A 124,140-nucleotide genomic window follows, 5' to 3' on the forward strand; every position below is an offset into this window, starting at 1 on the left:
AAGAGAAAAGATGCAAATAAAATCAGAAATGAAAGGGGGGAAGTTATAACTGACCCCACAGAAATAAAAAGGATCCTAAGAGGATATTCTGAGAAACTGTAATGCAACAAACTAGGCAACCTAGATGAAATGGACAAATTCTTAGAAATACACAAACAACCTACACTGATGCTACAAGAAATACAAAAACTTAACAAACCAATCACATTTAAAGAGATTTAATCCGTCATCAGAAATCTTCCAAAAAAGAAAAGTCCAGGACCAGATGGCTTCACAGGTGAATTCTAGCAAGCATTTCGAGAAGAATTAACACCAATCCTATTTAAACTCTTATAAAAAATTGAAGAGAAGGGAAAATTACTCAGTACATTTGATGCCAACATCACCCTAACATCAAAGCCAGATAAAGATGCTACAAGAAAAGAAAACTACAGATGAATCTCTCTAATAAACATAGATGCAAAAATTCTCAGGAAGCAGATGTGGCTCAAGCTGTTGGGCATCCACCTACCATATGCGAAGTCCCAGATTCTATTTCCGGTGCCTCCTAAAGAAGATGATCAAGACAGTGAGTTGACATAATAGGCTGGCATGGCGAGCTGATGCAAAAAGATGATGCAATGAATAGACACAATGAGGAAACACAATGAGAGACACAGCAAGGAGTAGAGGTAGCTCAAGTGATTAGGCACCTTCCTCCCACATGGGAGGTCCCTTGCCTCCCCCAAAAAAGATGACAAGCACACAATGAACAGACACCGAGAGCAGACAGTAGCACAAACAATGGGGGGTGTGGGAGGCAGAAATAAATAAGTAAATAAATAAATAAATAAATAAATAAAATCTTTTTAAAAATTCTCAACAAAACACTTGCAAATAGAATCCAACAGCATATCAAAAGAATGATACACCATGACCAAGTGGGATTTATTCCTGGTTGCAAGGGTGGTTCAATATACATATAATAACAGGAGTTAAAAATGCTGTCTGACCTAAAGTAAGGGGGAAATGGAAAAGACAAATGAGTTCATATGGCTATGAGTTTCTAAAAAGAGTCTGGAGGTTGTCAGAAGAATTGCCCTTATGCACACTTGAGCAGAGTCTCAGAGACAGATAAAGTAGATACAACCCCAGATATTGGTCCTTTTGAGGGCTAAAGAGAACCACAGGTTCTATGGTCGTGGCAGATGGGGTTCACTGCCATGCCAGTTGGCCCTTCTCCGGAGTTGGTGTTTCTGCATGATGGAGCTGGACTCAGATGGGATCTCTTTTCACAAGCCTTTCATGCTACTTTACTGGATTTGTAGTTGGTGCTGGGGTTTAAGATATATCTAGGCGATTTGAATCTCTGGACTGACAATATGATAGCCAGGCCCTGAGCCTCAACAGACTTCAGCTCCTACACTCTGATTTATTGGACTTACTCCACTCAGCTAACATGGAGTTGAAGAATGTCAACCACCACACCATGGAGCCTAGAGTGCCTACAACTGAAAGCAAGAGGATTGCATCCAATATCCATGTGGAATCTAAACCCCCTCTTGACATAGATGTGGAATGGACTCAACCAAGCCAAGGTCCACAGGAAGGAGGAATACAGTAAGGATCAGAGTGGACTTAATGATATCCTATTCATGAACTATTGTGGTTAATAATCGAGAAAATGTGGCATTGATGTGGAAAACATGGCCATGGTGGCTGCTGGGTGCGGGGAATGGGAGGAAGAGAAGAGATGTGGAGGCATTCTTGGGACTTGGAGTTGTCCTGGGTGGTGCCCCAGGGACAATTGCCAGATGTTGTATGTCCTCCCATGGCCCACTGGATGGAACGTGGGAAAGTGTGGGCTATGGTGTGGAACACGGGACATGGGGTGCAGCAATGCCCGGAGATGTACTCACCAGACGCAATGGATGTGACATGATGATGGGGGAGAGTGTTACTGTGGGGGGAGTGGTGGGGTGGGGGTGGTGGGGGCGAATGGGGACCTCATTTTTTTTTACTGTAATATCTTTTTAAAAAATGAATAAATTGAGTAGAATTTGGGAAAAAAAATCAATTAATGTAATACACTACATTAACAAATTGAAGGGGAAAAAAACACATGATCATTTAAATGGATGCAAAAAAGGCATTCAACAAAATCCAGCATTCTTGAAAAAAACTCTTCGAAAGATAGGAATAGAAGGAAAATTCTTCAATACTATAAAGGACATATATGAAAAACCCATAGCCAACAATGTACTCAATGGGGAAAGGTTAAAAGTTTTCCCTCTGCGATTGGGAAAAAGACAAGGTGCCCACTGTCACCACTGTTATTCAGCATTGAGCTAGAAGTTCTAGCTAGAGCAATTAGACAAGAAAAAAACAAAACTAAAAGGCATTCAAATAGGAAAAGAGGAAGTACAACTCTCACTATTCACAGATGACACGATCTTATATTTAGAAAATTCTGACATGTCTACAACAAAGCTACTTGAATAAATGATTTCAGCAAATTGGTAAGATACAAGATCAACTTGCAAAAACCAGTAATCTTTCTTATTTTTAAAAACAAATCAATTTTATTGGTACATATTGATAAAGCATACAATTCATCAAAAAGTGTACAATTAATGGTATTTGGTCATAACCACATTGTGCAATCATCACTTCAGTCATTATTAGAGCATTTTCATTATTTCAATAATAATAATAAACAAAAAAACAAATAAACAGGAAAATTTTTCACTTATTTAAATTCTTCCATTTATTTAATGTGCAAATATAAATCAATTATAAAGATGAAATAAGATTAATGGTTATGTAGGGCTGTGGAAGGATAGAGGGATTGAGAGATGACTGCTAAAGAGTCAGGAGGTTTTTTTGGAGTAATGAAATTGTTCTAAAATTTTTTTGGTGATGAATGTACAACATTGTGATTATACTGAAACCCATTGATTATATACTTTGGATCGATTTTATGGTATGTGAATATTTCTGCTTTAAAATAAATAAATAAGCAATAATAGCCAGAAATAGCACCTACGTACAGCAGGGGAAGTATGGAGTGACTGAAAGGTGATGAATTTCTGTTTGTTTTTTATTTTTATTGAAATAATGAAAATGCTCTAATAACAACTGAAGTGATGAATGCACAATGCGATTATGCCAAATACCATTGATTATACACTTTGGATTCACTGTATGCTTTACTAATATGTATTAATAAAATTGATTTATTTAACATTTAAAAAATTATTTTTCCTCCCTCTTCAAGGCCTCAAAGTCCCAGATCAGACTGATTTTACACTCTTTCCTCTCCTGTCTCTACTCTTACACTTCCCCAATCTATCAGGAAAGGATGGGGCTAATGTTTTCCCTTTGTCTTCTTTCCTTTTATTTTCTGGGACTTTATTTTCCTGATGGCATTTTTATGTATCTGGTATAATTAAGAATAAAATTATCTGGGACATTTTTACATACCAGTCATTGTATTTGGGCTGTTATGTGGTACTCATTTTATCTCTAGTCAACTAAGTTGAACAGCTTGGCTATAATGCAAGAATAAATTTCAGTCTAGAGGTTGGTATGGATTTGTAGAAAATACTGTTTACTAACAAATTTCTGGTGTTTTTACAGGTATCTCACTATTGTTCCCTACTCCCACTGGAAGATAAATTAGAGTGGTGGTAGACATCGAAGGAGCATTCATTTACCCAGAATGGACTTCTCTAATACTCTGCTCAGATTTCCTGAAGAAACACCCATGCACATAGATGACATGGAAAAGAAAAGGGAAGGATTTCTGGGGAAAATGGAAGCTCTGTCATTTCTGCTCAACCTTTTATTAAAGGACAGCAGTTGCCCCAGTTTGTAGTGAGTGGGGTTACAGTTTATGAAAAGCCTGGGCAACTATGCTCAGTACACACTTCTCTCTGCATTTCTTCCATCACATAGCTGGTACCAAGCCATACAGTGAGATAGGTAAGTTGTGTCTAATCAGTTTTCTTGCTTGGGGGCAAGGAGACAAGCCCATGCATGCCTTTAGCTCTGATATACTCCAACCTGATTTTTATCAGAGAGGCTTGCCTTAAGACATCATGCAATCACACAAGTAATAATAACCAAACATATATCAAAGCAGAACTTTTGATTCCCCACTCCAAACCTGTTCCTCTCTCAAATTCCCATCTCAGTTAATGACACCATGAGCCACCCAATTTCTCAAGTCTGAAATCTAGGAATCATTGTTATGGATTGAATTGTTGTGTCTCCTTAAAAAGATGCATTCAAGTCCTATCCCCTGGGCCTGTGATTGTGATCCTATTTGGAAATCAGATCTTTGAAGATATTAGTTAAGATGAGGCTAAACTGGATTACGGTGTGCTCTAATCCAATAAGACTGGTGTCCTTATAAGGAGGAAATTCGGACACAGACAAAGATGGCCATGTTGTAGAGGCAGAGACTGTGTTATGCCACATGCCAAAGAATGCCATGGATTGCCATTAAGTTACCACCATTACCCTGAAGACTTCAGAGGAAGCATGGCCCTGCCAACACCTTGATTTCAGACTTCTAACCTGTAATACTGTGAGAATAGATTTCTGTTGTTTTAAGCCATTCAGTCTGTGGTACTTTGTAATGCAGCCCTAGCAATCTAAGACTCCTAGAGTCATTTCTCCCCAATGGCCATGTGAAATCCAGCAGAAGTCCTGCTGGATTTGCCTCCAGAATATTCCTAAGTATATCAGTTCTCCATCTTCCCTGTTATGTTCCTATCCAAGCCCCATCATCCAAGCCTCCAGACAGATCTTCCTACTTCTTCCTCTGGCTTTTCTACCATCCATCCACCTTAGAGCAGCCAGAATGTTCTTTGAAAAAATGCAAATCAGATCATGCCATCTCCTGCCTAATACTCTTCTAAAGACTCTGGTTATGCTTTAAAAATACAAGCTCATTATTATGGCAAGTCCCTATGAGACTACCCCTTTTTATACCTTGCCATCATTTTGTATCATTCTGCTCCTCCCTCCCTCACTATGCTCCAGCTGCATGTTCTGTTCCTCAAACAGCCCAAGGTTGTTCCTGTTTCAGGATTTTTACACTTACTGAGGGCTCACCTGAAACACTTCTCCTAGATCTTATTTATTTCCCCCCTTGCCCTCCTCCCACCCTGCTGTTTTTGCTCTCTGTGTTGTCTTCTCATTTTCTCTCCTCTAGGATTCACCTGGATTCGATCCTGCAGAATCTGATGTGGAGAAAGGTTCCCTGTCAATTGCACCACCTCCTGGTTTCTGCTGCACTTCACATTGACTTTCCCCTTGTCTCTCTTTTGATGCATCATCATCTTGCTGCGTGACTCACCCGGGCACTGGCTCACCACACAGGCACTCACACGGGCACTGGCTCACTGTGTGGACACACTTTCTCTTCTTTTTCATCAGGAGGCCCCAAGGATCGAACCTGGGTCCTCCCATATGGTAGGTGTAAGCTCTATCACTTGAGCCACATCCGTTTCCCTCCTAGATCTTCTTATAGCTAGCTCCTTCTCAAATATTCAGGAAGCCTTCCCTGACCACCCAAACTGTATTAACTGCCCCCTCTAGTGACTCTCTAACACATCTCCCTGTTTTATTTTCTTTATAGTATTTAAAAATGATCAACACTAATTTACATGTTGACCTTTTATTACCTTTTTCCTACATTAGAATAACCTCCTCAGTGCCCGAAAAAGTATCTGGCTCAGAGAAGTGATCAATAAATAATTGTGTATTTCTATTTTTTGTTATTTCTTTTTTTTTTCATCTAGCTTTGAATTATTCAATAAATAATTGAATGAACAGGGGACCTTGTGTTTTATTTGGCTTTTGTTTTTTGTGTTTATGGCTGACTCAGAGAATCCATAGGGGGAGATCACTGGTAGAGCAGGATTGGTTCAAGCATTCTGTGTTAGCCATTGCCAGATCTGCCTTATCTCCTGTACTTCATGGCTAACCACAGGGTTCTTTCCCCAGTGAGTACCCACACTCCTCTCTCCCCAGCTGCCAGGCACACACCCTCTTCATTGTGAATATACCTCTGCTTCCCCATGTGCACATCCTGCTCTCTCCTCAGTATGCTCACGCTTTGCCCTCCCCTCAGTCCATCGTATTCTGCCTTCTCCAGTTCTCCTTTAAATCTCAGGAATCTCTCATTGAATCACTCCAACTTTATTTTGGCTGAGGGTTCAGGGCAGGGGTGAGCTGCACACATGGACTCTTCGTTGGGCACAGGTGGCAAGGCTGAGCTTTGTGGGCAGGGGCAGGTGCATTAGGATGTTCCTGCTGTGCAGCTTAGTGATGCCCAGGGGCCCTTCCATGTACACAGGACAGGAGTACACGGCCAGGCCGCCTGGGGGTGGCTGGTCCTTGGTGCTCTGGGCCTGTGTGCTGACGCTGACCAGAGGCAGAGGACTGGGCTGGCTGGAGGAACTGTCCTGCAAGACCCCAGCTATCGGGTCCCACTCAGCATGCAGGAGCTGGAGCCCAGTCAGCAGCAGCCCCATCTCTGGAACCGGAGGGTTGGGGCCATTCTCCACCTGGGGGCGCCAGAAATTGGTCAGGCAAGGCTAAGGAAGCTGGAGGTTGGGGTGGAGTTGCATCTGAGAACGGGGGTGGGGTCACAAAAGGGTAACCTCAGGAAGAGACAAGGTGGTCTACTGTGGAGTCAGGGACCTTGGGAGCGTGATTGGGATCGAAAGGCGGCGAGAAGATACCCAGAGGCGCAGAGGATTGCTGTTCAGCTCCAGACGTTTCTGCGGTGCCTGACAGAAGTCTGAGTCTCGGTTACCAGGAAGATTCCGGCTGGGCAGGTACTGGTCCGGAATGGCCGTGGCTAATGCAGCCTCCCAACGCAGTGCCAGCAACAGGCGGCGCGGGCGTCTAAAGGCTGACAGGTGGAAGACACGCTCTGATACTACCGTGCCGGCGCCCGAGACCAGGTAGCGGGTCAACAGCTGTCCACGGCGCGACAGTTGTCGCAGCCAGTGCCAGGGCGGCTGCGAGCCGGCAGGCGCATGGGGTCGCCAAGGTGGGGGTAATCGACCTGTCCAGAGAGCCTGGGCCACAGCAACACAGCGCCGGGAGGCGCACGGGGGTGCGCCTTTCAGCTGCTGCGACAGGCAGTCAAGGTCGCGTTGCAGTATGTCCACCAGCTCCCTCAGTTCCAGCGCCTCGGTCTCTAGGAAGCCCTGCAGAGGCCCCCGAGCCTTCGGTCCCAGCACCGCCCACTCGGCGCTGAACTCACGTTGGTGAGTGGTCCCGGCCAGCAGAGACTGCAGAGACTCCAGCCTCCGCGCAGCTTGCGCTAGGCGATGCCGTAGCCGCCTCTCGGCGCGCCAGGCGCCTCTGCGACCCTCAGGAAGCCAAGCGGGTGAACAACGCTGCAGCGCCCTCAGGAGGGCGCGACTCTGGTGTCGCAACAGCCAGGCCTGGGGGCCTGCACTCAGTCCGCAGATCCGGGGTTCAGGTGGTGTGGGCAGTAGGTGCATCTGGGCCTTGCACTCTGCCAGAGCATCCAGCTCCCCTAGATCTTGGGGGTTGGAAGTGAGGGGTGAAAGGCAGATGGACTCGCTTCATCTCCAGACCGGAGGGAGTAGGCCTTCCACTGACCCTCTACATCACCACCCCAGAAATGAGTGAATATTGCCCCCCATCTACCTTCATTAGTACTGCTGTCCGCATATCTATGGGGGTGGTGGTACACTGCCCTCCTCCTCACCCCAACACAGGTACTTGACTGGGGCTTACCTGGGCCAGGCATAAGAGTGGCCAGCAGATACTGGGGCGTGTGGGGGTGTGTCCAGCTCCAGCTGCTGGGGCTCAGGCAGGCTTGAGTGAGGCTTCTCAGGGCCTCTCTATCCTCGGTGTCCCGCAAGGGACCCCCATAGAAAACCGAAGCTGAAATTGAAGTTGTAGGCCTTCCAGCCCCTCCAGTTTCTACCATTCCCCAAACCAAAGTCATGCATCATGCTCTAATCTCTCAGTACCCCCACCCCACCCCTTTACCAGCTATCTTGGGTGCTGATGGCTGCATGGGCATGGGAAGGGTCTCACCGGCCAGCTCCTGCATGGCAACACTGGGATTGCTGAAGTTGGCCCACAGCTGGTCATGGGTCTGAAGAACCTGGGTCAGGGTCACCTCACTCCTGGGAGAAGGAAGTGGGATGTAGGGTTTCAAGTACCATCTCCATGTTGAGGATGCTCAAATCTTTATCTCCAGCCCAAATCTCTCTCCTGAGCTCCAAACTCATGGGGACTCACTGGTTGTTGCTACTTGGCACCTCAATTATAACTTTCATGAAATCATCATTTTCCCCACAAAACCGGTTCCACCTTTAACCCTGGCTTCGTAGGTTTCCAGGGATCTGATCTTTCGATCTTGCCAGTGGGTCTTGAGCTCAGAACACTCTATGCACATGATTTCATGTAGCCTCTGTTTTCATATTCAGTCACCCAGTTGTCCAAGGCAGAAATCCAGATTCCCCCATCTTCCTCACTGTGCTCCCCGACCCCATATTTATTCTCTCTCCCTCCTGTGACTACCCTCAGCCATACCACTGATACCACTATGTCTTTCCTGGAGACTGCCACAGCCTCCTAAAAACAGTTCTGCTCACCCCCAGCCCTGCACACTCTGGTCCATTCTCTACACTGCAAGTCAGCATGATCTTTTCAACAGACACATAGCATCATTTTTCTCCTACTTAAAACTTTCCAATGGCTTTCCACTGTTCTCAGGATAAAATCAGGTCCATTGCCATGGTCTAAAAGGCTCTTTATGACTAACCTTGCCTCTGCATACTCAGTCCCCAGCATGGCCACCTCAGTCACACTGGAGTCTTCTCCCTCCTGCTGAGCTTTCTTTCCTCTACTCAGAAAGGCCCCATTACCACCTGATCTGCCTTTCTTTCAAGACTCAATTCAAAGCAAAATGATTTCCCTTGCCCACACACTTTGGAGCTTGCCAGAGATGAAAATGTCTTACTCATCCCAGTACACGGAAGATATTCAGTGTTTTCTGGCTGACTGACTGACTAACCGGATGGGTGGGTCCCTTACCAGCGCCCCTTGTGTGCCTGCAGTCTCGGTCCATAGAGCTGCCGGTGTAGCAGGAGGCCATGTAGGAGAAGTAGAGGCAATGCCTGGGTGAGTGGTTGTACACAGAGTTCCTGCTGGGCTACCCCCAAACTGTCGATCAGGACTCGGCCCAACTCCAGGGACTTATCCCAGAAAACAGGCATGGAGTACTGAGTCAGCATAGCTGGGGAGGAAGAAGAGCGCTGAGTCAGCACAAGGCCCTTCCACTATGAGAGCCTGTAGGGAGAGGCTCCTCACCTGGCAAGGAAGCAATAGCCTCTGCAGACGCAATAAACCAAAGGCGGAAATCCCTGTGGACTGTGGCCAAATTCCTGCTTGCAGGTTGGGCTACATGCAGTTCTGACTCCATGTCTGAGATCACTAGGGGTCAGACATGGAACTGAGATCAGGCCTGGGGTAAGGAGTCAGACACAGGCCTGAGGATCAGGCTTGAGGCTGGCAATGGGGAGTCAGACACAAGGCCAAGGGGACAGGCTTGGGGCTAAGGGGTCAGCAATGAGGACTGAGAGTTCAAACCCAGGCCCAAGTGGTAGGGTAGGGTCCTGCCTTCCATCTCTAGGCAGCAGACCCACCCTTGGCTCCATCAAACAGGTCCAGCAAGGGCTGAAGCAGCGATTTTGGCCAGTGAGGCATCAGATGACAGTTATCCAGCACCATCCAATACCCGTTGTGCATAGCCTGGCATAGAGTGTTGACTACTCCTGGGACTGGGTCCCAAGCTTCAGAGCCCAGAGCTATCACCTGCAGATGTTTCTGCCCCTAGGGACCAACAGACAGATGGCAGAGTGACTCAAAAGGATGATGGGGTGACCCAAGGAAGCCAACCTAATGCCACAAGGGCCCTGAAAGACTGAGACATCCAGAAAGATCCATAAGTATGCTGAGAGGAGGTGCCCACATCCAATCCCAGCTCATAGGATTCCCAGGTCACTGTGTGGCCAAGAGGCTAGACTCAAACCTGCTCATGCTTGGCAGCCAGTTTCTGGATGACAGTGAGAGGGTGCAGAGTGGCTGTGGGGTGGCCAGGTGGTGGCAACAAGACCAGCATGGGTTGAGTAGCCTGACTGTGCTCCAGGAGCATGGTGGAGGCATCTAGGGTTTCATCCAGGGGCCGGCCCAGGAGGCTGGTGGTAAAGTCTGCCAGGGCACCTGCCAGACGTTCAGGTCGCAGCACGCGCCACAGGATCAACTTCTGGAGGAGGCTGAGGGGATCAGGACTGGGCCCAGGAGCAGGGCCCAGCACTGTGGATGACAGTGACAGATAAGCCTGCCAAACATTGGAGTGGCCTGCCAGGGATGCACGCAGGCCAGCAAATGGGGGCAGCAGCTCTAACATCCCACACTCCTGCCATGCCTTCAGCCCTATCCAGGCTGGTCGAGCCATGCCCAGGACTGGCTTGCTCTGGCCTGTGCTGGGAGAGGCTGCCAGTCCAGGCCAAAGTGCCAACCTCTCCAGCTCTGATGCTTTTCCTGTCACTCGCAGTAGAGCCAGAGCACCCAAGGCACCCACCAAGGGTACTTGGGTCAGGCCCAGGGCAGCTACTGTGCTGTCCAGCAACTGGCGGGTCAGCTGTGCTCTCAGCTGCAGTAGATGGCTGGCCAGGTCTTCCCCTGGCTGGATCTCACGTTGCTTCATGCTGTTCAGAGCCTTCTTGGTGGCTGCCAGCCACTTGTCTGGGCTCATACGGAAAAGTGGCAGCAGGTTCTGCAATGGGCTTAGGGCCTGAACCAAGGCCATTCCATACCGGACCACACGCCGATAGGGTGCCCATAATGCCACCTCCTGCAGTCTCATGTCTTCCAGCTCCTCGTACTGGGCACGCAGCTGACATAGCCCTGCCTGGGCCCTCACCATGGCCCGCAGGAACTTGGCTGGTTTCTGTTGTTCTAGATTCTGGACCAGCAGCATCGCCAGCAGCCGCTCCTGCATAATCAACTCATTGCGTGGTCCTGGCCCTTTCCCATACAGTCCCCAGGTGTCCATACTCATCCCCCACCCCTACAGCCCCTCCAATACTCATCCCAACCCAAAGACTGGGGCCCTCAGCAGCACCTCAGCAGACTCCATGGCTTCACAGGTATCCAGGGTCCTGATCTTTATGTCTTGCCAGCGGGTCTCGAGCTCAGGGCACTCTACACACATGATTTCATGCAGCATCTGTTCTTCTAGTACTTCCATGTTCAGGCCCAAGTCCAGCACATTCAGCCTCTTCAGCAGGTTACAATCTAGCACTAGGAGTCATATGAGTGACGCCTAAGCCCCTTCCCCTTGGCAGAGTCAGGGGTGTGGGCAGCATGGGGAATGTTTCCCCCTACTATGCTCTAGGCCAGGGGGGTGAGAAGCCCTCTTAAGGCTAGTCTTGGGGGCTTAGTTTGACCAGAGAGCTGTGCTGGCAACATGCCCAATGGGCCTCACCTTTATTCAAGGAGCTGAGGGGGAGAGTAGTGCTCAGATAGAGGCAGAAGCCAGGCTGCACCTGGGGTGGGCTCAGCTGCTCCCGCTGCAGCAGCCACTTCAGTTCTTGACACCCAAGACCCCGCTCCATGTTGGTCAGTAGCACGGGAAGGCCTGTGGGGGGGAGGCAAGGGCATGCTACCCAGCAAGCCAGCAGGCAAGCCCCCCATGCACAAGATTTGGTTCTGACCAGCTCCTCCCTGGCTGATAGGAGGGTTCTCTTAGGACTCTTCAACCTAGTTAGTGCTTGGGATGAAGGATGGGAGCTGATGTGAGATTGGGATCTGAGAGCCTGTGGGGGTCACAAAATGGAGGCAGGCCAGAAAGGGACATGGTGAGTGGGGACCAGTTCTCACCACTGGAAGCTGCCTCCTGGAGCCGAGGACCCAACTCTGGGTCAGCACCTGAGAGCACGGTGAGGTAGGGAACAGGAAGAGACTGAGTCCACAAGGCCACCTTGGACTTGTTCTCTCTCCTGTTCCCTTCTTTTGCTTGTTCTGTCTTCTCTTGCTCTTGCTCTATCTTCTTTTCTTTCTCTTCTGCCTCCTTAAGTTTCTTTTCCTCTGCCTTCTGCTCTCTTAGCTTGACCTCAGCCTCCTCACTCGTCCCATTTCCATCATCTTCCTCTTCCGAATCATCCTCATTACCTTTCTCCTCTTGATTTCTCATGAGGCCAATCCCTGGGGCAGAAAGATGCAGAGGAGCTGCTCTTAGGAGCAGAATTAGGCTCCTGGGAAGTACTGTTCACCCGAGGGCCCCATCTTATGGGAAGGCCCACAAGGAGGCTTCCTTAGGAAAGTTGCCTAAGCTCTCTTAATTTCCTTTATCTGTAAGATGGGGTTGATATTAGTGTCTACCTCTAGGGTTACTGTGTTGAGTAAATGAAATAATACATATAAAGCACTTAGACTGGCATGTGTAAGTATCCAGTAAATGTTAGCTATCATTGTTATTACTCTAAAATTCTGAGGGGTCCTAGTCATCCCTGAAATCAGCTCCATTTTTGCCCTTCCTTTAGATTTTGTTAGAAGAGTCAATGAATTTCCCTTCTTTACCTAAGATAATTCTGCCCCTAGCAACTAAAAGAGTTCTCCATAATACAGAACTCCATGCCTAGAAGTAGTGACTTGTAAGTGAAAGGCCATAAATTGTGGAATTAGCCAAGTTATGGGTGGTGTGGCAGATACGGATGTTGGTTAAAAACAGCCATTCCCAACTCCCTTCTCCCTGGCTGCCTCTACTTTAGAAGCTGGAAAAGATAAATGTGTTTTTTCTAGGTTCTTTGCAGGTAGGTGTTGTCAAGTCCACAATTTTGGTGTATTCATTTTCTATTGCCATAAACTTACTGGCTTAGAACAACACTTATTTATTATCTCACCGTTCTATAAGTCAGAAGTCCAGAACAGCATGCATGGAGTCTCTGCTCAGGTTATCACTGGGCTAAAATCAGGGTATTAGCTGGGACTGCAGTTCTCATCTGCAGATTAGGGTCCTTTTCCAGGCTTACTGATTTCTGGCAGAATTCATTCCATTCTCTCTCTTGCCCTGTAGCCCCCTCCATCTCTAAGCTGGCAATGATGCAGAGAATCTCTCTGACTGCTCTTTCTTCCCTCCTCTCTGTTTTTAAGGTCTCATATGATTCCACTGGGCTCACTAAATTAATCCAAGATAGAATGTCTATCTTTAGGTCAACTGATTAGTAACCTTAATTACGCTGCAAACTCTCTTTCACCATCTGATGTAACATAGTCTTGGCATAGGAGTAACACAAGAGGACAAAGATCAAGGGCAACAAAATTATGCCTACCACATTTGGCTATTCATATTTCTAGAATTTTTTTTGTCTTCCTGACAAACAGAAAGAAATGACCGTCAAGAATTCCAACAAGATGCTTGGGGGTGCAGCAGCCATCTTTCAACCATGATGTGTAAGTTAGTTCCCTGGGGAAGAAGGGAGGGTGCTGTAACAAATTATCACAAATTTCGTGGCTTAAAACAACAGAAATTTCTCTCTCACAGTTGTCAAGAACAGAAGACCAAGGTGTCAGCAGGGCCCCGCTCCCTCCAAAGGTTCTAGTGAAGAATCCTTCCTTGCCTCTTCTAGCTTCTAGTGGTTTCAGGCATTCCTTAGCATGTGGCTGTCTAACTTCAGTCTCTGTCTCTGTCGTCATGACTTTCTCTGTGAATTTGTGTCTTCTCTTCTGCCTCCTTTAAGACACACTGAATTTATGGTCCACTGGGATAACCCAGGACGATCTCATTTGTAGGTCATTAATCCAATTACATCTTCAAAGACCTTTTCTCCAAATGTTACAGTCACAGATTCCAGGGATTAGGACATGGACATATCTTTTGTTTTTTGTTTGTTTTTTTAAAGGGATTATTTATATATATATATATATTTTTTTATTTCTCTCCCCATTCCACCCCCCTTGTCTACTTTCTGTGTCCATTCGCTGTGTGTTCTTCTGTGACCGCTTCTATCCTTATCAGCGGCACTGGGAATCTATGTTTTCTTTTTTGTTGTTGTTGCATCATCTTGTTGTGTCAGCTCTCCATGTGGGCGGCGCCATTCCTGGGCAGGCTGCACTTTCTTTCACGCTGGGCAGCTCTCCTTACGGGGCACACTCCTTGCGCGTGGGGCTCCCCTACGCGGGGGACACCCCTCTGTGGCAGGGCACTCCTTGTGCGCATCAGCACTGCGCGTGGGCCAGCTCCACACGGGTCAAGGAGGCCGGGGGTTTGAACTGCGGACCTCCCATGTGGTAGGCGGACGCCCTATCCATTGGGCCAAGTCTGCTTCCCTGGACATATCTTTTGGGGAGCCATCGTTCCACCTACTACAATGTGATAAGCCAACATGCTATGGATTGTACAGCAGAAGAGAGAGAAGGAACCTGAGTGCTTGAAGGCAACATGGAAGCCCTGCAACAATCCGCCTGCTTATCTCAGTATTTCATAAAATGTGAGATAAGTAAATCCCTATTTGTTTAAGCCATGGTAACTTTTTAAAAAAAATTTATTCATCCCCATGCATGTTTTTATACTTTATTAAATATGTTTTTATACTAATTTAGCATGGTTTTGAGTGTGCTTAAAATTATAAAAATGCTAAATTGTACATAACTTCCATCAACATTTTTTTCCCCACCCACCACTATGTTTTTGAGATTTATTCATGTGGCTAAACACAATTCCATTTCATTCTTTTTTTTTTTTTTTTCTGCACAGTATTCTTTTGTTTGAACATATTGCAACTTATTTATTCATTTTCCCACTCAGGGACACTGATAGAGCCTCCAATAATTCTTCTAACAAATTATATTGTAATGATCATTATTATGCTTGTCTTCTTATGTAACACTACTCTTTCACTGATGAGTGGAATGTTGGATTGTAGTTTATGGGCCTCTTCCGCTTTAACAAACACTGCCATGCTGTTTTTCTGAGAGGTTGTAACATTTTAAGCTTCTTTCAAAACTGCATAAGAAGGATCTTTTCTTGAAGGTCTTTCTCAGTACTTGGTATTTTAAGATACTTTAATGTTTTCTTATCTGGTGGCTATGAAATGATAGATCGTATTGCTTTAACTTGTGTTTCCATAGTTACTAGTGAGTTTAAAATTTTTTCCGCATTTTTTAACAAATCAATTTTATTGATACATATTAATAAAGTATAAATCCACCTAAAGTGTACAATGGTATACATATAATCACATAACTGCATTCATCACTTCAATTATTTTTAGAGCCTTTTCATTATTCCAACAATAATAAGAATAAAACAAAACAAACTCATCACCTCTCAATCTCTCTATGCTTCCCCTGTTGTACACAGCTGCTATTCTCTTTCCATCTCTCTATTTGTATTTATATTTTATAAAAACAGTCTTATATATGCAAAATCACCCATGTTCATATTACATGAGGTTTCACTATGTTATACATCCCCAAATTATGTTTTTTAGCTTCCCTTCTATTATTATACATGACCTTAGACTTAGCCTTTCAATCACCATCACACCCATGTAATAGCTCTGCTAGTTACAAACACAATGATGTGCTTTCACCATATCTACTCATTTCCAAAGATTTACAACCTGTTTACCAAATCTGCACAGATTAACCCTCAGCTATCCATTCTCTAGCTCTATTCCATTTTCTGATGACATATTCTAATTAACTCCTTGAGTTTACACAATATATTTAGTTCATAATAGCACAATCATACAGTATTTGTCCTTTTATGTCAGGACTGCTTCATTTAACATAATGCCCTCCAGGTTCATCCATGTTATTATAGGCTTCATGACTACATTTATTTTTACCATGGCATAATATTACCATGGCATAATATTGTGTGTCAGTGGGTGAAAGGGAAAGTCTAAGGACATGTGTATTGTTAGGAGGAAAAAATGTAACATGAGACTGTATAACACAGTGAAACCTCAGGTGAAATATGAATATGGATACTATTTTCATGTATAAGACTTTTTTTTGAAACTGAAGAAAGGTACTTTAATATTACAAGATATAAATATCAGGCAAAAATACAACCAGGCAAACTATGGACAGTAATATAGTAATGTATTTTCAATTTCCCATTAAGAGTAAAAAAAGTAATATATCAAGGAAAAGAAACTATAGAGGAGGTACTACATATTGCATGACTCCATCTATACAAAATAGAAACACAAACTAGAGAGACAGAAACAGAATAACAGCTATGTATGGCAGGAGAAGCATAGTGACATTGAGAGGTGATGAGTTTTTGTTTGTTTGTATGTCTGTTTTTTGTTTATTATTATTATTATTGGAATAATGAAAATACCCTCATAATGATTGAAATGATAAATGCATAACTATGATTATACCAAATACCTTTGAATGTACACTTTGGAAGGATTGTATATTTTGTTAGTATGTATCAGTAAAATTGATAATTTTAAAAATAAAAAACTAAGCTGCCTATAGAACATTTTAAAAAATTACATTGTGTTTATACACCACAATTTGTTTATCCACTCATTAGTTGATAGACACCTGGGTTGTTTTCACCTTTTGGCAATCATGAATAATGCTGCTATGAATGTTAAATGTGCAGATGTCTGTTTGTGTCACTGCTCTCAGTTCTTCTGTGTATATACCTAGTAATGGTATTTCTGGGTCACATGGCAAGTCTATATTCAATTTCCTTAGGAACTGCCAGAGAGTCCTCCTCAATGGTTGTACCACTCTACATTCCCAACAGTGAATAAGCATTCCTGTATCTGCATATCTTCCCCAACACTTACAGTTTTCAAGTTTTTAATAGTGGCCATTCTAATAGGTATGAAATGATATCTCATTGTAGTTTTGATTTACATTTCCCTAATTGCTAGTGATGCTTAATGCTTTTTGATGTGTTTTTTCACCATTTGTATTTCTTCTTTGGACAATTGTCTTTCAAAGTCTTTTGGGGAAGCAGACTTGGCCCAGTGGTTAGGGTGTCCGTCTACCACATGGGAGGTCCGTGGTTCAAACCCTGGGCCTCCTTGACCTGTGTGGAGCTGGCCCATGTGCAGTGCTGATGCATGCAAGGAGTGCCGTGCCACACAGGGGTGTTCCCCGCATAGGGGAGCCCCACGCGCAAGGAGCACGCCCTGTAAGGAGAGCTGCCCAGTGCGAAAGAAAGTTCAGCCTGCCTAGGAATGGCACTGCACACACAGAGAGCTGACACAACAAGATGATGCAACAAAAAGAAACACAGATTTCCATGCCGCTGACAACAACAGAAGCGGACAAAGAAGAACACACAGCAAATAGACACAGAGAACAGACAACTGGGGCAGGGAGGAAGGCGAGAGAAATAAATAAATAAGTAAATCTTTAATAAATAAAAAAAATAAAGTCTTTTGCCCATTTTTAAATCAGGTTGTTTGTCATTTTTTCATTGAATTGTAGTATCTCTTGATGCATCATGGGCCCTTACTGGATATGTGATTGCCAAATATTTTCTTCCATTGAATTGGCTGCCTTTTCATCCTTTTGACAAAGTTCTTTGAAGTACAGAAGTATTTAATTTTGAGGAGGTTCCATTTATCTATTTTTCTCTTTTGTTGCTCATGCTTTGGGTGCAAGGTTAAGAACCTACCACCTACCACAATATTTAAAGAAGTTTTCCTACAATTTTCTTCTAGGAGTCACTTTCACATTTTGGTTCTCCATCCATTTTGTGTTAATTTTTGTATAAGGTATGAGATAGGGGTTCTCTTTCTTTCTTTTGGTTATGGCTATCCAGTTCTCCCAGCACCATTTGTTGAAGAGGATATTTTGTCCATTAACATGGACTTGGTAGATTTGTCAAAATCCAGTTGGCTATAGGGGTGAGGGTATATTTCTGGACTCTCAATTCTGTTCCACTAATGAATGTTATCTGTCTTTATGCCAATACCATGCTGTTTTGGCCACTGTAGCTTTGTAATATGTTTCAAGGTCAGGCAGTGAAATTCCTCTCATGTCACTCTTCTTTTTTAGAATGCTTTTGGCTATTCAGGTATACTTTCCCTTCCAAACGAATTAGATAATTGCCTTTGCTACTTTTGTAAAGTAGGCTGTTGGAATTTTTACTGGTATTGCATTGAATCTATAAATCAGTTTGGGTAGCATTAACATCTTCACAATATTTGGTCTTCCAATCTATGAACATGAAATTTATTTTCATTTGTTTAAGTCTTTATTGATTTCTTTTAGCATTGTTTTGTAATTTTCTGCATATAGGTTCAGGACTTCTTTGGTTAAATTAACTCCTAGGCATCTGAATCTTTTTGTTGCTATTGTAAATAGAATATTTTCCCTGATTTCCTCCTCAAATTGTTCAATACTAGTATAGAAAAACGTTACTGATTTTTGCTTGTTGATCTTGTATCCTGCCATTTTGCTGAACTCATTTATTAGTTCACGTAGTTTCATTGTAGACATTTCAGAATTATCTAAATATAGGATCATGTCATCTGCAAATAGTGAGAGTTTTACTTCTGCTTTTCCTATCTGGATGCCTTTAATTATTTTTCTTGTCTAATTGCTCCACCTAGAACTTCTAGTACAATGTTGAATTGCAATGGTGCCAGTGGACATGTTTGTCATGTTCCCAATCTTAGAAGGAAAGCTTTCAACCTTTTCCCATTAAGTATGATGTTGGTGTGAGTTTTTCATATATGCCTTTTATCATATTGGGGAATTTTCCTTCTATTCCTATATTTGGAAGTGTTTTCTTCTCAAGAAAGGATGTTGGAGTTTGCTGAATGCCTTTTCTGCATCAACTGAAATGATTGTGTGGTTTTTTTTCCTTCAATTTGTTAATGTAGTGTTATTACATTGATTGATTTTCTTACATTGAACTAGCCTTGCATGCCAGGAATAAATCCCACTTGGTCATGATACAAGTCTTTTGATATGTTATTGGATTCGATTTGAAAATATTTTGTTGAGAATTTTTGTTATCTATGTTCATTAGAGACATTGGTCTGTAATTTTTCTTTTTAGTGTCTTTATCTGGTTTTGATATTAGGGTGATGCTGGCTTCATAAAATGTGTTGCCTAATTTTCCCTCCTCTTCAATTTTTTGGAAGGGTTTGAACAGAAGAGTTTAATTCCTTCTGGGATGCTTGGTAGAATTCGTTTGTGAAGTCATCTCATCCTGGACTTGTCATTTTGGGGAGATTTTTCATGATGGATTCAATTTCTTTAAATGTGATTGGTTTATTAAGTTCTTTTATTTCTTGTAACATCAGTCTAGGTAGTTTGTGCATTTCTAGGAATGTGTCCATTTCAACTAGGTTGTCTAGTTTGCTGGCATAGAGTTTCTCATAATTTACTCTTTTTTTTTCTCTATCTGGTTGCGTCATTGTCTTTTTGGTTTGTCACTTCGCCATGTGATTAACTGTGTGGCGGCCTGTACCTATCTGTGCAGGTCTGGGACATTTTTTTTCTTTTTTTACCAGGAGGTCCTAGGGATTGAACCCAGGTCCTCCATATGGTAAACAGGAACTAGATTGCTTGAGCCACAACCGCTTCCCTGTAATATATTATACTTTTCTTCCCTCCCCCTCCCCCTCTCCCTCCCTGCTCTTTTTATTCCAACCTTTCACTTTCAGCCGTTTTATATCCCTGGGTCTAAGGTGAGTTTCTTGTAAGCATTATATGGATGGCTCATGTTTTTTTTCCATCCATTCTGTCAGCCTATATCTTTTGTTTGGGGACTTTAATCCATTCACATTCAATGATGTTACTGTAAATACACTATTTACTTCCACCATTTTATTTTTTTTATTTTCTTAATTTCATCTGTCTTTTTACCCTTTTGGTTATCCTTTCTGCTATTCGTTCTTCTATACTTTCCTCCAAGCCTCTTTTTCCTGTCTTTTTCTTTCAGGCTTTATGGTTTCCTTTAATATTTCCTGCAAAGTTGGATTTTCTGTCTGAGGTACCAGGGGCTGGGAATTGATCCTGGGACCTCATATGTGGGAAGCCAGCACTCAACCACTGAGCCACACTGGCTACCCTGAGTTGGTTTTTTCACTTGCTTTGTTTGCGGTTGTTTTTGTTTTTTCAGGAGGAACTGGGAACCAAATGTGGGACCTCCTGTGTGGGAGGCCGGTGCTCAACTGCTTGAGCCACATCTGCTCCAGGGGACTCTTTTTTATGAACTCTCTTAGGTTCTGTTTGTTTGTGAATATTTTATACTTGCCTTCATATTTGAAGGACAATTTTCCTGGATAAAGAATTCTTGGTTGGAAGCCAGCAGAAGCCCCGGATATTGCCCAAGGACTTTATCATTGGGCCCTCCTAGGGGACTGATAGTGGGGTAATCAATCAAAACAGCAAACAGCTGAGACTCCTCCTAGGCCATTAGCAAAGGAGTGGAATAAATTTTAACAGTTCAAAAAAAAAAAAGAATTCTTGGTTGGCAGTTTTTCTTTTTCAGTATCCTAATTGTATCATACCATCATTTTCTCACCTCCATGGTTTCTGAAGAGAAATTTGTGCTAAATCTAACTGGGCATCCCTTCTATGTGACGGTTTGCATCTCCTTTGCTGCTCTCAGAATTTTCTCTTTCTCTTTGATGTTTGAAATCCTGAGTAGTATGTGTCTTGAAGTAAGTCTCTTTGGATTTGTTCTGATTGGGGTATGCTGTGCTTCTTGGACATATAAGTTCATTTCTTTCATGAAAGTTGGAAAATTTTCAGCTATTAGTTCCTCAAGTAGTTTTTCTGCCCGCTTTCCCTTCTCTTCTCCTTCTGAACTCCCATGGCCTGTATGTAGTTGCCTTTCATATTGTTACTCAACTCCCATTTTCTTCCACTCTTTTCCCTCTCTCTTCTTTGCTGTCACCAGTCTCAGCTCTTCTGTCATTAGTATCACTTATTCTTCTGTCATTTTGAATCTGCTGTTATATGCCTCTAATATGTTTTTTAAAAATTTATTCTCCCTCCCTTCCACTGCTTGCCCTCGCTGACTGCTCTCTTTGTCCATTTGCTGCACGTTCTTCTTTGTCTGCTTGTCTTCTCTTCTTGTCTTCTCTTTAGGAGGCACCAGAAACTGATCCCAGAACCTTCTGATGTGGAAGAGAGGCACTCAATCACTTGAGCCACTTTAGCTCCCTTGTTTGTTGTGTCTCTCACTGTGTCTCCTCTGTGGTTTTTGTTGTTGTGTCATCTTGTTGTGCCAGCTCTCCATGCTGCATAGGACAGCTCTCTGCCACACAGGTCAGCTCACTTTCACCAGGAGACCCTGAAAACTAATCCGATGACCCTCCATTTGGTAGCTGGGAATCCAATCGCTTGAGCCACATCCGCTTCCCTCCAAAGTGTGTTGTTGTTTTTTTAGATTTATTTTTTATTTCTTTCCCTCCCCTTTCCCTCCCTCCTCCCAGTTGTCTGATCTCTGTGTCCATTCACTGTGTGTTCTTCTGTGTCTGCTTGTATTCTTGTCAGCGGCACTGGGAATGTGTGTCTCTTTTTGTTGTGCCATCTTGCTGCATCAGCTCTCTGTCTGTGCGGCCCCACTCCTGAACAGTCTGCAGTTTTTTGGTGCAGGGCAGCTCTCCTTACAGGGTGCACTCTTTGTGCATGGGGCTCCCCCACACTGGGGACACCCCTGTATGGCACGGCATGCCTTGCGTGCATCAGCACTGCACATGGGCCAGCTTCACCACAAGGATCAGGAGGCCCTGGGTTTGAACCTTGGACCTCCCATGTGGTAGGTAGATGCTCTCTATCCATGGAGCCAAATCTGCTTCCCTCTAATGTGTTTTTTATCTCACCTATCATGTCTTTCATTCCCATGAACTACTACTTTTCTATTCAGGTTTTCAAATTCTTCTTTGTGCTCGCTCAATGTCTTCTTGATGTTGTTTATTCTTTTCAGCGATAATGTCTTTCAACTCATTTATTTGATTTTGGACATCTGTGTGCATCTTTTAATTAGTTGTCTTCAACCCTGCATCTCTTCTGGGGCTTTCATATATTCATTAACTTGGGCCATTTCTTCCATTTTCCTAGTATGGTTCATAATTTTTTGCTGAAGTCTGGGCATCTGATTACAATGGTGAGTTTACTCAGATGCTCATTTTTTCTCTCTTTTGTATAGATTTTGTGGTGAGAGGCTGTGTGTTACTGCTATTCATTGATTCTTGGTTCAAACTGGGTCTTTAGGATTGTCCTTGTTAGCTGCCCAACTGGGAAATGGCCCCAGTAATGGGTTGCAGAACCCCTTCCTAGGGCTTGGGGAGGGAGGATATAAAGGCAGGAAAAACCTCTCTTACTTACTCTTAACTTCCTCACATGCACTTCCTTCATCTGCCAGTAAATAGTGCTCTTTGCAGCCCTCTATGTTCAATACCTGGTTGGAGTATGTTTGCTGCAACATGCAACATGAACTGGATCAATGTGATATAGATTCCTGCCTGGAGACTAAGAGCCTTGTCATTCAAACTTTCTCAGAGACAGTTCTCCAACTTTCACTGGCAGCCTCCTCTGTCTTCCAGGGTAGGAAATAATTCCACTCCCCTCCGAGTCCTCAACAGTCAGTCCCATTTAGCAGGGAGGGAGAATGTGAGGGTCAGATCTCTTTAGTCATGAGCTGGCTTCCAAGGCAAACAAAGGTGTGGCCCCACCTGACCTGGAAGGGCTCCTGGGACCCAGCAGACCAAATCTGTGGGTGAAAAGCTGAGTCAGCCTTAGGCCATCTCCCTTTCTCTCCCCTTTCATGGAGGGGTAGATCCCTGGTACTCCTTTGTCTGTAACCACCGGCCTGAGACTTGAGTATTTACAAGTGTCTTTAGCGTGGAGGAGAGTTGGCTGTAGCAGCTGCTGCTTTTAATTCAGTTTTGCCACTGCTATTCTTTTCCTTTGCTTCTCTCTCTTCTTGGTGGTGTCTAGCCTTTCCTTCATGTCCTACACCATAGAAGATATTTTCCAGGCCATTTCTGCCTGTCCTTTAACTACTTTTCTGGGAGAGAAGGGAATCTTGTATCTTTCTAATCTGCCATCTCGCTGGCTGTGACTTCATATTTCCTCTTAAGAGGTCTCTTATTTCTGCAGGGTCAGTGGCAATGCCCCCCCCCCCCATTTCTGATTTTATTTATTTGTGTCTTCTCTCTTTATTTCTTTATTAGTCTAGCTAAGGATTTGTTGATTTTGTTGATCTCAAAGAACCAACTTTTGGTCTTGTTGATTCTATTGATTTTCTGTCCTCAATTTCATTTATTTCTGCTCTGATCTTTACTATTTCTTTCATTTGGCTTGACTTGGCATTAGTTTGATGTCTTTTTTCTGGTTCCTCCAGGTGTTCCATTAGATCCTCAATTTTAGCTCCTTCTCCCTTTTAATGTAAGCATTGAGGGTTACAAATTTTCCTCTCAGCATTGCCTTTGTGTGTCCCATAGTTTTTGATATGTTGTGTTCTCATTTTCATTCATCTCAAGGTATTTGCTGAATTCTCTTGCAATTTCTTCTTTGACCACTAATTATTTGGGTGTGTTGTTTCATCTCTATACATTAATGACTTTTCCCTTTTTCTGCCCATTATTGATTTCAGTTTTATCCCATTATGATCAGAGAAAATGTTTTGTATCATTTCAATCTTTTTAAATTTACTGAGTCTTGTCTTTTGACCCAATACATGGTCAATCCTGGAGAAGGATCCATGAGTGCTTAAAAAGAATGTATATCCTGCTGTTTTGGGGTGTGTTGCACTATAAATGTCTGTTAGGTCTAGTTCATTTGCCATATTATTCAAGCTGTTTTTTTATTTATCCCCTGTCCAGATGTTCTATCCAATAGTGAGAGTGGTGTATTAAAGTCTCCAATTATTATTATAGAGACATATATTTCTCCCTTCAGTTTTGCCAGTGTACATCTCATGTATTTTGGGGCACTCAGGCTAGGTGCATAAATATTTAGTAAAGTTATTTCTTCTTGGTAAATTGCCCCTTTTATTTATATATAATGACCTTCTTCATCCCTCATAATAATTCTGCATTTGAAATCTATTTTGTCTGATATGAGTATCGCTACTCCAGCTCTTTTTTGGTTACTATTTGCATGAAATATTTTTATCCAACCTTTCACTTTTAACCTGGTTGTGTCCCTACTCTGAGATGGGTGTCTTGTAGTCAGCATATAGATGGGTTATATATTTTTATCCATTCTATCAGACTATATATACATATTTTAAGATTTTATTTATCGCCCCCCTTGCCACTTTTCTCCCGGTCTGTTCTCTGTGTCCATTTGCTGCGCATTCTTCTGTGCCTGTGTGTCTTCCTTTGTTGTGTCATCTTGAGTGCTAGCTCTCCACAGGCGTGGGCCGCAGGCTGTCTGTGGGCGCGGACCAGTCTGCCTTCACAAAGAGGCCCTGAGACACAAACCCAGGGCCTCCTATTTGGTAGAAAGGAGCCCAATCGGTTGAGCCACATCCACTTTCCAGTTTATATCTTTTGATTGGGCAGTTCAAGCCATTAATATTCAATGTTATTACTTTAAAAAATTTTTTTTGAAGATTTATTTTATTTATTTCTCCTCCCTCCCCCCGTAGTCTGCTCTCTGTGTCCATTCGCTGTGTGTTCTCCTGCATCTGCTTGCATTATCATGCGACCCTGGGAAGCTACATCTCTTTTTTCTTGCATCATCTTGCTGCATCAGCTCTCTTTGTGTATGGTGCCATTCCTGGGCAGGCTGCACTTTTTTTCACGTGTGGCAGCTCTCCTTGTGGGGCACACTTCTTACATATGGGGCACCCCTATATGGGGGCTCCCCTGCGTGGCATGGCACTCCTTGCATGCGGCAGCACTACACACGGACCAGCTCACCACGTGGGTCAGGAGGTCCTGGGTATCGAACCCTGGACTCTCCATATGGTAGGCGGATGCTCTACTTGTTGAGCCACGTCTGCTTCCCTGAAAAATTTTTTTTATTGCTTTAAAGGCATTACTTACTTCATTTTGTCCTTTGGCTTTCTTTGTCATATCTTGCTATTGTTTGTCTTTTTACCCTTTAACTTACACTTATTAATAATCTTCATTTCTATGCACTTCTCCAAGTCTCTCACCCTTATTTTTTCCTTTCAGGCTGCGGCATTCCCTTTAAAATCTCTTGTAATTCTGGTCTTTTGGTAAGACTCTATCAGTTTTTGTTTGTCTGTGAAAACTTTGAACTCACCCTCATTTTTTTAAAAGATGTATTTATCCTCCCTTTGCCCCTTGCTTGCTCTCTGCTCTCTGTGTCCATTCACTGTGCATTCTTCTGTGCCTGCTTATCTCCCTTTCTTGCATCATCTTGCTGCACCAGCTGTCTGTGGGCATGGGCCATCAGCTCTCCACAGGCGCAGGCTGTCTGCTCTCTGCAGGCACGGGCCATCAGCTCTCCGCGAGGCCAGGCTGCCTTCACAAGGAGGACCTGGGACACGAACCCAGGGCCTCCTATATGGTAGATGGGAGCCCAATCTGTTGAGCTACGTCGGCTTCCCTCACCCTCATTTTCAAAGGAAAGTTTTGTTGAATACATAATTCTCGGCTGGCTATTTCTATTTCACTACCTTAAATACATCATACCTCTTTCTTCTCATCTCCATGGTTTCTGATGAGAGGTTGACACTTAATCTTATTGAGGTTCCCTTGTATGTGATGTTTTGCTTTTCTTTTGCTATTTTCAGAATCCTCTATTTCTGACATTTGTTTCTCTGAATAGTAGGTGTCTCAGGGTAGGTTTATTTAGGTTTTTGCTGTTTGGAGTGTATTGTACTTCTTGTATATTTATACTTAGTCCTTCATAAGTGTTGGGAAGTTTTCAGTCATTATTATTCTCAAATAATCTTTCTGCCCCTTTCCATTCTCTTCTTCTGGGACACCGATAATGTGTATGCTTGTGCATTTCATGTTGTCTTTCAATTCCCTGAGGTCCTCTTCTATTTTCTCTATTTTCTCTTTCTGTTCTCCTGTCTTTCCCAGTTTGTATCTTCTGTCCTCAATATCACTAATTTTGTCTTTGTGCAATTCAAATCTGCTCTTATGTACCTCTAATGTATTTTTTTTAAAGATTTATTTTATTTATTTCTCCCTCACCTTCATTGTTTGCACTCACTGTTTGCCCTCTGTGTCTGTTGTGTGCTCTCCGTGTCTGCTCGTCTTTTTAGGAGGCACCAGAAACCAAACCCAGGACCTCCTATGTGAGAGGGAGGCACTCAATTGCTTGAGCTGCATTTGTTCCCTGCTTGTGTCTCTCGTTGTGTCTTCTCTTTGTGTCATCTTTTTGCTTGAGCTCATTGCACCAGCCTTTTCCATCAGCTCATTGGCTTACTTGTCTTCTTTAGGAGACACCAAGAACCAAACCTGGAACCTTCCATGTGGTAGGCAGGTTTCCAACTGCTTGAGCCACACCCATTTCCCTCTAATGTATTTTTAATCCCATCCACCATGTCTTTCATTCCCATAGTCATTGTTACTTTTATTTTCAGGCTTTCAAATTATTTTTTATGCTCACACAGTGTCTTCTTAATAGCCTTCATCGCTTTAATCATATTTTCTTTCAATTCTTTGAATTGGTTTAAGGAGATATGTGTGATTATCGTTGATTGTCTTAAATCCTATCTCTCATGAGGATATTTGGTTTGTTCCTTTGACTGGGCCATCTCTTCCTGTTTCTAGTATTGCTGAAAATTTTTGGTCACGTATAAGTATCTGAATATGTTGGTGAATTTACTTTGATGGCCAATTTCTCTCTCTTACCTCTTCTTTTTATTTTTCCCCACAGATCTTTGATATTTGGTTCAACTTATTCTAAGTCTTTAAAATTGCCTAGCTTAAATTATCAAAATTGGGATAGGGGCTCACTAATGAGGTGCAGATTTCTCCTAGGAGTTTGGGTTAAGAGACACCTAAAAGCAGTTTTCTTCCATGCAATTTCCACACTGGCCAGCAGAATGTGCTTATCGGTGCACCTTTCCTCAGAGGTGTTTCTTTCAATCTCCACTCTCCTGTGTTTTTGTCTGCCCAGAGCTGAAATTCAAAGCAGACTCTGAATTCACAGAAGTGAAGTCCCCCTACTCTCCCTCCCTTTTCCCTTGTAACAGGTGACAGGGAGGAAGACATCTCTTCCCCTTTCAGTTGGGAGCAGTGAGCCAGGGGTTTTAAGCTGGATTAATATCTTGGGCATGTTAGATGGGAGTCCTTTCCAGCCACTGCAGGGGTTTGGTAACTCAAATTTGTTGTTTTGGGTTCTTCATCTCTCTATCTCTTATCCTCCCAGGAGTTGCATAGCACTGTCCTGATCTGACTCCCAAAGCAAGTCCCTCGGACAGCTTTTGGCCCTCTCTCTATTGTTTTTGTGAGAGAGTTGAGCCCTGTCTGCTACTCCAGTAAGTTGGGTTTTGTTGTTTTTGTTATTTTCAGTGAAGAGCACACCTAATTAATACAGTGAGTTGGCTGGGGTAGACAGGGATTGGTGAAGGGAGGGTGGGGAGATCAGGATTTTTCTTTTCCTTACTGGGAAGCTATCTAGGTTGTGTGGCGGAGTAGAAATTGACTTATCTCATGGGACCTGGACCACTCACTCACTGAACTTTAGTGGACTTGGTAAAATATATTAGAGCATGCTGGCTAATTCACTACTTAGATAGAAGAGAAAAAAAACCTTTAGAAAAGCTTTATTTGAAGGGAGTTCCTTTCTGCTCATTTCAAGCAATTCCTCTACAGATGATCAGATAGATACTCATGCACCTTGCTGATTTGTAAAAACCAAAATTCTCTACCTCATGCTGCATGGAATAGGAGATTATGTGATATCAGAAGAGTCTGGGGAATCAATCGGGGAAACTGCATCCTCCAGATCCCTCCCAAGTGCTTCTCTCTGCATCTCTTGCTTGACAAAGATAATAGTCCCCTGCCCCCAATTGATTTGGGTGCAGCCAATTAAAAGGGGCTATATTCCATGGCATATTAGCCTAAACTTGCTACTTGGACTCTCTTCTTACTACAGTTCTGAGATGAAGATAGAAATTTAGATAGATGACAGTAAGGTAAGGCTTAGAGGGAGGGGTGGAGGCCCCAGAACCATTGCTAAGAGACAGAAGCATTGAAGGTAGGGGTTTAAATTAAGAGATGAGAATGTACCAAGATTTTTGTCATTGGTTAGTAGTCAATAGAGTCCTTACAAATGAATTCTGCAGGAAAAAGATAAGAGATTTAAAGGAATTACTCAGAAAACCCCCCAAGTGTGGTATAAGGAATCTGTGTTTGCGTAATTTTAAGGCAAATCCAGTGCCTCCATGCCCATCCCAACAGGAAGAGGACATTTAAGGCAGAAGAGTTCTAGAGAGTTCCTCCCAGTTTTCCTTTCATAGGTAACCCCAGGGAAAATAGACAATGAACAACGACAATAGACATCAGAACCCAAGGCAGCTGAACTGACTGTCTAAGAATTCATATCATAGCCAGTAAAATGATGCTAATCAATTGCCTTACTATCTCTGTCTGTCATTATATGGAATATGCTGTAGACTGATATACAGTATAGGTTTCTTTACCCTTTCCCAGTTTCTAATTAGGAAGTTTATTGTAGTTACCACAGTCCTCTTCTTTTTGTATATCAAGTGTGTTAGTATGGGGAGATTTAACATGCAATTTATCATAAGTTACAAAGTCATGAAGAGTTATATCCCAATCTGATCAAGGGTAATGAACATTGCTCATAGTCCCTGGACTTAGAATTGGTTGGAGTTGCTCAATGTTTCTTCAGGGGGTCTCTTATATGAGAGGGGGTGAATTCATATATAGTTACCCATGTGTTAGTTGTATAATGGGCATTATTGTAATGGTATAAGGGGGCAATGGAAAGTTGTGCTGGACAGTAAAGGGGTAGACTGTAATAATGGTAGCAGTAATATATTAGTAGGAATAATAGCTAAGGCTTTTAAAATATTTATTATATATTAGTCATTATATAAGCCCTTTAACATGAATTATCTTACTTAGTACCTACAACATTTTATGAGATGGATATAATTAAGACTCCCATTTTATTGTCAAATCAACTTAGGCTTAGAGAATTAAGTATCTTGTGTTAGGTCATATAACTAGCAAATGACAGATATTTGAACCCAAATAGTCTGATTATAGAGTTATAGACTCCTTTACTATATACCTCTGTGACAGTTTGAAACTGGGTGGACCCCAGAAGATCGTGTCCTTCAAGTTAATCCATTCCTATGCATGCAAACCCATCATAGGTGTTACCTTTTGATGAAATTACTTAGTTAAGGGCCTTTGATTAGATCGTGTGACCCAGGGTGTATCTTAATCCTCTTACTGGAGTGCTTTATAAATGGAGGAATAAAAACCATAGACACAGAAAAAAGTGGCAGAGAAAGAGATAAGTCCCCAGAAGTTAAAATCAATGAACTCAGGAGAAAGGCCACAGAGCAGAAAGCTGAAGCAACAGATGAAGAGGGGAGAGATGAGCAGACACCACCATGTGCCTGATCACTAACAACTGCGGCTGGAGAAGAAAGCATCTCTTGATGATGCCTTGGTTTGGACACTTTCGCAACCTCAGAACTGTAAGCTTTTAACCTAATAAACTCCCACTGTAAAAGCCAACCCATTTCTGGTATTTTGCTCCCAGGAGCTTTTAGCAAACTAAAACAACCTCCCATTGTAGACGTCTATTATTCCAACCAGCACAATCCCCCATCCCTTCTTCTGAGCAATACATATCCTCTTTTCCTTCTAGGAAATGGGTCCCCAGATGGGTCCCCGATCCAAGCAGGGCCAATAAAAATATTCCCCCAGGATTTCTGAAGGTGGATTAAGTTTAGGTAGTAAAGTTTTGAGTTGTGGGCCAGGCTTCCAGTGGTGCTGAGTAAAGGTGTAAAGGGAGGTGTAAAGAACATGGACTGGTCAGCCATGTAGATTCAGAATCATTGTAATATGGGCAAAAAATGTAAATGTAACCAAATTTATTAATGCAGTATAGGCTGCCATGAAACCTGAGATATCCTGGCCACAAACATTTAGTGTCTTCATTATGAAAGGGAAGATCATATGTAGCAGAGAGGGTTGGACAGTCAGATACCACAGCAGCATTGCATTGATCCCTGGGCTTACCTCTGTTCTCACTGGGGGATAGGGCTGAGCACTGATTCTCTTCCAGAGACACTGGATTCAACCAGGTGAGGGCCTGGTTACTGGGGTCAAGCAGCAGAGGCCAACGGCAGCTACGGTAGTGGGTGTGACTTCGCAGAAGTAGGCCTACTAGGCGGGCAGACTTTGCCTGGGGCTTCATATCTCGGTCCCACTGCTGCTGTTCAGAGTCAGAGCTCAGCAAGGAAAGGATGCTGAAGGGAGAGCGTGTGGGCAGCAGGGGCTTCTTTGGCATGGTAACAGATTTCTGCTTCTGTGTTAGTGCCTGTGCCATATCATCTGGGTCCAGGGCCTCCTGAAAGCCCCTGCACAGAGCCAGCCACTTGTCCAGTAGCTCCTGGCGTCGCAGTGGTGGGAAAGGACCCAGGTAGATGATGGCAGCTGAACAGAGGAGGGCATCCCCACACACAGTCATGCAGTGCTCCTTCAGTTTCTGGAATGGAAGGGAAGATCAGATGGTGTGCAGACAAAATGAGGAAGGTTGAGGCAGAGGGCTTGGCAGAGGGGGGCAAAGCAGGATGTAGAGTAAAACATGGCAAGAGAAGGGGAAGGAGACAGGGAAGTAGTGAGAGCAGAGGGAGGAGCAGATGAGTCAGGGATGGAGACAGAAATGAACTGTGGGGAGAAATGTGAGAGGGGCCGGTTACCTGGAGCCTTGTAGTCCAGGAATGCATGGGTGTGAGCAGTGCAGCCTTTATGGGCCACTTAGAATACCGGCCACACTGCATCCGATTGAGACTCTCCATCACACGAATGTGGGAAGCCTGGGCTTCTTCCATCTTCTTACTCAGGACCAAACTGTGCTCTAGGATCTCCTGGGCCTGGAACTGGTAGCAGCCTAGGCGGGCCTGCTCCCTTGCTAGTGTTGCCTCCACTTGCTGCAGCAGCAGGCTGGTGGGCAGTCCCCGGCGCTGTGCCAGCCCATAGCGCAGAACAGCCCAAAGCCAGGCTGCCAGGCTTGCTGCAGGTATGCTCACTGCCCGTATGGCCTTGTCACTCATACCTGGACCCTTCAGAGCTGTGTTTAACTTTATGAGCTCTGAGTCCGTCATCTTCTCCTTAGGGAAGAATACCAGTTCCTGGGAGGATGCATGTTAAGGGGATGAGGGAAAACGTGGATGCTCTGAAACTCAACTCAACATCCTTGCCCTGCCATGTCTCCCCCTTGATTCCTCCCCTCTCCTCACCCTTCCATTGTGACCCACCTTCCCTACCTGATAAAAATCTTCAGTGCATAATAGTTGCTTGGCACTGCTCCAGCCTGGTTCACAGTGGAACAGGTCACACAGAGCATTGGTCACCTTGACCACAGATTCTGGTGGTGCACGATAGCTCCGTAGCTCCTCAAAATCAGCCACTTGCAGCTGGCTCAGTGGCCCCAGAAAGGCCTTGCCCATCTAAATCAGGAGAGATGTACTTTGAAGTGAGCTCCTTATCTGTCCTGCTCTTTCTTCAAGATGTTACCAGGAAGGATCACCTCCTCCTAGGAGTCGCCATGAGGGGCCACTCCCCACACTGTCCTGTTATATTTCCCCCCTCCTCCCTCCTTGATGGGTCACCCCATCCTCTCCTTTGGGTCCCCTGAGGGGTTGTCCTCTCCCAGGAGAGGAGCAGAGCAAGGCAGGCAGCGGGAAGAGCCCACCTGCTCCAGGAAAGCATCCCGCTGAGCTTGCAGGGCATCCCGCTGCTTGGCCAGGTTCTCAATGAGGTTCTCCTGCTGTTGACACTCTGCCAGTTGCTGCTTGTACAAGAGCTTGTCTTGCTCTATCTGCTGCCGGAATATGGTGAGGCTCTGTGAACAGAGATCCTGGCCCTTCATCTCCAGATCCTGGGCCAAGTGGGCATACCCATGGGCCCCGACTCTAGCATACTCCTCATTTGAGAGTCAGTGTGACCAAGTTGGGCTCTAAGTAGGCCTCAGATATAGTCTGAGCCTTGGGTCTGTCACTTACTTGTCTGTGAGTTATACACCTAATAATGCATCCCCAAGTTGGTGGTTGTTATTTCCACCACTGCCTGGCCAACATACAGGCCTATGCAATCTGAATCCAAAGACCATGTGCTTCATCTTTATGCTACACTTTTTACCTTATCTGTCCATTAGTAACATTTGTCACAGCAGACAGTTTCCTCCCTCTTGAAACATACTTCTCCCTTAGTTTCATGATACTGTGTTCATGAAGGCACAGTATCATGGAGTGCTCTCCAACTTCTAGTGGTCTCTCTTTCTCAGTCTTTTCTCTGCCACCCCTTAAATATTCCTCAGCAATTTTTTCAGGGTTCCCTCTCTTCTCAATTTATACTTATACACACTCTTCCAAAAGATTACCATTGATATTCTAACTCCCAAATCTCTATCTCTATCCAGATTCCCTCCCAAATCCCACACCCACATATCCATCTGCTGAGTAGAAATTGCTCGGATGTCTCAAACACCCCTCAGACTCTACATGCCCAAAAATGAATGGATTGGCTATGCCTGCTCAGCTTCCCTGAAATCCTACTCCTTTCGTCTGTTTTCTCAGAGGACTATTGTAAAACATAGCCAGTTGCTCAAGGAAGAATCCTAGGTGTTACCCTTGACTCCATCTCCTCTATTCTTACAAACCCAGTCCATCTTTGAGGTCTTTCAGTGCTACATCCTAGGTGTCGAACACTATTCCTAACATCCACCATGCATGTTCATGCACTCACTCCTGGCTTTGTACACTGCTTTCCTAATGGGTTTCTAATTTCCACATTTATTCCTCTCTAGTCCATTCTCTGCACTGCAGTCTGTTTGGTTTTCTAACCTCATCATGTCCCTTTACATGTGCCACTCCATTCACTTTACTATGCCTCTGTGGTCAGGGCCCTACTCATTCTTCCAACTTCATCTCTTTCCTTTCCCCCAGCACTCTACTCTCCCAGCTATTCCTGACATTCATTTCCTCCAGTGTGGCACACATTCTCTTGCCTCTGGGCCTCTGCATATGCTGTTTCTTCAGCATGGGACATTTTTCCTTCCTCTCCTCCCTCTGCACTTTACCAGATCTTACCTAACCCTCTGGTATCAACTTTGATGTTCTTTATTCATTCGTTTATATATTGAAGGGATGCTTTTGAGCCCCTATCATGTTTTACACATGGCAACACATAACTGTGGCATTATATTTTCTCTAGAAAGCCTTTTTTGATACTCATGCTGAGCTCAAATCGCCCTGGACTTTCTCTGCCATAACCTACCTCACATTAGCATTCACTGAGCTCTTACTGTGTGCCAACACTTTTTTTTTTTAACCCTTATATGTGCAAAGCAGGTGCTCAACCACTGAGCTACACCTCTCCTACAAGCACTTTTAAACGTTTTACATTTAAGATTTCATTTAATCTTCATCACAACCTTATGAGGTTAGGAAAGTCTCCATTAGCTTTGTGGATCACAGTTTTCTCATCTTAAAAACGGGAGAAGCTGGTGTGGCTTAGTGTCCTCCACCCTTTTCCTGAGGCCCCTGATACCTCAAAGAAAAAAAAAGGGTTGGCAGAGAGGAGAGAAGGATAGCCAACTCAGAAAATTGTGGTAAGACTTACAGATAAATATGTAGATATAGATGTAGGTATCTAGACACATATATAGACATAGTCATGGACATAGATAAAGACAGACATAGCAATATTAAGGCATACTTGGACAAAAATATGGAATTAACTTTTTTTGAGTCCAGTAATGAATAAATGAATGTGAAAGAAGAAAGAGTTCAGAATGGTTGCTGGGATTTGGCTTAGATGACTAAGTGGATGGTGGCACTATTTTCTGAGGTTAGGAACCCTGGAGAAGTTCATGCTATTGTGACTATTAAATAATGATCAAGGGACCTGGAACTGAATAAGCCCTGATACTGCGAATATTTTTTATCCAGATATGGGGCTCATTGGGTTGCACTCTGATATAACTGGCCATAGAGAAAACACTAGTATCACTTCTAAACCAGATCAACAATTCCTTGTAATAATTCACCTTGGGAAAATGGAGGGCCAAAGACAAGAAACTGGAACTTGGAAAACATGGTAAAGGTCACTCCTGTCCCTCTCTGAGCCTCTCTTTTGCATCTCAACTGAGCCTTGAGCTCTAAAGGAGACAGTAGCAGAGATTAGGGAATTCCCTGGGGAAAGGGGAATTCTGGGAGATAAGAACTAAGGTTCAGTCTGATTAGTTCCTTCTGAGTTCCCTTCTGAGCTCCTGATTTGATCCCACTCTGCATGCCACCCAGTCTTTTCCCCCTTACCTTACGGGAACCTTTCAGCTCCTGTTGCAAACTGAAGATCAACTTAGCATGGGCAGTGTACTGCTCAATCAGCATTTCCAGGTTCTCCAGGGCATTCTGAATCCTTGAAAGACAATGTTCCAGTGAGTGAATCCGAGGGAGAAGAAGGAGGTACATTGCAAGAAATGGGGCCACTCACTGCTGAGCCTTGTGCCTTGTCTGTAGGATCATCTGTTGCTGTATCAGCAGAAAGGTGTCCAGGAGGTCTAGGAAGGTCTTGGGGGTGATGAGTGGCAGTAGGGGGCACAGGTGCTCATTGTAGCTGGCAGCCGAAAGGTGGATGAGGGCCATGGCTTTGGCCACACTTGGAATTGAGGACTGAAGTTCTGGGCACTTCAAAGCACCTGTAACAGGCACGGTATCAGCCTACCCTTGTGAGCTTGTAGGAGAATGGGAAAGGAGAGGCATCCTTTCCTAGCTCAGGGAGGAGGGCAGAAAAAATGAAGAGAGCTCACTGTGTTCTAGAAAGGGAGACTGGCCTAGGTAATAACACTCGGTAAAACCTGGTTGAGGTGAGTGGCAAGGACAGGTAAAAAGGACTCACTGTCATTAAGGGGTAGACTCTGAACACTCTTCAGATGATGCTGGGCTACAGTGACCAGGGCAGCTTGGTCCCAGGGTTCATAGTGGTCAATGCTTGTGATGGCCAGTTGAAGGAGCCTCAGGAAGAGGGTGGAGGGCAGCTGGTGGCGAGCCTGGTCATGGCTGACCAGGATGAACAGGTGCAGGTGGCTGCATACTTGTTGGTAATACCTGTGGGCCAGGGGCTCAGATGCTGTCCTCCCTTTTATCCCTCTTTGCCTATCTGGGTCCCAATCCAACCCCAATCCCTTAGCCCTGATTTTCTAGGCCGTGAAAGTAACCCTACATTTCCTTTTGGCCTCTTGGCTGGGGTACAGTAAGAGGAGAGCAGACCCTGGTATAGTGGTACTTGGCCTCACCTCTGTAGCACCATTTCCTTCTTGATATTCTGTTTGATACCCAGGTTGTCTCTAGGGAATTGTTCCTCAATGCTGTCCAGATCTGCCTCTGTGTACTGGTCAGGGAAGCTTCCTGAGGTCACCAGGGCCAGCAGGCGATAAAGGGTGGTGAGATCCACATCTTCGGGCACCACCAGGGCCACTGGCTTGCATAACATACCAGCATGCCAGCTGGCATCCCATAGACACTGGACAATGGCCTCCTCTGACACAGATGGCAGATGGAAGAGGCGGACCTGAAAAATACTAGTGGCCAAAGTGATGGCAGTACGGCGCCCAGTACCCAGAGTCCCTGAAAGCAGTAGGCCATGCTCCCGGGGCCTGGCCAGCACCCGGACCAGGCGGGTCACATGCTGGGCCATGGAGCGGCACAGGGCAAAGTGAGGGCTCAGCTTCAGCTGAGTAACTGAGGTGACCAGCTGCCCCTCCAGGCTCTCCCACTGTCGCTCCAGGTACAAATTGGGGCTCTCAGAGTTGGATCCCAGAATCAGCTCCTGACTGAAGATCAGGTCTGAGGGCTTTTCCTGGGGATGGAGTAGTAGCACTGATGGCAATAAAGGCGTGACCAGGTCCATTCTGGGTATCTTCTGCCACCAACTCTTGGATCTCTTTTTCTGGAGCTTGTAGCTGGTCATTGTGCCTTCCTCCAAGCTTGTATTCTGACTTGTGCTCTCTATGGTCTCCCTGCTTACTGATCTTGTAAGAACACTAGTTGGTGCTAGACTTGAATTGCTGTAATGTGAACCTGTGGGGACTTGAAGGCCATAAGGGTCCTCCTCCTCCTCAGTCTCGCTACTGCTGTTGCTTAAGTCCTCCCACTGGGCCAACTCCCCTTCAGATTCTACTTCAGGTATCTTCTCTTCCTCCTCCTCCTCCTCGTGGCCATTGCCCAGGAGCTGTGGCCCTGGTCCCCAGCAGAAGACACACTGAGCTACTTCTAGGAGCAGCTTAGCACAGTGAGAGCGTTCTCTAGGGCTATCCAGCCGGTCACAAAATGTCCTCTGTGCCTCGTGCAACCAAAGACGCACCATGTTGCGCATGGCTATCATTATGGTCAGGCGGGTGCCACGCAAGCCTGACACCCGGCGCAAGTACTCCTGGTGGTTGGGACAGTCCACAAAACCTCGGGAGCTCACTCTGGTTGGGAGCAGCTGCAGGCTGCCCAGTAGGTGGCTCACCGAGTGCGGGGAGAAGCGGTAGTGTGGGTGGAGAGGTGAAGGCATGAAGCAGCTGGACACAGCCTCCCAGGCATCCACTGAGGCCTGGACCAGGGCTTTTGCCAGAATTCCCTCTCGCTCCACAGAGGGAAAGCGCTCAAGCCAGGCCTGGATGCCAGGGGTGTGTCTGCTCAGCAGGGTGGCCCGGGTCATGCTGCCCAGGGCGAGCACTGTGAAGTGTCGAAAGAGGCGTGGGCACAGTGGGCGCTCACAACAGCCTGGCACTGTGACAGTGGCAATGAAGTTGACTATGGGCTGCAGCGCCTGCAGTTCCACGGTGGTGTGGGTGTACACAGTGCCATCTATGGCCTGGCGCAGAGTCTCCAACACTGGTTGGCAGCTCTTCTCTAGGTCTGTGAGACATGAAGAATAACAGTGAGGATGTGAGTGAAAGTGCCACGCTGTTCCTCCTGTCCCTGTCTCAAACATAGGGTTCTTAAGGCATCTGTTGTGTTGGGAGTTGGTCAAATCTTTCCCACACTCTCCCTAAAAGTGAATGCACTTCTCTCTTCTCCCCTCAAATCCTACCTCTATAACCAATTATTCATTAACTGAAGGGGACTAGAAAATTTTGGATGCTGAGACGGATGGAAATCAGATATGATTACAATTAGGGGGAAAGTAACAATCATCTCAGTCAAAAGAAAGTAGAGTTATATCACATGCTCATTTTGTTTTTAAAAAGTCAACTTTATTAAGACATGATTTACATAAAATACCACCACCCCAGGGATATGTAGGACATTTTTATCAACCAAGAAATTTCCCTCATGCCCCTTCATAGGCAATCCCTCTGCCACCACCATCCCAGGTGATTTTTATCACTATAGATTAGATTTGCCTGTTCTAGAACTTTAAATAAATGGAACCATATGGTATTACTTTAATGTGTCTGGCTTCTTTCATAGTGTGTTTTTGAGATTCATCCATGTTTTTGTGTATATCAGTAACTTGTTTTGATTTACTGCTGAATACTATCCCATTATGAAAATACCACAATTTGTACAGCCATTTTCATAATTGATGGGCATTTAGGCTGTTTCCACGTTTGGGCTACTCTGAATAATGCTGCTATAATATTCATGCATGTTTATTTTAGGATATGTGCTTTTATTTCTCTTGAGTAAATACCTGTTGGGGATTGAATCATGTTCCCCACAAAAGGCATGTTCAGATCCCAACCCCTGAAACTGTGGATAGAACCCATCTGTAAGTAGGATCTCTTGAAGATGTTACTTCAGGAAAGGTGTGGCTGCATCTGGATTATTGGAGTCCTTTATAAGCAGAATAAAATTTAAACATAGAGAAATAGGGTAAGTGTATGTTTAATTTAAAAGGAAACTGACACTTTTTTTTCACTGTGGTTGTAGCAGTTTATGTTCCCACCAGCAAAGTGAGTTTCCGTTGCACCACATCCTTGCAAACACTTGTTATTGTCAGTCTTTATAATTGCAATCCCTCTAGGGGGTATGAAGTGCTATCTCATGGTGGTTTTATTTTATAGCTCCCAGATGACTAATGATATCAAGTATATTTTCATATACTTGGCTATATGAAGTATATGGCTACTTCATAGCCATATATTTGGCTACTCATAGATCTCACAGATCTTCTGTTGCGATATGTTTGTTCAAGCCTTTTTTTGCACATTTAAAAAAATTAAGATGTCTAAATACTAAAAATATATATATTTTTTAATGAAAATTTGAGATGCTATCTTCTTATTGAGTTGTAAGGGCTTTTTCTATTCTGAGTATAATTTCTTTGTCAAATATAAGTATTGTGAATATTTTCTCCCTGTCAGTGGCTTTAAAAAAATATCAAAACAGTTTTTTTTGAAGAATGTATTAGTCCACCAAAGTAGTGCTGATGCAATGTACCAGAAAACTTTTGGCTATTATAGTGGGGATTTATTTGGAGGTAAAAGCTTACAGTTCTAAGGTCAAATCAAGGCATCAACAGAGATGCTTTCTTACCAAAGTCAGCTACTACTATTGATCCTGGTGTGTTGCCACTTGGTGAACCAAAATGGCTGCTAATCTCTGGGAAGTTTCATCTGTCCTCTTGGGCTTCCTCTCTCAGGCCCAGCTGCTCTGCTTTGTACCCAATATTAGCTGCCAGCTGGCACAGGGCTTGTTTCTCTCCAGGCCTTCTATATTTGCTGTTATGCTCTCTTCCCGATTTCAACTGTAAGCTATCAGGCAAAATGACTTATCTCTTCCCAGGACTCAGCTGTTTGAGCCTTCTCCTTTATGTAACATGGCAGGATGAAAAATGACAGAGCTCTCTCTTCCTGTGTCTGTCTGTCCGTGTAAGTCTGTTTATATCAGACTCACCAAGGGGCAAGGAATCAAACTGAGTCATGCCTTGTTGATGTAATAGCAGCGATCAATCACGTGATGACATGATTACATGATGATATGATGGTTGAATCAAAAAGCCCTAATCTTAACAGGTAATCCAAGCAAAGATCCCTCAGCTGAATTTATTTATTTATTTATTTATTTTTTATTTTTTTAAAGATTTATTTATTTTATTTAATCCCCCTCCCTTCCCCGGTTGTCTGTTCTCTGTGTCTATTTGCTGCGTCTTGTTTCTTTGTCCGCTTCTGTTGTCGTCAGCAGCACGGGAAGTGTGGGCAGCGCCATTCCTGGGCAGGCTGCACTTTCTTTCCCGCTGGGCGGCTCTCCTTGCAGGGCGCACTCCTTGCGCGTGGGGCTCCCCTATGCGGGGGACATCCCTGCATGACAGGGCACTCCTTGCACGCATCAGCACTGCGCATGGGCCAGCTCCACACGGGTCAAGGAGGCCCGGGGATTGAACCGCGGACCTCCCATGTGGTAGATGGACGCCCTAACTACTGAGCCAAGTCCACCACCGCCTCAGCTGAATTTAATGCAATCAAAGGGTATTACACCCAGAAGAATAGATTAGTATACAGTTATAAATTTTTTCTTTTTGGGATTCATAAAATAATCTCAAACTGCCACAAAAAGCAAAAGATTTTTTCTTTAATTTTGATAAAGTCCAAATTAGTGAATTTTTTATGGTAGGTGCTTCTTGTGTCTTGCTAAGAAACAATTGCATACCCAAGTATTTTAGTTTCTCAGCTGCTAAAGCAAATGAAATGCAATGGGTTAAACAATGGTAATATATTAGCTCACCATTTGAGTCTGGGAGAAATCCAAACTCGGGGCATCAGCAAGGCAAGGCTCTCTCCCAGAAGACTGTGGCATTCTGGGGCTGGCTGCTGCTGATCCTTAATCCTTGGTTTTGCTGTAACACGGCAATGTACACGGCCAGGTCTTCTCCTTCCTCTTCTGGGTTTCATTGACTTATGGCCTCTTCCCTTGTCTTTCACTATGTCTGAATTTCACTCTACTTATAAAGAACTCCAGTAATTCAGACTAGAGCCCAGCTTGATTCATTGGCCACACCTTAAACAAAGCTAATATTTTTCAAAAGTTTCTATTTACAAGGATGAACTTAGATTAAGAACATGTTTTTCTGAGGTACATAATTACATCCCAACACCATGGTCAAACAGATTTTTCATCAATATTTTCTTCTAAAAGTTTTTTAGATTTAACTTTTACACTGAGGTCCATGTTCCATTTATAATTGATTTTTGTTTATGTTAAGAGATAGGATTCAAGGTTCATTTTTATTCCATACAGATATCCAGTGTTCCAGCACCATTCATTGCAAAGACTATCCTTTCCCCATTGAAATATCTTGGCATATTTGTTTAAAATCAATTAAGAATCGTATAAACAGATATTGGATTATCTATTCTATTCCATTATCTATATCCTTATTAAGCAAATAGCATGCTCTCTTGATTGCTGTAGCTTTATAGTAAGTCTTGAAATCAGTCGTGTAAGCTCTCCAGCTTTGTTCTTGTTTTTTAATGCCCTTTAGGTCCTTTGTATTTCCATATAAATCTCAGAATTAGCCTACTAATTCGTACAAAAAATATTCTGCTCAGATTTAGATTAGCACTGCATTAAACCTACAGATCAATTTTGGCAGAATGGGTACTTTAATGATATTGACTTTTCTGATCGATGAATTTGGCATATCTCTCCGTTTCTTTAAGTCTTCCTTAATTTTGTCAGGCAATATTTCGTAGTTTTTAGTGTACAGGTCTTGGATATCTTTCATTAAGTTTATTCCTAGTTTAAACTTTTAGATGATATTTTAAATATTTTATTTATTTATTTAAGATTTACATTTTATTTATTTCTCTCCCCTTCCCCCCACCCCAAGTTGTCTGTTCTCTGTGTCCATTCTCTGTGTGTTCTTCTGTGTCTGCTTGTGTTCTTGTCAGCTCTAAGAAACTAGGAAAGTGCATCTCTTTTTTGTTGCGTCATCTTGCTACGTCAGCTCTCTGTGTGTGTGGCACCACTCCTGGACAGGCTGCACTTTTTTCACGTGGGGCAGCACACCTTACAGGGCACACTCCTTGCACGGGGGGCTCCCCTACATGGGGGACACCCCTGTGTGGCATGGCACTCTCGCGCACATCAGCGCTGCACTTGGGTCAGCTCACCACATGGGTCAGGGGCCCTGTGTTTGAACCCTGGACTTCCCATGTGGTAGGCAGATGCTCTATCAGTTGAGCCAAATCTGCTTCCCTTAAGTACTTTAAAACTTCAATTTCCAATTGTTACTAGGATAATGATTTTATTTGTTTTTTGGGTAGATTCCTTGGGATTTTGTATGGAGATTATCATGTTACACACCAGTAGAGACAGTTTTATTCTGTCCTTTCCAATTTTCAAGGATTTTTTTCTTTTACTTATCTTATTGTTCCCACTAGAACTTCCAGTACAATATTGAATCAAAGCAATGAGAATGGGCATTTTTGCTTCATGGCTGATCAAAGTGGGAAAGTGTGATTTTCTATGATTTTCAAATGTTGAATCAACTTTGCATTCCTGGGATAAACCTCATTTGGTCAGAGTTGAATTTGGTTCAGTAATATTTCACTGGGGATTCATTTTTTACATTTATGTTTATGAGGGATAATGGTCTACAATTTTCCTTTCTTGTAAGGTGTTTGTTAGGATTGGCTAACAGAGTTGTGCTGGACTTATAAAATGAGTTGGGGGAAGGAGATGTGGCTCAAGCAGTTGAGTGTCCACCTACCATATATGAGGTCCCGGGTTCGGGTCCTAGTGCCTTCTAAAGAAGACAAGCAAGACAGTAAGCTGACATGATGGGCTGGCATGGCAAGATGACACAATGAAATGACACAACAAAGAGATACAATGAGAGACAAACAAGCAGATAGCAGATGTGGCTCAAGCAACTGGGTGCTGCCCTCCCACAAGGGAGGTCCTGTTTAGTGCCTATGCCTCCTAAAAAGAAGACAAGCAGACAGACAGAGCACACAATGAACAGACACAGAGAGCAGAGCACAAACAGTGAGGGGTGTGGGGAGAAATAAATTTTTAAAATCTTAAAAAAAAAAAGTTGGGATGTGTTTCCTTCTTCATTTTCTGAAAAAAGTGTTCGTATATTTCATTTTATCCCCCTAAATGTTTGTTAGAATACAACTATGTAACCATCTGGGACTGGGAATGTTTACTATTATGAATTCAAATTTTAATAGATATAGGACTATTCATATTTGCTATTTCTTCTTGAGTGAGGTTTTGATTAAGTTGTGTTTTTCAAGGCATCTGTCCATTTCATATAAGATATTAGATTTACTTTAAACATTTTTCACATTATTCCCTTATTTTCCTTTTTACTATTTTAAAGTAAACCTCTTCCATGGCTGATATTGATCATTTGTGTTTTCTCTTTTTATTTCTTGATTAGTTTACTAGGGGCATTGTCAATTACATTACTGTTTCAAAATTTTGGCTTTGTTGATAATATCTATTGGCTGTTTTTTTTTCTTTAACAAAGCAATTTTATTCATACATATTAATAAAGCATACAGTTCATCCAAAGTGTACAATCAATGGTATTTGGTATAATCACATAGTTGTACATTGATTACTTCAATCATTATTAGAACATTTTCCTTATTTTTCTTTTTTTTTTAAGATTTATTTATTTATTTATTTCTCCCCCACACCCCCCCAGTTGTCTGCTCATTTGTGTCCATTTGCTGTGTTCTTCTGTGACCGCTTCTATCCTTATCAGTGGCACCAGGAATCTGTTTCTTTTTGTTGTGTCATCTTGTTGTGTCAGCTCTCCGTGTGTGCGGCGCCATTCTTGGGCAGGTTGCATTTTCTGTTGTGCTGGGCGGATCTCCTTATGGGGCGCACTCCTTGCGCATGGGCCAGCTCCACACGGGTCAAGGAGGCCTGGGGTTTGAACCGTGGACTTCCCATGTGGTAGGCGGATGACCTATCCATTGGGCCAGATCTGCTTCCCCCTTATTTCAATAACAATAATAAACAAAAACCAGACAATCAAGAATATTCTTCAGCTCTCAATCTCTCTGTTTTCCCTGCTGTACATAGCTGCTAATTCTGGGTATTCTTGCACAGTTATTTATTTATTTATTAAGCAATTTTACTGAGATGTATGTGAATATATCATACCAGATGAACTATCCAAAGAGTGTGATCAATGGCTTTCAGTACAATCACAAAGCTGTGCATTCAACATCACAAAAATTTTTAGAAAAATTTCGTTACTCCAAAAGGAAAAACTCCACACTCTTCAGCATTCTTTCCCAGGCCCTAAATAACCACTAATCTAATTATCTTTATAAATTGATTTATGTTTACATTTTATATAAATGGAATCATACAATACATTACACAATATATTTAGACATACAGTATTTGTCCTTTTCTGTCTGGTTTGCTTCACTCAACATAATGTCGTCCAGGTTATTCATATTGTCCTATGCTTTAGGACTTCATATCTTCTTAACTGCCGCATAATATTCCATTATGTGAATACACCACAGTTTGTTGATGAGCACCTGGGTTGTTTCCAACTTTTGGCAATCATGAATAATGCTGCTATAAATATCACCTTGCAGATGTCTGTTCATGTCACTGCTTTAGTTCTGCTGAGTTTAAACCCAGTAATGGTATTGCCAGTCACATGGCAAATCTATATTCATCTTCTTTAGGAACTGTCAAACAGTCCTCCACAGTGGCTCTACCATTCAACATTCCCACCAACAATGAATAAATGTTCCTGTCTCTCCTCACCCTCTCCAACACTTGTAGTTATCTGTTTTTCAATAGTGCCCATTCTGATAAGTGTGAAATTATATCTCATTGTAGATTTGACTTGCATTTCCCTAATCATTAGTGATGCTGAACATTTTTTCATGTGTGTTTTAGCCATTTGTATTTCTTCTTTGGACAAAGTCTATCCAAGTCTTTTGCCCATTTTAAAATCAGGTCATTTGTCTTTTTATTGCTGAGTTGTAACATCTCTATTTATCATGGATATTAAACCCTTACCAGACATGTGATTTCCAAATATTTTCTCCCATTGAGTCAGCTGCATTTTCACCCTTTGACAAACTCCTGTCAGGTGCAAAACATTTAATTTTGAGGAGGTCCAATTTATCTATTTTTTTTTCTGTTGTGCATGCTTGGGTATAAGTTTCAAGAAACCACCACCTACTACAAGGTCTTGAAGATGTTTCCCTACATTTTCTGATAGTAGTTTTATGGTTCTACTTTTAGAATTAGGTCCTTTATTCATTTTCAGTTGATTTCTGTAAAGGGAGTGAGATAGGAGTCCATTTCATTCTTTTGGTCATATATATCCAGTTCTCCCAGCACCATTTTTTGAAAAGAAAGTTTTGTCCCATTAACATGGATTGGTAGGTTCATCAAAAAACAGTTGACCATAGCAGTAAGGGTTTATTTCTGGACTCTCAATTCTATTCCACTGATCAATGTGTCTATCTTTATGAAAATACCATGCTGTTTTGACCACAGTAGCTTTGTAATATATTTCAAGGTCAGCCAGAGAAATTCTTCCCATGTTGTTGTTCTTTTTTAGAATGCTTTTGCTTATTTGGGTACACTTTCCCTTCCAATGAGTCTGAAATTGCCTTTTCTATTTCTGTAAAGTAGGCTGTTTGAATTTTGGTTGACACTGCAGTGAATCTATAAATCAGTTTGTGCAGGATTGACATCTTCACAATATTTAGTCTTTCAATCCATGAACATGGATGTTTTTCCATTTGTTTAGGTCTTCACTGATTTATTTTAGCAGTATTCTGCAGTTTTTTGAATATACGTCCAGCACTTCTTTGGTTAAATTGATTCCTAGGTATCTGAGTCTTTTTGATGCCATTGTAAATGGAATTTTTCCCCTGAAATCCTCCTCAGATTGTTCAATACCATTGTAAAAAAAAAAACATTACTGATTATTGCATGTCGATCTTGTATCCTGCCACTTTTCTGAACTCATTAGCTCAAGTAGCTTTGTTGTAGACATTTCAGAATTTTCTAAATATGGGATCATGTCATCTGCAAATAATGAGAGTTTTTCTTCCTCTTTCCCTATTTAGTGGCATTTTATTTTTCATTTTGTTTAATTGCTCCTGCTGAAACTTCTAGTGCAATGTTGAATAACAATGGTGACAGTGGGCATTCTTGTCTTGTTCCCTATTTTAGAAGGAAAGCTTTTAACCTTTCCCCATTTGGTATGATGTTAGCAGTGGGTTTTTCTTATATGCCTTTTATCATATTGAGAAATTTTCCTTCTGTTCCTGCCTTTGGAAGTGTTTTTAATAAAGAAACGATGCTGGATTTTGCTGGATGCCTTTTAGGCATTGATTGAGATGATCGTGTGGTCTTTATTCCTTCAATTTGTTAATGTGGTGTTATGTTGATTGATTTTCTTAGGTTGAACCAGCCTTGTATATCAGGAATATATCCCACTTTGGTCGTGACGTACAGGTCTTTTGATATGCTTTGGATTCTATTTGCAAGCATTTTGTTGAGAATTTTTACATCTTTGTTCATTGGAGAGAGATTGGTAATTTTTTGTTCTTGTAGTACCTTTATCTGACTTTTGTATATGGCTTCATAGAATGTGTTGGGTAATTTCCCCTCCTCTTTAGTTTTCTGGAAGAGTTTAAACAGGATTGATGTAAATTCTTGTCAAAATGCTTGATTGAATTCACCTGTGAAGCCATCTGGTCTTGGACTTTTCTTTGTTGGGAGATTTTTGATGATGGATTCAATCTCTTTAAATGTGATTGGTTTGTTAAGTTCTTGTATTTCTTGTAGTGTCAGTGTAGGTTGTTTGTGCATTTCTAGGAATTTGTCCATTTCATCTAGGTTGTCTAGTTTGTTGGCATAGTGTTTCTCATAATATCCTCTTATGATCTTTTTATTTCTGTGGGTTCAGTCATAACTTCCCCCCTTTCATTTCTGATTATATTTATCTGCATCTTTTCTCTTTTTTTTCTTTCTTAGTCTAGCTAAGTGTCAATTTTATTGATCTTCCCAAAGAACCAGCTTTTGGTTTTGTTGATTGTCTCTATTTTTTGTTGTTGTTATTGTTCTCAATTTCATTTATCTCAGTTTAAAACTTTATTATTTCTTTCCTTCTGCTTGCTTTGGGATTGGTTTGCTGTTCTTTTCCTAGTTTCTCTAGTTGTTCGTTTAGATCTTTGAGTTTAGCTCTTTCTCCTTTTTCAATATAGACATTTAGGGCTATAATCTCTCAAGACTTCCTTTGCCGTATTCCATAAGTTTTGGTAAGTTGTGTTCTTGTTTTCATTTGTCTCAATGTATTCACTTATTTCACTTACAGTTTCTTCTTTGGCCGATTGATTATTTATGAGTATGGTGTTTAGCCTCCACACATTTGTGAATCTACCTCTTTCCTGACTATTACTGATTTTCAATTTCATTCCATTATGATCTGAGAAGGTGTTTGTATAATTTCAATCTTTCTATATTTATTGAGCACTGCATTGTGCCCTAACATGTGGTCTATCCTGGAGAAAGACTCAAGGGCACTTGAGAAGAATGTATAACCCACAAAGTTTGGGTGCAATGTTCTGTATATGTCTGCTAGGTCTAACTCATTTATCATATTGTTCAAAGTTTTCTGTTTCCTTGTTGATCTTCTGTCTAGTTGTTCTATCTAATGATGTGAATGGTGTGTTGAATTCCCCAACTATTAGTGTAGAAATACCTATTTCTCCCTTCAGTTTTAATAGTTTGTTTCATGTATTTTGGGGCATAGATATTTATGACTGTTACATCTTCCTTTTGGATTGTTCCTTTTATTAATATAGAATGGACTTCTGTAGCTCTTATAACTTTTTTTTTTTGCATTTAAAGTCTGTGTTTTGTCTCATATTAGTGTAGCTACCTCTGCTCTTTTTTGGTTACTGTTTGCATGGAGTACTTTTCCCCAAACTTTCACTTTAGCCTGTTTGTTTCCCTGGGTCTAAGGTAAATTTCTTGTAAGCAGCATATGGATGGAACATGTTCTTTTAATCCATTCTGTCAGCTTATATCTTTGACTGGGGAGTTTAATCTATTCACATTCAATATTACTATAAACGCATTATTTACTTCCACTATTTTATTTTTTGGTTTTCTTATGTCATATCTTATTTTCATCTGTCTTCTTACTCTTTTTGTTATCATTTCTGCTATTCATTCTTCTATATTATTCTCCAAGCCACTCTCTCCTGTGTTTTTCTTTCAGGCTCTACGGCTTTCTTTAATATTTCCTGTAAAGATGGATTCTTTTTATGAACACTCTTGGTTTCTGTTGCGAATATTTTAAACTCACCTTCATACTTGAAGGACATTTTTGCTGGATAAAGAATTCTCAGCTCAGTTTTTCTCTTTCAGTATCCTAATCATATAACATTACTGTTGTCTCACCTCCATGGTTTCTGATGAATAATCTACACTAAGTGTTACTAGGCATCCCTTGTATGTGATGGTTTGCTTCTCCTTTGCTGCTCTCAGGATTTTCTCTTTATCTTTGATGTTTGACATTCTGAGTAATATGTGTCTTGGAGTAGGTCTATTTGGATTTATTCTGATTTGGTATGCTGCACTTCTTGGACATATAAGTTCATTTCTTTTGTGAGAGTTGGGAATTTTTCAGCTGTTTCCTCAAATACTCTTTTCACCCTTTTCCTCTTCTCTTCTCCTTATGATACTCCAATAATATGAATGCTGTTTTATTTCATCTTGTCATTCAACTCCCTGGGCTCCTGCTCAATTTTTTCCATTCCTTTCTCTCTTCAATTTCAGTTGTTTCATCTTTGGTGTCACTTATTCTTTCTTCTATTATTTTGAGTCTGCTGTGGAATGCCTCTAATGTGTTTGCAATCTCACCTATCATGTCTTCCATTCCCATGAGCCCTGTTGCTTATCTATTCAGGTTTCAAATTCTTCTTTGTGCTCAACTCAATGTCTTGTGTCATTTATATCTCTTTAGCCTTATTGTCTTTCAACTCATTAATTTGATTTTTGAAATTTGTGTGCATCTCATTAATTAGTTGTCTCAAATGTGGTGTCTCTTCTGGAGCTTTGATATATTCCTTTTCTTAGGCCATGTCTTCCATTTTTTTAGTATGGCTCATAATTTTTTGCTGATGTCTAGGCATCTGCTTAGGATTGTGAGTTTACTCAGATGCTCATTTTTTCTCTTTTTCAGGGGGATTTAGTGGTGGGAGGCTGTGTGTTACTGCTGTTCTTTGATTCTTGGTTCAACCTGGGTCTTTAGGGTTGTCCTTGTTAGCTGCTCAAACTGGGAAATGGACCCAGTAATGGGTTGCAGACCTCCTTCCTAGGGCCTTGGGAAGGGAAGATATAAAGGCTGGAAAAAGCCTCTTTTACTTACTTACTTTGATTTCCTCACATGCACTTCCTTCGTCTGCCAGCAAATGGTGCTCTTTGCAGTCCTCTATGTTCAATACCGGGTTGGAGTATGTTTGTTGCAACATGAACTGGATCAATGTGATATAGATTCCTGCCTGGAGACTAAGAGCCTTGTCATTCAAACTTTCTCAGAGACAATTCTCCTACTTTCACTGGCTGCCCTCTCTGTCTTCTAGGGTAGGAAATAATTCCACTCCCCTCTGAGTTCTCAACAGTCAGTCCCATTTAGCAGAGAAGGAGATTGAGAGGGTCAGATCTCTTTAGTCCTGAGCTGACTTCCAAGGCAAACAATGGTGTGGTCCCACCTGACCTGGAAGGGCTCCTGGGACCCAGCAGACCAAATTTGTGGGTGAAAACTGAGTCATCCTTAGGCTGTGTCCCTCTTCCTCCCTTCATGGAGGGGTGTATCCCTGGGACCCCCCCTGTCTGTAGCCACAAGCCCTGAGGCCTGAGAATTCAAGTATCTAGAGTGTGAAGGATGGTGTTAGCAGTAGCAGCTGTTGCTTTTAACTCACAGTTTTGCTGTCATTATTCGTTTCCTTTTTTCCTCTCTCTTCTGGGTGCCGACAAGCCTTTCCCTGGTGTCCTAAGCCCTAGATTTTTTTTCCAGGTCCTTTCTTCCTGTCCTCTAGCTATTTTTCTGGGAGAGTGAAGAGTCCCATATCTTTCTACCCTGCCATCTTCCCAGAAGCCCTGTGTTTTTCACTTTCATTGATTTCTGCTTGGATCATTACTGTTTATTTCCTTCTAATTACTTTGGGCTTAATTTGCTCTTATTTTCCTAATTTCATAAGCTTAAATTTTAGGTATTTGATGCCAAACCTTTCATCTTTTCAAATAGGTGTTTACAGCTCTAAATGTTCCCCTAAATACCACTTTAACTGCATATCACAAATTTGGTATATTGTGTTTTCATTACTTTCAGTTGAAAATATTTTCCAATTTCCCTTGTATCTCTTCTTTGATGTACAAGATATTTAATTTCAAAGAATTTGGGGGATTTTCTAGGTTCACCATTATTGATTGATTTTTATTGTTGTGATCAGAGAAAATAACCTAAGATTTTCTTCATTTGAAATATATTGATACTTATTTTATCACTCACCAGATCATCTGTCTTGGTGATTGTTCCATGTACACTTGAAAAAAAAAACTGTTTTTGCAGTTTTTCTGTATGATGTTCTATAAACATCACTATGGTTGGTAATATTATTCAAATCTTCCATATCCTTACTTTCTCTCTACTTTTTTTAATTAAACTTTTTAATTGAAGATTATCATTCATACATGAATATCCATAAACAGTAACTATATAGCAAAAGTTGTGAACTTACAATCTACTTGTTTTTACAAATTATTAAAAAAGGAGTATGAAATCTACTATGATCTGGACTTGCTATTTCTCCCTTTTTAAAATCAGTTTTTCTTCACATATTTTGCATATTTATGTATTTCTGATTAACTGAACTTTTTTTCAATAAGAGATATCCTTCTCTATCTTTGATAATATCTTTTGCCTTAAGGTTTTTTGGTTTTTTTTTTTTGCATGCATTATCTCATTTAACTCTCCCAAAAATCTTATTAGGTAGGCACTGTTATGTTTCCTGTTTTACACATGGGGAAATGCCTTAAGGTCTTTTGATTTATGTTTTACTTTCAATCTATCTATATCTTTATATATAAAGTATATCTCTTGTAGGAGAGCAATAGCCAGGTCTTAGTTTTTCATCTACTCTGACAATTTTGGCCTTTTAGTTGAAGTGTTTAGTCACCTTTTAGTTGAAGTGTTTAGTTCATTTATATTTAACTATTGAAATGATTGTTTCAAGTTCATCATATTGAGACTTGTTTTCCACTTGTCCCTTCTAGTTTTTATTCCTCTCTTGCTCCTTTCCTGCATCCTTTTATATAACTTATATATTTTAATACCCCATTGTATTTCCTTTATTGACTCTTTAGCTCTACTACTACTATGACTACGACTATGGATATGACTACAGCTACTACTATTATTATTTAGTGATATCTCTAGGGTTAACAATATGCTTCCTTATTTTGTCAATACCAGACATTTTGTCAATACCAGATATTTACCACTTCATTCTTCATATATGATCTTTCCAACTTCCTAATTCACCCTTCCCATTTCACATTTGACATTTTCCACCTCACAAATATTGGATTTTACAATGGTATAATTCCATTTACCTGCTTCCCAACCCATTATCTTACTGTGGTTACTATTGGCTCTTTTGCATCTGCCTACATTATCCCACCTTCAAGTGAAATTATTTTTGTTTTAAAAAGTGAGCTGTCTTTTAAGAAAATTAGGAGAAGAAAAAGGTAGTTGTGTATATGGATCCACATATTTACCATTTCTGGTACTCTTTTTCTTTTCTGTAGATCTGAGTTTCCATCTGCTATTATTCCCCTTCACCTGAAGAACATCAGTAGCATTTCTTATAGTACAGTTCTAGCAGCAATGTATCTTCTCAGATACCATTTACACTAGGTACCTTTATTATACCCTCATTTATGAAGGGTACTTTTGCTGAACAGAGAATTGTAGGTTGATAGCTTTTTTTCTTTCAGTACTTTAAAGATGTTTCCTTCCACTATCCTCTGTACTCCACTGTTTCTGGTGAGAAGTTAACCATCATTCTTATTGTTGACCCTCTATACAGAATGCCTCATTTTTTACCCTCTGGTCTCTTTCAAAAATTTTTCTTTATTTTGTTTTTAGCAGTTTGACTATGATGTTGCTTGCCATGACTTTCTTTTTATTTATCCTGTTTGGGGTTAACTGAGCTTTTAAAATCTGTAAGAAAAAACTTTGCAAGAAATTTGGGAAAATTTTGGTCATTGTGTCCTCAATATTTTTTCTGCCTTATTTTCACTATTCTCTCCTTCTGGGATTCCAATTATACACGTATTAGTCTGATGCTCTATTCATATTCAATATTTTTATATTTTTCAGAGTTCACTGACTCTTTCTTCTGCCATCTCCAAACTGTGGGCAAGCCCATCCAGTGAAGTTTTCATTTCAGTTATTGTATTTTTCAGTTGTAAATTTCTAGTTAGTTCTTTCCTGTAGTTTTCATTTCCCTGTTGAGAGTCCCTATTTATTCACTCAAGAAGAACACATTTTCCTTTAAGTCCTTGAATACATTCATAATAGCTGCCTTAAAACATTTGTCTTCTAAACCCAACATCTAGACCATTTCAGGATCAGTTGCTATTGACTGCTTTTTTTCTAGGCAGTGGGTCACATTTTCCTGTTTTGTCTAATAATTTTAAACTGTATTGGTTGTTTTGATGGCTGTCCCCAAGGATAACTTCTGCACTCTGTGACCTATAGTATTTTTCACTCTACAATATTGGTTACAATGTTTTCAACCCTCCTGTTGAAGCCTGTTCTCAGTTGCCATTCATACACTGGCTGTACCATCCTTTATTCCTTCTTCCACTGATATCTAGATTACTTCCCCAAATTCATGCTACTGATGTTCTTCAGGCAAAGGGGAATAATAGCAGATGGAAACTCAGATCAATTATAAAGCCATGGTTAGCACATGTAAATGTAACATAGCATAGGATGAATATCTAACCTAACTTGGGGGCTCAGGATTCCTGGAAGAGATATTGCCTGAGATGCTTTGGAAGGAATATGTAAGACTTGGATAAATAAAGGAAAGAAGGCAGATCCCAGAGGATAGAAGAGGCCTGACTTGTTGGATACCTGCCTGGAGTTGAGAGCAGTTTATAGCAGAAAATGTAAGAGACCAAAGAAGAATGCCTCATCACAAAAAGTTTTGCAAGAGTATTTTCCAAAGTTCCAGTTAATGGTTGTCTGAACCAGGGAAGCTGGAACGGAAATAAGTGGAAAGATTCAAACAATATTTAGGAGGTAGAATTGAGAGACATGGTGACTGGGCATGGGTGAGAGAGGGGGAGAAGGCAACAAGATTTCTGGCTTAAGTCATTGGTTGGATGCTTGTACCAGTTATAAGAGGGCACTCAGATACAGGATTTGGGGGATATTCAGTTTTAGGTCTGCTGTGCCCTGGGACAATGTGGACTTGTACAGTAGGTAGTTGGAGAAACAGGTCTGCTTCTTAGAGGCTTGGATCGGAGATAGAGATTAAAAAGTCAAAGATTATAGATGATGGATGAAGCCATGACAACAGGTGAGATTGCTCAGGACACATATGTGGAATGTGAAGATATTAGGAATAGAATACTGAAGTTTGGTCTGGAGGCATATAATTGAGAGTTAGTGAGTATCATTAAGGATTTTACAGCACCTCTTTCCTTCTCTCCTCCCTTCTCTCCTCCCAGTTCCTCACCAGAAGCAGCCATGTGCAGATCCTCCAGCAGGAAGAGAAAGCCTTTAGAATCCTGGTGAAGCCCAGGATATAGGCTGGCTTGTGCCTGGCTCTGAATTCCTCGACTCAGCAGGAGGCGAAGGTGAATGGAACTGAAGGCAGGGTGAATGGGACTGTACGTGTAGGGGTGATTTGGCTCAATTAGCACCTCCACAAAAGCTGACTTCCCTGTTGCTGCCTCTCCAGCCAGCAGCACTGGCTGTCTCCATGACAGAAGCAGGTCCACCACATATAAGAGCCGTTCAGTCTGCAAGACAGGAGCAAGGATTACTGTGTCAGTTCCAGTTTAGGACAGTAATCTAACAAAAAGCAAAAGTCTGGGGATTTTTCTTAAATCTATAATTGCAGAACACTACGTATGACTGTGAAAACATATCAAAGAATGGGAGCAGGGTGACCTCAGCTGGGCCTTGAACATGGACATGGACTACATATAGGACACCTCTTTAAGCCCCAACACCACCTACTGCCCCACTGTGCTCACACCTGGGGAGAAGGGATGAAGTTGCCCAGAGTTCCCTTGATGCGGCTGTTTAGATATTGGCCAGTGAAAGGGATGAGTGTCCCATCTTCAAGGCAAATATGTAGATCAAACACCAAGGCTGAAGGTGGTAGCTCAGGGTAATTGGAGAGGCAACTAAGAGAGCTCCTCATGAAGGTGTCAAAGAGGGGCCAGACCCTGCTCAGATAAATACACAGGCAAAAGTGTCAGGCAGTTACAAAAGTTGCATTTGTGACACACACATACATACCACCATATCCCAATAGAGGTGTTTTCTGGACTGATGTCCCATGGGCCAGTCCATTTCAGCCCTCTGCACTCCCCGTCCCTTGCCCCTATTGGCACCTGGAGGGAAGGTGAGCTCCAAAGCCCCAGATCAGGGCAAAAAGAAAGCTGCTGACAGCCAGCAAGTGCTTCCTGCGCTTATTGTGCACATCGTCATGGTCAGCCTGGAACTGGTTGTTCAGAGAGTTGCTTTTTGAGGACTGGAAGCTCTGGGCCACAGGATCATTACTGCTGAGGTCCTCTGCAAAGGTCACCATGACCAAAATAGGAGCCCCAGAAGAAAAAGGCAGGGGGGAGAGTAGAGGTTGGCTATAATGCTTCTTTTCATCTTTAGTCCCCAGGCCCAGGTCCACCAAAGAACCCATGCTCCAGGCACCAGCTACACCCTAGCTACCCTCAAGGCCCCATTTCTGCCACCCTTTCTCAAACCAGTCCCTCCCTCTCCACACCTGGACCATGTGCTGTCTCCTCATCAAGGCGCAGGTAGGTGTCAAGCAGACCACGCAAGATGCGGGCCAGGCTGGTGATTTCAGCCACACCTGGGCAAACGGGCTGCTGCCCATGTACTTGCAGCACAGAGCTGGCATCCTGGCGGGTGAGGAATCGGAACAGGGCAGGTACCAGAATTTCAGCCAGGCGGTTGAGCTCAGTGACAGTTTGAGGCTGCAGGCGGTACTCATGGGGCAGGGCTGCCATCAGGGCACTAAGCATGCACTGCCAAGTCTGCATCCCACCACACCAGACTAGGGCACAGTGGCTTACTACTGTGGGAGACAAGCCTGTTGTATCAGCCACCTCCATCAAGAGAAAGGTGCCTGGGGGTCGCACTATCTGCTGCCCATTGGGGAGGCTAAGCTGTGGGGGGTCACTCAGAAGGTATGTGATAGAGTCCAACCAAGAAGCAGCGGGTGCCCCATCACATATTAACCAGTGCTGGATGCCCACCGATTTCTGTGTCTTCACCTTTGGGACCATGAACTCACACTGGGTGGCTGCCCGAAGTAACCTGGGGAAGATGCCATGGTGCCAGCAGGAGCCCTCTAGCCATCCAAGATACTCCTGGGAGGTCAGGACACTGGGGTACAAGTGAGTAATTTCCACAGGCTGGAAGTCACAGGTGGAGGTGTCCTCCATGGCTGCCAGCCGATTCTGGATCTTAAATAAGCTGTGCCAGCAAGTTGTCTTGCCACTGCCTGCAGAGCCCAGGAGCAGAATGCCTGAGGCCCGCCTTAGGGCCTGGCTCAGCTGCTCCAGGGACTCTAAAATGTCAGGGCTGGGATGCAGGCCTACCTGCTTCAGTTCCTCCACCAGTAGTGGCTTCATCAGCCTGGGGGCCATAGGCTCTGCTAGCACTTTGCTGGCATTAGGGAAAAGCCCACACAGAAGCTCCTGGAGGCTGTGCAGGCGTTGCTCATCAATGATGTTGAACAGTGGTGAGTGCAGCAGGGCACGCAGTAGGGCAGCCTCCTCAATGGCAGCAATTCTGCCCAGCTGCTGGGAACTGGATACCTTCATAGTCATGTTTAGTGTCTGCACTGTGTCTTCCAGTACCTGCCTGAGCAGCAGTAAGCGACAGGGCAGAGACCCAGACACCAGTTCATGCTCTAGGGAGAAGAATCTGGATAGGCGAGTAGCCATGCGGGAGGCTTCCCGCACCCCTGCACCCAGCAGGGTCAGCTCTGCCACTTGCTGTAGGTCAGGCAGAACCAGTGCTACAGGCCGCAGCAGCAGGCGCAAATTGGCAGGCACCGCCAGGCTCAGTGCACGCAGCGCCAAGAGACAGCCATAACCAAGGCGTATGCACACATGGCGTTTCTCAAAGAAGCCACTGCCAAGGAGCTGGGACTCAGTGGGATCTGTTGTGCTGGTGCTTTGGGAAGCCTTCCGGTACAGTGGGGCATAGAGGTGGTGCAACTCGGCCAGGCGCTGACCCAGAGCAGAAAGCAAGCCAGGGGGCAAGTGCTGAACTGCCTCCAAGAACAGCCAGGCACCACTCTGCAGGGCACCATTCAGGTAGTTGCTCAGGCATCGGGCCTCTATCTGAGGCAAGCAGGGCATCATAACCAGATGGCGGCCCAAGGCCTGTGCCAGGTTAATCACCATAGCTCTCTTGCCCACACCATCAGGACCCAATAGGGTCCCGCAAGCCACCTCCTCCAGGGCCAGTAACAGCACCAGGACTGGCTGCTCAGGCAGCAGACTGGGTATTGGTCCCAGTCTGGGGCCCAGGTACTCATAATTATACAGGAAGGAATGGCCCAGCATATCTACCCAGCAGGCAGCTTGTGACAGAGAGGGCCCAGTAGACGTAATAGTCTTGAGACTCTGTAGAGGGCTTTGGGGGACGGTGTGAGGTGAACCCAAGTGGTACTTAAGTTGGCGGGCCCAGTGGAAGTCCTTTAGGTCACTGACCTGGTGCTGCTGCAGCAGCTGTGCTATGTCTCGGTGAGTCACTGCTAAGGCCAGCAAGGCACTGAGCAGGCTGGCCTGGCGGGCAGAGGGCGGGGACTGCCCACCCTGGGAGGCCCTCTGGGCCCTCACAAATTGCACCAGTACCTCCAGCTTCCGCACATGCATGGGTACTATGGCCAAGGTCTTCCCATCCAGCAGAGCCTCCTCCATTTCAGCCCGCCATACCACCTCCTCTGCCACCAGCATGCACTGCCACGGGAAGGTCTGCACTAATTTCAGCCAGTGGTGGACATTTAGATTCAGGGGCGACTGGCCCTGAAGAGGCACCTGCTTAGAGTCCTCATCCAGGGACAAGCCCAGAGCAAGGAGGGCAGCCACACAGTCCTGCAGCCTGTGCACCAGTGTCAAACGCAGACACTTCTCCAGAGAGGCCAGCCACTTGGGAAGATCTAGATGCAGAGGAAGGGGCTCCTGCAGTGTCATCTCCTCCCCCTCTGCCCCTAGCACTGCAAGTGCTTCCACCTGATTCTCTGTGCTTGGGCTTGATTTTGGGTCACCAATGTTTTTCTGCTCATTTCTTAGACTGGACTTGAAGCTCACAGCATGCACATGAGGAAAGCAGCGTTGGACCCACTTCTGGGCCTCACCAGACTCTAGTGGGGCAGCCAGCAGGGCCACCAGCTCACTGTCACTGAGGAAGAAGAGGCGAGGGAAGTGAGCACGCACCTCATAGAGCACACTCTCCAGAGCCATGATGATGCCTTCCAGCTCCACTGAGCTTGCTTGCAGCAGTTGTTGCAGCTGCTGGCCTTGGAAGTAAGGGTTCCGCTTGGCACCGGGCATTATAAGTGACAATACCTGTGGGTCAGCTACAGAGATCCTCATCAGGGTCCGATACTGGTCATCCACGGCCTTGAAACGAGAGCCCTATGGTGAGGGTGATGGTCAAAGTGAGGATAGACATGAAATGACAGCTTCCCCCCACCCTGGACACCCTGAGCCCCACTATTCAGTGGCCCTTGTCCACCCTGTCTCATCCCCTTCCTTTACCAGGTCCGAATTAGGAAACTGGATCTTCATCTCATACAGAACTTTATTCAGAAAAATCCATTTCTGTTGGAAAGTCACCCACACCTCCAGCAGGGAACCTGTGTGAGTAGTTAGAGGAATAATGCAGGAATTCCCTTGGGTTCTAGCTTCTGCAGGGTGTCCAGCCTGCTCCTGCTATGACATCTCTGATGTCCGCACCAGCCCAAATTTCTCAGTAGGACCAGGCACTTTGCTTAGGAGATGAAACTTTCCCTATGAATAAAAGTCCTGGTCACCAAGGCCCAGAAAGTAGCCCTGAAGAAGGTCCTCACTCTTTGGATCTCCCCCAGCTTAACCTTCCAGGCTCATCCCTATCCTTCTGGGCCATCCTGACCCAGTTCCCACCCATCTACCCCATTTAGAGGCCTGCACTCACCCAGGCCACGCATGATGGTCACCCACTCCAGGGCAATTTTGTACAAGTCTCCTGACTTTTGGATGGCCAAGATCTTAAACAGTATCTGAAGACTTTCCTGGATGGAATCCTGAAGGCTTCTGTAGTCTAGGGAAGAGTAGGTTCCAGCTTAGCTGGCAGTCAGCTGGGGCAAGGACAGGGGCTAGGGCAGAAAAAAGGACTGAGAAGACTAGGGTGACCCAAAATCTCCTCTAGGGGAGGCAGTTACAAAGGCCCTGATGCACATCCTATCTCTGAGGATCACACTGGCCAATGCAATGAGATCATCCCCAACTATGTGTTAGATCACTGAGATCTCAAGACAAGGAGAGAAGAACCCCACTCCCTCCTCCCCATGTATTGTGGGCAGGCTCGAGGTCAGCTGATTTCCCCACCTAGATACAATACTATGAGTGTTGGACTCAACCTAATTCTGCAAAGTTCTTTGATGAATTTGAGAAGCTTGGAAAGGCTAAATGGCTCTAGATCCCCTACATTGTTCTATGCCAATAAAGCCTGTTCTGTGATGAACAAAGTTCTGGTAGAAATGCTGAGACCAAAACCCTCTTCCACAGCCTTATACTTGACCCCTTGGTGTTTCTCCAAGATTTATAACATCATACCATGTGAAACAAAGGCTGGAAATGAGGTTGGAACACTAACTAGAGTAAAAACTGAAGATGAATAGAGAGAGGAACTCGATTTGGACAGATACAGGATTCCCATTGTGAAAAAAGAATGCTTAATATCTTGCTCTCAGTGTGAAAGAATTACTCTACTCCCTAGAGGAAACAGTACTGGAGCAATAATTTTGGCCTCTCTATCCCCTTTATTGCTTATAAGGAATTTCTTAGTACACCTAGACAAAGAAGGACCTCTGCTGAAGGAGCTGGGTATGAGGGAGAGGGAAGAGCAGGGAAGAACAACCCGAGGAGATTGACAGAATGGAAGGTACACGAAAGACACTGTCTCAGAACAGACTGTCTCAGGCTTGGCTAGAGAAGCCAGACCTGGCAGGGCTTCATGGATGTGGCAGATGAACATGGTCCCCAACTGGGGCTTTCACTGGGCCACAAGGCTGGGTTACCTGAGAGGATGAAGGTGCCGCTATCTTTGCCAACTACCTCCCACTGGGGGCTGCGGAGCATATGTCTCTTGGAGCGCTCTGAGGCTGTTGGCTCGTAGGGAACATGCAGGATGAAGTTGAGCAGACGCAACTGGCGTGCTTCCCAGGAATGCTGCAACCGCCATAAGGTCTCTTGGGCATGAATTCGTTCATTTTCATACTGCCAGATCTGTAACATCTGGGTCTCAGGAACCAGGACTGGGCAATGGCTCAAGGCATAGCCTCGGATCTGGCACTTGCGGTTTGGGCCTGGGCTCAGAGAAGTGGAGGTCTCGGAAATGAGAGTGGGACCATCTAGCTTCAAAATTAGGTCATCATCAATATCTAACTACTTTGACCCAGGGTTGCTGCCAGAGCCTTGAAACCCACACTTCTTGCAAGGCACTAACTGAACAGGCAATACCTCAATCAGCTTATGCTCTTTTGGGACAGGGTAACTGTTAAGAGGACATCTGCCATCATGTGTGCTTATGACTTAATGGGCTGCCATCCATTGCCCTACCCCAGAAAGCACAAGCTTTTGGTCACAGAGTCTAGAATCACCCATTTGATCTCCCTCTGGAGACTTAAGGAGAACCCTCCACTCGGGTTAGCAATCTCACCACCACCCTCCACATGCCAACATCTATTGCCCCTTTGTCTTAAGGAATTGATGGGTCTTAAATGACCCATAAGCACACAGTTCATGGGCTTAGGCCATTCCACTCCCTCCTGTGGGCCCCACCTGGTTGATTCGATCTGAAAACTCCAGCAGCGGACAACTGAGCAGACAGCCCAATGTTAGGACCTCCATATTGCTGAAACTTCCCAGCCCTAAGGCTAGAAGTAGAAGGAAGAACAAGTCAAAGCTCCACCTTGTATCTGGCAGAGTCCAGTTCATAATCCCAGAGCTTAGTCCCACCCTAAGCTGAGTCAAGATCTGGGCCCTAGAACCCAGTCTAGCTCAGTTCAAATTTCAGACTGCAGATCTCAGAGCATAACAGAGCCAAGAGTCCAGAGTTCAGAGAACAACTCAGAGCCCAGAACTAAGGTCCCAGTCCAGAGACCAGCTCCACACAGTATCAAATGAGGTTAGAAATCTGTCTTTGCAGAGGAAAGGAGGTTATGGTACCTGGGTGAAGACAGTGAGCAGCCAAGGGGCCAAATGTGTTTCCACAAGAGCAGTAGGGGAACTGAGTTGTAGTAGAGTTCTAACCCCTTTACCCATTCCCTCTCCCAGCTCCTCTGATTCTCCTCCACACCTCGTAGGAGGCCTTGGCAGTTGGAGTTCTGCAAGTGGAGGCTGCTCAGCTTGGTGAGCAATGGCAGTTGGTTGCGAAACTCCTCCAGGATACGCATGCAGCGCTGCAGAACTGGGCTGTGCAGCCCCAGGGTTGCGCTCATCCGTGCAGCTTCTGTTAGCCAGCCATCTGTCTTTTCCTGGGCCATAGCCAGATTGAACTGTAGAGAGAAGGGCTCTTTGTTGGCTTGAGACCCCTCCTCAATCCCACCCTTGATGTCCCTCCACTCCAGGCAGGACCTCCAAAAAAGGCTATCAGCACCTTGGCAAAAGCCATGCACTTCCACTCGCTGATGTTTTCAGAGATGATTCGGTACAGGTGCCAGATGCGCTGCTGCTGCATGATAGGATGGGCCCCACAGGTTGGCAAGGGCACAGGACTCTCATCCCCTGTGGGATAGGACTGGCTATAGCCTGAGATTGTGTGGTGAGGCATGATGGGGACTGGTCAGTTAAACAACAGTAATGACAGAAGAGAGGGTCCAAAAAGGGGTCGTGAGGGTGGGGGTGGTTCCAACTTGTTTAATACAGCAATGGAAGTGGGCAATCCAAACGACAGTTATACCAAGGAAAGAATAACTGGGAAAATGTTGATGGCAGTGAAAGGCAAGTGTTCCACTTCGATTAGTCACCATCTCATTCATTCTACTCTATAAGACCCTTTACTGTTGCTCAGATCCACCAGGCATGCTCTCTCCTTTTACAGCCTTTGATGGGCACTTCATTCTTTCTGGAACATTCTTTCCTCAGAGAACCACCTGACTTCATTCACTCACCAACTTCATATCTTTGCTCAAACATCACCTTCTTAATGAGGTCAATCCAGACCACTCCACTAAAAATTGCTATTTGCTCTCCTTGGCATTCTTGATCCCTCTTACCTGTTCTATGGTTTAACTTATCACTTTCTAATATGCTACATAATTTATATTTTGTGTTTATTATTCATTGTCTTTCTCCCCCACCTAGAATGTTAGGTGCACGAGGGCAGAGATCTTTGTCATTTTTTTTTTTTTTAAGATTTATTTATTTCTCCCCCTCCCTCCATTGTCTTCTCTCCATGTCCATTTGCTGTGTGTTCTTCTGTGTCTTCTTGTATTCTCATTAGGCAGCTCTGGGAACAGATCCTGAGACCTCTGGGAGTGGGAGAGAGGTGATCATTCTCTTGCACCACCTCAGCTCCCTGATCGGCTGCATCTGTTATTATCTCTCCTCTGTGTCTCTTTTGTTGCATCATTGTAGCAGTTTGATATGGTTATGGATTCCAAAAATATATATTGGATTATGTTTGTAATCTGATCCATACCTGGGCCTGACTGAGTTATGATTAGGGCTTTAATTGGGTCATGTCATTAGGGCATTGAGTCCCCGCCCCTTGGTAGGTGGGGACTCACAGATAAAAGGCATGGCAAAGGACAGAGCTGAGGGTTTTTAATGTTGGAGTTTTGATGTTGGAGTTTGATGCTGAAGCTGGAGCTCTGGCAAGTGAGGAACCCTGAACCCAGATAGAAGCAAGACCCTGGAAAGGAGCAACCCAGGAAGCCTGAACCCTCGCAGATGTCAGCAGCCATCTTGCTCCAACACACGAAAATAGACTTTGGTGAGAGAAATAATTTATGCTTTATGGCCTGGTATCTATAAACTCCTACCGCAAATAAATACCCTTTATAAAAACCAACCAATTTCTGGCATTTTGCATCAGCACCCCTTTGGCTGACTAATACAGTCATCTTGAGCACCAGCTCTCTGTGTAGGTCAGCACTCCTGTGCGGGCAGCACTCTGCACAGGCCAGCACTTCGTGTGGGTCAGCTTGCCACATGGGCCAGCTTGCCTTCATCAGGAGGTGCTGGGTATCGAACCCTTGACCTCCTATATGGTAGATGGGAGCCCAATTGCTTGAGCCACATCTGCTTCCCTGTCATTTGTTCTTTGATTCAGCTCAAGCACCTAGAAAAGTACACAGTAGGAATTTGATAAATACGTGTTGAATGAATGAATGAATGAATGAATGAACTAACAAACGAATGAACTCATAGCCTAAGGGAGAGTTGAGGAAGACAAATATGAAAAAAGTTCTGGCCCACTCAAAAGACCATAAGGAGTAAAGGGTGAAGCTCCCTGTTGTGTTTGCTTCTGGCACAAATCCCCTCCCTTCATCTCACAAGCTACTGCATTGGTTCTTAACCAATTATCTATCATCAGTTGTGAGATATACATTGAAAGCCATTTGTAATTAATAATAATTATAGTACTGGGGGTTGCAATTTACCTAAAGAAAGATCAGATTCAAGGATAACACTATCAAATTGTCATTCCCACTCACTTGAGTTCCAGTATACTTCTTGAGTGGAAGAAAAAGTGAGAGTTACACCCAAATGCCAGGAGTCATGGACAGGACCATCTTCCACAGGTGAACATCATTCATCATGGAGACCTTTTTAAAAGGCTGAGACTCACTAGGCCATTAGAGAGCTCATCTGATAAAATAAAACTACGGTAAATCTGAACTTTTCCAATTCCCCTTTGATCTCAAAAGATGTAGCTAGAGACATATATAATCTTTGATAGACATTGTCTCAACAGCAAATATTGGATAAAGAACTCCCTCTGGGGAAACGGACTTTGGCCCAGTGGTTAGGGCGTCCGTCTACCATATGGGAGGTCCACGGGTTCAAACCCCGGGCCTCCTTGACCCGTGTGGAGCTGGCCATGCGCAGCGCTGATGCGTGCAAGGAGTGCCCTGACACGCAGGGGTGTCCCCCACGTGGGGAAGCCCCACGCGCAAGGAGTGCGCCCATGAGGAAAGCCGCCCAGCGTGAAAAGAAAGAGCAGCCTGCCCAGGAATGGCGCCGCCCACACTTCCCGTGCCGCTGACGACAACAGAAGCGGACAAAGAAACAAGACACAGCAAATAGACACCAAGAACAGACAACCAGGGGAGGGGGGGAAATTAAATAAATAAATAAAATCTTAAAAAAAAAAAAAAAAAAAAAGAACTCCCTCTGTAAGAAAAAGCAGGCATGGTATCTCCAGACATATGAAGAAATAAAAACAAAGGTGAAGATTAAAAGCAAATGTCCTCTGATAGAACAGGAATATTGAAAGGAACAGAAAAATAATTTAAAACTCTAGTTTGTATTTTCAACAAGATTTGAGAGGCATTGCATCTATGCAAAGAGAGCAATTATGAAGAATAAAAATCTGAGATTAGGCAAGATTACATTCAGAAAAAAAACAATTATAGAATTCAAAATGCAATAGAATAAGAAACTAGTATATGATATGTGTGGTATCTCAAATCTCTGGGGTAAAAATAGTCATTTTAATAATTGTGTTGAGGTGATTAGAGAGCCATTTGGAGAGAGATAATATTTGATCCATTCCTCCCACTATACTCAAAAATAAACTCCCAATGGAGCAAGGATCTAAATGTAAAATAATACTATAAAAATATTAGAAGAAAATATGGATGAATTTCTCTATAATCTATGTGTAGGAAAGGTTTTCTAACTATGACTAAAAATCCAGGTGCATATTTAAAAAAAAACACTGATAAATTTGACTACATGAAAATAAAAACGTTTGATGGCAAAAAAACACATGCCAAAATCAAAGTCAAAACACAAATTACATTCAGGCCTTGGAAAGTCCTCTGAATGATATTGCAGGGACAGATGCAGGACATTAAATATCCTGCCATAACCTACTAAATGGACTGTGAGAGTATAAACTATAAATGTACACTATAATCCGTGCTGTGTAGCAGCCCTCCAAAATGTATTCATTAATTGCAATGAATATACCACACTGTGGTTGTTGATGTGGGAAAAGTGGGTGGAGTGGTGCATATGGGAAGCTCCTATATTTTTTAATGTAATATTTTGCGTGATCTATGTATCTTTTAAAAATAAATGAAAAAATATATTTTATAAACCCAAAACACAAATGACAATTCAAAAAATGAGATAGAAAATAACCTTTAAACATATGAAAAGATAGTCACCTTTATTCCTAATGAGAGAAATGCAAATTAAAACCATACTGAGATACTATTTCTCACTAATCAGATGAGCAAAAGTTTAAAAACTTAAAAAAGTTTAAAAACAATACCTTCCATTGGTAAGCCTGTAGGGAAACAGGAATTCCTGTAAATTGCTGGTAAGAATGCAAAATAATACAACCTTCTGGAAGGGAATTTGGCAATATCTAACAAAACTACTTATACATGTACTATTTGATTCTACAATCCCACTTTTAGAAATTTATCCAGAAGATACACCTCTAACAATACAAAAATACATGTGTACAAGGTTATCCACTGTAAATGATTTATAATTGGGGAAAAAAAGGAAACCACCTAAATGTCCAAGCATAGGAGATTGGTTCAATAAAGCATACACACATTGTAAAAAAACAATGAGGCTATACTCATTAAATATATGTACCAGAGACTTAAATCTTCTGTCTGTTCATATGCTGGTTGAGCCCTGAATCTCAGCAGAGTTGCAAGACCTACTCTCCAGTTCCTTGGACTTGCCCAGGACAACTAACAAAATGATGATGATGAACAATGCCCAGCCCAAAAAGCAGACTCTACAACTGGAAGCAGGATGGTTCCATCCATCTGCCCCTTGGGATCTAAACTCCCTCTCAATCAGAAACAGAGTGGGCATCACCATGCTAAAATCCTAAGATTGAGAAATCAACAAACATAAGGGAGGAATGCAACCATGGACTAAGTAGACCTATTACTATTCTGGCAATGGAAGATCTTGTATCATTGATAAAAGGCAGTGGCCACCAGAGGTTCTGAGGGGAATGTAACTTGCCCTCAAATGGTTCAGGAAAAAAATATATATGTTCATGTATATATACACATATACTCGCAGTCCATACAAACACAAATGAAAAAGCAAATAGGTAAAATGTTAACAAAAGTGAATGTTGGTTAAAGGTATAGAGGTATTCTTTTGATTATTTCTTTTGCAACTTCAAAAATATGTCAAGCCATTACCAAATAAAAAGTTTAAAATGCAATAGGAATTACAAGTATATACCACAGAAAATGGAAATCCATAAGACATGCTCAAGATATTTTCCAAGAACCCTGAGGAAAGAATAAAGGAATGACAATAATGATGAAGAAGATAAAAGAAATAAAGGAGAGATCTATAAAACCCAAATAAAAGTAAGAATTTTGGAAGGAGTTCAGAGCAAATGTGAGAGGCATGATCAAATAGTTGATAAGGAACTTAACTATAAAGGAAAAAAAAACCAAACAGAATGATGTCAGATTTGTCTAGAATGCTAGATGTTAGAAGACAATGGTGCAATATTTAAGTCTGAAGAAACAATTTTGTGACTTAAGAATTCAATATCTAGCCAAGTTGTGATATAATGACATCGGAAAATCATTCTCAGCATGTAAAGGATTTGGAAGTTTCAATCCTTTATGTTTCTTGGGAAAAAAAATATTCAAAGAATATCTCAGACATCTGAGGAAAGAATGAAAAAATGTGGTATTAAAAAAATGTAAAAAAAAAAAATGGGGAGCAAGTGTTGCTCAGTAGTTGAGTGCCTGCTTCGTGTGTACTAGGTCCCAGGTTGAATCCCTGGTACCTCCAAAAAAAAAAAAAAAGCAGTTAAACAAAACCAGGAAACCTCAAACAAACAGTTGTTAACATGGATATAAAAGAGAGCATATATCTAAAGTAATGCGTAAAATAGGTGATAAATAATGGAAAATAAAAAATAGTATTATCTGTGGGAAGTGGACTTGGCCCAATGGATAGGGCGTCCGCCTACAACATGGGAGGTCCACACAGTTCAAACCCAGGGCCTCCTTGACCTGTGTGGAGCTGGCCCATGAGCAGTGCTGATGCACGCAAGGAGTGCCGTGCCATGCAGGGGTGTCCCCCACATAGGGGAGCCCCATGCGCAAGGAGTGCGCCCCGTAAGGAGAGCCGCCCAGCACGAAAGAAAGTGCAGCCTGCCCAAGAATGGCGCCGCACACACGGAGAGCTGACACAACAAGATGATGCAACAAAAAGAAACACAGATTCCCAGTGCCACTGATAAGAATAGAAGTGATTGCAGAAGAACACACAGCGAATGGACACAGAGAGCAGACGAGGGGGGAGTGGGTAGGGGAGAGAAATAAATAAAAAATAAATTTTAAAAAAATAGTATTATCTGGATCTGAAATTTTGTATTATTTTAACAAAAACTTGGAATTTGGTGGGAAGACTGGAATGTAAAAGAAATGCTACCAAAGAGTCTGGAGGCTGGCAGAAGGTTTGCCCTCATGCACAACTGAGCAGAGTCAGAGAGACAGATAAAGCAGATACAACCCCCAGATATTGGTTCCTTTGAGGGCTAAAGAGACCCATGGGAGTTATGGTCATGGCCGATGGGGTTAACTACCAGGGCAGATGGCCCCTCTTTGGAAATGGTGTTTATGTGTGATGAATCTGGACTCAGATGGGATCTCCCTTCATAAGACTTTCATGCTAATGTGCTGGAGGTGCAGTTAATGTTGGGGTTTAAGATATATTTAGGGGATTTGAATCTCTGGACTGACAATGTGATAGCCAGATCCTGAGCCTCAACAGACTCCAGCACCTACAATCTGATTTATTGGACTTACCACACTCAGCTAAGATGGAGGTGAAGAAGGACAACCACCACACCATGGAGCCTAGAGTGATTACAACTGAAAATGGGAGGATTGCATCCAGCATCCAGGTGGAATCTGAGCCTCCTCTTGACATAAAGGTGCAATGGACACAACCAATCCAGTGTCCACATAGAAGAGGTGGCATTGGATTGGGAAAAGTGGACATAATGGACAAAGGGTATGGGGAAAGGCAGGAAGAGATGAGAGGTGGAGGCGTCTTCGGGACATGGAGCTGCCCTGGATGGTGCTTCAGAGGTAATCACCGGACATTGTAAATCCTCACAGGGCCTACATGATGGAATAGAGGAGAGTATGGGCCATGATGTGAACCAATGTATATGAGGTGCAGAGGTGCCCAAAGATGTACTTACCAAATCCAATGGATGTGTCATGATGATGGGAACGAGTGTTGTTGGGGGGGGGGAGAGGGGGGGTGGGGGGGTGGGGTTGAATGGGACCTCACATATATATTTTTAATGTAATATTATTACAAAGTCAATAAAAAATTAAAAAATTAAAAAAAAAAAAAAAGAAAGAGCTCAAAAAAAAAAAAAAAAAAAAAAAAAAAAAGAAATGCTACCTGTGAAGTATATATGGCTCAAGCAGTTAGGAGCCTGCCTCCCACATGGAGGCCCTGGGTTCAGTTCCCAGTGCCTCCTGAAAGACAAGCAGACAAAGAGAACACACAACGAACAGACACAGAGAGCAGACAGCAAGTGAAAAACAAGGGTAGGGGGAGAAATAAATCTTAAAATAAAAATGAAAAATAAAAAAAGAAATTCTACCTTCCACCAAAAGGCCCCAGCCCCCTGCTCTGCTTTTTCACAAACATCCCAAACCCTAGCAGGAAAGGTCAGGGTCTGTGGTCTATGCCAGAATATGGGCTGAGGGTCTCCCAACACTCTGCCAAAGAAAAAGTTCCTTGCTTGAGGGCCGTTCTAGAGTGTTCTCCACCTCACATCTAGCCAAATGGCCCTGGGTTTGGAGGTGCCTACAAGCAGAGATGGTAATAGCTGGTATCAGGCCAAGGGTCAAATCATAAACATTGTGTCCTTCCAAAGGCTGGAAGTGACAGCATCTGAGAAGAGATGAGCCCACAGAGTTCCTTATGTACTGAAGGGAACAATCTTAGGCTAGAGGGCCTAAGATCAATAGTTCTGTTCTGGTCTTCCTTTGTGAGCTAATGGGGTTCTCAGCAGCCTTCTTTCTATACCACAGTGGCTGACAGCAGTGGGTGTTGGAGCTTTAAGACCTCTACTTATCTGGGACTTGTTGTCTGGTGCAGGACCTGGTTAACAGACCCATACAAATGCTAAGTACTATAATGAGGTCACCCTTACATTTCTCCTGCACAGGTTTCTATTAGCCCCGACTCCATCCCATTCTAATGGAACATTCACCTATTTGCTTCCCCACAAGAGTGTGAGCTCCCTATATTCCCACCCTAAGCCCTCTGACTGACATACTCAATGTATGAAGGATTTTGTCCTGCAATTTTCATTTAAAAAATAGACTAATGAGGATATGTGATTTCTGAGGCTTGCTTAGGGTCACATGGGACCCAGGACCCTTATATCAGCAGGTAGTCTATCATAGGGAGATGGTGATGGGAGCAGGGATCCTCAGTACCAGTGAAGGTGGAATAGGCATGGTGCAGTTCACTGAGGTGGCTGGCTGTGATCTGGAATTGACGCTCCATGGAGATGAGCTGATTCTCAGTGCTCCTCTGCTCTTGCTCAGGATCTAGGAAGGGATCAGACAGGGCCTTTTCAAGCAAGCCTTCCAGCTCCACCAACGCTGCTGTCATCAGCTGCTGCAGCTTGGGCACGATGGTATGTCGCTTGCTGAGCAGGAACGCAGAGGCCTGACTTCTCTCAAACTGAAATGCTTCCCACACATCCAGCAGCTATGAGGAAAGCAGAGGGCAGTCAAGAAGACAAAGCTATGGGGTGGGGGCAGGGACGGGGAGGGTTGGCGGTATGAACTGCCCTCTCACCGAGATGTCCAGAGCCTCATTTTCAGTACTGAAGAGGCTAAAGTGGTTGCGGATGAGTTCATGAAGTGACCGTATGTACTCCACCCGTTCCTCCAGCACGATGTACTTCTCACTGGCCTCGTTCAACTGCAGGGGCTACAGCATGAGACCAGTACCCCCCACAACCCAGCACACTTCAACCCTGAGGGGCACCAGGGGACATCTGACTCAGGTCTCTCTGAAGGCAGGACAGTTCCTCCCTCCCTGACTAGGGGCCCCCATCAGACCATTACCCTAATGACAGGCAGGGCAAGAACTCCCTCTCTGACAAACTTGTCACAGAAAGCAGGACTACACCTTTGAAAGCAGAACTGTATTTCTCACATCACACCAGGGCCCCGCCAAGACAGGAGCTCATGAAGGGCCATGCAAACAGGGCAAAAATTAGCAAGGGCAGAATGCTTATGTGAGCAGTTTCAGAGAATCAAATCCCATTGGGAGCTCAGATGAGAGCTAAAGAGAATGTGCTGAGAAACTGGGCAGGATGGGCCCTGGAAAACTGGGGCAAGATGGATGGGGAGAGCCCACCTTTTGGGAGCACCGTGCAATGGCATGAACGTCAGAATTGATGTTTTGGAAGACATTCGTGAAATCTGTGAGCTCTGTCATTAGTTTCTGGGAGCGGCTCCAGCACTCGTTCTGTACCTGTGCAAGAATGTCCTTCCTGACGTTGCCCAGCCTGGATTCTGGAGACAGGAGAGGGGCAGGTGTTGGGGAGACATGAAAAAAGAAGGGATCTTGGGAGAGTGTTGTGGGTCCAGAGTGGGAGTGGGGCTCAAGGAGAAGCCAGAGCATGAATTCATTTCCTCCCCTGCTCAGTGTCCAGTCAGGTGATAACTACCTGCACAGGGGCCAGTAGACAAAGGAGAATGGGATGAGACAGAGCATGTTCCACCTTCAGAAGCTCCCAGGACGGTGGCAGATACTGATGCAAAAATGGACAATCACAGACTAGTATAAGAAAAGTTCTGAAAGTGCCCAGGAGCCCTCAGCTGGCATAGTGAAGCAAGAGGAGTCCTTGGGAGGCTGGAAAGGCCTCTCTAGAGAGGGGGACACTGGGATTAGGTGTGTTGAATAGTTAAGGCTCAACACTGCCAAGGCCTTCCAAGAAGAGGAAACATCAAAGTGCAGAGGCATAGAGTGGCCTGTTCATGAGCAGCAGAATGCCCTATCAGAGATGAACGATTTCTGTTAGGGTTGTCTTACTGCCTATTTCCAGTAGAAGAGTTACCAGAGAGAAGGGCATCTGCCTTTTCTTTTTAAGGATTAAAGGAAAGAATCTGTTATGTGGGTAACGGATTAGAAGATAATCCTGGAAGCTGCCGTTGGTGGAATGTACAATGCCATTGTCTTAGAAAGCAGATAAATTATACATCAATACGATATTTCATCCAATCCAAGATAACGTTAGTGTAAGAAACACCATTATTTTACATACCACTAAAAAATTAAAAATTGCTGCCATCTAAACTCATCGATCATAAGACACTCTTGAGTTCAGAGATGTTAAAATATGCATAGAACAGAAAAATACTGTAGAGAAGTACAGTATACAATATACCACAAAATATAATATAGAATGCTTACTACATGCCAGGCACTATTTCAAGTACTTTATCTGTATTAACCCATTTAATCCTCACAAAAACCTTTTGAGGTAGATACTATTATTGTCCCTATTTTACAGATAAGACAACTGAGGCTCAGAGAGGTTAAGTAAGTTGCTCAACATCACACAACTAGTATGTGGCAGAGCAAGGATTCAAACTCAGGCAGTTTGGTTTCACTCCATTGCATTTTATGGTTATGAGTTGAGAGATGCCCATTGACTGATGGGCATCTCTGCAACTGGAAAGTGTGACAGTGAATTCTGGAGGCAGATTATTAAAACCTACTTGGCATGGTACTTTGGAGCCTTGGAGGAAGTGACCAAGAGAACCAGGCATTAAGAGTCGGTGAGAAAAATTAGGGAGACGGCATGCATCAAGGGGCACCCTAAGTTGAACAGAACACTGATTACGTGACCTAGCAAGGTCATTGTAGTGCTTTTGGGGTTTTTTAGTTTTGTTTTGGTTTTTGACCAATTGTACCTTGAAGGTGAAAGTAAATAGCAACTCAACAGTGCCACTGTATGGTAGTAAGGAACAATGGACTGATAAAATGTCAGTGCTCCTTGGGATAGGAAATTGGAGGTGGATGGGGAAACAGATTTGAGAGATATTTAGAAGGCAGAAAAACAGAGAGGATATGGGTGACAAGTTAGATGTGGTAGGGTTAGGGAGAGGGAGGAGTAAAGGATGATCTCAGACTTCTTGTGAGGCCAACTTATCAAGGTAGGTAATTGTGCCATTCCCTGTTGAAGGGAGCCCAGGAAGAAGAGGGATAGAGTTTCAGGATAAGAAGATAAAATTAGATCCACAAGAAAGGTGAAAGAAGACAAAGGGTAAAGCGAAATGAGAAAATTATTAATCACATACTGCATGTCAGGCTGCCTGCTAGTATTGTCAAAAATAACTCGTTTAATATACTCGCCATAACCCTGAGAGCTGAGTATTATTAAGGTCATGTTACAAGTAAAGAAAGTGAAGCCTGGTAATGTACAGTCACAAAGCCAGTGAAAAACAGAGCCAGGATTCCAATCCCCATGCCCCCCTCTGCCCAAGTTTCTCTATATATACTTGCTCTTCAGGAAAACACAAGTTGATCCTGGACTAAAGATCAAGAAGCTAACAAATTAGAAAGAGAACACAGATTTCTTGAGTACCAGTGGAACAAAGCCTGCCTAAAACAGGACCTGAAAGAAAGCATACCAATCACAGGCCTTCCCTTTTCCTGGTTTGCTAGAGTAGACCTGCTATACATATGATAGAGGGGGGGGGGGGCAGGCGGGGAGAGTTGGGAGATGTTGTGGCCCATAAGTTATCTTACGAGGCATGTGCTTTCATCTGTTGAGGAGCAAAGCCAAGGCCAGACAAGCAGGTACTTCCAAGCAAATTCTTTCCAGGCCCCAATTCCTAGGCCTCCCACCTTCATAAAGAAAGCAGACCCAGATACCTGTGGGTCCAGTAGTGTCTAGTCTCTGCAGGAAGCAGATATTAATGATTACTGCCAGGCTTTGGGTTTAAGTAAGGAATCAGAACAACCTCCCTTTTCCTAGAAGAACAAATCACTAGTTTCCTGTTCCACCTGACTGGGCTCATCCAATGCCAGCTCGAGACTGAGACACTTAGTTCGTACACAATAGCATGAGATATCTGTCCCATAGGAAAGAAGGAAGAAACAAGAGGCGACAAGACTATGTCTTAAACCAGATTTCTCTGAGATCCAGGGCTACCAACAACTGGGCATTGGTTGAAGATGAAACAGAAAGCAGACCCGGCTTGAACCTCAGTTTCCAAGTAGAGCTCTGGGAAGAGAACACCTTGCAGAGGACCATTGTGTTAACATGAGAGAGTCATGAGAAGATCAGAAATCATGCTATGTGTTGTAACCAAAAGAGGGCCAAAGATAACACCCCAAGTCCCTCTCAGCTCCCAAATGGCAGAGGATACAGAAGATAGCTGGCAGTTGACAGCCAAGAGGCCCAGATGGGGTTCCTGTGTTGAGGGCTAAAGGACCCTGAAGCAGAAGCTGTGGAGGTAAACAGCCTAAAACAGAGAATAGATGCAGAATTCACTAAAATTCCAAGGATTTGCAAGGCCAGCAGGAGTCAAGGTGGGGCCAAGTCAGTGAAAGGAGAGACTATGGGCCCCTACTAGCCCAAGAGAACATGTACCAGTTATGTCAGGCCAGGACACATCAGAATCAGAAGCAGTAATGTCAGAAGGAGGGCAGAGAGCAGGCAAGGATGAATTACACCCAAGCAAGGGTCAACAGGAGCCAGCAAAGAAGAGCACACAGCCCAGCAGCCTACATTAAATGCCAGATGACACCTTCGGAAAGAAAAGGTGTAGGAACATTTGAGAGTAAAAAACAACCCAGAAATACTTGTGGGTTTTGAATTGATCAAATACTCAAAATAGACTGAGTTTAGAACAAAAACGACTACTTCAAATGAAAAGTGTTCTCTATAATTGAGAAGGTTCTGATTTTCTTTTACCATAAGCAAAAGTTAGAACCACAGAATAAGGCAAAATCAGTTAAAGGAAGTAAACTTTATACACATCCAAATTGTAGGGTAAATTTTTACTCTGCTATGTGTAGGGAGACGGCACCTTAGATTCCAATGAACCTCTGGGCAGAAACTGAGCCCAGTAGCCTACAGAATAGTTTAAAATTTTTCCCAGTCACATTTGGTTTAAACAGAAAGTGTCAAGGCAAGTGACAGGAACATAATTCCCAAGGGGTCTACAGACTGAGCAGAGCCGAAACAGATAGAGAGTGATCACACAGGAAAGGGGTGGGGACCTGGAGCTTTGTAGGCTCCATGTGTCCAATGAAAGTTCTGCTCTAAAGGTCCCTGGAGGGCATTTCCGGCCTAAGGAGGACCATGTAGATAGAGGTAAGGAGGGACGAAGGAGAGGAGGAAGGACAAGCAGCACTCACCCATCTCTGCCTGTAACTCATGGCAGCTCAGCAGCAGCAACTTGCCTTTTGTGAGCAACTCGACAGGCATATTGGAGACAAGGGACTGCCAAACATTCAGGCGGCTCACCAGCATCACGTAGTCCTTGACAGGACAGCCTCTCATGGCCTCCAGCTTCTCAGGCCCCCAGGCTTCCAGGAATTCATAAATGCCTGTCATCCAGTTTTGCCCCCTGCAGAATTCCTGTACCTCCTGCAGCATGGCCTAGGGGCAGACAAAGTGTTTAGGGTAGAGGTGGGAGGCTATGGTAGGAATTGCTGGGTCTCTTTCTACTCCTTAAACCTCAGTTCTCACCTCATGCAGGGTCTGTAGGATAATCAGTGCCTGCTGGATTCGAGGGTTGTTGTCCAGGTCCTTCTGCAGATGTGTATAATTGCGGGGATAGTACTGACCCCGCAGTCGGTACCCACGGACCTCCAGGGTTCCAGTGCTTGGGAAAAACTTCCAAGGCCACACCAATCCTATATCCTGGCCACAGAAGATACGCACAGCTTCGCTGGGCTGTCCCTGGAACTTGGGTGTCAGGAAGTTCATGTTTGAGTCCTCTTCATCTTCTAGTGGGGTACATGCCATAATTATCCACGAGTGCCCCCCAGATCCCACACATAACCTCCCTCTCCACCTGCAGCATGCACATACACACATCATACACACATTACACACACACACTCCCTGTTCACTAGTGAGTTCACACATAGATCCAAATCACAAATACAATCTACCAGATCTACTGAGGGAATTTATTAGTTAGGCTTCAGGTGCAGAGGACAGAATTCACTCTAGCGAATATAAGCAGGAAGGGAATTGTTACAGAATATTAAATGGGTTGCAGAATCATTGGGAGAGCTGAAAAACAAAATACTCTAGGCTTAACTTCTAAGGCTCTCTGCTTGCTGCCTGGTGAACTGAGATGTCATTGCCATACCTCCAGCTACAAAAACACACTGTTATGATCTGCAGCAGCAAAATGGAGGGCTATGTCCTGCCTCTCTCCCACAATTAAATCAATTCTGAGTTGAAGTCTTACATAAATCTAATCATTGCATCCTAAACCATATCTGACACCTAGATGCAAGGAGGTCTGGGGAACGTAGTTTGCAGTACTCCAGCCTCTGAGAACAGGAATGTACACTGGAAGGATGTTGGAAAAGATGTTGAGCATGCTAGTCCTCAGTTACTGTCTTAAGGAATATCCTTGAACATGGCCTCTCAACTTTTTAGGAACTCATTATATGCCAATTTCATTATTTGTGTTAAAACTCGGCAATAAAAAAATGTTGAGAAATTAGATCTATACTGTCAACACCAAATATTACAGTGCCCCCAAGGCTCAGTCCAATCCTCAGATCTCTTCTCCACCTGCACTCACGCTCTAGGAGACCTCATTCAGTTTCATGGCTTAAAGAACATTTTATTTGTCCCCAAATTTGTATCCCTGACCCATATCTCTCCTTGAATTCCAATTGCCTTTAAACAACTGCCTACGCCGCATCTCTGCTTGGATGTCTAATGCGTACAGCAAACATAACAGGTCCAAAACTGATCTCCTGATTTCTCCCCTAAAAATTTGCTCTTCCTACAGTCTTTCAATTTCAGTAAATGGCAATTCCACTATTCCAGTAGCTCAAGTCAAAAAATTATAGTCATCTTTGAGTCTTCTCTCACATACAATACACTCACCATCAGTAAATCGTATTGGTTCTACATTCAGAATATATCATAATCCAAACCAATTCTCACCACTTCTCCCATAAGACCATGGCCCAGCCCAAGTCACCATCATCCCTCACCACGTGACGGCAATACTTTCCTAGCTTTTCTTCAGGCTTTGCCCCTTGCCTCCAACAACTTATAAGCTCTGTTCACATAACAAGAATGTTATGTGAAATATAATTCCAGAGGGCAAATTCCAAAGAAGGATACAGATGAATGGATAAACAAAAAGTGGTATATACATACAATGGAGTATTATTCATCCTTAAAAAGGAATGAAGTTCTGATGCATCTGGCAACATGGATGAACCAACCTCAAAGACATCATGTCGAGTGAAATAGGCCAGACACAAAAGGACAGATACTCTATGATCTCACTGATAAGTAATAATTAGAATAAACAAATTCATAAAGTCAAAAACCAGAATATAAGTTGCCAGAGGTCAGGGTAGGGTTAGGGAATGGAGAGTTAATGCCTAATTGGTAAAGACTTTCAGTTTTGGGATGATGAAAAAGTTTTGGTAATGGATGGTGGTAAGGGTAGCACAACATTGGGAATGAAATGAACAGCACTGCATCATATATTTGAATATGGTTAAAAAGGGAAATTTTAGGTTGTATATATGTTACTAGAATTAAAAATTTAGTACAACACTGTAGCAGTTCGATATCATTGATGAATTCCAAAAAGAAATATTGAATTATGTTTGCAAACTGGTCTTTTCCTCTGGGCATATTAGATTATATTGGATTCAATAATCAACTAAACTCTTGTGCCAAGGGGTGGGGACTCACAGATAAAAGACATGGCAAAGGACAGAGTTAGGGGTTTTTGATGCTGGAGTTTTGATGTTGGAGTTTGATCCCAAAGTCTTAAGCTGGAGCCCTGGGAAGTAAGCACACAGAAGAAAGAGAAGCAAGCCCCAGGAAGAGAGGAACCCTGAGCCCAGAGAGAAGCAAAACCTGGGAAGAGAGGAACCCAGGAAGCCTGAACCCTGGCAGATGCCAGCAGTCATCTTCTCCAACACGTGAAAATACACTTTGGTGAGGGGAGTAATCTATGGTTTATGGCCTGGTATCTGTAAGCTCCTACCCAAAATAAATACCCCTTTAAAAAGCGAACAGATTTCTGGTATTTTGCATTAGCATCCTTTGGCTGACTAATACCAACACAAACAGTGAACCCCAATGTAAATTGTGGACTATAGGAAAGTAAAAAAACAAAACATTGGCTGAGTCCATTAAAAAAGTGTCTTATATTGAAAAACTGGAATATTGAAAAATTATCGGGAAACGGACTTTGGCCCAGTGGTTAGGGCGTCCGTCTACCACATGGGAGGTCCGCGGTTCAAGCCCCGGGCCTCCTTGATCCGTGTGGAGCTGGCCCATGCACAGTGCTGATGTGCCCAAGGAGTGTCGTGCTACACAGGGGTGTCCCCCGCGTAGGGGAGCCCCACGCGCAAGGAGCGCACCCATAAGGAGAGCCGCCCAGCGCGAAGGAGGGAGCAGCCTGCCGAGGAATGGTGCCGCCCACACTTCCCGTGCCACTGACGACAACAGAAGCGGACAAAAGAAAAACAAGACGCAGCAAAAAGACACAGAAAACAGACAACCAGGGGAGGGGAGGGGAATTAAATAAATAAAAAATAATAAATCTTTAAAAAAAAAAAAAGACATAAGTTCAAAAATATTAAAAAAAGAAAAATGATCTTGTATAGAACTCTCAATGGTGATTTTAAGTTATTCTTAAAACCACAACAAAAGCACATAGTGTGTAATTCCACTTATTTATTTTTGAAATGACAAAATTTAAAAACAGAGGACAGACTCTAGGTCATTGGGGTTGGGCAGGGACAGGGAGTGAGGGAGGTATGGTTATAGCAAACAACAGGAGGGATCTTTATGGTATTAGAAATGTTTAATAACTTGACTGTGACTGATCGTGGATACACAAACCTACATATAGGTGACAAAATTATAAACTTTTACAGAGACATACTAATGAGTGTTAGTAAAACTGGGGAAACTGAGCTAGATTGGTGAATTGCATGAATGCCAATATTCTGGTTGTGATAGCATTTTCAAAACATTACCATTGGTGGAAACTAAGTAAGGTATACAAGGGATCTCTCTGTACTGTTTCTTACAACTGCAAGTGAATCTACAGTTAGCTCAATTAAAATGTCATTTAAAAAATAATAATAATGCCAGAAGGGATTTTGAGAAGATGGTACAAGTGGAAGCATAATTTTCAAATCTCGCCTAAGTCCCCACATAAAAATGACAAAGCAATTGGATAGTGAAACCAAAAACCCATGGATAACATTTTCAACACAATGGGACAAGGAATCCTAACAAACCCTACAATACAAGTGGGTGAGCCAAACCACCAACAGCCTCAAGAACTATACAGTATAGTCATTACTGAGGAAGGAAGCAGGGGGAGCAATAAAGCATCTGACAGACCAGAGACCAGAAAAACTACAAAGAGCCAACATACATTTATGGAAAGCAGAGAACAGCAGGTAAAAATGGAAAAGATTTTCCCCATTCTAATAGCAGGTGAATTAACTTCTTATAGTGGGTTCAATTATGCCCCAGAAAAAAAGATATGTTCAAGTTCTAATTCCTGATACCAGTGACTGTGACCTTATTTGGAAACAGACTCTTTGCAGATGTCATCAAGTTAGGATGAGGCATATGGCATTAGGGTGGGTCCTAAATCCAATAACTGGCGTCCTTATAAGAGGAGAGGACACATAGAAACACACAGAGGGAAAAGAGCCATGTGAAGATAGAGGCAGAAATTGGAGTGGTTCAGCTACAAGCTAAGGAATGCCAAGGATTGACAGGAGCAACCAGAAGTTAGAGAGAGAGAAAGATGGATTCCTTCCCTAGAGCTTTGGAAGGAGCATGGCCCTACTGGCACCTCAATTTTGAATTTCTAGCCTCTAGAACCATGAGAGAATTAATTACTGTTGTTTTACCCACCCAGTTTGCGACACTTTATTACCACAGCCCTTGAAAACTAAACAGGGTAGAAAACTAAATAGGGTAGAAGTAGTCTAAGTGCTATGACCTCTTGAAACTAACAAGCCAGGGCTTCCTTCTGGGACAAGGCCTGACACTAAGGAGAAACTTCTGGTCATAGAATAAAACATTGAGCAGGAGGGGAACAACAGAGAAAAAGAGAAGAAAAGATCCAGATAAAAGCGACAGAGGGAAACAGAAACCATGAAATCTCAGAAAGCTAGTTAGCATGTTTTGAACACTACAGACAAGCAATAAAAAAGGAAACTGAGAAGTTAGAAAACTATTCTTAACCAACTCTCCTTCTAAAAGTTAAGAAAACTAACTTTACTTAACTGAACAGTAGAAAGGTTTCAACATCAAACTCCATATAAGGCAATTATAAGAAAAAGGAGAATAAAGAGAACTACATCCCTACAGACAATGAAAGCATTCAAGAAATAGATTAAAACTTTAGCCTACCACAACAAAACAAGCCAAATGACATTAAGAAAATGATGTAAGTGATGAAAGAACACATGTAGAATTAGGAAAACTCAGAAACTGTGATAGAATTCAGGAAAGAATTAAAGTAAAATGATATAAAAATCAGTTCAGAATGGAAATTAACTAAAAAGCACAATAGATAATTACTCAAGAGAAATAGAAGGCAAAAAGAATGATAATTACTCATATCAAAAAGAAATAAAGGAAAGGATACTAGGCAATTGACTGAAGTCACATGAAGAAATGAAGATCTCTGGTAAAGATAATGGCATGGGTAAAGATAAATACCAGTACTATTTTTTGTTTTGTTTTGTTTCATTTGATTTGGTAACTCCTTTTTTTTTTTTTTTTTACTTCCTATAGATCCAAAAGGCAAATACATAAAATATAATGATAAATCAATGGTTTTGGACTCATGATATATAAATATGTAATTTGTGACACCAAGGTGGGGGGACAGAGCTGTATAGGAACAAAGCTTGTGTATGCTATTAATGTTGCTTTCAAACCCAATGAGATTGTTATAGATTTAGGGTGTTAAATTTAAGCCCCATGGTAACCACAAAGAAAATATCAGAAAATGTGCAAACATATACAGAAATAAAAATAAAACCTTATACAGATTACCAGGAGAGGGGAGCAGGGAAAATGGGGAGTTAATGCAAAATGAGTGTAAGGTTTCTGTTTGGGCAAAGGGAAAGTTCTAGCAATGGTTGGTGGTGAGGGTACTGCAACATTGCGAATGTGATTATTCTCACTGAATATAGTATGCATGGGAGGAGTTGGTTAGATTTATGTTGTATATTTGTTTCCACAATTAAAAAAGGAGAGAGCGCAACTAAAGAGATGATAATTAAATGCAATATGTGATCCTGGATGGGATCTAAGAATGGAAGAGAAAAGGCCCAAGATATTACTGGGGCATATGAAAAACTTGGAATGTAAAATGAAAGCTTTATATCAATGTTAATTTTTTTGAACTTGGTAACTGCATGTAAGGTGGTTACATGAGTATTTCCTTGTTTGTAGGAAATATACATGGAAGTATTAAATGATCAAGGAGTATGATGTGTGCAACCTGCTCTCAGAAATGATATAGATAGGTGGTAGATGATAAGTACATAGATAGATTGATAAGAGGATAGATAGATAGTAATGTGGCAAAATGTTAACATTGGTGGAGCTGGGTATCTGAGGTGGGGGGAGGGGTATGTTGGAGTTCTCCGTATGGGGTTTTAATATTTTTGCAACTGTCCTGTGAGTTTGAAATTAATTCAAAATAAAAAGTTTAAAGGAAAAAAGCTTTTATAATTAAAATAAGGCAATCATTGTCCCTTTTCAGTGTAACAAATTTATATTACCACAAACATCAATATTTATTCTGTCCCTAATAAGATATTGTCATACTAAGGTTAACATAAGAACTTGACAACTGCCAGATGAGAAAAGTGATTATTGGATTATATTTTCTCCATTACGAACTGCATAAAATTTCTTATAAGAAAATGTCTTGTAAGGACACCAGATACTAATATTAATACTCTCTTTTTGGTCATAAAATGTTCCTGTACTAAGAGTCTTCTCTAAGAGTGTTGGAGAACACAGTTTAGGACTGGGGTATATGTTACCATCGTACACATTTGTAACCATTTCATTAATAATGAAAGGTATTGTCCTGGTAACTAGAATCTAGTCTATATATACATTTCTAGTGTAAAGAGGTTTATTTTTCATATTTTAGAGGCATTGAAATCATTGTGTAATTTGGTTACATTGCCACACAAATTATGCCTTAATGCAGCAAAAAATATCTCAGATTGATGTATGTTTTCTAAAGACTATTGGTAGTGTTTTAACCATTACTTGTTTACTTTTCTGAAAGCGACTCCACTTATTCTTGAGTTTTAGGAAAATCCTAAATCAAAAGTTTGGTAATGGATCATTCACAAAATGAATCTGACTTTCCATGCTGATCTTTTCATCTTCAAACTTTTCATTTTCACAATTTTCAAACATATAAAAGTTTAAAGAATGGTGCTATGAACACCCTAATCCCTCTACCTAGATTAAATAATTATTAACATTTTGCCACTTTGCTTTATCTGTTTACCATCTAGCTTTTCTTTCTCCTAAACCATTTGAAAGCAGGCTACAAGCACATGACATTACAGTCTTAACTAAATACATCAATCCATACTGTGCTCTTAAAAGTGGAAAGAAAAACCCAAGATACTACAGGTAAACATTTTCATTTTAACTAGAATTTGAAATAAAACTTCAAGGCGTTGTTTTTTGTGTTTGTTGTTGTTGTTTTGCCATTCAAAGAAAAATAATACAGTATACATATCAAATTAGGGGAAGAATAGAGAGTTTGAGAGGTAATTATCAAGGAATAGAGGGGTTTTTTTGTTTTTTGTCTGTTTTTGTTTTTTTAGTATTATTACTATTATTGGAATAAGAATGCGAAGAGTGATAAAAGCACTACTATGTGATTATACCAAATATTAATATTAATATCATTGATTATATACTTTGAATGAAAAAAAATTGTGAAATGGTTGATTTCTTCAAGTGTTTAATACTAATAATACTAAGAAGATATTATCTGTAGCATTTATACTATGCACTGAACACCATACTAGACATGATACTCCTTTAATCTTCAATACAACCCTGCAAACTAGGTATTTTTGTTATCCCCATTTTGTAGATTAGTAAACTAAATTCACATAGGTACAAATAGCTGGGATTTGAATCAACCTGTGTCTGATTCCAGAGCCCTTCCTCTTTCCACTGTATCATGTAAAACAAAAATCAACAGTTTCTATCAATTAACCTAGATACATTTGGGGAAAATATGTTCACCCGAAGATGAGATTTGTAAAAGGCACAGGCTCCTTTCAATGAAACGTTTTCTGCCTTGTCTCCCAAGTTTCCTAAAATTAACTCTTTGTCTATAAATCATCTTAATGAAAACATGGTAGTTGAACAGGAAAATGAAAAAGCATTTACATTTACAAGTCAGATATGACCAAATGCATTTAATGCTTTTATTTGTAAAAATGTTAGTATTCCAAATAAAGAAAATATGAAGATATATTTCCTCCTGCTATTTAGCCACCTTGAGGATTGATGACCAAGGATAATTGGTAACCATAAAACAGCTCAATAATACTCATTAATTACTCTGTGAAATGAAAAAGAGCTGTATGAAATGAAGCAAATATATTGAGCAATCAGAGTTCTTCAAGCAAGTACATATTAACCTAGCAATCAAATTCAACAGTAAATGAAATGCAAATAGAACACTAGTGAAAAACCTCAAGGAATTCGGGTAAACCAGGGGAAGGACAATGTACTCATTCACACTCCTTCACAAACCTATCATTCTACTCAGGTGCATGCACACAAATACATATAAGCACTCGCATGAGCAAGCAAAAATACACCCCCACCCTCCTGCCCCTGTAAAGCATGGGTGCAGAATACAGTTAGAGCTTCTCCATCCATACCCAAGGCAATTACCTCCTGCAGGCTTCCATGCCATTAGCACTCTATATGTACTTCTTTCTCCTCGCCTCTCCACCTGCCCCCCCCCACCTTCCTACCCCTGCCTAGGTCTTCTAAATACCTTGGGAGCACAGGGTATCACAGGAGGTCTTGAGGTCTGCAGATCGCATTATCTTCAGGCCACGATATGGAGAAGAAGCAGAAATGGAAAACAACAAGGGATTCAGATCATGCTGAGGGCTTCTGATTACATAGAGGATATAAAGTGGGTATTTCTATTACCAGTCCCCTGTCCTCTCCAGAATACCTTCAGGGCAGCGGCCTTGACAGACTGAAGGCCCTCAGATAGAACCTGGATCATCTCTTTAGTACAGGGCAGATGAGACAGTTGGCCACAACTGTCAAAGACCAGCTGTGTTATAAGCAAGGGGTTCTGCCTTGGTGCCTACAAAAGAAATGAGATGAGAGGTCATGGGGCTAGTGGTCGGTATCCATTGGCCCAGATGGTTTTGACTGCTTGCCCACCTCCATGCATACCACCCACCACCTCACTTGCAGGATGTTGGCCACAAAAGAGGCTATTTCCTCTTCCACAATAGACACGAGGTTCTGGCAAATCATGTAGTCTACCAGGCGGGCAAGCTGTCCCAGCTGCAGCAACCAGGTCTCTGCCTGCTTCAGCTTCTGCTCCAGCTCCTGGTGCTGTATTCTCTGGAGGTAAATGGAGCCTTGGCCTGTCCTGATCCTCTTACAGCATTCTATTCGTTCCTGAAGGCCTTGTAGCATGTGGTATGTATCCTCATGAACCTGCCAGTTTAGAGTGGAAAACTCTCTGGGGATGGGGATGGGGAGTGAACGACCACTTACTGGTCTGTGCATACTCTCAGGTCTTGGAACCTGGAACCTAAAAACTAGATATGCACTCAGAGGGCTGTTTTTTAGTAGAGCTTAGCCTGAGAAACCTTTAAGTGACCAGAGAAGGTGAAAATGGGGAACAGTAATGATAGCCACCATGTGCTAATGTGCTAGGCCATGGCCAGTCCTGACTACTGAAAGGTTCCAGGGTAAAGTCAAATAGAACATTTCTGCTTGGCATAGACAAACGAAAAAGAAAGACTGGATAGCAATAATTCCAGGATTTGGACTCCAGTCATTAGGCCTGCTGAATTGCATAATATTGCCTTATATTATATTGGAAGCTATTCCTAAGCATGGACATGGGTTTTCTACTGGGGATGTAGGAAAAGCCTGGGGGCCTTTTTGTGGGTTCTTCACAGAGCTGGGATGTCATTCAACCTACAAAGGCTGCTTACAATTGCCATCACTCTGGGTTCCTCTTAAGGAACAGAGGTAGACACCTGAAAGCTATGCTTGACCAGAGGATCCTCTGTCGTTGCCACTTTCATAACTCAAGTGATGCTAAACTGACTTTGTGAGGAGAACTGATTGATTTCTGTGAAAGGCACTTCTGCTATCCATCAGCTTAAGTCCCACTGTTCTAAGACCCAAAAATAAGATAGCTCAGTCCTAAACTAGGCAATTCATATACAAACATGGCCTCAGACCTGGTGAGATGTCCTCGTCCATACCCTAGTAATATCCTCAATAGCCAAGGCTTTCCATTTCATAGTTCTTAGTCCACTGAATCATCGTTAACTAGTTACTTGTGTGGCTCTTCCACTGTACTATAAGCTCTTTCAGGAGGAGGCCTCCGTCATACCTTATTTTATTTCTCTATTGCTAAATACAGTACCTGACCATGTCATTGTTCCACAGTAAATGCTTGTAAAAAGAATTGAAAATGCCTTCTGTGTACCACTGAACCCTCATATTAAAAGGGCTTACTGAGTACCAATCAGGGTAAAACCATACAAACAACAAAAAAAATTACTACTTCAACAGAACTTAATCAGGATACATTTTTTAAAAATTAACCCAGCTATTTACTTGTATTACAAAAGAAACATGATCCCATATGAAAATTTAAAAAAAACAACTGTCTACAAATCTCTGACAGTAATAAACAGTAATAAATACATACAGGAGTCATACAGAGAAACAAGCTTGTACAAAACAAAAATATTTTTTTTAATTATTTATCTATTCCCCCCATTATTGTTTGCAGTTGCTTTCTGTTCTCTGTGTCTGTTCATTGTGTGCTCTCTGTACCCGCTCATCTTTTTAGAAGGCACCAGGAATCAAACCCAGGACCTCCCATGTGGGAGGGAGATACCCATTGCTTGAGCCACATCCACTCCCTGCTTGTTGTGCCTCTCATTATCGTTCTTTGTTGTGTCTGCTCATTGCATCATCTCATTGCATCAGCTCGCTGTGCCAGCCAATCACATCAGCTGGCTGTCTTGCTCATCTTCTTTAGGAGGTATGGGGAGTGAAGCTGGGACCTCCCATGTGGTAGGTGGGTGCCCAATTGCTTGAGCCACATCACTTCCCCCAAAATATTTTAATACCTTTAAAATTCAAACTCTTCTTTAAAATCATACATAAAAGATTCTCACATCAGACTTAACACTTCAATTGGTCAAGTATTAGGAAGCTACATTATAGCTATTTAATATACAAAGAAATATCTTTCCACCATTTTCTTCTAATGTCTTTGTTGCAAAATTGTACAGCCTCTTGCTTTTCTAACTCCCCATTCCATCATATCTTCAGATCATGAAAATGGAATCTGTTGAACATCAGAAATCTGTTGATATGATGTATAAACCATAACATTTTGTTTTTGACCATCTGCACCAGCTGGTAACTGGTTAGTAAATGCTTACTCAGGAAATATTTTGACATGACACCGCTAGAGAGTATCTTCAGAGTTCTGAGGGAAGCTTTTTAAAACCAGAAACTAGTATTTTTTGATGTTCAAGGATAGATAAAAATATTTTTAGGTCTGTAAAGATTCAGAAAATTTATTATATTAATATATTTATTAAATTCCTTCAGTAATTCAATATTTATATACCTACTTTGTAAAGGCATTGGGGATAGACTGATGGACAAAACAGATGTATAGTCAGGCGGTGGACTTGGCCCCAGTGGTTAGGGCGTCCGTCTACCATATGGGAGGTCCGCAGTTCAAACCCAGGGCCTCCTTGACCCGTGTGGAGCTGGCCCACGCGCAGTGCTGATGTGTGCAAGGAGTGCCCTGCCACACAGGGGTGTTCCCCAAGTAGGGGAGCCCCACGCGCAAGGAGTGTGCCCCGTAAGGAGCCTCCCAGTGCGAAAGAAAGTACAGCCTGCCCAGGAATGGTGCCGCACACATGGAGAGCTGACAACAACAAGATGATGTAACAAAAAGAAACAAAGATCCCCAGTGCCGCTGACAACAACAGAAGCGGACAAAGAACATGCAGCAAACAGACACAAAGAACAGACAACTGGGGCTGGGGGGGGAAGAGGAGAGAAATAAATAAATCTTAAAAAAAAAAGAAATCCATGAATGTTACATTGGCCCAATAATATCAATTACAAAAAAACTCCTTCTAGTTTCCCCCTCCAACATTCTTAATATGACTTTCACCCTTATTACGGTGAGATGGCTCCTTCATCACCAGAAATTTCATCCAAGGACCAGGCAATAAGATAGAAATAAAGTAATGGGCAAAGGGCAAAGGCCCAAAAAGACATTGCAGTTGAATTTATCTCTTTTAAAAAGTTTTTTCAGTGACTTCCACTTATGTTTCATTGCCCCAGAACTGAGTTACATGATCTCGCCTAGCAACAAGAGAGTCTATGAAAATAAATAAAATCAAGATTGTAAAACTGAGAAAGAGGCATAGACACCGAGCAATGCCTTGGCAGCCATTAGAAGAATAAAATGTATAATATTCAAATCATTAGAGATCATAATAGCAACAAAAATGTAAGAAATCCAATAAAAGACAAGAAATACAAGGAAGAATTAAATAGAAATCACAGGAAGTAGTAACCTTTGGGGGACAGGTCCACCCCTCTCAGACCTGTGGGGTGTTGACCTTAACTGCTCTAGCCCTTGGGGAATATGCCCCACCCTCTCTGCACCCTGGGGCAGGAAAACTCTCCCATAATATGGGATCAGAACCTCCACCCTTTTCAGCTGCTGGGGCAAACTCACCCTCTCTGTACACATGGGTGGGGTTCTGCTTTTGACCCAAGGTGAAGTCTTAATTCCAGATCTCAGCTTCCATGGTTTTCCTCTTAAAGCAGTTTCTCCTTCAATCTCTCCTTTCCAGGTCCTTTTTATTCCAGGCTGACAGTGGTTTTCTTCATATAGCTCTCTCAAAAACCTTGTTGGTTTAGCATGCAGGAAGCAGGGGTCCAAGCCATCAGACAGTAAGACTTTGCACAAGTCTTTCCAACATAACTGCATCTTCAATCTTGATTTACAAGTTTCAAGTTTAGTTAAGTCCTCAAATAGGGCACTTTCATCTGGGAGCTTGATTTCCAAAGGCTTGGAATTTCCAGAATCAGTTTCTGTTTTCTTTGTGCCCATCAATTCAATTCTCAGTTTATCTTACTTGTCTAGCATTTTGCTATAAGCTGCAAGCAGAAGCCAAGCCGCTTCTCTGGGTTTACTTTGGAAATTTCTTCAGCTAAATGCCCAGGCTCGCCATTCTCAAATTCTGTCTTCCATAAAACACCAGGAGTTAATCTTGCTAAGTTCTCTGCAACTTTAAAACATGGATCGCCTTTCCTCAAGTTTCCAATAAGAGTTTCAACATTTACTTCTAAGGCATCATAAAAAGTCTCTTTAGCATCTATATTGCTATCGACAGTCTCTTCAAAGCATTCTAGGCCTTTTCCATCAAGCATCTCACAACTCCTCCAAAAAATACCCCTTACCCATTTATAAAACCATTCCAGCATTTCAGTAATCACAAAAGCACTACCCCACTCCTGGTACCAAATTCTGTATTAGTCAGTCAAAGGGCTGCTGATACAAAATACCAGAAATCTGCTGGGCGTTATAAAGGGTATTTATTTGGGGTAGTTGTTTACATATACCAGGCCATAAAGCATAAGTTACTTCCCTTACCAAAGTCTCTTTGGAGCAAGATGGCTGCTGACATCTGCAAGGGTTCAGGCTTCCTGGGTTCCTACATTCTTAGGCTTGCTTTTTTCTGGGTTCAAGTTTCCTTCCTTCCTGGGGCTTGCTTCTCTTTCTTCTGCGAGCTTACTTCCTGGAGCTCCAGCTTAAGTCTTCAGCATCAAACTCCAACATCAAAACTTCAACATCAGAAACCCATAACTATGTTCTTTGCCATGCCTTTAATCGGTGAGTCCCCTCTCCACCAAGGAGTGGAGACTGGGAGGGGACTCAGTGTCCTAATCATAACTTAATCATGCCCAGGCACATATCTGATTACAAGCATAATCCGGTATTGGAATTCATCAGTTATATCAAACTGCTACATCATGTATATATGAAATTCAAAATCATATGAAATTAATCTCTGGTGACACAGATCAGACTGGTAGTTACCTTTGTAGGGAAAGAGGGAATGGTATAGACCAGAGAGGGACCAGGGTACCTCTAGAGGTGCTGAAAATTTTCTATATCTTGATCTGGGGGCTGGTTACATGGGTGAATATATATGCAAAACATTTTTACAAATGGTACACCTAAATTAGTTTACTTGGCTGCATGTAAATTAAACCTTATAAAAGAAATTAACTATGACTCTAAAAAACTTACAGCTATTTTTGTAACATTAAAATAAAGGTGAGATTTAGGGACTGAGAAGCAGAGAAAGGCTGTGGAGCAACTTATTTCCATCTTCTACTCCAATTCAACTTGGAACAATGTGGAGTCCAACTTTGATTGTCTGGAGGCTAAAGGCCATTGTCTTTTTATTATTCCTGTACCACAACTCCAGGATCCTGATATTGCTGATGCCAATGACCCCCTTTGGTCACTCTTCTAACTTTCCTCTGTCACCACTCTTCTCAAACATCCAAAGAAGAATATTGCTGAAGGGTTCAATCAGTACAAACTCAAAAAACAGGCAGAAGTGCATTTTTTTTTTTTTAGGAGGTACTGGGGATTGAATCCAGGATCTCATACATGGGAAGCAGGCATTCAACCACTGAGCTACATCTGCCCCTTAGTGAGAGTTGGGTTTTTTGTTTGTTTTAATGAGATACCGGAGATTGAACCATGGACCTCATACACAGAAAGTATGTGCTCAACCACTTGAGCTACATCTGCTCCCCCTGAAGTGCTTTTAAGTCTTAATTAAACTCATAAACTTTGTGCAGCTGTTATTAACTACCTTCTTTGTGCAAAGACCCTTCTAGGTACTTGGGATACAATGGTGAACAAAACAAATATCTCTGCCATTGTGGAGCTTACATTCTATCATCGAGAGTTAGCCAAGAAATTATATGGTATGTTAGATGATAATAGGTAATACAGAAAAAGGAAAACAGAATAGGGTAATGATATGGGGAATTCTGATAGGTGGAAGAGATTTAACTATTTTTAATTTTTTGAAAAAATTTTTATTATAGGAATTTTTAAATATTGTTGAAAATTTCAAACATATCTGTGGTGCCCAATTTCCATCATAACCAGACATAAACTATTAGATCTAATAAGATTGGTAAGATTTCATCCAAGAGCTATCCACAAAAAAAGTCACTGATTCCTCCTGGGAATGGAAATTCCTTGTAGTCAAGACCATATTTGAGATTTCAAAGTTCTTTCCCTAGTGATTAACCTCCTCTGATGAAGTTCAGAGCAATGAGCAGGAACCTAAAAGCTGTCTCAACTCAGGCAAGGTGCGCCACCTTCACATAAGCTCTCATCTTCACAAAATCTGGGTGGGTTCTTTCTCTGAGAACTGGACCATCTAGAGATGGTGTTTGACCAGAGAGAAAACCACCTCTTTGACCACCTGACAACAAACAATGATGATAGGCTATGAGCAAGAGGCAAGTACACAGCAAGTCCTCCAAGAGCCTTAGACAGGGGTCATGCCTCACAGAGGCAAAGCAGACATAATTAGGAAGGATCACATAACTGCATTCTTTTCCCAGCCACTATGACTTGTTTAAAACCCAGGAAGGAAACCTGTGGGAGGTCTAGTGCTTACACATCAGAAACCACACTCTGTGGGAAGCAGACTTGGCCCAGTGGTTAGGATGTCCGTCTACCACATGGGAGGTCCACAGTTCAAACCCCAGAACTCCTTGACCCATGTGCAGCTGGCCCATGCACAGTGCTGATGCATGCAAGGAGTGCCCTGGCACGCAGGGGTGTCCCCGCATAGGGGAGCTTCACACACAAGGAGTGTGCCCCGTAAGGAGAGCCGCCCAGTGCGAAAGAAAGTGCAGCCTGCCCAAGAATGGTGCCGCACACACGGAGAGCTGACACAACAAGATGACACAACGAAAAGAAACACAGATTCCCCTGCCGCTGACAACAGAAGCAGACAAAGAAGACGACGCAGCAAATAGACACAGAACAGACAACCGGGTAGGGGAGAGGTGGGTTGGGGGGGGAAGGGGAGAGAAATTAAATAAATCTTTAAAAAATAAAAAATAAAACACTCTGTATTTTATGCCTACCAAAGGTTCAAGTTAAGCTTAAGGATACATTTAACAGCATCAAAGATCAGGATTCCCTCTCTCAAGGCCCTGATCACACCTGGCACAAAAAACAGATAAAATAGAATTTACTATGTTCCTTCTCCTCCCTGATCCCAGGCAAGATCAACAAGTAGACAACTAACCAGTAGGCTGAATCTAAGCCTCTGCCCACCTGTTATGACCCATCCACCCCAGAGCAGAGACTGTTGTTACGGGTGGGGCAATGGTTCTAACCAGCTATACAGTCCAGGCCACACATGGGGTCCCAGGAGAAGTTGAGACTAAGAAAAGGTGAGGAATTCTGGGAAGATGGCAAACTAGAAAGACATGAGACTCTCTTCCCTCTGAGAAAACAGCTAGAGGACCGGCAGAAATGGCCTGTAAAAAAAATCTTCTAGGGTTGAGGATACCAGGGGATGGCTGGATAGCACCCAGAAGAGAGAAGGACAATGGAAAAGAATCACAACAGCAAAACTGTGAATTAAAAGCCACAATTGCTACTTCCAGCACCCTCACCCACACTGAAGACTCTTTTGAACTCTAAGGCCTCTGAGCTGGAGGCTACAGACACAGGAGGCCCCAAGGATCCACATCCCCAGGAAAGGGAAAAAAGAGGGACACCACCTAAGGCTGACATAGTTTTTGACCCACAAATATGGTCTGCTGCATCCCACCAGCCCTTCCAGGACAGTTGAACTGTGTTGTTGTTTGCCCTGAAAGCTGACATGGAACTGGAGAGATCTAACTTCTCGATCTCTTTTCTAACAGGAACTAATTGTTGAGGACACACCTCCACAGGAAAGGGAAGAGAGAGGGACACCGCCTAAGGCTGACTCAGCTTTTTACCCACAAATTTGGTCTGCTGGGTCCCACAAGCTTCGAGGGGCAGTGCCATTGTTTGTCTTGGGAGGTGGCAAGGGACTAAAAGATATTGGACTGAAGAGATCTGACCCTCTCAATTTCTCTCTCTCTAGACAGGGACTGGTTGTTGAAGATGCAGAGGGAAGTGGAATTATTCCCTACCTGGGAAAGGGAGGATGCTGCCAGGGAAGGTTGGAGAACTATCTTTAAGAAAGGTTGAATTATGAGGCTCTCAGGTAGGATTCTCTACCACACTGATACCCTCTGTGCTACAGCAAATACACTTTGACCAGGCATTGAAAAGAGACGGTTGCCAAAGTACGCCATCTATGGGCATACCAAAGAAGTGCATGTGAGAAAACTAAAATAAGTAAGAGAGGTTTATCCAGCCTTTATAGCCTCCTTCCCCAAAGTCCTAGGAAGTGGATCTGTAACCCATTACTAGGTCCAGGGCCCAGTTTTCAGCAACTAACCAGGTGCCTAGACAGCAGCAAAAAATTACAAGCCATACTAAGAAAATGGAAGACATGGCCCAAGAAAAGGAATATATCAAAGCCCCAGAAGAGATGCAGCATTTGAGACAACTAATTAATGATATGCAAACAAATTACCAAAATCAAAATAATGAGTTGAGAGACAATAGGGATAAAGAGATAAATGACATCAAGAAGGCAAGAAGTGAGAACAAAGAAGAATTTGAAAACCTGAAAAGAAAAGTAACAGAGTTCATGGAAATGAAAGACACAATAGGTGAGATCAAAAACACCTTAGAGGCATACAATAGTAGACTTGAAATGATAGAAGAAAAAATAAGTGATACCAAAGACAGAACAACTGAAATTGAAGATAGAAAAGAATGGAAAAACCTGAGCAGGGGCTCAGGAAGTTGAATGACAATATGAAAGGCAACAACATATGTGCCATGGGAGTTCCAGAGGGAGAAGAGAAGGGGAAGAGGGCAGAAAAAGTATTTGAGGAAACAAGAGCTGAAAATTTTCCAACATTCATGAAATAAATTAACTTACATGTCCAAGAAGCTCAACAAACCCCAGTAAGAATAAATCCAAATAGACCTACTCCAAGATAAATATTACTCAGAATGACAAACTTCACAGATAAAGAGAAAATTCTGAGAGCAGCAAGGGAGAAGCAAACCATCACATACAAGGGATGCCCAGTAAGACTTAATGCAGATTAGTCATCAGAAACTATGTAGGCAAGAAGACAGTGGTATGATCCAATTAGGATATTGAATGAGAAAAACTGCCAGCCAAGAATTCTTTATCCAGCAAAATTGTCCTAAATAAGAAGGTGAGTTTAAAATATTCACACATACAAAAAACAGAAACTAAGAGAGTTTGTAAAAAAGAATCCATTTTTCAGGAAATATTAAAGGAAGCCTTAGAGCCTAAAGAAAAAGATAAGAGATAGAGGCTTGGAAATGAGTATAGAAGAAAGAATAGAACAAAGGATAACCAAAAGAGTGAAAAGACAGATTAAAATAAGATATGACATATGAAAACTAAAGAATAAAATGGTGGAGGCAAATAACGCATTTACAGTAATATCATTTAATGTGAATAGAATAAACGTCCCAATCAAAAGATACAGGCTGCGAAGCAGATGTGGCTCAAGCACTTGAGTTCCTCCTGCTTCCCATATGGAGGTCCCAGGTTCAGTACCTGGTGCTTTCTAAAAAAAAATTAAAAATAAAAACAAAACAATAAAAGATATAAGCTGACAGAATGGATAAAAAAACATGAGCCATCCTTATGCTGCTTATGTGAGACTCACCTTAGACCCAGGGATACAAACTGGCTGAAAGTGTAAGGTTGGAAAAAGATACTCTATACAAATAGTAACTAAAAAAGAGCAGGGATAGCTACACTAATATCAGATAAAAGAGACATTACATGCAAAACAGTTATAAAACATACAGAAGGCCATTAAATATTAATAAAAGGGTCAATCCACCAGGAAGATATAATAGTGATAAATATCTATGCACCTAACCAGGGTGCTACAAAGTACATAAGGTAAACTCTGGCAAAACTAAAGGAAGAAATCGACATCTCTAAAATTGTCATTGGAGACTTCAATACACAACTTACATCATTAGATAAAACAACTAGACCAAAGATAAACAAGGAAAACAGAGAATTGAACAATATGATAAATGAGTTAGACCTAATAGACATATGCAAATGGTGCACCCAACACAGGGGTTTATACATTTTTTCAAGTGTCCATGGATCTCTTCCCAGGATAGACCACGTGTTAGGTAACAATGCAACTCTCAATAAATACAAAAAGACTGAAATTATGCAAAGCACCTTTTCATATCATAATGGAATGAAACTAGAAATAAATAGACAGGAAAAAGGTAAACTGTGTGTGGAGCTAAAATCAAAGGTCTAACTGAACAACTGAAGAATGAGAAAACAAACAGCAAACCATTTCCAAAGCAAGGAGAAAGAAATAATAAAGATTAGGGCAGAAATAAATGAAATTGAGAACAAAAAGAGAAAATAAACAAAACCAAAAGCTGTTCTTTGAAAAGTCCAATAAAATTGAAAAACCCCTAGCCAGACTCACCAAGAAAAAAGAGAGAAGATACAAATAATAAATCAGAAATGAAGGGAGGGGGGTGATGACTGACCCCACAGAAATAAAAAGGATCATAAAGAGAAAATCTATGCCAGCAAACTAGACAACCTAGATGAAATGGACAAATTCCTAGAAAAGCACAAACAAACTACACTGATGCTATTGAAATACAAGAATTTAATAAACCAATCACATTTAAATAGATTGAATATATCATCAAAAATCTTCCAACAAAGAAAAGTTAAGGACCAGATGGCTTCACAGGTAAATTCTACCAAGTAACAGCAATCCTGTTTAAACTCTTCAAAAATTTGAAGAGAGGGAAAATTACCCAAAACATTTTATGAAGCCAACATCACCCTAATACCAAAGCCAGATAAAGATACTCCAAGAAAAGAAAATTACATACCAATCTCTCTAAAGAACACAGATGTAAAAATTCTCAACAAGAATCCAACAGCATATCAAAAGACTTATACATAACAACCAAATGGGATTTATTCCTGGTATGCAAGGCTGGTTCAATGTAAGAAAATCAATCAACATAATACACCACATTAACAAATTGGGGAAAGAAAACCACATGATCATCTCAATCAATGCTGAAAAGGTCTTTGACAAAATCAGCATGCTTTCTTGATAAAAACACTTTGAAAGATAGGAATAGAAGGAAAATTCCTTAATATGATAAATGCATATACAAAAAACCCACAGCCAACATCATACTCAATGGGGAAAGGGGGAAAGCTTTCCCTCTAAGATTGGGAACAAGACAAGGATGCTCACTGTCACCATTGTTATTCAACACTGTACTAGAAGTTCCAGCCAGAGCAATGAGACAAGATAAAAATAAAGGCACACAAATCGGAAAAGAGGAAGTAAAATTCTCACTATCTGCAGATGACATGATTCCATACTTAGAAAATTCTGAAATGTCTACAACAAAGCAACTTGAGCTAATAAATGAGTTCAGTGAAGTGGCAGGATACAATATCAACAAGCAAAAATCAGTAATGGCTTTGTACACTAGTACTGAACAATCTGAGGAGGAAATCAGGGGAAAAACTCCATTTACAATAGCAACAAAAAGACTCAGATAACTAGGAATCAATGAAACCAAAAAGTATGGAACCTATACACAGAAAAGGACAAAATATGCTAAAATAAATCATTGAAGACCTAAACAAATGAAAAGACATTCTGTTTTCATGGATTGGAAGACTAATTATTGTAAAGATGTCAATCCTACAGAAACTCATTTATAGATTCAATGCAATACCAATCAAAATTCCAATAGCCTACTTTACAGAAATAGAAAAGGCAATTACCAAACTCATTTGGAAGGCAAAGTGTACCCAAAGAGCCAAAAACATTCTAAAAAAGAAGTGCGACATGGGAGGAATTTCACTGCCTGACCTTGAAATGTATTACAAAGCAATGGTGGTCAAAACAGCATGGTACTGGTATAAAGATAGGCACATCGATCAGTGAAATAGAACTAAGAGTCCAGAAATATACCCTCATCTCTAAGTCCAACTGGATTTTGACAAACCTGCCAATTCCCATGTTAATGGGACAAAACAGTCTCTTGAACAAATGGTGCTGGGAGAACTGGATATCTACAATCAAGAGAATGAAAGAGGACCCTTATCTCACTCCCTATACAGGAATCAACTCAAAATGGATAAAAGACCTAAAAAAAAAAAAAAAAAAAAAAAGACCTAAATATAAAAGCCAGGACCATAAAACTACTAGAAGAAAATGTAGGGAAATATCTTAAAGATCTTGCAGTTGGTGGTGGTTTCTTGGAACTTACACCCAAAGCACGTGGAACAAAAAGAAAAAATAGATAAATGGGACCTCCTCAAAATTAAACACTTTTCCACATCACAAGACTTTGTCAAAAAGGTGAAAAGACAGCTGAATCAGTGGGAGAAAATACTTGGAAATCACATGTCCGATAAGGGTTTAATATCCATTATCTATTAAGAGATGTTACAACTCAATAATAAAAAGACAAATGACCCAATTAAAAAATTGGCAAAAGACTTGAATAGACATTTGTCCAAAGAAGAAATACAAATGGCTAAAACACATATGAAAAAATGTTCAGCATCACTAATGATTAGGGAAATCCAAATCAAAACTACAGTGAGAGGGAAGCAGATGTGGCTCAAGCATTTGAGCTCCTGCCTACCACACAGGAGGTCCGAGGTTTGGTTCCTGGTGCCTCCTAAAGAAGATGAGTAAGACAGCAAGCTGACATGACAGGTTGGCATGGCAAGCTGATGCAACAAGATGATGCAATAAGAGACACAAGGAGGAAAACAATGAGAGACACAAAAAAGCAGGAGTGGAGTTGGCTACAGTGATTAGGTGCCTCCCTCCCTCACAGGAGGTCCCAGGTTTATTTCCTGATGCCCCCTAAAAAGAAAACCAGCACACAACAAACAGATACAGCAAATGCAAACAACGAGGAGGTGGGGAGAAATAACTAAATAAAAGAAATCTTTAAAAAAAAAAAGGCCAGAAAAAATTACAGTAAGATATCATTTCACACGTATCAGAATGGCCACCATTAAAAAACAGATAACTACAAGTTTTGGAGAGGATGTGGAGAGATAGGAACACTCACACACCACTGGTGGGAATGGAGAATGGTATAGCCACTGTGAAGGACTGTTTGGAAGTTCCTAAAAAAGGTGAATATAGATTTGCCACGTGACCCCGTGTTACTACTACTGGGTATATACCACTACTGGGTATATACCCAGTGATCTGAATAGACATCTACACACTGTTGTTCTAAGTGGCATTATCCAGTTTCCAAAAGTTGGAAACAACCCAGGTGTCCATCAACCAATGAATGGATAAACAAACTGTGGTGTATTCACAGGATGGGATATTATGCAGCTGTAAGAATAACATTGTAAAGCATATAACAACACGGATGAACCTAGAGGACATTTATGTTTAGTGAAGCAAACTAGACACAAAAGGACAAATAATGTATGACTGCATTATTATGAACCAAATACATTGTGTAATATATTGTACAATTTCATTTATATAAAATATAAATATAAATCAGTATATAAATATGAAATTTGATTAGTGGTTATGTGGGGCTAGGGAAGGCACACTAACAGGTATGGAGTTTTTCTCTTTGGGGAATGAAATAATTCTAAAAATTTCTGTGATAATGAATGTACAACATTGTGTTTATATTAAAAGCCACTTATTATACACTTTAAATAGTTTGTAAGGTATGTGAATATACCTCAATAAAATTGCTTGATAAATAAATAAATAATTGTGCAAGAATGGACAGAAACAGCAGGTATGTACTGCAGGGGAAACAGAGAGATTTAGATGTCAATAATTTTCTTGTTTGTCTGTTTTTTGTTATTATTATCGAAATAATGAAAATGCACTAATAATGATTGAAGTGATAAATGCACAACTATGTGATTATACCAAATACCATTGATTGTATACTTTGGATTAATTGTATGCTTTATTAATATGTTTCAATAAAATTGATTTGTTAAAAAAAAAAGAGGAAATTATGAACAACTGTATGCCAAAAAACTAGGCAAAGTATTTGAGATCAGCATATTCCTAGGGACACACAAACCACCTACACAGACCCTAGAAGAAATAGAAGACCTTAAGAAACCAATCACAAGGAAAGAGATTGAAGCAGTCATCAAAAACCTTCCATGTACCACACTAATGAAAGAAGTTGTTGATGTGGGAGGAGTGGGGGGTGTGGGGAGTGGGGTATATAGGAACTTCTTATATTTTTTAATGTAACATTTTGTGTGATCTATGTATCTTAAAAAATAAAATAAAATAAAATATTAAAAAAAACAAAAAAAAACCTCCCAAAGATGAAAAGCCCAGGGCCAGATGGCTTCACAGGTGAATTCTACCAATCATTCAAAAATGATCTTATACCAAACTTGCTCAAAGGTGAAAAATTCCCTTGTTTACTTGTTTGTTTTTTGTTTATTATTATTGAAATAATGAAAATGCTCTAATAATGATTGAATTGATGAAGGCACAACTATGTGATTATACCAAATACCACTGAATGTAAAAAAATTCAACAGAAGCAAAAATAAAAGGCAAATAACAAGCTGGGGAAAATATTTGCAAAATGATAAATCAAGAGTTAATATCCTCAATAAATAAAAAGCTTATACAAAAAAAAAAAGAGTGAGAAGGTGAGAACTCTCTGAGAAGTTCAGCTTGGAGAGAAGGTTCACAATGAACTGGAGCTTCTTACCCGTTGAAGAATAGCTGTGCAGAGGCGCAGGCAGCGGAGCAGCAGGCGTAGAGCCTTGTGGTTCTCCTTGGCTAAAGCCTGCTGTAATTCCAGCAGCTCATAGCACTTATCCGGCTCCTGGGGCAGCCAGGACACAGAGTGCAGCTCCTGGAGAAGTCTGGAATCAAGGGCTAAGCTGGTCAAGGCCTTTCTTGGATGACTTTGACCTCTCCCCAGCCCAACTCATTCCAGATGGAGCAAAGACTTAGGAAGACTGTAATAGTCTCAGTGATCTACAGTGATAGCTTCTTCTTGTGAGCTCTTTGGAGGAGTTTAAGCCCGAAAGCTGCTGGTCAGGTATTTCTCTGGGAAAAGCTTTGGGTATGTGTTTCAGGTATATACCAAGTAATCCCTCTCCCAGTAAAAGGTCAACTAGGTCTCAGGGTTTTGGCTTGGAAGGAGAGATTGTAGAGATTTCTTCCTTGGAAAAGGGGAAGGTGAGGGCCCTAAAAATCTTAATAGGCAGGTGAGTTTCAAGACTAAAGGTGATCAATCTGCAACCTCCCTATGAGCTGGTCATCACTTTGAGGAAGTGATGACCACTTCTGCTAGCCACTTTCCCCAGAGAACTGCATGTCTCTAAACCTCCTTTAAAAAGATGAAAGACCCCCCAATAAGCAGAGAGGATAATTCTACCAGGTGCTATTTATTGAGTACCTACTAAGAGGCACTGAACATGATACTTTATAATCAAAATTTCATTTAATTCCCACTATAGCTGGGTAGCAGAAATCTTTATCCCTAGTTTACAGATTAGAAAACTGAAGTTCAAAGCCTTGCTAGCATTTAGATCTGTCCAGCCTCCAACTCTTAGATTTTAAATTACTCTATGATAATTAGGTTAGGTTGGAGATGGAAACTCTCTAGAGCAGAGATGCTGAATAGGCCAAATAGGCCAAATTCAGATAGAAAAGTTTTTCATAGGTCCCGCAAAGACTTGGCCAGCATAGTGTTTTTATTAAACATTTGAGGCAGCCAGCTAAAATATTAAAAATTTCACAACAAAATGTGGATTTCCAGGGAAGTAAAGTGGGTAGGACCACCCTGGACTGATAGTCCCATATGACAACAATCTATTTGAACTGAAGATTGTTAGTGACTGTCCTCTTTAGATGCTATCTCCAGATTGCAGTCCTCACACATGCTAATATCTTTCACCTAACCCACTTTCAATACCTGTTGCTAGGGCCCTGGTATTGGGCTGTACTTGAGTTTTCACAGAAGAACATTGTGACTGGTTAAGTTATACAAGGAAAGCAAGAAAGTAATGAAAATAGGTATAACCTTCTCCAAAAAAAGAATACAAGTAAAACAGTGGAAAGAGCAGAGAATTTGGATTAAAACACCTGAGCTCTCAGTTTTGATGCTCAATTATTGTATGATCTGGGGCAAGTTGATGTAGAACAGGGGTTAACCTTTTTTGTTCCGCAGACCCCTTAGACTGTCAGGTGAAATGAATACTATTGTAATTTATTTATTGCATATATTCATAAGTGAAGAAATGCTAGATTTCAGATAGACGTCAGAGAAAATAAAGATAATAAGTTGATTTTTTTCAGTTCATCTGAAAAATCTTTCCAAAGACCCAGTGGGGGTCTGTGGACCCCTGGTTAAAAATCCCTGATGTTGAACTGTAGTTGGTGCTGGGGTTTAATATATACCCAGGGGATCTGACTCTCTGGAATGACCATGTGATAGCCAGGTCCTGAGCCTCAACAGACTTCAGCTCCTACACTCTGGTTTGTTGGACTTACCCCACTCAGCTAACATGGAGTTGAAGAAGGTCAACCACCACACCATGGAGCCAAGAGTGCCTACAACTGAAAGCAGGAGGATTGCATCCAGCATCCATGTGGAATCTAAGCCCCCTCTTCATATAGATGTGGAGTGGACACAACCATTTCAAGGTCCACAGGATGGAGGAAAAGAATATGGTTGAGAGTGGACTTACTGATATTCTATTCATGAACTATTGTGATTAGTAATCGAAGAAAATGTGGCATTGGTGTGGAGAGGGTGGCCATGGCGGCTGCTGGGTGTGGGGAATGGGAGGAAGAGATGAGATGTAGAGGCGTTTTCAGGACTCAGAGTTGTCCTGGGTGATGCTGCAGGGACAGTTACCAGACATTGTATGTCCTCCCATGGCCCACTGGATGGAACGTGGGAGAGTGTGGGCTATGATGTGGACCATTGACCATGAGGTGCAGTGGTGCTCTGAGATGTAATCACCAAATCCAATGAATGTCTCATGATGATGGAGGAGAATGTTGCTATGGGGGAGGAGTGGGGTGAAGGGTGTGGGGGGTATATGGGGACCTAATATTTTTTGAATGTAATATTAAAAAAATAAAGACAAAAAAAAATCCCTTACGTAGAATAATATGGAATAACATAAAGAGAAGCTCAGAATATATTATTCATATAAAAAACTGGTTATTAAATAATATATAGGGTATAATCTCATTTTATATATATAATAGAAAAAGGTTAGAAAGATATGCAACAAAATGTTCATTGTATTTATTTATGGGTGATGGCATTAAAAGTTTTTATGCCCTGTGCTTTTTTACGTTGAACATGCTATTATCTATTGTAATAATTTTTTAAATTCCATTGAAGTTATATTTTTAAGACCTCACCTGCTAATATGGAGCAGCCCAGCTCCAAAGTGGGGCACAGCCAAGAGCAGATGATTCCCTAAGAAAGTCTGACGTCGATGCAGCCCCTGCAACTTCACACTCTTCTTCCAACTAGAGATTAGAGGCCAGTGACAACATGTTGTTATTTTCATCCATTACCCCCCAAATCCCATACCCATCCTCACCTACCAGGTCAAGGCCTTGCGTAAGAGGCAATATTTAAAGAATGGAATGAACTGGAGCTGCTGCCAGAGAACAGAGTGGCGGTGCCAGGAACCCAGCGTCATTGTCTCACTGCCCTCCACAGGATGTACATGCAGGATCCCAAAGGGAGAGAAGATGTAGTGCTCAGGATTCACCTTGTTTGGTGGCACGACCACCAGGCTGTAGGGCCTATAACAAAGAGCTCTGATCAGTAGGAGCCCTGAATTTCTGCAGGTTCCAGGAAAAGAAAACGATGGAGAGAAAGGCGGGGAGTGGGGGGAAGGAAGGAAGAAAGAAGAAAGTAGGGGGAAGAGGATTTGGCTCAACTGATAGAGAGTCCACTTACCACATGGGAGTTCCAGGGTTCAAACCCAGGGCCTCCTGACCAGGTGGCAAGCTGGCCCACGGGCAGTGCTCATGCGCGCAAGGAGTGCTGTGACACGCAGGGCTGTCCCCCATGTAGGAGAGCCCCATGCACAAGGAGTGGGTCCCATAAGGAGAGCCATCCCACATGAGAAAAAGTGCAGACTACCCAGGAGTGGCACCGCAATGCACAGAAAACTGACGCAGCAAGATGATGCAACAACAACAAAAAGAGACACAGATTCCTGGTGCCACTGACAAGAAAACAAGCAGACACAGAAGAATACACAGCAAATGGACAGAGAGAGCAGACAACTGGGGGGGGGGGGGGGGGAGAGAAATAAATAAAAATAAATAAATAAAAATCTTTGGGAAAAAAAAGAAAGTAGGTAACAAGGAAAGAGAGTTGAATGACCATCAAACTAGAAAGATAGAGCAAATATTATTAAAAAGAAATTGAAGGGAAGCGGCTGTGCCTCAATCAGTTGGATTCCTGCCTACCATATGGGAGGCCCTGGGTTCACGTCCCAGGGCCTCCTTGTGAAGGCAGGCTCGCCTGCATACCATGGAGAGCCACCAGCCCACAAGCGCTGCGGAGTGCCATCTGGCCTGCAAGCACCACAGAGAACCTACTCAGCAAGGTGATGCAACAAAAAGGGAGACAAATAAAAACACAGAAGAGCGCACAGTGAATGGACACAGAGAGCAGACAACAAGCAAGCTGCAAGGGGGGGGCAGAAATAAATAAAAATACAGACACACAGAAGAACGCACAGGGAATGGACATAGAGCGCAGACAGCAAGCAAGCTGCAAGGGAGGGGGGGATTTTAAAAAAAGAAATTAAAGCCAAAGATAGAAGGAAAGAAAGAACAAAAGCATCTGTTGGTTCCAAGAAGTTCATGTGTCCAGGTCCAGATAGATTGCATCTTATCAAATATAAGATGCCATCAACTGTAAGCTGCTTCATTAATTTATGAAACACTACATCCATGCAGGATGTATCACAATTTCAGATTTACTGAAATATGAAAAAAGTGGATCTTAGAAGTGATAAAATACTTATAGCCCTAGGTTCTAAAATATCATGCAAATATAAGCAGGGAATTGCTATTTGGAGTAACTGAGATTAGAGAAAATCACAAGGAGCCAGAAGACTAGAAACAGGTAAAGAGGAAAACTGCAAACTGGTGATCCAGGCTAATATCTCCAGAGCCACCTTAAAATCCTAAGAGGCCTTGGGCTCTCTTACGTTGGCATATTGCATCCACATTCCACACTAAATACAATTTATATGTAGTTATATAATAGTTGTATCTTGTTACAGTAGATTAGCTCCCATAATACTATGCTTGAGCATACTTAATAAAACATTTATTATTTTGATTTTGTAGTTTTCTTTCCGTAACTTGGAGTAACAATACTTTTAGGCTTTAAGTTTTAAAACAAATGTTCTTAACCTTTTTTGTTCCATGGACCCCTTTGCCAGTCAGATAAAAACCACAGATCCCTTACTAAGTCCACACTACACTGTGTATTATTTCATAAATATGTCACACCCGCACCAACATGTCCCCACAAGATTTTTTTAAAAATTTCAATTCAAGCTCATAGACCCCTTATTAAGAACCCCTGCTCTAAAATATGCATGGCTTAAATCCTACACCTATAATGTCTGAGAGATAAAATGGTCCCCCTCTATCTCTTATCTCTCTCAACTTTGTGGAAAAAATGATTGAGCTAGTGACTTAAGAGCATTTAGATTCAAGATAGACTCACTACTTTAAGTCACATAAAAACCTTGTTTCTTTTCTGATAGAGTTATTAGATCTACTCAACTACTATTATTCCAAAATTACAGAGAAAATTTTAAAACAAAGCTAAGTTATAACTTTGCCCAAGATCACACTGGCAGGGAAGAATATAAACTTTATAACCAATTCTACCTGACTCAAGCCCCCTTCCTTAACCACTGGGCCAGTTAGCTTCCTTCAGAGTAGCTGCTTATCTTAGCTGAGCCCTGTTTTCTCCAGTGGCTATTCATTTCCCTATGACCCCTTAATGGAAACTGCTCTTTCTGAGCAGGGCCTGGAGTTAGGGAGCACTCTCCTCACTCCCAACGGCCACTGCTCCTGTGAAAGGCTATCCATCCATTTCACAAATGTTTGCTATGATTAAGCACTATGTCTGGCACTGATGATACAACAGTGAATAAGGAAAACTCAGTCCCTGAGTTCATGGAGCTTAATTAAATCATTTTTCAAGTCTCCTCTCTGTCAAAGTACTGTGATTGGAGATGAGGACATAAAGATGACTAGAATATACTCCTTGACTTCAAAAGGCTCAGAGTTTATTAGAGTATTAAGTGATGCTGAGAGTAAATGGGGCAAGCCAATATCTTCTTAAGTCTCATAGCCATATTTTTAACCGCTTCCAGAACATTTCAAACTCATAATCTAACCTCTCCAAATCTGTTCCTCTTACAGGTAATTAATTAATTAAACAAATAATAGAGTTGCTTTCTTTCAGTTTTTTTAACAAATCAACTTTATTGATGCATACTAATAAAGTATACAAGCCATCCAAAGTGTACAATCAATGGTATTTGGTATAATCACAAAGTTGTGCATTCATCACTCAACTGTCATTAGAACATTTTCATTATTTCAGTAATATAATAATAATAAACAGAAAACTAACAAGAAAATTCTTCATGCCTCAATCTCTCTATGCTTCCCCTTTTGTACAGAGCTGCTATTTCTTGCCTATTCTTGCACACTTATTATTAAGCAGTTTTTTGAGATATATTCACGTACCATACAATCTATCCAAAGTATACAATCGATGGCTTTTAGTATGATCACAATGTTGTACATTTATCAACACAAAATTTTTTAGAACCATTTCATTACTCCAAAAAGAAAAACTCCACACCCCTTAGCAGGCCTTCTCCAGCCCTACATAGGGGTTTCTATTTTACACTGTGATGGTTTGAAGCTGTATTACCCCAGAAAAGCATGCCCTTCAATTTAATCCATTCCTGTGGGTATAAATCCATTGTATATAGGACCTTTAGTTGAGGCTACTTCAGTTAAGGTGTGATCCACCTGGTTCAGGATTGGTCTTAATCCTATTTGCGGTCCTTTATAAACAGATTGAAAACAAAGAAAGAGAAAGAAAGACATGGCAGCAAGGAGCTGATATCAATGGAACCTGGAAGAGATCAGTAGACACTGCCATATTCCTTGCCATGTGGCAGAAGAGCCAAGGATGGTTGATAGTCTGTCTTTGGGAAGAAAGCATTGCCTTGATGATACCTTGATTTGGACATTTTCCTGGACTCAAAACTGTAAGCAATCAATTTCCACTGTTTAAGCCAACCCATTTCATGGTATTTGCCTATGCAGCCTAGGAAACTAAAACATATGCCAGACTGTTCTAAACCCTGAGGATCTATCACTAAACAAAACAAACAAAAATCCCTGCCTTGATGAAGCTGTCATCCTACTGAAGGAGAAAGACAATATAATAAATCATAGGGGGAAAAAAAAACAGGAAAAGGGAGTAGCAGTGCCAGGAGAGGAGGGAGTGCAATTTTAATAGGACGGTGACTGTGAGCAAAGACTCTAAGGAGGTGAGGGAATAAATTCCTTCTTAAATATGAATTTTAAAAATCTAGAATACAAAAAAATTTTTTGATGAATTCAAATACATTTTTAAAAATTGTTTCATGCCAAAAAATAAGCAAAACAACAAATGACAGGTTCTACTTCTGGTGATGGGTGCTTTAGTAGTTTTGACCAACACTTTCATTTGAGAAAAGCTAGAAAAACTAAGCAAAATATCTGGATAAAATATGAAAAAGATCTCTACAAAGACATCAGAGAACACACAAATTAAATCCCCTGGACTTTGAGTTGGGAACTTGAATGGTTACAACATAGGAGTAAAGGTGAACCAGAAACACTTTTCTCCTCCATGTGGGCCCTAAACTCTAACTTTTGCTCCCTCAGGTCTGTGTGTCTGATCAAAGCTCTGCTCCTCTTCTCAGCCTTTCAAGCATAAAATAGTAAAACTGACACACAACTGACTGTACTGGAATCTACAGGAATCTTTATTTGGGCAAAACAGCACCCAATGCTACATTCACTTCATTGAATTTCTTTCTTTGGCAGATCTTGGCCCTGTAACCATTCATGTGTTCACAGCTTCTTGTCTCTTTATGTACCTAATCTTAGATTGTGCTGTTTCTCTGATTGTGACTAAGCTCATAGTTTAAAGTTGTCCACATGGTTAGGAGGTTTCCACATTCCTGCTATCATTATTATTACTACCATAACAGTCAAGTGTAGCAACCCCTGGATCACTATAGATACTTCATCATATTAAACCACAAGTAATAATTTAACTTTGATTCAATTACATGCCACTACATGCTATGTATTATTAATATCATTTTTTCCATTAGCAAGGAGCTCAGTATTGTTCAATGCCAAGGACATGACCAAACCAATATCAGATTCCCATATTTGAAATTGTTTCCTGCGACCACTCATGATACCAAGTACGGTATCCATGAGGGTCCAGTGAAGACAAGAGAAACCATTTTAGGTCTTTCATCAAAGTGAATATAATAGAACAAAAGGGTTTTCAAAATGATGTCAAAGGACTGAAAAAGCAAAAAGGGTAGCACCCACTAATTATCAAACCTAACAGATCAGCTAAAAAAAAGAGAAATGTAGTTTGCAGAGACCCAGCCCCAGCATCACAAAGCAGAGAGAAGAAAGTAGAATTATAGCAAGAGATGATCACTGAACAAGTGGTACAATATTCTGAGTAAATGTTTGTTAAATGAATTTATCAGCAAATGAATGAATGATACATACCATTAATGCTACCTAAGGTCAGGAGAAAGAAATCAGTGAATACAAGAAATAAGGCTCTCTGTGAGGGTGTACTGAATACTGCTTAAGACCATGAACTTTTGAGTCAGACATTCCTAGGTTCAAGTCCTAGTTCATCCACTTACTAGGCAGCTTTGGATGAGCCTCTCTATGCATCAGTGTACTCATATCACATATGGAGATAATGATAGTAACCGCCAGGAGAGGATTAAATGAGAACACATGTCAAGTGTTTGTTAGCATGGCACTTGGTAGAGAGAAAAAATTAATGGTGGTTAAAATCATTTTTGAGAAAAGTAAAACTTGAATCATTTTTTAAAAGGAGGTATTATTTGAATCCAGTGGGGAGAAGTGAACAAATGCCTTTCAAGTCACGTAGAAGGAGAACTGTTTTTCTAGCTCCAGAAGATAAAACTAGGACCAGGAGGTAAAAGTTAAAAGAAAGCAGACCAGACTCTCTTTTCTTCCAGAAAAATAACTAGAGGACAGGCTGAAATGGCCTGGAAAAAGATCTTATAGGGTTTAAGACACCAGGTGAAGGTTTGACACTACCCACAAGAGAGAGGGACAGAGGAGGGAATAGCAGCAGCAAAACCGTGAGTTGAAACCAATAGCTGCTACTGCTGCGCCCTCGCCCACACTAAAGACACTTTAGAATTCTCAAGCCTCTGAGCTGGCTACAGACAAAAGGGGTTCCACGGATACACTGCCCCAGCAAAGGAGAGAGAGAGGGACACAGCCTAAGGCTGACTTAGCTTCTGACCCACAGATTTGGTCTGCTGTGTCCCGGGAGCCCTTCCAGGCCAGGTGGGACCATGCCATTGTTTGCTTTGGGAGCCAGCAAGGGGCTAAAGAGACCCAACTCTCCCAATCTCCTTCTTTACTAACCAGGACTGATTGTTAAGGACACAGAGGGGAGTAGAATTATTTCCTACATGGGAAAAGGGAGGGGGCTTCCAGAGAAGGCTGGAGAATTGTCTTTGAGAAAGTTTGAATTACAAGGCTCTTAGCTTCTAGGCAGGAACCTCTATCAGTTGATTCTGTCTGTGTTGCAGCAAACACACTCCCACCAGGCATTGACTAGAAAGGGCTGTCAAAGAGCGCCATCTGCTGGCAGATCAAGAAAATGCATGTGAGAAAATTAAAAATAAATGAGAGGCTTTTTCCGGACTTTTTCCAAGGCCATAGGAAGTGGAATTGCAACCCATTACTGAGCCCAGAGCCCAGTTTTGAGCAACTAACAGAGACAATCCTAACAATCCAGGTTGAAACAGGAATCAAAAAGCAGCAGTAAAACATAGCCTCCTACCATTCATACCCTAAAAAGAGAGAGAAATTGATCATCTGAGTAAACTACCATCCTAATTAGATACCTAATTAGATGCCTAATTTGATGCTGAGACAGCAGCAAAATATTTCAGGCCATACTAAGAAAATGGAAGAAATGGCCCAAGAGAAGGAATACATTAAAGCCCCAGAAGAGACACCGGATTTGAGACAACTAATTAATGAAGTGCACACAGTTTTCCAAAATCAAATTAATAGTTGAAAGACAATATGGCTAAAGAGATAAATGACCTCAAGAAGGCAATAAACAAGAACAAAGAAGAATTTAAAACCCTGAATAGAAAAGTAACAGAGTTCATGGAAATGAAAGACATGACAGGTGAGATCAAAAACATCTTAGGTGGAACGTGGGAGAGTGTGGGCTATGGTGTGGACCACAGGCCATGGGGTGCAACGATGCCCAGAGATGTACTCACCAGATGCAATGGATGTGTCATGATGATGGGGGAGAGTGTTACTGTGGGGGGAGTGGTGGGGTGGGGGCGGTGGAGGTGAATGGGGACCTCATATTTTTTTAACGTAATATTTTTTTAAAAATTAATAAATGGAGAAGTTGGGAAAAAAAAACATCTTAGAGGCATACAATAGCAGACTTGAAATGATAGAAGAAAAATATTAAAGGCATTCAAATAGGAAAAGAGGAAGTAAAATGCTCACTATTTGCAGATAACATGATCCCATATTTAGAAAATTCTGGAATGTCTAAACAAAGCTACCTGAGCTAATAAATCAGTTCAGCAAAGTGGCAGGACACATTATCAACAAGTATAAATCAGTAATGTTTTTGTACACTAGTATTGAACAATCTGAGGAGAAAATCGGGGGAAAAATTCATTTACAATAGACTCAGATACCAGGAATCGATTTAATCAAAGAAGTATGGGATCTATATGCAGAAAACTACAAAACAATGCTAAAAGAAATCAATAAAGACCTACAAAGGGAAAGACATTTGTTTCCATTAATTGGAAGTCTAAATATTGTAAAGATGTCAATCCTACATGAACTGACTTACAGATTCAATGCAATGCCATCAAAATTCCAACAGACTGCTTTAGAGAAATAGAAAAAGCAATTACCAAATTCATTTGGAAGAGAAATTGCACCAGAACAGCCAAAAGCATTCTAAAAAAGAAGAGCAACATGGGAGGCATTTCACTGCCTAACCTTGAAATATATTACAAAACTACAGTGGTCAAAACAGCATAGTGTTGTCATAAAGATAGATATACTGATCAGTGGAATAGAATTGAGAATACTGAAATAAACCCTCACCTCTACGGCCAACTGGTTTTTGACAAACCTATCAAGTCCATGTTAACGGGATAAAACAGTCTCTTCGACAAATGGTACTGTGAGAACTGGATATCTATAACCAAAAGAATGAAAGAGGACCCCTATCTCACTCACTATACAAGAATCAACTCAAAATAGATAAAATACCTACATATAAAAGCCTTGGACCATAAAACTACTAGAAGAAAATTTAGGGAAACATCATAAAAACCTTGTGGTAAGTGGTGGATTCTTGGACCGTACACCCAAGCAGGTGCAACAAAATAAAAGATAGATAAATGGGACCTCCTCAAAATTAAACACTTTTGCACCTCACAAGACTTTGTCAAAAGGTTGAAAAGGCAGCTGACTCAATGGGAGAAAATATTTAGAAATCACATATCTGATAAGGGTTTAATATCCACAATAAATAAAGAGATGCTACAACTCAACTATAAAAAAACAAACAACCCAGTTAAAAAATGGGCAGGAAGTGGATGTGGCTCAAGCAGTAAGAGCACATGGGAGGTCCTGGGTTCAAATTCCAGTTCCTCCTAAAAACAACACCAACAAGCAAACAAACAAAAGAATCAACTCAGGGGAGACAATGTGGCTCAGTGGCTGAGTGCCAGCTTCCCACATAGGTCCTGAGTTCAATCCCTGGTCCCAGTATTTAAAAAAAAAAAAAAAAAAAAGGCAAAAGATTTGAGTAGACATTTATCCAAAGAAGTACAAATGGCAAAATAAATAAATAAAACATGAAAAAAAGTTCAACATCACTACTGATTAGGGAAATGCAAATCAAAACTACAATGAGATATCACTTCACACTTATCAGAATGGCCACTATTAAAAAGACAGAGAACTACAAGTGTTGGAAAGGATGTGGAGAGACAGGAACACTTATTCACTGTTGGGAACGCAGAATGGTACAGCCACTGCGGAGGACTGTTCGGCAGTTCCTAAAGAAGCTTAATACAGACTTGCCACAAGACCCTGCAATACCACTACTGGGCATATACCCAGAAGAACTGAGAGCAGTGACACAAATAGACATCTGCAAACCAATGTTCATAGTGACATTACTCATGATTGCCAAAAGTTGGAAACAACCCAGGTATCCATCAACCAATGAACAGATAAACAATCTGTGGTATATTCGCACAATGGAGTATTATGCAGCTGTAAGAAGAAATGAAGTCATAAAACATATGACAAAATGGATGAACCTGAAGGACATTATGTTGAGTGAAGTAAACCAGACACAAAAGGACAAATACTGTATGATTGCATTACTAAGAACTAAATATATTGCATAATATATCGTATGATTCCATTTATATAAAATGTAAATATAAATCAATTTATAAAGATGAAATTTGGTTATTGGTTATGTGGGGCAAGGGAAGACACGCTAATGGGTGTGGAGTTTTTCTTTTTGGACTGGATTGTATGGTATGTGAATAATCTCAGTAAAACTGAGATAAGTCAATATTGTGCAAAAATAGCCAGAAACAGCAGCTATGTACAGCAGAGAAAACAGAGAAATTGAGAGGTGAAGAATTTTCTTGTCTATTTTTTATTATTATTTATGTTATTGAAATAATGAAAATGCTCTAATATTGATTGAAGTGATAAATGCACAACTATGTGATTATACCTAATACATTGAATGTACACTTTGGATGAATTGTATGCTTTATTAATATGTATCAATAAAATTGATTTGTTAAAAAGAAAAAAAAGAAAGCAGATTTTGGTTCAGTCTAAAGGATACCTTGGGAAACACAAAGTTTCCCCGGCATTGTAAAGATTTAAACAAAGACCTGATTCTTGTATTGGAGTTGAAATAATTTACCACTGAATTTCCTTCTGAGCCTAAGCCCAAGTGTTTTGGTCATTTAGGAGAGAATAAAGAGGACAGAGCAAAAAAGTGAGAGAAGGATGATTACGACAAGAGGCTGCAAGACCAAAAGGGAGCCAAGAGGAGGGGGAGGATGAAGAGGAGGAGGTAGAAGAGAAGGGAAGAGGGAAGAAAACTGGAGGACAGAGGAGAAGGAGTATGGGGAGAAAAGATCATTGAGAACAGCAAATGTGAGGGAATGAGAAGAGGGAAGAGAGTATGAGATAAAGTCAGGGAGGAGTAGGAAAAACGTTCTGAATATAATTTTTTACCTAAAGTAGCGATTGGGAGCTACATTGAGATAGAGGAAATGGATCTTCTTCAGGTGTCTCTCTGTCTGCAGAATTGTCATCACCTGCCCACCCAGGGAGGAAGTCTTAGGTAAGTCAGTGCTTCTCTTTTGGAGGGTCTTCTCCCCAGAAACTTCATAGTCAAGCTGAGACCTGTATGATAAAAAATCAGAAAAGAAGAGGCAAAGGAAAGAGGTCAGGTAGCTAGAGAAGGGCCTTGCTACTGTTGGCCAGGGAAAAGAGGAGCTATATCAGATACTTGGGGGGACCTGATATGGTTTCACTGAGCCTATCAACTATCTATGCCCAGAGATGTTCACATACGGAGCAAATACAGACCATCATGCAACACAGTCAGGAAACTACATTCATACATGTACAAACAGCCCCCTTTCTGATAATCATTGTGCACTGATTGTGATTACTGTGAAGTCAGTATTACCTATAATAATATTGTGTACAAGAAATAGGAAGACTTTATTTTCCCAACACATCATTCTGCAAATCCACAGTCCTGGATTTCTCCAACCTTCCTAACCATCCAGATCTTTATATCTTGTTTCCATTTACCTGCTTTCCAATGCGACATAACCACCATGTCTGTGACTCTTTGCTCTTCCCCAACCTCTGACTTCACATCTTTTTCTTTCCAGCCACGATCCCACAGTGCATCATTTTAACTCCCTCAAGCCTGAACCACTACTCTCCACCTTATTATTCTTCCACCACACCAGTCAACCAAATCCCGACCCCCAAACAATCCAACAATCTGCCTTCTTCTCTCCTATGTACATGCTGCTGAAGGTAGAAAATATAAGATGAGAAGACCCTGTGGAGCTTAAATCTATTGGTTTAATATGACAAATAATTATCCAAGAAAACAAAGTTCATTACCTGGGCTAATAGTTTTGGTTGGGGTACCTGAGAACACTAAAAAGAAAAACCCTTCAAGTGATTAAACTTAGACTTAATGAGACAAAGTATACCAATGTCATTAGCTGATCTAAACTTAAATCAACAGAATAAATTATCCCAGGGAAACAGGGCAATCCTATTCTAAAGTTCATATCAACAATAGGGCTTATGACCTTGATGTTGGATAAGGATGTCCTGGTATAACTGCTAGTAAAGGTTCATTTCCTTAATGATTAAAGCCCTATATGATCTGTGTAGATTCAGAAGTTCACAAAACCAGGAAGACTGGCTCTTCCATAGATTATTGGTGTCTAATCTCAACTGTGGTCTCACTCTACTCTGATGTCTGAGCATAAGTCCTCATGCAGTTATCTTTTTCAGGCTCTGTAGCCTTCAACCTCACCTCAACCCCTGAACCCCACTCCTCACCCCATCCTATTGAGCTCCATGTCCCATCCTTCTCTACCTCCTTCCCTGTACAGAGAAAACTGAGGTTCTCAGGCAGGAACTGATTATTTCTACCGCAGTCTTCTTCCCATACACTCACCTGCACATGCTCCTATCTTAATCTCTTCCTCCAATTTGAGAGGAAAGTGTCCTTTCTTCTCTTCCAGGCTAATTCCTCCATCTATGCTCTGGATCATTTACCCCTTTCTATGATGTCTGTTTAATCTCTTCTCCTTTTGCTCAGCCTATTTATTCATTCAGTCTACAAATATTTATGGAGCACTGTAGCAGTTTGATATAACTGATGAATTCCAAAAAGAAATATTGGATTACGCTTGTATCTGTATCTGGGTATGATTGAGTTATGATTATGGAGTTGAGTCCCCACCCCTTGGTGGGTTTTTAATGTCAGAATTTTGATGTTGGATTTGGATGCTGGAGCCCCAGGGAAGTCAGCACGCAGAAGGAAAGAAAAGCCAGCCCCAGGAATGTAGGAACCCAGGAAGCCTGAACCCTTGCACACATAGGCAGCCATATTGCTCCAAATAGACTTTGGTGAGGGAAGTAACTTATGCTTTATGGCCTGGTATCTGTAAGCTCCTATCCCAAATAAATACCCTTTATAAAAACAAGCAATTTCTCGTATTTTGCATCAGCACCCCTTTGGCTGATTAATACAAGTACCTATTATCTCAAGCGCTGCTTTTTAAAAAGCTATAAAAACATCTCTCCATCTTAAAAAAAAAAGTCCTATCCAGACACCACAATTCAAGCTGCTGCCCTATTATCAATCTTTCCCCTTCCCCTTCATAAGCAATCTTCATGAAAGAATAGTAAAGCGTAGTTTCCACTTCTTCCATTTATTCCTGAACATACTACAATCTGGCTTCCTCCTCACAAAACTCCACGGAAACTGATCTCATCATTCAATAAACATTCTGTAGATTTTTCTTGTTTCAGTAGCATTTGACACTATTGATTGTTCCCTCCTCGAAACTGTCCTCTTATTTCACTTCCTAACCTGCAAGACATCTCACTTATTCTGATCTAGACCCAAACTCCTCTGACATGCTTTCTCCTAACCCTATACATAGATATACACAAACACCAAGAGAGGCAGCCAGGGGAAAGGCAGTGTTTATTTATAGCATTTATCACAACTGCAATTATATTTTACTTGCACAAACTCATTTACCATCTCCCTAACTAAACTGTAAGGTAGTGAGGGAAGAGATTGAGTCTATCTTGCTCACTTCAGTATCCCTAGCACTTAGTATTTTCTGATACTTATTAGGTATCCAATAAAATTTATTGAATGAATGAATGCTTGGGAGGTCAGTTCTGGAGAACTTCGGCCAAGCCTTTTATTTTCATGCAAATTAATCATATTAGAGGTTTATTTTGCAGACAAAAAGAAAAGACAGGAGTAGCCTCACTCCAGCTCAGCTTGGGGGGAGGTGAGTAATTCTTAAAATCAGTAGGGACTGGGAAACGGACTTTGGCCCGGTGGTTAGGGCGTCCGTCTACCACATGGGAGGTCAGCGGTTCAAGCCCCGGGCCTCCTTGACCCCTGTGGAGCTGGCCCAGGCGCAGTGCTGATGCGCGCAAGGAGTGCCCTGCCACACAGGGGTGTCCCGGCGCGCAAGTAGTGCGCCCCATAGGGAGAGTCGCCCAGCGTGAAGGAGGGGGCAGCCTGCCGAGGAATGGCGCCGCCCACACTTCCTGCGCGGCTGACCGACAACAGAAGCGGACAAAGAAACAGGACGCAGCAGAAAGACACAGAAAAACAGACAAGGGGGGAGTTAAATAAATAAAAATAAATCTTTAAAAAAAAAAAAATCAGTTGGGACCTGGCCCTAGACATTCATGTGACCTTAGAGGTGGCCCTAATCTGGCTTCTTTTTCTCCTTTGCTCAAAGCCCCAGGATGGGTACCTCATTCACCTAGTTCTTCTTTCAGCAGGTTCCTCCTCTGCGTTGTTAGTGCCACCTCTTTCATATTGTACAGGGATGTCTGTTGCCAGTGCCAGGGGCAGGAGGCCAAGGCCATCTAGCCATCGGGTTTCTTGTAGAGCCACCTCAGCACCAACGATGCCCAGGCAGTGCTGTAGCTCAGGAAGTGTCAGGGGTCGTAGCCATGTGGCCAACTCCTCTTCTACTTGCTGCCCACCCCACCGGGCCTGCACAAAAGGGCAAGCTGGGCCTGGGGGCCCGTGATGGAACCTCTGCTTCTGGGGATGGCAGTCAGCATGTGAGGAACTCTCTAACAAAGAGGTGTCTGGAGGAAAGGCCTGGTTTATGGCATCGAGCAGGTCCAGTTGGAGCTGGGACTGGACCCAGGGTGCCCAGCGGTATAGCTGTTCCAGGAAGGGCAGCAAATCAAGGTGGCCGCAGAGCAGCCCACAATACGGAGGCAGCAGACCCAGCACTGCATGCAAGTAGCGCCAAGCGGCAGGGCGGCCATTCTGTAGCACAGCTGAGAACAGATTTCGGAGCTCATTTAGCAGGAGCTGCAGCAATGTGGGTTCACTCACTGCCTTCAGGAACTTCTTCTCTTTCCTCTTACAGTCCCAGGGCTGTTGTGAAGGCTTAAGGGGATCAGGTGTGGCCTCTTCAGGAGTCAAGCCTACCCTCTTTTCCTCTTGGACCAAGAGGAGCTGGGCATCCAGCTGCTGGCGCACCGACTTTGCCCACAGTTTGGGATCCGACTGCCAGTTCCAGGCTCCTGGCTGCTGGGCCTCACCTGCATGGTCTAGCCCAGAAGAGGGTAAGGGAAACGGTCCTCAGGCTCTGGGCAGGGGATGTTGGGGGGTAGGTCAGTGGGGTGGGAGGAAGGGACCTAGGACAGGAAATGGGTGGAACTACAATGCAGAACTGAGGGTCTTTCCTGAGACTCTCAAACTCTCATTACAATTTCCCCAAGAAACTGGCCCAGGACAGAAGTGGGGACCTTCCCAGCACGAGGTCCTTCCCACCCCCCAGTACCTCATCCTCTCACCTGTCCGAAGGGGTATAGGAGGCAAGGGGAAGCAAGAGAGCCCGATCTGCTTATGAGGTATCATTGGGGATGCCACCTGCTGTATTAGTGAATGAACTTAGGTTTGGGGGCCAGGCGCAGGCTCACCCTAATTACAGCCACCCACCCACACAGAAACTGGTGCCCATTCATGTAGTCACCTGAAGAGACAGACACACACACACCCCGACGGGCTCGCTCGGAGAACCTGGGTTACAACAAGGAGCCGTCACTCGGAGTCTAATCAGGAGAAACAGGTGGTCACTCAGAGGCAGCAAAGCCCCAGTCCTACGACGGTCTATCCGCACACGGGCTGAGGAAGTCGTGAAGACAGAAAGCAGAGGAGTGAAGCACAGCGAACCGCTCGGTCGGGATTGTGGCAAGCGGAGCCCGGAAAAACAAGAGGCAAAGGGGCGGGCTGGGGGTGGGGAGCCTCCCTGGGGCTTCGTGAGAACTTGGGGGAGGAATCCTCCCTGGGGGCAAGGGGCAACACCGGAGCGAAGGAAAGAGAATACCGAAGCGAGGAATCACCCGCAGCTCCTCGCCCTCCGAGCTGTTAGAACCGTTACACGACCCCGCGAGGCGCGACTACAGGCCGGGAGCAACGGAGAGCAGAGGGGCGCAGGCAGGGGCGAGGGGGCGGGGCCAGAGCCGGGAGGGGCGGGGCCGAGGGGGCGGGGGCAGAGCCGGGAGGGGCGGGGGCGGGGCCAGAACCCGGAGGGGCGGGGCCTGGGGCCTGGGGCCAACCCGACGGCGGCCCGCTGGCCTGGGAAGACCTGCAGAGGTCCCCGCTGGGTCTGAAAAAAGAGTGGCACGGTTTGAGTTGGGAGAGTAGCTATCCGGAGGGTGTCTGAGCAGGGGTAATCCTTGTGCCTGTTAAACCACATCAAATATCCAAGCGAACACCAAACACCACCAAACTATGCCTTTGGAACGCACTTTACCCCCTCCATACACAAATGCATATCCACCTACTCCCCACGACCTCCCATAAAAACAACCCTGAATAAGAAAAAATCCTCCATCTCATGTAGCTCAAACTTGGAGGTTGGGGGCAAAAATGACAAAATAGGAATTCAGCAGATGATAGAATTTTCACCTCTTCTGATATCCAGATATGTCCAACCAGTGACTTAATGAATGTCTCCACTTGGATATCCAAGAACCGCAAACTTAAAATGTCCAAAACCATACTCTGAACTCTCCCCTCTTTCTGCCTCCCTCACTCCTTTCTTCCCTCTCTCTTACATCTCATCTAATACTTCAGTGAATCTTATTGTCTGTTCTTTCAAAATATATCCAGAATCCAACCAATTTCACCACCTTGAGTTATTGCCTTAGTCTAAGCCACTATTATCTTTCACCTGGATTATTCAATAGCTTTTTACCTGGTCTTTCTGCTTCTACCCCTGCCCCTATAGTCTATTCTTTCCGAGCTGCCAGTGACCTTTTTCAAATATAGTTAGATCCTGTCACTCCTCTGCTCAAAACTCATAAATGCCTTATCTCACTCCATCAGGTAAAAGTCAAAGTCCTAGGATGGCCTATGAATGGTCTGTGGTCAGCAGGCTGCTAACTCTGACATTTCCTCCTACTTGCTCTCCCTCTTCTGTAGTCGTACTACTCCTGGTGTACCTGGAGAACACCAAGCATGCTCTCACCTTAGCCTATACATGTCCTGTTCTCTCTGCTCATGTATTACGAGATCTACAATTTTTCTATTACCACATAACAAATTACCACAAATTTAACAGCTTAAAAGTCACCCCCATTTTATAGCTCACAGTTCTGTAGATCAGATAACTTGGCTGGGTTGTCTGCTAGGGTATCATAAGGCTGAAATCAAGATGTTGGCAGGGCTGGGTTCTCAACTGTAGGCTCTGCAGAAAAATCCACTTCCAAGCACATTCTTGTTGGCAGGATTCATTTCCCTATGGTGGTAAGACTGAGGCCCTGCACCCTTCCTGGCCATCAGTCAGGGACTGCTCTCAGGTCCTAGAGACCACCCACCTTCTTTACTAGAAGCTCCTTCAATTTTCACATCAGTAACAATGTGTAAAATCCATCTCATGCTTTGAATTTCTCTCTCTTCTTCAACCAGCCAGAGAAAATGCTCTGCTTGTAAAAGACTCATGTGATTAGGTTAGGCTCACCCAGGTTATCTCCCTTTCTTACAGTCAACTATGCCATATAATATAACCTAATCAGGGAATTTTAATCTATCACAGTCACAGCCCCAGGGATTATGTTGGATATGTACATCATGAGTAGGGTGGGAAATCTTGGCGAACATCTTAAAATTCTTCCTACCACACATATGTTGTAATAACAAAAGCACCCAAAAATATAATGGCTTAAACATGAAAGATATTTATTTTTTCTCTCACTTAACTGTTAAAAGCATAATATGCTAATATGGTAGGTAGGGCTAATGTGGTAGCCTCTCTACTTGTTTTGCCTTCTCCAAGGTCAAAGTCCTTGTCTACAGGGTCCAAAATAGTTCACCACCATGTCTGCTGGGTTCCATCACAACTAGCAGGATGGGATGAAAGAGAAAAGAGGAGGCATACCTTTCCTTTGAAATTGCACATGTCACTGTTACATGGCCACATCTAGCAGCAGAGGAAAAGATGCAAAATCTAATCTTTACTTTCAATGGCCATGTGCCAGATAAAATTGCAAGGTTCTATTTAGTAAAGAAGGGGACAATGGATGCTGGGGGACAACTAGCAGCTTCTGCCACAGCAAACATTCTTCTTCAAGATGTCTGCAAGGCTTATTTCCTCACTTCAAGTCTCTGCTCAAATACCACCTGTGTTCTTCCCTAACCACCAAACATAAAATAGCAACCCTCCTTATCTTCCTTACCCTGCATTATTTTTCTCCATAGAACTTATTATCATCTCCTATACTTGTTTCCCATCTGTTTTCCCCTAACTAGAAATATAAGTCCCGTGATGGCTGCTCTATCGCTAGTCCCTAATGTTATGCCCACACGTAGGTGATCAGAAAATATTTATGGAACAAATGGATAAATGCATAGAATCTTCATTAGTTACTAAGGGGCTAAACTCTGGAGTCAGACTTTCTGGATGGAAATGCCCCTGGATAGTTTATCTCCATGTCCTTTTTGAAAAAAACTAAAATAGTGCCTGCCTTGTAGGGTTCTTGTGAGGATTAAATGACTTTATGTATGTACTGCTTAGAATAAATCCAGTGACACTCAAGTCAGGGTAGTTAGGTGCCTTGCCAGTGGGCTCTACTTTGGAATTTATGTTCCCCAGTGTGACAGAGTTGGACTCAGTTGTGGTTTCCCTACACATGGCTCTTCTTTTTTTTTTTTCTCTCCCCTTCCCTACCCCGCCTCCCCCCCCCCCCCCCCAGTTGTCTGCTGTGGCCATTTGTTGTGTTCTTCTGTGCCCACTTGTATTCTTGTCAGCGGCACCCAGAATCTGTGTCTCATTTTGTTGCTTCATCTTGCTGCGTCAGCTCTCCGTGCGTGCGGTGCCATTCCTGGGCAGGCTGCACTTATTTCATGCTAGGCAGCTCTCCTTACAGGGCACACTCCTTGAGCATGGGGCTCCCCTACGTGGGGAACACCCCTGCGTGGCGCGGCAGTTCTTGTGCACATCAGCACTGTGCATGCGCACATGACTTTTCTGTCCTTCTATTTGAACCTATAATTATTACTAGAGTTGGTAGGTATATGTCTAAGAGACTTAAATCTTTGAACTCTTCAGGTGCCAGCTGGGCCCGGAATCTCAACAGAGTTCCAGCACTTACTCTCCAGTTCATTGGTCTCACCCAGGACAACTAACAAGGAGGTGATGATGGACAACCACCATACCAAGGAACTGAGAGAGTCTACAACTGTAAGCAAGAGAGTCCCATTCATTGACCCTATGGGTTGGAAGCCCCCTCTCAATTAGAGGTAGAGTGGACATCACCATCCCAGAATCCTCAGGATTGGGGAATGAACTATGGACTAAAGTAGCCTCACTGGTTTTCTATTATAGACTCACTGTGATTATAGAAATGGAAAAAACTAACCATTGATGTGGAGCAGTGGCCTCTGGAGGTTCTGAGGGCAGCAAGGGGGGAATCAGATGTAACACAGGGGGCATTTTGGGGACTTGGGAATTGTCCTGAATGACATTGCAATGACAGGCCATTATACATCTTGTAATAACTTCCAAAATTGTGTGGGAGAGAGTGTAAACTACAATGTAAACTCTAATCTGTGCTTAGAGGCAACGTTCCAAAACATGTTAATCAATTCCAGTGAATGTACCAGACACACATACTAAAAAGAGTAAGTCCAATAAATAATAAGCACTTGATATAACCAATGGGTTAGCTATTTGTTTTTGTTGTTCACAGCACTCTTGTCAATTTCTGTTGATGTAAGGGTGAAGAAGACATAATAGGGTTCAGTGAGGACACTATTAACGCAAAGGCACCTCTCCTGGAAAGGCAGAGAAGAGTCACAGAGTCACAATAAGTCTTAAAGGATATACAGACGTTTTCCAGACAAATACTGTCTTATCTCACTGTGGTATTGATTTGCATTTCTATAATGGCTAATGATATCGAGCATCTTCTAATGTGCATACTTGTCCTTTGTATATCTTCTTTGGAAAAAACATCTATTCAAATCCTTTGCCCATTTTTTAATTGGGTTGTTTTTTTGTTGAGTTGTAGAAGTTCTTTATATATTCTCAGTATTAAACCCTTACCAGATAAATGATTTACAACTATCTTCTTTCACCATTTTGTAGGTTTCTTCACTTTCTTGATGTCTTTTGATGTGCAAGTTTTTAATTTTGAGGAAGTCCAATTTATCTGTTTTGTCTTTTGTTGCATATGCAACATATCTAAGAATGGCAAATCCAGTTATATTCTCTCCTATGTTATTTTCTAAGTTTCATGCTTTTAGCTTATGTTAGGTCATTGATTCATTTTGAGTTAACTTTTGTATAGGGCATTAGCTAGAGGTCCAACTTCATTCCTTTGTATGGGGAAATCCAGTTTTTCCAGCACCATTTGTTGAAGAGACTTTTCTCCACTGAATGTACTTGAAAGCCAGCTGGCCATAGATGTATGGGTTTATTTCTATACTCACAAGTCTATTCAATTGGTCTATCCCTATACCAGTACCACACTGTTTTACTGTAGCTCTGTAATATGCTTTGAAATTGGGAAATATAAGGCCTCCAACTTTGTACTTTTTTGAGAATGTTTTGGCTATTTGGGTTATCTTGCAATTATATATGAATTTGAGTATTGACTTTTTCATTTCTGTAAAAAAAGGCTGTTCAAATTTTGATAGGGATAGAATGTTGTGTTTTATTCTTAGAAAATGGGAAGTTATTGCAAAGTTTTAAGCATCAGTTTGTGTTTTCTGGTCAATGAGTAGAAAAAGATAGAAGGGTACAAAAGTGGATACAGGAACATCATGGGGTATGATGGTTAGAGGAAGGCAGAATCAAGAGATACTTAGAAATATAAAGCAGGGAAGCAGATGTGGCTCAAGTGATAGGGCTTCTGCTTACCACATGGGAGGACCCAGGTTCGACCCCTGGGGCCTCCTGGTGATAAAGAAGAGAAAGCATGCCTGCACGGTGATTCAAGTGCCTTCGTGGGTGCCTGTGTGGCGAGCTGAGTGCCCACATGGTGAGCTGAGTGCTCGCAATGTGAGTCAGTGCCCGTGCAAATGAGTCCCAGAGCAAGATGACACAACAAAAAAGAGACTAAGGGAGAGTCAAGGTGAAGTGCAGCAGAAACCAGGAACAGAGGTGGTGCATCAAATCCCGGGAATCCTAGAGGAGAAAGACAAGAAAAGAAGACAAAAAGAGAAAAAGATACAGACCACACAGTAAATGGACACAGACAGCAAAAAAAGCTGGGTGGGGGGAGGGGGAGGAGAAGGGGAAAAAAAGAAATATAAAGTGAAAGAATTTGGAAATTAAGTGAGGGGGTGAAAAAGAGGGATGTGTCTAGGTTTCTAGCTTCTGCAACTGGATGAGTACTAGGTATAGGAGGGAAGTTTGAGTTGGGCCTTAACCATGTTGAATTTGGTATGTTTCTGAGACACCTAAGTGGAGATGTCAAGCTCCAGTTCAGAGGAGAGAGGAGTCACCAGTAAACAAAGCCCAGAGAGGGAATAAAACCATCTTAGAAAAATTAGACTGTGAAGGAACAGGACCGAGAGAATTGTCTGGCTTTAAAGGCTGAGAAGAGGTTGAGCCTGAATGAGGCTAAGTAGCTGCAGTCAAAGAGGCAGTAATAAAACCGTAAGAGTTGACTCACAGACATCAAGGGAAGAATGCCAATGATAAGAAACTAGTTAATAGTACAGAAATATTCTTTCTCCATTGAGTGTACTTGGTATCTTGTTGAAAAGTGAAGTAAGCTAAGGATTGGGAAAAAAACCACTGGACTCAGGTCACCTTGGTAAACCTGGATGACCTTAGGAAGAACTATTTCAGTGGACTAAGGGTTGCAGAAGTTAAAGTCCTCAGGTTGAAAGATGGGAATGGAGACCAGTAAGATGGTCAAAGTAAACAACTGTTTTAAGAAGTCTGGTTGGAAATTGGAAGAGGATGGTAGTTGGAGAAGAAATGGGCCCCGAGTGGCTTATTTTAACAGGGGAATCTTTAGCATGTTTAAATATTGATAAGAATTCAGTAAGGTGAAAGAAGTCAGAGATTCTTGAAGAGGGAAAGAGTAGGATACAGAGCACAGGAATAGGCATTGGCCTTAGAAGAGAGGGATGTTTGTTTTGTTTAGACAGGAGGGAAAAGGGAGAGGTGATATAAGTAGGTGAGTAAATCTGAATGCTAGATGTTGAGGGAGTTCCCAACTGAAGGATTCTACTTTTATCTGAAGCAATTAGCAAGGTTACCTACAGAAAATGGAAGAGAAAGGTAAGGAGTAAAAAAAGCCTAAAGAATATGGGTTTGAAATAGTCGTTGCAGGAAGCAGGTCACTTTCTACTTCCATTCTTCAACCTGAGGATTTTGATTTTTGTCAACCCTTAGTCCACTAAAATAGTTCTTCCTAAGGTCATCCTGGTTTACCAAGATGACTTGATTCCAATGGTTATTTCCCAGTCCTTAGCTTGTTTCACTTTTCAACAAGGTTCCAAGTATATTCAATGGAAAAAGAATAGTTTAGTATTAATAACTAGTTCCTTATTTTTCACCAGAAAAATCTTGTGAAATTATAGGGTCTGGGACACTATTTCAAGTTGATAACCATGGTATAAATATGCTCAATAGGAGGGATTCTTAACAAGGGGTCTATGAGCTTGAAATTTAAATTAAAAAATACATTATTCTTGTGGGGACATGTTGGTATGGGTGTGATATATTTATTAAATAATGCACAGTATAGTGTGGATTTAATAAAGGGTCTATGGTTTTCAACTGACTGGGTGAACAAAAAAAGGGGACCATGGAACAAAAAAAGGTTAAGAACCCCTGTTCTATAGTAATTTCCTTGGGTGGCATTCAGCTATCCAAATGCAGGGACAATGTATTTTCACCTAAGGTTGGTATTTTGTGAAAAGGATCCAACAAATAGATGAGAGACAAGGAAATTTAAGCTATTGGAAGAAAAACACTAGACTACAAGCTGGATAAGATCTAAACACAGAAAGATCTAATGGATAGAGAAGGAAGAAGCAATGGTCTGAATGCTTCAGTGAAACCAAAGAATGGTAGAAAAGAGAGCAGTTCAATAAACAAAGTGGAAGGAATATGGACAGTCAATTAGATGCAAGTGTTTTGAAGATAGAGCAGTTTGGGGTGATGGCAAGTCAGGATTTAACTAAGGGAGTGGGTGGTTAAGGCACAGTGGAAATCACTGGAAGACTGCTTAAAGAACTAACATTAAGTGGACTGTCCCATTTAGACATCAAAGTATCAAGGGGTAGATAGGAAGACCATGGGGTGGTTTTTTAAAGCAAAGTGGCAGAAGAGTGGTAGATTTTAAGGACAAGTAATGAGATAGTATGGTTGAATGGCCACAAAGGAATGAGGCAAGGGAAAGGGCAGTTAAGTTCTGAAGCTACATGGCAGGAACACCAATCCCTTCTGCTATATATATATATATATATATATATATATGTTTGTGATAAGGTGATAACGTGTTGCTAAAATTTATTCCCATGTATTGTGCTTTAAACATCACATTGTTCCCGTTTATCTTTATGGCAAGATCTGAGGGAGACTTTGGATGATGGAGTAGTAGGAATAAGATTTTTCTTTTAAGTATATTTATAAACAGAAAGAACCACAGCAAAAGAGAATAAAAATTTAAGAGAGGAATCAACGGATGGATCCGATTGAGGGACACGTGTTTTTCCATGCCTAGGAGCAGTTGAGTACATGTGAGCTTACAGATATAAGCTCTGGAAGTTCAAAGAGCACAGCCCTTCCCCAGCAATTATTAATTATATGACATGGAAAGAGGAAACACAGATAATTCACAATGGATGTTTACTGCATGGATACACATAAATGTTGATGTGGAATATTCCCACTAGCAGCACATACCTAGCTGCTGCAATGGAGGAACAGAAAAAACAGCTGAATTGATTAAAAAAAGAGGCCAAGGGCAGAAAGAAATTGAGGTGGTGGAATGACATACCATTCGGACTGCTAAAAGAAGAGGTAAATTCTACAAATATGCCTGAAATAAGAATAAGGCCTAGAGCAGCATTGTGCCTGGGAATTTCCTCCTGACAGCCTTCATGTTACTCAAATGTGGCCAGTCTCGAAGCCAAACTCAGCATGTAAATGCAATGCCTTCCCCCCAGCGTGGGACATGACACCCGGGGATGAGCCTCCCTGGCACCGAGGGATCACTAACAACTACCAACTGATGATGCAACTGGAAAATGACCTTGAATGTAAGGTTCAATGCGGATCAGCAGAATATCCCTGTCTACATAAAATAACATGACTTTAAAATGCTGTTTGACCTAATGTAAGGGGGAAATGGAAAGGAGAAATGAGTTTATATGGCTAAGAGTCTCTAAAAAAGAGTCTGGAGGCTGTCAGAAGGATTACCCTTATGCACAACTGAGCAGAGTCTAAGAGACAGATAAAGTAGATACAACCACCAGGTATTGGTTCCTTTGAGGGCTAAAGAGACCCATGAGTGCTATGGTCATGTCAGATGGGGTTAACTGCCATGTCAGATGGCCCTTCTTTGGAGCTGGTGTTTATGCGTGATGAATCTGAACTCAGATGGGATCTCTCTTCATAAGACTTTCATGCTACTGTGCTGGAGTTGTAGTTGGTGTTGGGGTTTAAGATATATTTAGGGGATCTGA

General features: G+C 42.2%; 1 protein-coding gene across 1 annotated transcript; it reads right to left on the reverse strand.

The window, feature by feature from the left end:
- Positions 1 to 6,182: 6,182 nt before the first annotated feature.
- Positions 6,183 to 115,411, reverse strand: DNHD1 (dynein heavy chain domain 1). Its single transcript, XM_058305812.1, is given in 43 exon segments — positions 6,183 to 6,557; positions 6,735 to 7,549; positions 7,768 to 7,917; positions 8,074 to 8,165; positions 9,079 to 9,280; positions 9,355 to 9,477; positions 9,690 to 9,876; positions 10,076 to 11,041; positions 11,171 to 11,349; positions 11,534 to 11,686; positions 11,929 to 12,252; positions 30,213 to 30,681; positions 30,896 to 31,327; positions 31,463 to 31,645; positions 31,891 to 32,040; positions 34,514 to 34,616; positions 34,692 to 34,896; positions 35,097 to 35,305; positions 35,494 to 37,102; positions 52,957 to 53,242; positions 53,482 to 53,674; positions 53,843 to 54,023; positions 54,232 to 57,121; positions 57,245 to 57,342; positions 57,660 to 57,785; positions 58,765 to 58,972; positions 59,528 to 59,622; positions 60,045 to 60,243; positions 60,345 to 60,472; positions 68,389 to 68,881; positions 69,323 to 69,480; positions 73,340 to 73,583; positions 73,674 to 73,933; positions 82,240 to 82,291; positions 82,426 to 82,563; positions 82,671 to 82,925; positions 97,462 to 97,618; positions 100,140 to 100,250; positions 100,329 to 100,532; positions 110,406 to 110,576; positions 113,729 to 114,536; positions 114,783 to 114,861; positions 114,962 to 115,411. Coding segments are annotated over 42 exon segments (14,421 nt in total). The 5' UTR covers positions 114,847 to 114,861; positions 114,962 to 115,411; the 3' UTR covers positions 6,183 to 6,206.
- Between the last annotated feature and the right edge of the window lie 8,729 nt (positions 115,412 to 124,140).

The sequence above is a fragment of the Dasypus novemcinctus genome, chromosome 10, assembly GCF_030445035.2.
Source record: "Dasypus novemcinctus isolate mDasNov1 chromosome 10, mDasNov1.1.hap2, whole genome shotgun sequence".
Taxonomy (NCBI): Eukaryota; Metazoa; Chordata; class Mammalia; order Cingulata; family Dasypodidae; genus Dasypus; species Dasypus novemcinctus.